This window comes from Varroa jacobsoni, unplaced genomic scaffold (assembly GCF_002532875.2).
Source record: "Varroa jacobsoni isolate VJ856 unplaced genomic scaffold, vjacob_1.0 scaffold_1352, whole genome shotgun sequence".
Classification (NCBI taxonomy): domain Eukaryota; kingdom Metazoa; phylum Arthropoda; class Arachnida; order Mesostigmata; family Varroidae; genus Varroa; species Varroa jacobsoni.
In genome coordinates, this window is record NW_019214254.1 from 90,191 (window position 1) to 213,230 (window position 123,040).

At 40.4% G+C, this 123,040-nt stretch overlaps 6 protein-coding genes, 3 long non-coding RNA genes and 3 other non-coding genes across 36 annotated transcripts in view; 4 read left to right on the forward strand and 8 right to left on the reverse strand.

Annotated features, from left to right (window-relative positions):
- LOC147752286 (uncharacterized) overlaps positions 1-4,409 on the reverse strand; it is a 15,676-nt gene extending 11,267 nt beyond the window's left edge. For both annotated transcript variants that reach the window (XR_015314466.1, XR_015314465.1), the window contains exon 1: positions 4,233-4,409. This is a non-coding gene — a long non-coding RNA (uncharacterized LOC147752286). The remainder of the gene's footprint in view (positions 1-4,232) is intronic.
- LOC111269084 (Na(+)/H(+) exchanger protein 2) overlaps positions 1-34,828 on the forward strand; it is an 87,039-nt gene extending 52,211 nt beyond the window's left edge. For 3 of the 9 annotated variants that reach the window (XM_086971958.1, XM_022848438.2, XM_022848440.2), the window contains 25 exons: positions 808-896; positions 5,079-5,199; positions 5,775-5,927; positions 7,234-7,345; positions 7,861-8,019; positions 8,650-8,777; positions 8,906-8,981; positions 10,315-10,370; positions 11,540-11,617; positions 12,125-12,247; positions 12,806-12,945; positions 13,415-13,493; positions 14,027-14,154; positions 14,417-14,525; positions 15,010-15,066; positions 21,455-21,558; positions 22,737-22,821; positions 25,023-25,349; positions 25,771-25,868; positions 26,945-27,077; positions 27,542-27,601; positions 31,953-32,113; positions 33,017-33,169; positions 33,899-33,952; positions 34,233-34,828. In XM_086971958.1, the coding sequence (XP_086828084.1) occupies positions 808-896; positions 5,079-5,199; positions 5,775-5,927; positions 7,234-7,345; positions 7,861-8,019; positions 8,650-8,777; positions 8,906-8,981; positions 10,315-10,370; positions 11,540-11,617; positions 12,125-12,247; positions 12,806-12,945; positions 13,415-13,493; positions 14,027-14,154; positions 14,417-14,525; positions 15,010-15,066; positions 21,455-21,558; positions 22,737-22,821; positions 25,023-25,349; positions 25,771-25,868; positions 26,945-27,077; positions 27,542-27,601; positions 31,953-32,113; positions 33,017-33,035 (2,595 nt within the window). In that variant the 3' untranslated portion in view covers positions 33,036-33,169; positions 33,899-33,952; positions 34,233-34,828. Of the gene's footprint in view, positions 1-807; positions 897-5,078; positions 5,200-5,774; positions 5,928-7,233; positions 7,346-7,860; positions 8,020-8,649; positions 8,778-8,905; positions 8,982-10,314; positions 10,371-11,539; positions 11,618-12,124; positions 12,248-12,805; positions 12,946-13,414; positions 13,494-14,026; positions 14,155-14,416; positions 14,526-15,009; positions 15,067-21,454; positions 21,559-22,736; positions 22,822-25,022; positions 25,350-25,770; positions 25,869-26,944; positions 27,078-27,541; positions 27,853-31,952 lie in introns of all 9 variants that reach the window. The other 6 variants (XM_086971960.1, XM_022848434.2, XM_086971961.1 and 3 more) reach the window with 6 other exon arrangements.
- A 1,554-nt stretch (positions 34,829-36,382) lies between these two features.
- LOC111269086 (uncharacterized) lies at positions 36,383-43,450 on the reverse strand. Of its 9 annotated transcripts, none has more exons than XM_022848446.2 (8): positions 43,150-43,450; positions 41,854-42,004; positions 41,055-41,197; positions 40,218-40,317; positions 39,524-39,673; positions 39,077-39,167; positions 38,340-38,508; positions 36,383-37,954 (listed from the first exon to the last, which is right to left on the reverse strand). In XM_022848446.2, exons 2-8 carry the CDS (start codon positions 41,942-41,944, stop codon positions 37,934-37,936), a joined length of 765 nt encoding a protein of 254 aa, XP_022704181.1. In that variant the 5' UTR covers positions 41,945-42,004; positions 43,150-43,450; the 3' UTR covers positions 36,383-37,933. The 9 variants fall into 9 exon arrangements, with proteins under 9 accessions (XP_022704181.1, XP_022704179.1, XP_022704187.1 ...); XM_022848444.2 differs by having other exon boundaries at positions 41,854-42,008; XM_022848452.2 differs by having other exon boundaries at positions 38,325-38,508; positions 41,854-42,008; positions 43,150-43,449.
- A 5,255-nt stretch (positions 43,451-48,705) lies between these two features.
- LOC111269077 (uncharacterized) lies at positions 48,706-50,503 on the reverse strand. The gene has a single exon (XM_022848426.2). The coding sequence runs from the start codon at positions 50,172-50,174 to the stop codon at positions 49,602-49,604; it is 573 nt and encodes a 190-aa protein (XP_022704161.1). The 5' UTR covers positions 50,175-50,503; the 3' UTR covers positions 48,706-49,601.
- A 6,068-nt stretch (positions 50,504-56,571) lies between these two features.
- LOC111269079 (uncharacterized) lies at positions 56,572-62,679 on the reverse strand. Its single transcript, XM_022848428.2, has 4 exons — positions 62,597-62,679; positions 59,051-59,098; positions 58,822-58,889; positions 56,572-57,623 (listed from the first exon to the last, which is right to left on the reverse strand). The coding sequence occupies exons 2-4, from the start codon at positions 59,088-59,090 to the stop codon at positions 57,411-57,413; spliced, it is 321 nt and encodes a 106-aa protein (XP_022704163.1). The 5' UTR covers positions 59,091-59,098; positions 62,597-62,679; the 3' UTR covers positions 56,572-57,410.
- Positions 62,680-62,929: 250 nt separating this feature from the next.
- LOC111269078 (ribitol-5-phosphate xylosyltransferase 1) lies at positions 62,930-74,715 on the forward strand. Of its 2 annotated transcripts, XM_086971964.1 has the most exons (10): positions 62,930-63,678; positions 64,862-65,824; positions 66,180-66,506; positions 66,664-66,809; positions 67,144-67,315; positions 67,418-67,495; positions 67,693-67,847; positions 68,195-68,395; positions 69,081-69,226; positions 72,769-74,715. In XM_086971964.1, coding segments are annotated over exons 2-10 (1,359 nt in total). In that variant the 5' UTR covers positions 62,930-63,678; positions 64,862-65,691; the 3' UTR covers positions 72,770-74,715. The 2 variants fall into 2 exon arrangements, with proteins under 2 accessions (XP_086828090.1, XP_022704162.1); XM_022848427.2 differs by having other exon boundaries at positions 69,081-74,715.
- On the reverse strand, positions 74,714-84,876 carry bc10 (BLCAP apoptosis inducing factor bc10). Of its 5 annotated transcripts, XM_086971969.1 has the most exons (4): positions 84,764-84,876; positions 83,089-83,846; positions 82,828-82,937; positions 74,714-78,898 (listed from the first exon to the last, which is right to left on the reverse strand). In XM_086971969.1, the coding sequence occupies exons 3-4, from the start codon at positions 82,900-82,902 to the stop codon at positions 78,698-78,700; spliced, it is 276 nt and encodes a 91-aa protein (XP_086828095.1). In that variant the 5' UTR covers positions 82,903-82,937; positions 83,089-83,846; positions 84,764-84,876; the 3' UTR covers positions 74,714-78,697. The 5 variants fall into 5 exon arrangements, with proteins under 5 accessions (XP_086828095.1, XP_086828091.1, XP_086828092.1 ...); XM_086971965.1 differs by having other exon boundaries at positions 82,828-83,846; positions 84,764-84,874; XM_086971966.1 differs by having other exon boundaries at positions 82,828-83,846; positions 84,686-84,779.
- Positions 84,877-85,947: 1,071 nt separating this feature from the next.
- On the forward strand, positions 85,948-86,021 carry TRNAT-AGU (transfer RNA threonine (anticodon AGU)). The gene has a single exon. It is a non-coding gene; the product is annotated as a tRNA-Thr (tRNA).
- Positions 86,022-87,078: 1,057 nt separating this feature from the next.
- Positions 87,079-87,150, reverse strand: TRNAH-GUG (transfer RNA histidin (anticodon GUG)). The gene has a single exon. It is a non-coding gene; the product is annotated as a tRNA-His (tRNA).
- Positions 87,151-87,834: 684 nt separating this feature from the next.
- Positions 87,835-87,907, reverse strand: TRNAA-AGC (transfer RNA alanine (anticodon AGC)). The gene has a single exon. It is a non-coding gene; the product is annotated as a tRNA-Ala (tRNA).
- Positions 87,908-90,431: 2,524 nt separating this feature from the next.
- LOC147752288 (uncharacterized) lies at positions 90,432-92,140 on the forward strand. Its single transcript, XR_015314470.1, has 3 exons — positions 90,432-90,500; positions 91,154-91,201; positions 91,601-92,140. It is a non-coding gene; the product is annotated as an uncharacterized LOC147752288 (long non-coding RNA).
- Positions 92,141-93,800: 1,660 nt separating this feature from the next.
- LOC111269088 (uncharacterized) lies at positions 93,801-118,848 on the reverse strand. Of its 3 annotated transcripts, none has more exons than XR_015314469.1 (3): positions 117,587-118,848; positions 95,831-96,171; positions 93,801-95,366 (listed from the first exon to the last, which is right to left on the reverse strand). It is a non-coding gene; the product is annotated as an uncharacterized LOC111269088 (long non-coding RNA). The 3 variants fall into 3 exon arrangements; XR_015314468.1 differs by lacking the exon at positions 117,587-118,848 and adding an exon at positions 109,984-111,197; XR_002685583.2 differs by lacking the exon at positions 117,587-118,848 and adding an exon at positions 96,300-100,617.
- Positions 118,849-123,040: the final 4,192 nt, after the last annotated feature.

Here is a 123,040-nt window from a genome sequence, read left to right on the forward strand (position 1 = left end):
TGAGCGTTTGTAACACATACGATTTGTAGTGCACGCGTATGCGCATTTAGATTGCTATCTACGAAGAACACCTCTGGGAAACGACTCGATTAAAGATGAAGCGTATGATATCAGTTGTTGTTCTACGGGTAACGATATCCCAGTAACTTCCAAAAAGAGGCAAGCCCTCTTTAGCAGAAAATATCGCTTACTATAAGTAAGCTGTGTCCGTTTTAGTGCAGTAGCAGTAGGCGGTTACCCGCAGACCCCAGGGGTAGAGCATTGATAAAGAGACTTGTCAACCATCCCCATGCTTTAATGGCTACAAAATAACAGGACTACCCCGTTTATAGGAAAATATGTACTAAATAAATATGCATTGAGTGTATTTGTAATGCATGATAATGGCAATGTTTGATAGATATAACGGCAACTGGCATACGTGGCGGTATATGAAGATATACATTATTATTGGAATTCCTAGCTAGTTCTTCAAAAATCTTCAACTATTATTATTATTATCATCTATTATTTTTAATATTTTACGATATAACAGTTGGAATTGGAGGGCTACGAAAAGATCCTGAGTACATTCTGCAGCTTATTAAATCGTTCTTCAGCATTAAGCTCAGCTTTTGTACACTTATGATGCTCATTCTGACGAATTTACTGCATCTTCATATACTTGCATATGGGCAACTAATGAACTAAGGGCTCGAATAATCTATGCAAATTCTACAAAAGAATGTAAATGCTAACAGTAATAATAAGTATCATTATAGTTCGTATGCTAAGTAACCTCTATAACCGATCTCTGATTTTGTATAGGAATTCAACAATCCGCTTACGCCAACCGTATTCTTCACCTACATGTTACCGCCTATCATTCTCGACGCAGGATACTTCATGCCTAATAGGTAGGCAAGTTTTTTCCTGGTTTAGCGTTTATTTACTAAGCATTCGACATTGCGCCAGGACACACAGTTCGTTTTGTACCGGAAAAAGCCACAATTTCAATCAATGTTTAATGGCGGTACGAGACGTAACGACCCGAAAGATTGATCGAGAAAACTGTAAAAACTAACCGAACGACTATGTATCCTCATCGAATCTTGACGGGCGCATTCTGTTTCATGCTTCATATATTCGTGATAATCGCAACTTAAATAGAGGTCTTCCAGCTAAGTTAGTATTAAGTGGACATGTGTGGGTAGAGGCAAAAGAAGGTGTGTACTACATGATTCGAGGAAAATCCTGTTGCAAAACACCTGAAAGCCGAATACACATGGATTCTACTTGTGTGAGATCTTTGGATCGATCAGTTCAAATGATAATTCATATAAATGTATGAGTTTTCGTGTGGTGCCCGCGGCCAAATCACAGGGGATGGGTAATAAGTTTGCTTTGTAAAGTGGGGCTTCGTTCGAGACAGGCCACAATGTTGTCGTATTCTTGTCGGAAGGCCTTCGAGCGATCGTTCATTGGGATTGCCTGAACCCGCAGGACAGAATTCTATGGAACTCGTACGTGTCGTAAAATAGCAGACACCATTTTAGCTGTTTGATTGCGTAACAGATAAACGAGCGATTAACCTTAGATGTAATGTTGTCGGTGTTTATATTGACATGGCGACCAGCAGTGAGCTCTTTAGTGAGAGGGGACGAACACTCAACATAGTTGTTAAACATAGCAGAAAGTTTACGTTCGAAACAAACCTTATTCAAGGCTTTGTATTGTTGTTGTTCTCATGCTTTAATATATTGTTTGTTTTTTAGCGTGTTGTTGGCATCATGAGTGCAAAGGCTAAAATTATACTTCAACTAAAAACTTACCAACGTAAGAAGAGCTAAAGCTTTGTCTATCACGAGCGTATAGTTACTGAGCCGAATCGGATTTTAGGTACGAATAGCCAGTTCAGATGTCAACTTTTAAAACGAATCACCTACTGCTTTATACAGACTAAGTTTTTTTTTACGAAGACCCGTTCTATATATACATATATATTATGTACATATAAAAGAGCTAAATTCTATATGCGTACTCCACGGAACGCCTGAACATCCATGTACTGTGCCCATCTAGCGACACGTGTCTGCCTCTACATGTAACTATAGCTAGTATTTCTAGCAGGTTGATAGGTTGAAGATAGACGCTTCCTAAATAGCCATTTGTTTACGTTCTATGCAAATTTCAAGCGGGCTTTGTTGAAGCTGTGAATGTCCTTATTTCCGCAGTAAATTCAACTAACTGTTACCTAACGTAGCGTCGGCTGTGGCCAGGCCGACCGGTCAAGGTATCGCATCGGTCCTGATGAGAACACGCACAGTTACTGCAGGCGTGAGCAACAAGGGTTGGTTAATAACTTTATAGCAACAAAAAATAGGACAGGACGGTAAGCTATTTTAGAGGACTGCGTATATTTATTTTATTATAAAAAGTAAAATCCTGAACATAGTGATTAGCTTACCTTTATAGCAGTTATACAGTGAAAAGGCTATATCACTGATGGCTAAATGGGATAAAATGTTTATTTAGTTGGAACAGAATGAACATCTCGAATTGCATACGGATTGCTTGTATTATACGTCCGTCACTCTGATAAACGTCCTTACACTCAAGCGGACACTCAAGGGCATGTCCTTCCTTTCTGGTCGAAGCAATTTGTCACATCGTTTGATTAGAGCTAGAGGCGGAGAACTATGAAAAATAAGTGATTGTATAGGGCATTTGCAAAACTAACTAAATTTCCTTGGGCAACTTTGTCTAAGTCTTCATCTTTTAAAATGCGTTGTAGTGCGGAGATGCCTGAAGCAATCGTATTTGAAGAGCCTCTAGTACCGTTGCCTTGTTGCTTCAACTTGAAATTCAATTTCATTCCATCCTATTTCATAAATAATATCACGGGACTATCGATAATAGTGTGTAATTAGTCCCAATCAAACGAAGTAGAGCCGCTCGTTCGAGGCCGCCTAGCGCGCATTTCTACCGTATGCCAATAAGGCAAGATCCTCAACATATCATACACTAAGGCAAAAAGTGAGGAAAAATTGTCATTTTGCAGTACTTAAGAAAGGCTACGCTATATCTATTGGGATTTTCCCAACTATTTGCTAAGTCTGAAATTTGAATTAGCGATGGCTGCATGTTGATGGCCCAGTAGCAACCCAGGCTACGCCGGAATGACGCTTTCCTCTATTTTTGTCTCGTTTTCTTACCGGTTTAAAATTATTTAAAAGAATTAACTATCTAGTCAAAAAGAAGTTCGTTTAAGGATAACAGGGTATAGAGAGACATATTTTGCCGGCACTGTATCTATTTGCTAAGTCATATCCGAGCACGCGTATAGTTCCTCGATTTGAAACATGCTCTATTTGTCCAAACCATTGCTTTGTCGTTTTTTTCCCAACATCGTAATGACAGCTACCGTCTTTATATAGAAATACCGAGATATTACTTTCATTGCTTCTTTGTATCTGTGTCTAATTTGTGCATAGCACTGTCTCAGCGGTAAATTCAACGAACCCTCTCGACTACGAGAACCGTACGCAAGACTAAGTTATATGACACGGAATGACTCTTATTCACCCCTGACGGCTTCGATGGGTAATTGCTGTCAGATCCTGTCTTTTAGGTTTGCTTGGCACCCTTGTGGCGACCGATTACCGCGACGAAATGTAGCCAGGTAGCGATTTCTACCAGTTCGTGTCCGATGCCACTGAGATCATATCGTAAAAGTTTTGCTTATCTGATAACTGGAAGTTAGGCAGAATTTTTCGCACATGTTGGGTTAACCTAGATCGTACCCAGCCAAAGTCTGATATCATTAGCCGACGGTATGGACAACAAGGATTGTCATCCTATTAGCACCGGGGCTAATGGGACGCATTAATCAACTAAACAGGCCACGAAAAAGGCTCGCCTTATTTGGGCCTGCAGCAGTGAAAGATTACAACATGGATAGGACCTCGAATGAAGTAGCGGAGAGCTTGCGCTGGACGACTATATGCTAGTAGCCGAAGTTAGACCGCAACTGCCATGATCCATTAGGCGATCTGACTCTGAACGGCTGCGCACGGCTCCACGATGTCCTATTTAGGTTATCGATTGAAGTAGCATCAATGGGATACGTACAGCTATTTGTTTATGGTCAACTTATATTGCATGCGAATATCAACATTTACGAGCTATTGGCAGAGACCCATTAGTTGGGATTTTAAAACAGAAAATATCCGTCAAGATTAATTACCACGTACCTGGGCAACTGCTCACGCCTCTGACTTGCCGTGTATTCATTGCAGGTCACAGAAATCCTGCTCATGTATATACGACCATGAAGTCTAGGTAATCACTTCGTTCTGTGTGAATTGGCCTACTGAAAAAGAAGAGAAATACCACACTTGGTTTGAGCGAATAGCCGACATTGCTTGGAACATTAGGTGTGTAGTAATATTAATAAGGCAGCTGAGATCGTAAAACAGAAAAAAATATATTTCCATATACTGCAACAAGCAGTGTACAGGCAGAACGGTAGCAGAATTCTCAATCTGATGAAGACGCTATTGTGGGTTACTTCGATGAGCGCAGTAATCCTAACATTTTGGGAGTGAAATACATTCGAGGTGTAGTAAATTTTGATTGCAGGTATATCGCGTTGTTTTTTTTTGTCTTTCAGTTTATTATTTAGCGGGATATCGATGAGCAGCCCTGGGAAGGGTCGTTTCCAGATGCGCTTCTATAGATAAAGTTCACTTAAACGGCCAATAGTCCTATATAGAAATCTGGGTTAACTCCGAATGATTTAGGTTTTACAAAACCTTAATAAATGCTACGATTCTATGATGACAGCACTGAATCAGCGGGGAAGTGTATACTGAGTGTCGCTAAGTGCTGTTGTGTATGACAGATGCAACGAGAAATTGAGGCACGCTGTGCCCCATAAAAGATAGTATTTCGTACAGGCAACAATCAAGTTATAGTTTAACTTTATCGATCAATCACTCAAATGAACTTGACCTAAGCTAGATCCGTCTGTTGGGGTTTATTGTCATGTTTGCCCCGAAGTGAATTATATAACGACTACGTTTGAACGATGATTTCAGGTCGTTTTTCGATAATCTTGGGACGATCTTAATGTACGCGGTCGTAGCCACTGTATGGAATGCCCTTACAGTTGGTTTATGTCATTGGGGTGTCGGGCTTACGGAATTTTACGGGCCAACGGTGAGACGTCATTTCCTTCACTACTATGAAAATAATCAATTTCAATTTTTCGAATGAAAAGTTTATTGATTCATATGTGTAATCCTATAAAATAGGGAAAAACCAATGTCTGCACAAATGAAGTTACTAAAGCAATAATACGCTTGCTTGTTAAAGGACTGGAAGTTAGAGAATCCTAGAATTAGAATTTTATCTATTAATGTCGAGTAGCCGAATGTCTCTTATAAAATGGATCGGGATTATTTCAACCACCACCAACTTGCGGCTTGGAACTTTTTGTGTCACATTTGACAAAATCTACTGTGATATTCGTCTGCCTCAATTGATAAACTGCAACGATTTGGGTTGTTTGAAATGAACTTTCCACAAAAAGTTGATATATGTATTACGGATACCAGCTTCTTAATTTCTAAGTACTTTCCATGGTGACTTTAGCCGGCCTTTGCAAACAAGCCTTTTAGATAGACTCGTTCTTCCGTCCTTGACCCCTTGCTGGCGCTTGTTTTGATACTGTATCTATTACTGGGAGGGCGTATCAGATTTAACAACATTTTACTGATTTCCCTTTGTTTTAGCCAATCGGGATACTCGAGTGTTTTCTATTTGCGTCAATCATCGCAGCGGTGGATCCCGTAGCCGTGCTTGCGGTGTTCGAAGAGATTCACGTCAACGACCTTCTCTATATCATCGTATTCGGGGAGAGTTTGCTTAATGATGCCGTAACTGTGGTGCGTGTAAGATACCGTGGGAACTTGGGCCCACAATTTCTTTGTAGAAAATATTTCTCTTGTCCGACCTTCAAGTTCTCGGAGTGACTCTCACAACTTATCTATTCTGGAGTCTCTTTTTGGGTACTTTTACTATAAAAGCCATAATATGCTCGCGCTTAGTCATTAATATCGCAGGTATCTTTATAGAAAACAGGCTCAACAAGTTATCGTAAAACTAATCTCACTCAGTGCGCGTCGGATGCGGTGTACGTCGATCACAAAGTTAGAACTTTCATTTACCTAACGTTTATACATCGTAAGCGTAACGCTTTCACTAATGCGTGACAAGTAATGTCTGAATGGTTACACTATACACCAACCATGCTTTACCTTGTGCGTAGGTCTATTATTCGAAAAGACTATTGAAGGGGGAAACTTCTGCTCAATCCGCTGTTCCAAGCCTGTAATACGGTACGGCGCCGAGAGCAAATATTTTTCAAAATAAGTTGAACTATAGATTTACGTAGGCTGTTGGCGAGCTCAGCCAGAATAGACACATGTTTAACCTTGGTAGGTAAAACAAAACGAACCTTTACAAGTAAAGAAATTCGGTAGAGAACATCGGCATAAAATTTAAATATCTAATCATGATAAACGTTGTCATATTTAATACTCGCTTTTACGAGTTTTCGGGAAATTCACAGCAATCTGGAAATAGCCACCTGCATTTTGCAGTTACTGTTTTAGCAAACGTACGTGCCAAGGCTTGGAAACGATGGATTGTGGCTTCTTTTCTTCATTTCTAGGTTAGGTCAGCTGATGGGTTTACCCGTGATATCTTAGCAAGACGTTGTGGTCTAGGTTCGAACCCAAGCTTGATGAAACAGATAGACTTCCCTTCGTGATGGCTGGAAGCGAGCCGTTTGTCTCAAGGAATGCCTAAAAACGATACCGGACGTAAAACTCGAAACGTAGAGGTTATCAGTTAGCCGCATAGCAGTTATAAGCACCCTAACATCTGCGTATGCCCTACTATGTTAAAGTTAGCATACCATTAAAATGCTAGTACATGCATAGTAGTGAGCAGGCACGCCTACATGAAGCACATATATCCTACTTGAGTCCAGTATCCCTTGTTGGGATGATTTTTTTTGTCTGTGTAGTAGAGGTCTTTTTAGCTTGAAGCAGATCACGCGCATTCGCTTAATAACGCCAGCGGTTACTGATAGGCCGGTCGTGTTGTGCCCCACAAATCTTCTATCATTCTAACGTTAATTTTAAAGGCGGATTATCACTTTCGAAGTGTTTGTTGCCCTACGTTTAGGTATTGTATCGCATGTTCGAAACGTACTCGATTCTGGGAATAGAAAATGTCACTGCGGTGGAAGCGATCAAGGGGATTATCAGCTTCTTCGTTGTCGCTCTTGGAGGAGTGGGTAAGTAGAAACGTATACTTTGTTGATATGTATACAAATAGCGTTTTGAGTACACAACTGGTCGTTCGTTGGCTGATTTTCCTGGAAGAATTAAGGAAAAATCATCGTTTTGGCCTCATATGAATGAGTTCTATTAAATTTATCTTCTATTTTAAAAACGGAAAACTTTACACGTAAGCTATCTTCAATAGCATCGATCCTACTCGCTCTTTTTGTACTTTTGTTCTCTTCCGTCATACGATGTGCAAAAGGATCAGCTTAACAGACAGCCTTCTACGGTCCCAGAAGACCCCATTAAAGGTCTATATATGTCATTCTATTTAAAACACACGAGAGCCTTACATTCACCTAAACATAACAAGGTAATAGTGAAACATACTGGAAACGTCATCATGGACCGATGGCAGTCGGGTAATCCTTTAAAGAATTTCTTTTCATCAGCTTTATAGTTAACGATAACAAAAATAGCAATAATAATGAACAACTGTTTGTATTTTGTAATGTTGAAAATCCAGGTGTCGGAATTTTGCTAGGACTGATTGCAGCGTTCACGTCCCGTTTTACTCATCATGTACGGCCAGTTGAGCCTCTCTTCATTTTTCTCTTTGGCTATTTAGCCTATTTGCTCGCGGAAATGTTTAAATTAAGCGGCATCTTATCTCTGACATGTTGTGGTAAGTTGACGAGCTGTCTTCCCATTATACGTCCCTAGTTAAACGGCGCAGTGATAAAACGTTTGTTCATCAAGACTTAAGGGCGTTAACGATGACGTTGGATCCAGGTTCGAAACCTGGCGTAGACAGGACCTTGACGAGTGTCGAAAGTCAAATACAAAACATATTACATAACAATAAGGGTCAAAGTACGCTGAATATATGCACAGTGTTTGGAAGTATTAAGTAAAATCGTGGTGTTGCTACTTGTTTTAAATATATTTGAATGTGCCCTAGAAAAAAACAAAAATGAATTGAAGAAAACGCTATCCTAAGCGGAGCTTTGTTCAACTTATCTAAAGAATCTCGCAAATCTTTGAAAACTCGGTTTCGTTCTAATTGAATGTTATAGAACTTTGCGAGCTTGCATGACATTTCGGAAAGCTTGAATTCGCATGACCTTTTAGACCCTTCAAAAATCTAGGCAGGAGTGCCGTATCCGCCTGCTAATTCTGTTATTAACCAGGAACAACTGTGCTATTCAGGGCAATACTCTCTTTTTGTAATTTGCGAGCAACGAGATCTAATCAATACGCTGTCGTTAACAGCAAGAACGTAAGTTCGACAACACTCAAATTGATTTTATCGCAGGCATGACGATGAAAAATTACGTGGAGGAAAATGTCTCGCAAAAGTCTCATACAACGATTAAATACGGAATGAAGATGATTGCAAACTGCTCGGAAACTATTATCTTTCTCTTCCTCGGAGTAACAACGGTAAGCGTTACGAAGTAGCCTGATTTACGTAGGGTCTTTTTAAACATGACCAGGAAAATTCATTCTAGCTTAACGATGTGCTGCTCCAGTTTTTACCAACTGTTATTAACTTAATTGTTTTACCGCAGGTCAACGACATGCACGAATGGAACACACAATTCATCTGCTTAACAATTCTGTTAATTTCTGTCTTCCGAACACTAGGTGGGTACTGGCGGCAAGGTCATGCTTAGAAATTCAAAGTAAATGAATTAGTATTCATAAATAAAGACAGAATACTTCAGAACTCTCTCAATTCGCCCGCTATAAGGAAATGTAACGAAGGCAACTTGCTCATAACTTCATGCTTATGATATCGCTGAGAAAAAGGCTTAAATGTTTTGCATTTATACGATGTTTATACTTTGTTTATGTTGAAGCAGTAACTGCCACATCTCGCGTAATCGATTTGGTACCTGCGGCTCTGGATAAATTTTGTGATTAGACTTAAGATTGGGTCTGCGTCGCCTTAAAGCGTCACCAGATTGCAATGGTCTGCCTGTGCATGCTGCTGTGTAAATCTGTGATCTGAGTAAATTAGTAATTGCATCAGTCTACAATGCTGTTTTAAGGCTGCCCTACGTGGGCATTTGCTGCTACGTTGCAGCTGTAGCCTTTCAAGATTGACACGCATCCGCCCACTCGTCAAGTGTTATAATTTACGGGTACAAGACTGAGCCAGTTTGCAGGTGCCTAACTAGATGAGAACTAGAGATTTTTTTGGTTCTAAGTTTTTCGCGGTTGTTAAGGCTTTTCCCAAAGGCTTTTAGCTGTTTTAGGAAGTGTTTCATGTCTTCGTCGCCCATTGCACGCATCCGTACATCTGGTTGTGAGTTATGCAATTAAGTTTGCGAAAGCTTGGAGTACGATATAATCATATTAGATAAAGAATAGATCGTTATTTAGATATATAGTATTTTATTTAGATAAAATCAAGTTTAGCGTTTAGCATGTCAGGAAGTTATTTCAATAAATGTATCATTCCTACATTGGGCTCATCACTCAGGCGTATATTGTTATAAGTATATTGCTCAGATAACTAAAGACCGATCTAGGCGACTATAAGGAATCACATACTATTGATATTTATAGCTGGCTCGTTCGTTTTGTGTGTTTGGGTGCCCTTCCTTAATTTTTACTACTCTTCTGTTTACATTCAACGTCATACAGCCTTGCCATTAAGCACTTTATAGCTTTAGCGCGTTATTGCTAATAGTATCGTACACGAACGCTTATGCATGCTAATGGGCGATGTTTTTACATAGGCGTGCTCGAGCGTAGCTCTAAGTATAACCCATATTTTTTAGGACTGTACATGCATTTGTCCCTGAAAATCTGCTAATACATATAATACTGCTTGAAGTAAAAAGGTTGAAACCCTTATAAACGTTGAATACGGGACCGTGGTATTTGATGTACAACAAGGTACCTTGCCAAAACTTTGGGTTAGTTTAGAGATTGGCCAAAAACTAACTATTTTCTCTTCTTCTTTTTTAAGGTGTCATAATCTGTACATGGCCATTGAACAGATACAGACTACATAAACTGAACAAGGTTAGCTGGGCTACGATTTTGCACCATTTTTAAAAACGTATCGTTGTTTTTCTAAAAATTTGGTTTGTATACCGACGGCTGGAAGAAATGGTAGTGAGTCAAAAGCATACTGTAGTTATGTTCCACGTACTCGTCCGTGCTTTTCAAATGATAGTTGTCAACAAACAGAGTATGCCAAATCTACTTAATCATTGTTTCCAACTATAGGTATAGCTTCTATCGGGTTCTACAATGAAATATACAAAGTTCATGATATGTAATCATCTTAGTTTTGTGGGGCATACCCATGTTACCTCAACTTTCGTGTACAGCTCTATGTAAGCACTGCCACGCTATACCAGTATGAAAAAACCTTTTTCAAATGACCTCGATAAACCGAAGAAAAAAGCCACAAATTATTGTTGCAATTTCGATATCAGGCTCAATGGCCATATGTTTGGCCAGTCAACATCGATAAGCGTAGGATTCAAACGTATAGTACCTATGTGAAGAAACGTACTGCTTCGAAAAGAGTTTTCCACCCGTCCAGATGTCTCGTTCGTTTGCTGTTACCACCTACTTGAACGTAGGAGTACTGTTCAAACTCTCAGGAGCTTTTTAGGTTTGTTTTGAATCTCATTTTCTGCAGGCCGCCTGACTGAAAACATTGACCCAGTTTAGTCCTTAAGTAAATAAACGTTTGACGTCCTATGCTGCTGTAATCTAGCTGCATCCGAAAACTTGTGGTCTTTGCTTCTAGCATGAAGTGAACCGTGTATGTATGCATATATGTCCAGGTTCGGTTTTGAAGGTTTATATTTGCTATAGTAACAGCAGTTTGTAGTAACGTACATGCCTACAAAACCTGGGAACACGCAAAATAGTCTAGGGTCGGAACAGAACATCGATGCGCCTTCCGGTTTGCTTCACGCTGTAAGGAGCCGCCACTTACCTGAAGCAATGTATAAGTAAGGCAGCAACAAATGACTTTTCGTCGCAGCAGCATATTCTTCCATTATCATTGTTTTTTTCATCCTATACATTCTGTGTAATAAAATTTGCTATCAGCGTGCCCCGTTTTCACTTCGTTTATGCGCATCAATTATCAGTTCTGGGTTGTTTAGAGGAGGTTAGCAGGAGCTGAACACAAAGGTCATAGTATAATGGTTGCTAACTATCTTTTTTAACAGGTTGATCAGTTTATTATGTCTTACGGAGGACTGAGAGGTGCTGTTGCTTTCGCTCTCGTCCTCGTCGTCGATGAGGAGGTAGGTATTCATTTTGTAGGTATTCTCTGTTTTTTGAATAGTTTTGTTACTTTCTGTCGGATCAATTTGCACGTTTCTGCAACGGGGGGCATCGGCGAAGACCGCATGAAGTGTAGTATATATTCAATAGCTTTTCGTTCACGTCAATCCCGGCCTTATCTCGCTGAGATTCGGTCAGCAAATTTGTTTCACATGTCTAAATCCTTACGCCAGTTCCGTTCCTGTTCCAAGTTCTAGATCTGTCAATAACAACTAGGCTCGAAACTTACTATTATATACATATCTATATATCGATGAATTCGAGTCACCAAATTAGCGTAATGTTATGGGAATGAGTATGGGAGCAAAACTTTGTCAATGATTACTAACCGAATAGATAGAATAGCACCCAAATTCAGCCATTATATCAAAGGCTTTACTTTGTCACACGCATTACGACATTTGTGTTCTTCATTGATTCGACGATCCGTGTGTCCGACACGTGGGACGCATGCACGATGTGTGTAGGTGGTTCCTCAGAAGCGGATGTTTGTAACGACTACGATTGCGGTCATCTACTTCACGGTATTCTGCCAGGGAATGACCATCGGCCCGCTAGTCCGCTTGCTCAATGTACCCACAAAAGACTCTGTAAGCTATGATTTCGATCCACTCGTGAAGTTTCGAAATATTGAACTTCATTTAATCGTGTTATCATTTTCACCTACACTTACTTAAGAGGACGCTTATTTCACCATATGAAGGATCTTTTTATGCTTTTAACTTCAATTCAAAGTTATATATATACACTTTGAATTTATATGTATATATATATATATATATATATATATATATGTATATATATATATATATATATATGTACTAAAACGACTCTGAGGATTCGAAAAATTCTGCATCGGGACAGCATCTGTTCGATGAGATATCGTTGTATTGTGTACAAGATATGTGTGTGGCCTTTGATATCAAAAGAATATTTTTCTTCACGAAAAGCATTCGGTTTTAACTAATAGTTTAGTTTTTTATAGGCCAAATAGGCTCGCCTCAGCTCACTCACCAAATACGGCTTGTTTAGGGCAGCTCGTCTGCAACGCTATTTGTAAAATATCAGTCGTTTGTGATATATAGCAACGTGCTTTATTTTTAATTGAGTCGATAACAACTGGTGTTTTCTCTTTTTGTGTTTCACAGACTCGTATTTCAATGAACGAGCGTCTGCACACGCGGCTGTTTGACCATCTAATGGCTGGAATCGAAGATATCACTGGCATGTTTATGGGCAACTACAAACTGCGAGACAAGTTCAAGCACTTCAATAATCGATGGATCAGGTAAACGGAACATAACAGTGACGCGACCCTCAACTGTTCCGTAGTATTCAAAGAGAGTCTCAGGCACAAACATCATTCGAAACTAAGTTCAAAGTACACATAAAAACGGAATAAAAATCTTTCTCGATGAGCAGCAACTTTGAAGTGGCATTACTTACTCAGCAGACATATTATTTGTCTATTGAAGAAAACCGAAACGGCCCTGAACCTGCATCAGGTTTCGAACGTAATTATGAACAGATCGATTCGATTTATTAGAGTCGCAATCCATACTTACTGCTCGCTTGAGGGGTTGGATGACGTTACGAGCGGGGGCTCGCTGTGCAGGGAGAAGAATTCTCGAATAGAATATTGCATAGAAGTCTTTTACGTTTAGCCCACCACGGCGCGCTTATTGTTTAGAAGAATAGGCGACGATTAAGGGCGAGTGCTATCGAACAGATATAACAGATGCTATTGCTTATCGTAGACCTATCCTGCTAAATGACGATCGTGTACGGGAACCTAAGATCCTCGAGACCTGCTCAAAACTCACCATGGCAGACGCGGTTAGTACATATGCTTACCCTCTTTCGCTCTATGTATATATTTGTGTGTAAAATTCTAGGTTACTCCCTCTTCTACTTAATCTTACCTAATGAGATCTCTAGTAACTGACAGCTTCAATAGTAGTGAGCCTCCGCTTGTTTGCGACGCGTCACTTGAATTGCTGAGCGGTAATAGAGGAAAGGTCCACACGGTAAAACCGTTGATGTCTAAACCTGTGATATGTTGATGCTGTACGCCTAATATTTGATACGTTATTTCTTGCCATTGAATTTAGCGCTACTCTCATGTAGTGTACTGGCACCATTAGGTGCGGTAATTGTGATAAGAAAAATCTAAACAACGGCGAAGCACCAAACGAATTCGGTTAGAGACAGCAGACCTTCAGTTAGAGCTAGCCATCAGGGCAAGGACATGCCTTCGCCAAGCTCCATGTTAAATATATATGGCTGTATACGTTTATTTTACACACGATTAGTATGAGGTTTTGCATCCTGGATGGTACACGTTCAACATTTGACGATGTCTATTACAGGTGAACATTGTCAAAAAAAACAATTCGATGCTCAACACTTTAGCGATGTCGAAGGAAAATGGTATGTCTTTATCAAGTATCGTCCGTACCTATACACAGAGCAATCTAAATGCCTCAGGATCCTTCGGGTGAGTCATTCTCTGAGCGAAATACCGATAGTGATTTGAATGGTCAGTGGCACTATTTCTTAACATTTATACATTGTTACTGTGCTACAATATGAACATATCATACTATAGTGGTACAACTTTCCAAGTTGGCACTCGCTGCTCAATAGGCTAATCGAAGCTTTAAACAGACCTAAAGGGGTAGACCAAAAGTTTGAAGAATTCGCGTATAGTATACAAAACTAATATTATGGCAATGGTCTGTGTCTTTGGTGGCGTACAGCGGTCCGGGTCTACCTCGGAACGATTCTTTCGGAGGAATTCCTGTAGGAGACCGAGCTACTGATCTGAATTATGATATGAACGAATTGCATTGGTCGCCCAGCGGGAAGGTACGGCTGGTGAAAAGGCTCGTTTAAACTTCACTCTGATAAATATATATATATTTGAAAGTTGAAAGTTCGCAATATATTGACGTTTAAGGACTCGAAATAAACGAAATATAGCGCTAATTAGGCAAGTAAATAAATAATTAAAATTCAGCAACAATACATGTGTTGAATTACATTGCAAATTCATATAAAAAAGCACGACTGAAGGTAGTGGTTGCATGGTTACCTCGACTTAATGAAAGCAACTTTTTACAATAATTACAGTTGTTGTAGTGAGGGCTAGCTATAGCATTGAGGTAAGTGTACGAGCTGGAGGAACACGCATGAGGCCTGCGTGGATCTACGAGGTCGAATTCGGTCACCAGAGTGTTTCCGCCATAGTGTCCAAAAAGTTCTAGAGCCATCGAAAGCTGTAAAAAATGCTATTGTAAAAAATATTTTTTAACTAAATACGCTTTTCACGTCTCGGGTTCTTGATTTACAGGATATTCAGGAAGCAGAACTTCATCATGTTTTGAAGGATGCGCTTGCCAAGCCTAAGGTGAGTTTTTATCCCGTGTTTATCCAGTCTGTATAATTGTATTAATATAAATGGAACAAACTATTTTGATTAAATCTTCTAGTGGAAGCAAGCTTTTGATGCTATACCGAGGATGAAACTCCGAAGATTAGTTCACAAAGTAGTAATAGCCAAAAACGTAAAAAAAGAAATAAAGAATTTTAGGGCATGATATTAGCACATATGGGCAGTAGGTCATCTAGCTTTGGGGCTTTCAAGTCCTATAGACAGGCTCGCTTGTATATTAACGAATTGTTATCAACAACAACTAGAAAAACGAACTTACAGTACATCAGCAACTGACAAGCTGCATGATTGCAAGCATTGCCATAGAAGGCCTGTTGATGGTACCTACCGATATGAAACCCACATTTATCGTTCGTGGCCAATATCGATTTACACACACCACCGATTGCATCTCTATTCTACGGCTAAGGCCTCGCTAGCGTACCCTTGAAATGGACTTCGCGAAAGTCAGAACCAATGCGAGCCCGTTGAAATGCCACATGGTTAGTTTTACCATTGAATATTAAGTTCAATTTAATTACTTTGGACCTGGAACTCTATGGAAAAACATCCGAATGTGGACTGCGTTTTCAGCGCAGGATACGTCAGTAAGCCACCAGCGCTAAGGATGTCTGTCCTAGAAATTAGTAGGCACAAATTAACTGCGTGGCTGAAACGCACAATGAATTGCTCTGAATATAGCAAACAAATATGTACGGACTTGAATACCTGTAGTGGTAATTAAATGCCATTTTTCAATAAAAACGACAACAAATCAACGTTAGTAATTACATTAATAAATAATAAACAAAAGTAAGGAAAAGCTAATTTACCTACTATTTGGGCAACGGACCTATATAGATTAGTTTAAGTTAATTAAGCGTTACTGCAACATGTCAAAACTAGGAAAAACATGTGTTATTTCTTTCGATAATTGGAAAACACAGCCAATTCGGGAGAATAGCTGTAGGTTTTTCAATGCGTCAAACAACTGAATGCATCGAAAATTTGCTAAATGTTAATCCTCGTCGAAGATGCTACGTAAGGCTGCAAAGGTCTTATTTTGCACCTAGCGACTGAGCCGGTAAAAAACATGTATATATGGAAATGAGTGGCTGTATGATTCAGCCACATTACCTGTATGGTAAGGTGCGTGCTCTTTAAACCATTGTCCATAAGCTACCTATGGCATCACTGCAGTGACAATTTACACTGTGAAAGGATTGTTTACATATTTAGTACCATCAAATTATTTACAAGCATATATTATGCAAGCATAGGCGCAGCCACCACTTGTCAGCGGTCTGCTGGTTCTCATGGCCAACGTCGGACAAAAACGGGTCTTGCTGGATAATCACAGCTTAAAAGTATCCAATTCAAGCCCGCATAATTTAGCAGAGTATCTAAATCGAATGGTAAAAGACATGGCACGAAAACTAACGAACGTTCTTCTACTACCGTGATATCTAGCGTGACATTCTGCAGTCTTTCCTTTCAACAGACTACCTAAAGTTATTTAAACTTATGTTGCTCATATATGTCGTCTTCCTGATTCTAGTCAGCCAGGTTCGCCTAACAGCATGCTGGTCGCCTAGTAAAACTGTTAAAGACCTTCAACAACGTAACATGCTGTCTTAACTACTGCAACTATAAATCTCCGTATTAGATAATTATATTTGACGGAGGGACGTGTGAGATGGGCATCCGACAAGATACAGGATGACTGTACTGCAGTTTGAGTTAATTTATTTAGGCTGAGCGACCACGTTTGTGACTGGCGATGTAGATATCCCAATAAACGCCGACCGGCTTCATGCGAAGCACTGTTGCAAATAAGGAGGAACGTACAATGTGATACTGATGTACACTGGGGAGGTTTCATCGGGGGGAAATGTACTATTCAATGGGAACTAAGCCTTTATGCGGTCCATAGAACTTCGCCCTCAGATGACAGCTGATTATACCGTGGTTAGGCATGCTTGTATTAGTTAATGGTAAACGTTTGTCCCTGGGGAGTTCAATAGGCTTCATCATCTCAATTGCCACATTGTCTGCGAGAGAATAGCAAAACTCGTAATCAGAGCCCCCCCACCCACAATAACAGATAAAGACTGCGCGATGGAAACTGCTTCATCTGCTAAGCGGACACACGTATCTGTCGAACAAAGGATGGGTATTGGTGTCTGCCTTCGCCCAACAGGGGTGGTACGTAAACGGTTATTGATTGCTTTGAACACGACATGTTAACAGACATCGTTAACAGACCTGTTTATCATCTTCTAATTCGATCAAGCTTCACTTCGAAAGAGACGGTAGCTCCAAAAGCAGACCTTACCTGCGTGTCGCTTAGGTATTTAATAAAAATATTCCTGCGGAGACGTTGTATAAATAAAAAAAATCTCAATTTTTAGTAACACCATATGCAAGTTTGGTGACTTTCGCATTTGTAAACCTTGCTTGAGTAGTCGTTCCGGTACGATACACGGACCAGGCACATATGTGCTTCCAGCGTCCTAAAAAGCTTACCGCAGCAGTTACAGCCGTTACTTTTGCTATAGCGGACGTCGCCTCTCGGATTGAAACCGATGCCTAAGCGTTATTGATATTTACCATGTATCATCATTACGACTATCGAGAAAAACGCGAGCCAACGTTCGGCGACAGACAACAGACGAGAGGGAGGAAGGGAAGCAAATTTCGTTCGATAGATCTTTAGCCCCACTTTAGACTTAACTTTTTGAAGGTTACCAGAAGATCTAACTGGCGGCGATTCAACTGTCTACGAACTGGTACTCTTCGACTTCTGGAAAGGGTTGATCGGTCATATCTTTCCATATCTATGCTCCGTGTATGCGGCTTCGTGTATATCTGGAGCATTGGCAATTCAATCGCAGAACGGTCGTATAGTTATGCTTATCCGAAACGTAACTTAGTTCTCGAACGTATTTTGAGTAGTATGAAAGACAGGCCCTGGCCTGCTTGTAATGAAGTGCTAGCAGCATGAGATGAAGAACATTACTACCAAGAAGTACTAGAAGACAATAGTTGTTGCTGTTATTATTATTTTTTTAATGCTTGTTCTGCATCACCAACGTTCTATTAGGATACAGCGCGTGACCTATATAACCTTACTGTACCTGATCTGTCTCTGTAAGCACACGTCTTTCCCGCATATCGAAGCCTTAGATTTTCACGTTCAGCTTTTCGAAGACGAACCGGTGTCTACCGATTATTAACGAAAATTTGTTTAAACTGCCCACATTCATATGTGCATGATAGATTAACAATTATCAATTTAAGATACAAACAACGTTCACAAACGTGTCAAGTTGGCGGGCGCACTCTGTTTATTGAGTCGTCGCCTCACGATCCTACCGAAAGAAAGAAAGGAAAAAAACAACAGTTCCTTTATTAGAGTGTTGTTGCATATTTGGACTACGAAAAAACCAAACCTCTAACATATCAGTGTGAGATGTTTTCTATAGTGGCAAGGACGCGGCAATAGTTTCGACAGTTAAGGTGCATGTTCCTTTTTTAAACTAATTTATAATATACTATTTAATAAAGCATTGGGTTAGAGATCTATAGATGTCCTTGCATACCTATAATTACATATCGGTAATAGTTTTCGTTGTAAACTCTGTGTGCATATTAAGTGGCATACTATTTTGATGAATTTACAAATGTTCAAAGGCAAATAACTTCGAGTATCCTGTAGGCGTTTTCTGGTTCCAGGACAATGCTGCAGCTCCTTTTGATAGTTAGTCGTTTATCGTTTCCGAGTGATGCTAAAATATGTAGTTTCGTTTGTGATGAATGGAACATTTAATGGCAGACGTATCTTATTAACGTTTCCTATCCTCCAACATTTGTACTGACCGTTCATCGCTAAACGCAACGTTGAATTCATCAATGCCATATATGCCGATTCATAATCCCATCAATAAGTGTTAATAGGGTTTGTAGGATTTATAAACTGGCTGCTATTCTAAGCTCACACATAGACACAAAGAGTAACCGCCCGTCACACCTTGGTTTGCGCGTAAAGAACGTAAACTCCAACGGCCTTCTTTAATATGCTCCCCGTAAGACAGTCCCATTATAAGGTAGCATCCTTTCGTCGCCTATTAATTGACTTTAACAAGATATTAAAGTCAACTTGTTATTCAATCAGAAGTTACAATTAGGTATTCAAGCGCACGTTCGACCTTTAGCTAATTGTCCTTAATTGAGGCCTTTTCTATAGAGCTGAGCCTCTAAAACTAACCTAAAACTCATGCATAGCTCTTATTCGCACAAGAACTATGGGGGAATAAAGAGTTTCGTAAACACAGAGTGCTTTTTCTGCGCGAACACTTTTTTCGGTAACTCAGTGAAGCTATTTATAAAAGGCGGATGGTCGAAAGGCCGCATCGATTATACACACCGAACGAAATAAACAAGTACCCGCGCACAAAGGACACCGTAGAGACACCGGGGGGTGGAAAGATATATTTTTTTTACACTGGAAACACACGCTATAAAGCAATCAATCTATTATTCTACCTCCGATTGTCTATTGGTATCGATTTCGGTTGTTTCAAGTAAGTGAGGACACCGTGCCAATAGGACTAATGTAACAAATATGTGAATAAAGTCAAAGATAAGTCAAATATATTGAATTTCTGTTGACCGCGGATTTATGTGAGCATTCTATCAGGCAAGTACTGCTAATCAGGCTAGATCATCGAATTTGCACAGTTAGCTCAATCAGCGAGCACTGTTGGGCAAGCATTTCATTTCGTCGCTTCCCGCCGCCTAATCCTGCTTCGAGATTGTCTTGAATTCCTGATTCACGCGAATAATTCCAACTATTCCATTGGTCAAATCTGGACATGAGCCTAGTGGCTTTCGTTAAGGTCATTTACCGAAGGGAGCCTTTCACTGCCCCATCGAGGTTGGGGCCTGTGAAACGCCCATGGCTGTGTAGCCTTGCCGTTTGTAATGTAGGGCACTAATATTTTTTGCTTTCTCGATATATCGACGCATCCACTCATTAGAACTATGCTACGTAGGGATGCAATGGAACGCCTCCTATTCTATGTTGCTCCGACAGCAGCTGCAGGGGCGGTTCATTATGTTTCTCTTCTGACCAAGGTGGCGATCTACGTAAGGTGCTTAACGTGACCTTTTCACATATGAACACATCGAGTGCGGACACACTCTATGAGCAGCAGGAACCTGTGCGGCTGGCGACAAGAGTAGCTTCTGTCAGTCAAACGGATGTATTTTTTGTACGCCCCACTGAGAAATAACGTTTGCGGTAGGTCTAACCTACGGTCTTGGTACTGACCTGAGGCCTCGCTCCTAGTTTTCTTTACCCTTTTTTTTGGTTCGGACCGAGGCAAGCATTAGGAAAAAGGGCTCACGGGGTGAGAGTTTGCTCAAGTGGCCTTGGCATGACATCGGTTGGCCTTAATCAGTTACGCGCAGAATTCGTTGTTCGACCATTGGCGTGTTTTGCAGTGTGATACGAACGTGCAATAGTCAGGTAGGCCACCTGGCGACATTTATGAGTTAGAGGAAAAGCAGGCCAGCGTGTGTCCAGAGACGAAGAGAGCAAAAGAGCGTTGCAGGTGCCCAGTTGCTCAAGACGAACGTAGTGTTTCATGTACAAGTTTTCTTTATGAGACAGCTTAGCCAGGTGGTTAGTTATTCTTTGCCAGTAATACTCTTTGTTTATATAGCGGATGTCAAGAAAATTTACAATGGTTTGTATTGTGGCTACAGGCAGCGATACTGGTGTTGGCAGTACCATCTTAAAATGCCACTGACAAAATGGCAGCTGCTTTCAACTTACAATTATAGAGATTTTGCCATAGTTATTACCGGATTATGTATAGGCGACGCTCCCTTTTTGACACCCTGCATGTTCTAGTGTAGGCTAGCATATATATAATTGTAGGCTTAAGAATCATAGATTAAAAAAAAGGGGGCGCGACATCTCTCGAGTAGTGTGTTTCCATACATGGGGCCGAACGAAGTGTGGACTATGCATCTGAAATTGGCTGCGCTCTTGGGGTAGATTAACCTCTGTTAAAACCTGTGATTAACTGAATATCGTCTGTCTTTTTTTTACTAAGTTTTAAGATAAGTTCCAGTGCGAACTTAGCTCATATGGTGTGCGAAATGCTGCATGCTTGAGACGAAAAAAAGTGATGCGAAAAAAAGTCATACCAAACAATCATAGGTAGAACCGATTATTTCTTACTTGTTTGCGTTGTCTACCGCGCCCTGACTTCGTAGACCCGATAGTGACAGGCCAAGCCTCTGCGTTCATTACCGATAATTAAAAGCCGTCGGTTTATGTTCTATTTTCATTCAGTCGCGGTATATCCGCTGGCGGGACGAGCAGCGATCCCCGAGCGACAGAGGCCACTCGGTATCAGGTGCTAATCCTCTACATCACGAAATCAGGTTGCATGCAAGGTAAGTGTCATAAAGACATTACGGTATGTACTTGTGTTTTTTTTTTGTTGGCGTCCATAAGATCAGCCGGGAGCTGGGCATAAGTGCGTTCAGAATGGAAGCATGTGCTGGAAAAAGCTAGACTTTGCCTCGCTCTTAACAGTCAACAGTGTCCCCCCTCCCTCCCCCCCCTCTCTCTCTCTCTCTTCAGATTTGGTATTGTTACAAGTGCTATCGCCTCATATTCCGACGGGATGACACCCTCAGCCGTTTTCGAATTGAACCAGAACACTTTCATTTTAGTGGTAAACCATTGGCAACCCAGTGCTAGTGCATTAACCTATACTTAAGTCCTTTGGATGGCTTCACCTCTATTTTTGTAACAAGTTCGACCCTTTTATAACGACGGTACTTTATAAATATATGTAGCAATCTGGCATCTAGATCTAGTTGGAAATAAGCGGTCGGAATACTCGGAGTTCAGATTTTTTTTAAACTGTATGCCTGATGAAGTGACCGTAACAGGTAGACTGGCAAAACAAACAATCAGCAATTTTGCCTGTTTGCAAAGGATAATAAATTAGCTAGTAAACTACTGAAAAGAAAGATAATTTATTTTTAATTAAATCGATTTCAACATGTAGTAGAATTAATCATAATAGACATTTTTAAACTGATTACGGTTAATAAGTGTACGGAATGCATTCAAGTTATTGGCTCGCAAGAACCATCTTTGTGGACCCCTTTAGTACTACCTCTTAGACCACCTTTAGCGCTTACGACATCATACTATTTAGCTTTACAATTTGGAAGCCTATGATCTTTGTACGTTTGCTGCCACCTTGGCTTGGATATTTGGATTTGTCAGTTGAGTGGATCACAGATGAGTGCAGTTTCGTGTTAGAACTCGGTAGTTCATAGTGGCAACTTTTCACTTGTTATTGAAACCATGGATAGTAAAGTCACTCTTGAAGAACTATGGAAGTCTGTGAAATTTTACGTCCGGCACTGCGACATTAGACACTGCTTCAAGAGGCTGGCTCCTGCCTGACGACCTGTACGTCTACGCCCGGATTCGAATTTTCATCACCACAAGTCCTTAATAATTATTGAGCAAACATGTTAGCTATAACATAGACTTCTACTAATGATGCTTTTATCTGTACCTGTTTATTTCATCAAATCCCTTCAACGAGTAGAAGGGTAATGAGCGAAGAGGCCCGCAAACGCAATTTACGCCGTCAACAACAGCGTCAACAACAGCTGACCAAACACTCACACAGGGTAATTAAGCGCGTGATTAAATATTCAATGTATTTGATGACCTAATATCTAGAAATTGAGGCTTAATTGCCACAGCTCAAAGGTAGGATATTTGATGGATAGCGATATTTAGTGGATTTATAATCTAAGTAATCTTATTATTATTATAAGTGTGAAGTGCTTGTGGTTCGCCTAAAGTTTCTATAGTAGAGCTAGTGATCGCAGCGGGGTTGAAAATGTTCTTTGCTGGACTCATCTTCAACGCAACACTGTGAGCATCCCTAGACGTCATTGAATTTCTATTTGTACTAGCCACCTCGATTGTAATTCCTCGTCGAATGACTGTGGGAATAAATGACTAGCAGCAGTCGAGACAGCTGAAAATAGTCTAATGGCTAAGCATTGTTCACGATTCCTATCGTAAAGGGCGCCCCATGCGTCTGGCCCCTGGATAATGGCGCCACGTATACGACACATCATAGGCGTCTGCTAATGCAGAATTCATATGCTCCATCGATAGGAGAGAGTATGGCGAGAAATTTAAGTTGGGCGAGGGTGCATAGAGTACCAGTAGTTGTGATCCTTATTGATCAAATTAGCTCAATAATAATTATTCGTCTGCATGGTAATTAACAAAACTAGTAATAATGTCGTCTTGCCGTTCTATCGAATCTTTTACCTTTTCACCCCTACTGTATAGTTGACGCTATGCGGTGACCAATCTAGAAGTCAGATGAAATTATCCCGCAGCTCATCGTTCGACTCTTATTGCGGGAACGCTGTGGAATTGCTTTCAAAGTCGATAGGTACCATTGATGACACGTTCTCAAAACGCTCACTGCCGGAAGGTCTCAGCAGTGCCGCTGGGGAGGTGACGCTTTGCTGTTGCATTGACGTCGAAATGGTGGACTTCGTCCTTAAAGACCAAGACAGCAGTGTCTCCAGCGACGAGGTATTTACTCCCTGACATAGTTGAGGCTTTGTCGCGCGCACAACCTGACGTTAAAACGCTCGACCAGTGTGCACCCACGTCAAAATGACGTTAGAGCGAGCGACTACATAAACAGGATGGAAACTTCGGCACTTCTTGCAGCACCGATATCAGCTTGTATGCGCGTGTATTGATGATGAGTGCACAGTACATTTCACGTTTCACCGGCGTCCTGTTTTGGCACGCAAAACGAAATTAAATAACACCAAAGAATAGCAGTGAATGTACGTACAAATAAAGTGTATTGCATTGCCTTTGGGTTTAAGCTTTGAGAGAGTGCGGCAAAGCCGTTGAACTGGTCCGTTCAAAGGTCTGTAAACTGTATCCACGTTAACAGTTCGAGACAACACGCGTACTGCGGCGGCTCGATTCAAAAGTACACTGCTATCATTTAGAAGTTTGCCAGAGTAACATGGAATAAATCGAACGTGTTAAACGTGCTTCAATTAACTTGAATATATGCACCAGGAAGTTTGCAGTTTCTACTTCGGACATGCATTTTTGAGCCCATGACAATTGCGACCACCTATTGACACCATATTAGAAACATTTAAATAGGAATATACATTAGCATTAATGCTCCTAAATCTATGGCACGTACGAACAGATATATACCATATAACCTTTTCTTGGTTTCCATTGGATACTTAAGAATCTCGGTACGGCATCCGGCTTAAAACAAATACATTAGATTTCCCAAACTATGTATTTGCCACATATTTGGATTTATTCTGCACTTGCCGCTGAATTAGCTAGCATTGGACGTTATATACTGACGTTTGACGGCGTAATTTCGAAAGTACGGTAAAATATCTTTAGTCATGAATTGTATGGTGTGAAATCAATTACTTCATTTCCTGATTACGCAATGTTCAGTTTCGCTTTACAGTTATCGTCGTACAGTTTCAGGCACACGCACACACTCTGCATTCAAATCACACTTATTTTTCCCTCAAGAGATTGTCTTCTTAATAATTCTATAGATTTAATCAAAGTTGCTAAAGAGATACTGCACACGTGATTCATCGCATATCTATTCGGACCGTTACAGACGTTTTCCACTGACATCCTATTGGTTATTCTCTACTTTGATTTTAAGTCGGAAGTCCAAATTGTTAGCTTTAGCTTTTCAACTCAGTATTCAACATATCATCCACCTTTACATCACGGGAAAACTCTTAACCCTATATCTAATTATTCAATCGTGATATGACCGGTCCTTATTCAATAGACGCAAATGTCTGGGGGCTACCGACGTGGAGGAGTTCGTGCCGGCTATGGCGGCGGCGGAGGAGGCGGCGGCCTCGGCCAAAGAACGAAGAGCCACTCGCACTTCAACCAACCGGAAACGATTGAAGAGGGCCCACATCAGCAACTTGGAAGATATAACAAGGACTTTAATTCAAACCTCGAGGACGAGGAGGGCATCACTTTCGTCGCCAGAACAGCGTCTCAACGAGACCCTCAAAAAGATCGCAAAGTTCTAACCGAGGCTGAAGCTGTTTTGCCCTGGAAAAGAGGCGACGAAAATCTGGCAGAAGACGGAAGTGTTGGTCAGGTGGGGTCATCAATGTGATCTAGCGAGATACCAAACGATAATAGTAAACCGCAAATGGAGCTTTTAATAACAATTGGGACCTGTTATTCGAATGGACTAGTGTTAGCTCGTTACAGATTGCTATCCATCCATTAGTTTTACGCCATGCCAAATGTGTTCGATCACGTATGAACGTACACACGTGCAATGCACCTGCTGAATGCTTGGTTTAACGGCAACTAGCTGAAATATCGGAGTAAACAAATGTATAATTGTAATAATATTGACTGTATACGAAGTGTACAGCAAAAGTGGCCTGTCGCAGTATACTACACCTACGAGTGCTTCACTGCCTTGGAAGCATTGCATTTAAATATAATAGATATTTATTTGAGTTCTCCTAATCGTTGCGTCATTCCGTCGCGTTGCATGGATCGCTCAGGGGTCATCTGCGAGCCGTCCAATGCACGAAGTGCCTTCGTGGTTTGAGAACAAGGAGTACACCCGATATCGATCACCTACTGCAACGCTCATCAACAGGTAATGCACATTTCTGCTACACTTATTGCACTTGGAAATATAATAATGGGCTATAACAAAAAAGCTTTAACTGTACAGCGATGCAAAGGCCTTAGCCAAATGAACGCCGGCCAACTTTAGGAAACTACACTTAATCCAGAAAGCGAAATTTTGCAAAAATATGAAATCGAAAATTGTGCAAAGAAGAACGATAGCGTGTCTGTTGTGCTAATAGGTGATCTAGCTGAATCGCTCCGTGGTTCCATCACTTACTGATCGTAATAAATATTTCAACTTGTTTGATCAGTCCATCCAGATAGGATATTTGCATTTATCTATTATTTGTTAAACCGTTCTCCTGAACAGATAAAAGTGTTTGCTCAAGAGAAGGCTCCTCAGCTAGCGCTACTGTCCGTTCAACGCTGGAAACATATTCATCTCACCAAATTTTACAAAATATTAAAAAAAGCACATTTTTCTGCACCTGGCTTATCTCAATAGTTATGTCTGATGAATTACCGATTTCCTTTCATGTATTTTAAATGCTATATACGTTTTGACCGTTAGTGAGCCCATACAGAATGCTTCGTTCACTGATCCACACGCCTTTAGCACAATAAAAATCATTTTTGGTCCTAAAGCTCTAGCTCTCCATATCTCTGATTCATTGTTGTGTAATTTGCATACAGAGATTCCCTATGCATTGTCGAAAAAATACTTGATGTTTATTAGTATTTAGACGATTCATAACCAAAATGCTTGGACTCCTTGTACGTTAAGTGTACCCAAGGAGTATAAGCTAAGCCAATCGCCATCTTCGTTTGAATAGCTGCGAACGTTAAAGAGAAATATAATAGCATTATCCTTCCCGGCCGAATTAGAAGTTCTTCAGCATTTTTCGTTCGCCTTCATTCTTGTGAAGTTTTCGCGCCAATTTTTAACAGCCTCTTCTATATCTATTGATGAGCTATTATCTAGGCTAGCATTAGCTTGACTATCACAGTCATATAGTTGATCTTCTGTGACCATCCTGTTGATGCTTACGGTGAGAACGGTATCCTTTATCGAGGTGTTTTTTCCTTTATCCTACGCCATAGACTCGACATGAGTCGTTCAGCCAGCGAGAGTAGCAGCAGCAAGAAACCGGCTGTTTTCGATATTTTCGTGAAATTCGACCAAACCGGACCGTCCAATCGGCATAGCAACGATGCTGATACAACGATTATTCAGGTTGGTCACTTCGTGCATGCACTACGAGATTTTCAATCGATCTGTGCTTGAAATTGTATCCAAAAAAGCTGTAAATACAAGGGAGCGCGTACTTACGCACAGCCCAGCATGTACAGCATTTCCTGGTTACAGTGATAGCAATTGCACCAAATCCAGTTGGGCTGACTTCCAAAAGGAGCTGTTTTTTACGCTTGTCTTCATCATATGACCAATGGGTACTTCGACAAGGCAATGCTTACTTTTTGTATTTTGAAGCACGCACAGAATAGAAGTCACGTATAGACTGTGGCAATTGCTATGAGTAACGCATTATAGGCTGAGTCGCGCCTGTATTTTTATTTTCAGTGGTCGACTTTCGACTCCCGGCGAGTACTTTAGGTGATAGAATAACAGCAGGCACACCTAACGCCAAAACGACGCATACTTTGTTTTACATTCGTTTCTTATCCAATTTTTCCGATTAGGTGGAACCAGCAAATCGGCAAGAGGCTCACCCCAGGCACAACAAGGAGCCGGAAGATAATGTTCGTCTCTAAGAAGCTCTTGTTTAAGATTACGGACTACCGCTATTATTATTTTATCATTATCCGTATTATTGTCACTGTCAAGAAACAGCAAGTTCCAAAAATGACAACTTGTTTGATTGAAAGGGAATAGAAGCGTACAAAACTAAAATAACCCTGGTCTACCAGGTCGTTCCAAGGGACTTTCTAAAAACAGGCGGTGCTGTGATTGCTGGATCACCTCATGGATAGCCTTTTAGACCATTCCATAGGTGAGAAGGCTTAAGCCACGCTTTAATTTAAAGATGAGCTAATAACAAATGTCACTTACGAATAAAACGACGAAAAATTAGGCGAAAGTTAAGTACAATACCGGGTCAGTACCGATGTGCGCATCGGATATCTATAGGAAAATTGTAGTAACGAGGTCGATCATACGCAACCGGATGTCCAATGCAATTGAAAGGACGTCCAATACTTCTAGAAATGCCCGCATCCTACATTTTGGGTTGATACTTTTCAGCCAATTTCGAGTGACCTACGTTTCAACTATTACATCCGGTATTACCGTTATGCATTCCATCAGACGCTTCTAATACGAAACAAATTGTGTCTATACTCGGATTCGATGTGTCCTTAAGATTAGGAAGTAGATACGTTACACACTACGCTGCCACGAGGACGGGAATTTCGAGTAACATATAATTGCCGAAACGCGACAGGACATGTAAATATTGAGGAAAACGATAAAACGGACCAGTGCCACACAGCCTAGAAATCGCTAACAAAAGGAGGTTTTACTATTGGCAGTGTACAAAAAGGCCGATTGTACGCAAAAGTTCGAATTTTCCCTGTCCAAGAATATATATTCCGGTATGGCATCCTCCCGCTAAGTGAGACGGTATTTGATTGACGTAGTAGAGTATTATTGTCAGTAGGCGCGCGCCAACGCGCTATAGTACAGTTTCAATGACGGAACAGTATGTTCTGGTCAAACTGTATGTCCTGCCCCGATATAGATAAACAGACGAAGTGGTCAAGAGAGACCGAAGGTCTGAAGAAAAGCAACGACGAAACCAGTCAAGCTAAATATTAAAAGATATCTCTCTAAACACACTATTAAGAGCGAAACAAAGTTGGGTTTGTGTTCATTCCAAGGAGATAAAAACATTTTTCGAAAAAAAAACTCCAGAAAAATATGGATGGAAAATGCACTACAACAAGGAGAAAATAATTAACCTTACTGCATGTCGTTTGCCATTAGTACAAGGAAACAATGACGGAACCAATGGCGGATTGTTTACATACACTACCGTAGATCAAACAAGAGACACATGCACAAAGCCAGCCACAAAAGGTGACTAACTGATGTATGCCAACAAGTTGGCTGTATGAAACATTTTCGCTTTGTCCGCATATTGTTACATTGGGACCATCTTATCGAAACGCTTTAGTCCTCAGAGAACCCGTCAATCCACCGACGCTTCTCTAAAAAGGTCGAAAAACATGTATTAGTATAATACGCTATTACTGAACTTTGTTCCAAAAAGTAACTACGACAAACAGGTACCTAAGGATATCCCTACACATAATCACGTTTTAGTTTATAAGAAGCTCTTCACGTTTTGCAGGCAACATTGATTCTTATAAGCTTTGCCAATAAAAGGTAAATTGACCGTTGCTATTCGAACCGAACCTATTTGGGGTAGCGTAAACTTTTAATATATATGAGACCTGCGTGACCTCGTCATCCTCTGCTTTTGGGGAAGCTAGATATCGGCATTGGGATGGTGTCATAAACAGAATGGTAATTGTAGCCACTTGCGCAACACAAACAGGAGTTTACGTATATATTCCTACTTTATCCATGCATGTTGGTCGTAGATTCACCTTCGCGTCATGGATAGAAAAGTCGTTATAATAGCATTTGCGCCTTAGTTCCACTGGCTTTCCTCCATCGTGGTCCTATTTAGCGCCCGTGATAATAATAGTTGTGGCCATAATGGTCGGAGGACCATGGCTGGTTCAGTGGGTGCTGACGATTTTACTTTAAACATATTCTGCCTGTTAACGAGATAACTAAGTGTAGGCGAAGGGGGGCTAACGTCTTACGGAACAAAGGATTTGCAGCCTTTATAGGACTGTATAACGAAGCAAACTACGTATCTGGCAAATCTCAAACGACATAGAAATATGGTTCACAAGAATTGATCCAAAGCTGTGACAAAACACGTCGCTGAAGTTGTGCCAAACACCCACTTTATTTTTATTATTATTTGCTCTTAAATAAAGAGTAGAAAAAATTATATGTCACCTCACAACAGTTATGTCCTCGCTCTACTGAAAATGAGCAGGGTAGTGACCCAACTAGACAAAAGCAGTATTAGGGTCAACGTTCTACCGTTCCGCTGTTGAGATGCGTGAAGACGTACTTCAATCCAATGTTTTCCATCCTAGTACTTTGAATGTTAACAGTTAGTTCTGTCAGCTGATATTTTAACGGACGCTATTTTCTTTATTATTATTACTACGGAGGAGGATAGAATTTTTATTATGATAATTATGACACATAATTAATAAATTTTATATTAATTTGAACAGAAATTCACTTGATTACAGAATTCAGCTACGAGGCCTCGACTAATGATTAATATTATTACTCTAACTGTTATCGTTAGTATTATAATTGACTTATCAATTGGACTATTTATTCACTGCGAATTATTGGTGAAAAATTTAACGGGAAATATTTTTGAGCCTGTTTATTTCGTTTTCTTTCAAGATGTTTGCCATGAGTGCCTTGTCATATTTGTTATTTATTTCGATGATGCATTTATCACATTCATGAAATCCTATCCTCGTACATGACATCACCAATATTTCATTATTCCATGCCAGTACGCGTACGAATGTGCAAATTTTTTGACGGTGACCACGAAACAGCGGAAGACAATATAAAAACACCGACGTGCGCCCTATAACCAATAAATCAGTATCTGCACGACATACTTCTCAGGCTTAGAAAAGTTGCTGAAGCAAGCCAATTTTAATCTGGAAGAGTTGACAAGCGTTATTAACTCTGTTATGCTGAGTTCTGACGGCTTTTATTAGCTATAGACCTAAATAGGTCATAGATCTTCGTCGCACATATACATGCAGCTAGAGTCACACGCAGTAACAATTTTTTGTTACCGCTAATTTTTCAGAACACTTATTATTAACTTGCTTATTAGCTTAATTGAAGTAAACATATAGCCGATAAAAATATAGTAGTTATGTGAACTAATTAAACTATTTAACTTAACGAATAGTCGTTATTACAGTAATAGTTAAAATAAATTTAGACATACGTACGCTATAGTAATCTAAAAAAATGTTATGGAAAAACAATTAAAACATGTTGGTGCAAGCGGCGATAGCAAGCAAACCACAAACACCATATACAGATATATACATTACTATATACATATATATAAAGGCTGCGGTATTTACGTACTAATGCTGCGTTGTCAAGTTATACAGAAATGGAGTAGGAAAGAGTGAGAGAAAAAGAAACCGGAGTCGATAATGATATTCAGAAAAAGTGGGTTGATTCGACAGATTGACTGATTTTGAGTGGACATGTTGAAACGAGTTGGAAAATAAAGTAAAAATTGTTGGTTTGTATATGTTTTGTTGATGTTTGGGTGGGGTAAATTTTTTTATCGTTAATATGCAGTTGAAGGGGTCAAGCAAAATGAGGGACTGTTATATCATAGAAGATAAGGTAATGACTATGGTGCGGGTAGGCCGTTTATATGTTGTAAATTGGCAGCGCCCCCAATTTCTAACGTCACGTGGAGTATTAGAATGTTTAGTTGAGATTCTACCTACTCTCATGATGACTTTAGCTAATAATCTAGATCACATGCCATTTATGATATTGATTAATGAAGACCATTCGAAATAATGACGATAAAAAATACTGTTATTATGGATATTTTTCGGCTTATAACTGACCAAAACGATGACTCTGAGCCAAATTTCTCCCATTTCAAGGACTGTCGTGTTTTTAATAGAGTCAAACGGTGAATATCCTAAAATGTATCTTAAGGATTCTTAAAATGTATCTTAGCACTCTTGGACAAAGGATTGGTGAAAGGTCTCGTCATCTATACCTATGTCCTAAAACTTGGTGTTTATCCAAAAGTCTCTGCTTATCTATTTATCTAAAACGTCAGTCGTTTGTACATTCGCTATTTAGATACTGTGAAGCTAAGCGGCATTTCGAACAAACTATTCCACATTTAATGAACTTAACATACACTATGAGTATTTTTGACACACGTTAAAATTTCATTTTGCTAACTATTAAGGTTGATATCAATTACAGTTTGGAAGGCGACTTCATCAAGACGGGCGGTTCAATCGGAATAGACTACAGATGAAGCCGCGAGACAGCGAAATACACGCCTTTCAGTTATATTTAAAAATGGTGATATTATTGAGAAAACGAGGTGGAAAGCTTTACGATGGAATAAAGAGCCGAAATATGTAAGGTTTTGGTTTTTACCCACCGTTATTTATTTCGTTAAGTGTTAACACGGCAGCGTTCATTAAAAGGTAATAACAACGTTTTGAGTTAATCTAACTAAAGTCACAATTACCTTTCGTAAAATAGAGCGCTAGCAATCGTTCCACCAGTCGGTTACTGTACAACGATAGATTGACCGTGTTCAGTTTTCCTTTGAATTTATTCTTCTTCTTTAAATTTATTTCGATGAACCTTTCACACTCTTCAAGCTAAACAGTTGAATTTGACACACGTTGCATAAGAATAAATCTGAAAGCCAACTGTGTGAATTGAATATACGGTAAGATAGGAAATAGAGCACAAACTATCGTAGCATAGTTTGAAATTACAGGAGTCCATTTAGCATAAAGCTGTTGTTTAACACAAACGTAAGATCCACGTGCTGCATATCGAAATATATGGTACTAGTTAATATATGTCAGTCCTCTTTTCGGTCTGTTGAGGCCAATTTCGAATTGTTCAGTAGGCGCTGGCGACTACAGCTTGTTACTTTCGAGTTCTAAATGATCAGCTAAAAGAACTGTACTAGCAGCATATCTTTCGTGGCTTCTTCCAAGTCCTCTTTGCAAGGTCCACAGTCTGAGTTGAGCCAGCTCATTTGAGTCATCGACATATATTTTCATAAGCATATACTTTTGTTATTATTATTGTTTATATTTTTATAACATGAAGTAATACATAAATGGCTATTTCTATCGCAGGTCTTAAGAAGAATAGATCTCTAATAATGTTATGTATGCTATTATACACGATGTCCGTTATACTATCGCTTTATATATGCCTATATTATTTTACTGAATAAACAGCGTCGATAAAAGCTATCATTGCACTACAAGTGTTCTAATAAATTTTTTCAATTTCAGGAGTCAACATCCAAAATAATGATAGGCGGGCTGATGATGATAACCTTACTTTTTTCCAAAAGCGTTGTGTCTTTTGATGCCTTTCTCAACAGTCTTGATCCCTGGAATCTAGAAATAGTTTGCGATTATCCGAATGGTGAATTTTATTCATATGTACGTTACTCGGAAAGTATTACAAATACTTAGTTCATTAGATAGCGTATGACGCTACCTCTCAGGTTGCGACGTATCCAACGGGGTACGCGTTACTTAGTTTTGCGCATTACGCCGTTAATTATAGTCAGTAGGCAGTAACTGGTTTCAACCTAGTTAGTGGACTCGTGTTGATAATATTATTGCGAGTTATCAACTAATCTTTATTTTTTATTCATCAATTAAATGTAAACAAAAAATTACTAATAAGCTGTAATGTTGACAGATCTTACGAGGTTAATTACGCTTCATACAGTAAAAACATGTGTGTTTCTCAATGCGGACATATCTTCTTACTTGCCCGGATTTATTTTTCGTGAAGCAGTGTATAGAACGCCCACATAATTACTGTAACAATAACGCGCAGTTTTTCGATTTTCAACTGTAGCAATATTCGAGTAAACATTGCATTTTCTATTAAAGAATAATACATTTGATTTTATCAGTTCGTATATTTCTGGTGATGCTTGTTCTGCTAAAGCTTTACATATCAAAAAGTGTAAAATAAAAAAAAAATCAGTTAATGAAGAAAATTTAAATTGAGTCAATTCCAATAGGGGTTTAGCATTATTGAACATTTTTCAACATCTTCAGGGTCGAATCTTGAAAATGTTTAAACATACGAATATTTATTCAAACTTTCAAAAATATATTTCCTCAAATTCTACTCTTGTACATTTCTACTTTCAGCAAGATGAATGCACGGTGGTATGCCGAATGTGGATCGATGAAATCACTGACTGGGTTTGTTAATTTGCTTTAATATAATTTTTTCTTGGTAAATATTTTTAGGCTGTTAAAGGTTCAGCAAACCTCAAGCACCCTATCGATGTTATTAAAAAACTACTGAAAAATCGTTCACACTGCTTTCACTACAACTACCGTTGTCAGCGTTGTCAGTGGCCTCTTTTTACTTTGATCCCACCTATATTGTTATGATTGTACAATTCAATATTGGAAAATATCTAAATGATGATAATAGTTTATTATTACAATGATAATATTTTCACAATTATTTGTTCAGGGTTTCAAGCGGTTTGTCCTATACCACAAAATGTGTGGTCCTTTAAAGCAGGGTAGATGCCATAAAGCGACAAAAGTTCCGAAAGATGATCTCAGCTTCCTAGGAGAAACGGGATTTTGCCATCCGCTTTGCCCAAAAAAAGTCGAGGGTGACGACCTTCATATGAAAACAAGACACTGTTCACGATATGTAGAAATGTCTCCTAAACAAAACCCTCAAAGGGAAAACCTTACACTTTGGGGTACTCAGAGGAAGCATAGACAAAGTTATAAATGGGATTTTAAACAAGACAATTTGAGAAGCTCAAGATGGGCCTCAAAACGAGCCTCCACACGACACCGTGTTAAAATGCCTAGAAGCGTCCGGCAACGGGAGCCGCAACAAAATTACTTCCTACAAAGAAGCCAAAACTTAACACACAATAACATTCAACAACCAGCTTTTACGTGCAGCAGCAGCAACATAACTACCACACTCAAATAAGTTAAGCATGCATATTTTTTATAGGTAGACCGCTATTAAAAGCGATCTCAAATAGCGCTATTAATAATACAGAATAAAAAACATCGTTTTGTTAAAATTCGTAGTATAACATTTATGATGATGTTTCATTCGTCTCATTATTTTGTTCTCCAAATTGTAGGTTATTCATACACAACTAACAGGTATCTACAAAGGGACATTTGAACTTTCATTCAAATCGGTGGCTTTGCTTCTCATTGAGCGTAACGTAAAGAAGACTGTACTTCTGCCAGTATAAGCCAGAGTTAGATTACAGTCCTACGTAAAATGTAACTGAAGCTGGTAGCTTTCGCCGGAATATTGAAATGGTAGTAAGCTTTCTACCGAATGCTATCAAGAATGAAGTGCTGTTACAAAAATTACGCGGAAGTGAAATGATAAAGAACACATATAACAAGTGTTAATAGTATGCTATAGCGCTTCCAACTATAATATATATATAATATATATATCTAACATACCACTTGACACTTAGCCATATTGAGTGAAGGTGCAATCGGAAATGTCAGTGATTTAGAAGAACAGACGCGTTCTACTGGAGAAAATTTTCGGAGGCAATTTCAACTTCGTCAGATCGTATTTGCTGAAAAAATGCAAAAAGGAAACGAGTTTTTAAGTATTTTGCTTGGAATGACGTCGTATTAAAAAATAGGTCTTCACATATTAATTGTACAGAAGCCGTTCAACGCAGACACAATCTCGTATAGAATAGTAGTACAAAAGGATCTATGACAAATCGTCATAGAACAAAATACAGACAAAGGTACTACACAAGTTTATACAGCTGTACAGTATGACAACAACATCTACTTGAGAACAGAGCTCAATAAAACGCCAAAATGAACAACGGTTAGTTATAAATTCATTTTCAATAAGCCGCCAAATGGTTTTTAAAGATGAAAGGTGATAATTTTCTGACATCGAAATTGTGTTTGGCGTGTGATTAAGCGTTCTTAGTTTTATATAAATAATCAGTTTATTAAAGCCTCGGGAATGACGGCGCCGGATGTGATGGTGGCGTACTGCGCGTACTTCGTCACCACATACCTGTTAGGGCAGTTCAATCTCTTCTCATGAGTAGTCCTATATCGCTTCGGTATTGACAAGCTTTACGACGATTTTCAATAACGCAGATCGCGCGCATTAGTTCGTGGAACGGATACGTGGAACGTCTTCAGTTCATCAGTAAACAAGAGTATGTTAGCAAATGTAATAGAGACAGTCTGTTTTCTGAAAACCGGTCGAACTCCAATATACGTTTCAAAAAGACACTTGGAGATTCCGTTTGGATATTTTCGCACACGGGAAACAGTTAACCCATTCATTTGTCACTTCTGAGTCAGCTACGTCGCTTGTTTGATTCTTAAAACTTTTTTCGGAGACGCAATCTAATCTGTGAGGAAATGTACCTATTTTTACGTCCTCTTCCCGTGTACTATGTGCACTGAACATCCTGCGTATATGGACCAAATAAGCTATAGTAGTTCTTTTAGCGAAGGAATATACCGTGCAAAGCTGACGTACAATCTACTCATTAAACCTAGTACCGTTTATTCCATAACAGACAGACATACACACCTTTACTTTATTTGAATTGACTTTTTAAGCCTGAAAAAATATACACCAAATTTTATTAAAAAAAAAAAGCAATTTATTTCCTGGTCTATGCGTGTTTTAATAACTGATATAATTTAACTACCTGAGATTCGTTGTGAGATTCGGTTTGATAAGGGCGTTTTCAAAAACTTATTATTTTCGAAGAAAATAACCTTTTTGTGCTTTTATTGACTTCTCTTATATAATATTTCAACGTACGGCCGCTACAATGCTATGTATGTTTTAGCGGTCATATGCGTGCGTATATGCGATTACATATGATCATATATGATTACTCTTACATATATACACACACATCTAAATAAACGAACATATTCGCACATAGCAACCCATAATAGGCAAATGCACCAGGAGGCCCTCTGTCATCCCTCAGAACCAGGAACTTCTTGACTAGGTGTTGCCTGCAAGAGTTACAACCCACCAGCGCCTTCAAATGTAACACTGCTCAACCTTATTTCGCATCCCCGGCGCTGTTAAACATATATCGTTTATCTAAAATAACCCTAATCGTTAATGAATCATATCACACGCCAATTTCAAGCAAGTGCTACTTAGTCTCGCTTTTCACATTTCTTGAAAAACATAATGTACACATAACGTTTTAAGTAAATGATGAGAGTGTGTTCTATAGGAGAGGCCATTCATAGTAAGATACACAATTGGCGCAATAATTGTATTACAGACGACAAACACTCGTATCCATGGTGAATATGATTTGGTTATGATGTAAAATATCTTCAGCGGGCTCCGTTTACAATTGAAGGTTCCATTTTATACTGTGACGCCGGACGTAAAGCATTACCTCGCTGCATCATCCCCTGGCCAGCGATTTTTGTCTTAGAGAGTACGGCAAGACAAACTAGTAAGTCTCATGTCAAGAGTTTCTTCAAAATGCCTTGGTCGTAGAACTGTGGCCTCTAAGCGTCAACACGTGCGTGGTATAAAGATTGCTGATTGAATAACCGTACGATATAAATCATAACTAAATCCACAAGTTTAATATCCACTCCAGATTTAGGCTGTTGTATTCTTACACACCTTGCTCAAACTATCAACTTTCTTTCCAATTTTCTCTCAAAATGAAACAAATCAGTATGTATGCCTATGAGTTCGAATGTTTTTGGAATCGTACATGAATTTACAAACAGAGCAATGCACTATGCGGTTCAGATAAGCGGTGCAAAATAATACGGTGCTTTTACCTTCCCATACCCTAAACGCACCGTATTATACACGAAATGCACTAGCTTTTCATCGTAGATTATTCATCCAGTAGATTTGCATCAACGAAGGTGAATACAACAGCTTTCGTGCTGTGATCCTACCATAAATGCACTATAGAAGTCTCTTGGTGGCGTTTCGTAGCATTCAACAGCTAGTTTTTGCTTTGCTCTAATCAAACTGCAGCGTTAGTCTCTTAAAATATGGGAGCTGCTCTCTCTTTGTCGGAAGCTTATTTGCGCCAAAAATCGCTTTTGATCTTCGCTCTTCACACACTCATGACCTGATGGCCTGACGCCTACGGACTGCTCGTCGTTCATGGTATTTGCGAGCGTCCGATATCACCCGTACTTGTTAGCGTACTGTAATCACATGCATAGATAACGACAAGAAAGTAAGAAAATATAACTGTTATTTTTTATACCACTGATTCCTGCTTTGTTCTTGATACAATAAATAAAAGGCAAAGAAAAAATAAGTAAATAATGTATAAGGCATAGAAAATTGCATTCGAATCCTGCAATAGGACATCAATCCCGATATAATCAAGTCCTCTCATAGTTTACATAATTGGCATGAAAATCAACAAACAGTTACTATTCAGCAGCTATGTCTAATTCTGTCCTACAGCTACTGATAAGTTTTCCCTCGTATACTCATTTATTTAAAAGGCTGACTGCAGAAGCTATTGGCTCATGCTGCTTACGTCGGAAATGAAATTTAAAAAACAACTTATGAGCCATCCACATTGTCTTTTGTGCGCTCCTTCGCTTCCAACCCATCATCGTCGGCGCCACAGCTAAACTCGTTGAAATACTTTTCTAAAACGGTAGGATCCACCGACGCCTCTAGCTCGTCGGCCGTCATGCACACTTCCGCTGGCTCCAATTCCGGATCGGAATACACATCAACATAGCTGCACAAGCATGAAAAACGTACTGTTAGCTATAAATGTTTCAAAATTTACGTCCGATGCTATTTCCTACAAATTACTCTTGATGGTTGGCTCCCATTATTAATAGTGCGTGTTCAGGCGATTTTGAATCTATAGCACCTCTAAGTGTCTCGAAGTTAAAAAGATAAACACATTACGACTACCCGCCAGCTTCTCCAATTTGAAATAAAACTGTACTCTGACAGATAAAACGTTCCTAACTCTTGTTCGGTAGCAACAGACGCAAAAAATGCTTACGGACTGGCCATCGAAATTATATACTTCGAGAAATTATATAATAAAGATTGTAATAAGACCTATTCGGTCACTGGACAGATTTTTTTTCAAAACGATTTTTTAATATGGTTATCCGCTAGGGCTTTGTTTTAATTCCGTAAAAGTATGCGTGTACATATTTATGGTGATTACAGTCATGATTGGGTTTTCTAATTACAACGTGAAAGGCTAAACTGCCTAAAGTGTCAAGCAAATAAGTTGAGAAACAATCGCGTCTGTTCGAGATAATCTTAGAGGTACTCAGTCGTCTTACCTGAAGGGTCCGACAATGGCGTAATCTGAAAGACGGTTTGTTCTCTGTGTTTCTGCAATGGCCCGCGCAATCCCGTTCAACTTTTCAAGGCCTGCACAGTAATTACAAACCAAATAAGGTGAAGGACTTTAACCGGTGATGCTATCCAAGCTATTCGTTACACATGTTTAATTTCTAACCGGAATCGCTACAAAATGGTTGTAGTAAACTTCGCTGTATTTTAACAATTTAATTGGGAACCGTAATGCAATATTATGCATTACATTCGTATTAACGTATTAACCAACATAATAATCTCAACAATCTTTATAAAACTGGGTCAGTCGCACACTACTGGCATACAGTGCTTAAAGTGTCTCAGACAGTGACGGTAACATCATCTACATTTCTTTCAACTCTGAGATTTCACTCTTCTCTCACATGCGCAAGCTACGCGACTGTGCTTACCTCGAAAGCAAATGACATCAGGGCCTCTCTCCTCAGGCTGACTATTTCTGCTCCAGTAATCGGAATTGGTATTGAGCTGATCGCTGGTTTTTGATGGCGTTAACCGTGGGCTTTCAAAAAAAGGTGCACTAGGCTCCTCTGTATCACTCACTAAGTCAGCACAAAAATAAGAACCATAAAATGCTTGCTAATAAATGTTATATTAGGCACTACTGAATACCATTTAGCACACATAATTATTATGACCAATTATACAACTTTCAAAAATAAAATTACAATAGTGCTCTTGCTACGGATAAGTTCCATTTAAATTTGAGTAACTGCTAACATACAAACGAGAACTGAAACAAAGTCAACTAAAGCATGACAGAATCGCAAAAGTTCGATAGCGAATCATTATAGCAATGTCGCGAACTCTTTACTGAAGTCATTTTACTTAGAAGCATGGTAACCAATATTAGATTTAACATATTATTGTTATGATTCTTACCTTCCACTGCAGCTTAAGCACATTCATGCCCACAAATGCAGCGTACCCAGCTTGCAGGTTATATACCCTATTTCTCTTTGACAACTATTTCTTCCAGCATCTTATTTTTTTAATAACTTGCTAGCTAAAGGACACTATTTTTCAATATTAAGCTGCATTAGAGTGCATTTGACCTAACAACACTGGACATCTCACAACACCTACCAGAGTGACAGCTGCACTCGTCACAACTATCGCTGTCTAAGCTGTCATCCAATGAATCGATATCATCATCTGCTGAATCCTCAGGATTGTCGCAAGGTATCTAAAAAAAATTTAAAAAAAAAACAAGAAAAAAATTAGAAATATTGTTTTCTGTTCGTTAATAGCAAGGTATTAATAACAAATAAATACTGATCAATGATCCTTCACAAAGGACGAAACGAAACAGGCAAGATCACAAATTACCTGACCTCATATACCTGTGATCACATACTAAGAGTAGTAAGTACGAGGCTCACGTTCTGTTAAAATGAAGAAAAAACATAAAAAGTATACCACGCCTCTCTTTCTCAACATGTTACCTGATCTATATACACTTGCTTTGGCAACTCTAAACTTCCACATAAATTTCGATTGTGATCGGTTTTTTTCACATTTTGTATTTGCTGTTTTCCATAACAAAATATAATATTTGCAGTCGCGTATTCCGCTCGCACTAACGCTGGAACTTGAAGGCGTAAAGGAACTGGGGTAACGTCGAGCACAGCAACCGCACCTTATGTTTTCTAGATCAGACCCAGCTCAAACCACAGACGAAAAGAGTAAATGATCTCATATTCCAGCTAAATAACGCTAGAAAACACTGGCGGCACTAGTAGAACTGACGATTGACTTTGCCCCTTAATTTAAAAATATGTTTTTACATAAATGCCATAACCGGGTCAAACTGCGATGCGCAGAGGCGCCCCTCTGCGTAAATAAAGCTGGCTTTTAATTCAGCTTAACATGCAGCACAACAATTACTGCCGAATGTTATCCGCAAAGAGGATCTATACACACCCGAACAAACTGGACATTCCTCAGGTTCACGCTAAGATCGGCTACCTCTTCTAATACAGTTACGCCCCATGCAGCGTCAAAACCGGCATTACTTTCCTTCTGGTCAACGATTTGTTTTGTCGGAGTTGACGGTATCTCATGATCTGGAATAAAACCGAGGCAGAACTCAGATTATTGCTGGGCTTATAAAGCCTCATAGGGCCACTCTACAAACTTAAAGACCGCCACATATAGATGAACCAGAAACGGCTTAAGCCGGCTGCATTTAAAATCGTCATTGCAAGGAAGAGACGTGGCTTGAACGCGATTCGTCAACACTTCAATGGATCAAACTTAAATGAAAAAAATAAAAGTATTTCAAACGAATGGTTTACACCACAGTAAACGTATGATAGGCACCAAAGCTGAAAATTTTTCGTCGAATAATCTGCTAGTTCGGAACAGAAGGCTTTCTGTTTCTTCCTTAGGCCGACCTGTTGTAATAGGTTATTACAGGAATAAATACATTTGGATTGAATTGGCAATAATTTAAATAAGCATGTTATATGTACAGAAATGTAACAGCATTACATACAACTATATCAATTATGGCCACTGGTATCAGGTAAAAACGAAAGCTTCGGTCAACCCGTTTTAGGAACAGATGGCAAGTCCTTTTGCGGGACCTAAATCTAATATGGTACTGTGCCAAAAGAAATATCAGAGTGTACAATAACAGACAGCACCCAACACCGGCTACATTGTAAGATACTCATGCATGTTCTTAAGTTAACACAGCTAAACAAAGGCGGCTTCTAACCTTGCGAGTCCTGTGAGGAACTCGATGATTCTTGACAATCCTTCAAATCGCTTTTTGGTCTCTTCTCTGCCTGCTTAATGTGTTCCGCCATCCTTTATTGGGCCTTGCTGGCCAATCCTCGCCTCAACAATTGATTCAGAAATACGGAATTCTATCTGAAACAAAAACGAATAAAATGCTAAACGCTATTTGTAAATTATAGCTCAAAAGCCTCCTTAGCTTCAAGGTTCTATAGCTTTAAAGTTTTCACGCTAAGTAATATAGGATTATACATACTGGACTTCCTCAGAGAAAATCCTAAAAGTAAGCACCGAGTACCACTGTCAAGTTCGATGTCTAGATACTCTTTTTGCAGGACCACAACTGTTTTGAACTGTTACGTATATGCACTGCTAAAATCAACTATCGAATAAAAAAAGTTCATTTTAGAGTGTAAGACACTTCATCACTGATCAATAAGCAGTGCTGCATAAACGGTTTGGCGGTCAGGGTGCGCAAATGAGGATTCGTGTTAATCGTAAAACATCTCATCAAGTGCATGTGGCACATCACTTTACCAAGAACTGTGTGTTTAACATCGCGCGCGCGCGCGCGACACGCGCTGTCTCCTACACCGATCTGTCCTAGCACTGCCTATATAAAGATTTCATTTCGACCATAAATAGACCAGCGGAATTTTAATGCACACATACATTCGTATTCGCCAGGTAGCTCTATCTATAGCTATCAAGGTAAATAAAGGTTGTATGTAAGGTAAATAAACATAATATCACACGCAAGAGCAATTTCTCAGACGGTATTAATCTAAACGTGAAATCTGGACGAGTGAGTAACCCCATCTATAAAAAACGTGGCACCCGACAATTTCAAATAATAATAACAAGTGCTATATCCACGCATAACAACCAAATACCCTTATTTTGAAGGATCATATTCAACGGTTTCACGTATAAATAACATAACACCATAACGATTCTGAGATCAAGCAAATCAGCTACTGGAGTTTCGCCGTAAATTCATATCAACCAATAGGTAGTGCTGCAATCGCTGCCATACGAAGCGCTGATGACGGTTGTTTTTCGTAAATTGTTGATTATTAATCATATTGTTACAGACGAATTCCTAAGTAACCGCTCTTAACCTTGGCAGCATTCCAGCTTATTTACGCCACCGTTTCATGTGGCAAGAACCACTTTTTCGAAATATGTAACTTAACACTGATCTTTCATCTTTCTCAATTGTATTGTTTTGTTTGTAAATGCATATGCGCATGGTCATCAAATGACACCAACTCACTCAGGTCAATATCCGACGCTATCCTCAAGGATAACTGACTGAAGAACATCTGAGTTAGAGGCTGGTTTACACTCTAGCCGTTTGTGTTGTTCCGTATAATATTCGAGAAATGATTACAGCATTGTTTCAGCACTCACAGAACCTCTTACTGTCTTGAGGGCCATTTAATCAATCTACAGCTGCGTGTCATTCAGTTGATTCACGGCATACAATAACAGTGTCTTTATCGAAACATTAAGCATCACATTAATCACAACAAGAACGAGACGACTTGACAGTAGCAGACGATGCCGTCATCAACGTCGTAGTTTGTATACAACACACTTAGTTGGCGGAATTCAATTCTCGGAACGCTGAGACGGTTAAGGATTGGAAAGCCATATAGCGTTTCAAAAGGCACCTTGCGCTGTATCATAAAATCGCGCGAAAACATCTTTCTGAATTATTTGATGAACAGTTAACTACGACTTGATTGGTCGTCTTGGCGTCAACCCCACATGTTGCTAAGAGGCGCAATCAGATAACTTCAGACCAAAAAAATATGGCTCAATCGTAAAATCATAAAATCCATAAGTAGAATGTAGGAACTGTGAAGCCCGGACTAAAGCACCCGCAAGCTATACTTGTAGTGCATAGCTATATTATCCGCTAAACGGAAGAGACACCGCTTCACTTACGTTTTATGTTCTGAGCTATTTGAAGCATCATTGACAGAGTTCTCCCACAATCACTTCTTCTCGAATTTTCAGATCACGTACATCGCATTATTACAACTGTATTATTGCTGGGGAGCTAACAGTGATTAAGTTGTTGCTAAATAAAGCCTTGAATGATATTAACTCTTCAAAATAGAAAATTAACAGCAATATATATGTATATATATATATTAAATAGTGGAATATGTAGTGTTCATCGGTAACTCTCAAGAGAAATAAAAAAAATCCTCGTTTTTTGTTACTTGTTATTGTTGTTGCTTGCCGTTGAAGACGAAGCAGTGAAAACACGTACATCATAATAAATACATAACGTTTCAATATATAAACGGCTAAAAACATCGCAAGCGGTCATACTAGCATTAATCGGTTTGGAACCTAGACCAGTTCATGAAGTGTCTCCTACGTTTAGTAGGCAAACACGTTATTATTGCACTATCTGTAACTCTAAACACTAATTTGCGCCAAAAGAGCCGCGCATACTTTCACAGATAACAGCTAGCCGCTATTGCCGCAGTACAGCTGCTGACTGGATGGCTGCTAAAATCTTGCGGCACAGGCTACGGGATCAAAAAAAGTTTTCGATCATTTTAAAAAAACAGTCACTTGATAGCTGGACAAAGTATGATTGAAGCAACCTTCTCCAGACTGTCCAAAGACTTTTGTCTTATTCCGTATAGGATAACCGTTCGCCATCGCGGGCGCTTCCGTATTTTCCCAAATAACGCTCCAACATCCACAAAAACGACATGGAAAGAACAAGACGGAGTGGCTACGCGCTGTGTCGCGGTGCCGGGCGTCGACTCAGAACCACCAAGTTTACGCGACTCATTAAGGTCGATAATTTCGCCGTCGATGCTAAATATGGATACACACAGCTCTAGTAGTGGCCTTTGGGTTTGACACTCGATGAACAGGCTTGAAGATTGCGTAACCACGTCCGTGGGTTCGAAGCTGTGACCTCTAGAACCTAACTAATGGTAACGTGGTCGAAGAAGGAGGCGGGCTATGAACTCTCCTATCTACGGCTATTACCATACCTATAGAAACGGAAAAATCTATAAACGTGTACTGTGACTGTTCCAACAAAGTTGTTCATCTGTAGTATATCTAGTTAATGAACAGATGTAGATGTGAACTTGAAGACCGTAACATCCCCGCCCATTCAATGACAGAGTGAAAACTTTGTTGAAATGGCCGACTAGTTGAATCTTCCTCTATCCATAGACAGTGGTCGTTAATGGGTTGAATAGGAGCACATGCTTTTATTATAGTTAGTGCAACGAAACGTCACCAAATTGATCGTTATTCTAAGAAAACGAAATAAAATGTCTACAAAGTGAAACGTTTTTACGATTTACAATTGCGGTGCATAAACGTCGCTTTTAAACAGTAAAAGTTGCACTATCTTTGGTACTCATATGCGCTATAAAATGATAATAGTATTTTTTTTTTTTTCACTTGCCTATATGTATAGTTTTTATATAAAAATAGATCTAAACCATACGAAGAAATGGGATTGATCATCGTCGTTGGATTAAGGTACCTCGAGTGATATATGGTATATGTTAGTTTATTTAATTGTCTTTGGAATAAAATGAACCAGTAATCAATTTTTTAATAGGAACGAAATACGGAACGCGGATTCTGGTATGAAGCACGCTGTGCCGAACGCTTTATTTTGATGACTTCTCGTGGCCAGCTTGTGATTGTTTTGTTATACGATTCGTCTTAACGCCATTAGGCCGCATTGCCACATCCATTTCTTTTGCATTCTAGGCCTACCCAAAAATGCACGCAGAAGAATCTTCCATTAAATCCGAGTAATCCGTTTGATTTCTTTGCCTATACGACTGTCGACGAGATTACCCATGATAGTTTAAACGCGTTCATAACTTACGATTAAGGTTCGGCTACGAGGCGGAAAGAAGATGATGAAGATTCTCAGCCATACGTTACAGTGAATATGTTGAAAAAACGGGACAGTAGATCGCTAAAGCATCGATTCGATATGTCTACGAGTCTTTTTTTTTGCGGACCATGCGGACCTGATGCAGTACGATACGTGCTTTAAAGTTATGCGGTCCATCAATATCGTCCTAAAAAATTACCCTATAGATACAGGCGATTAGGGCATTGACTTTTTAATTAAAATTAATTACTGCTTAACTAACATATATTCATTAGGTTTAATATGTTTTAATCCCATGATCCACTTACGTTCTTTAGATCCAAGGTTCTATAGTCTTTCATTATGTCGTCTTCGGCATATCGGTTCACGTGAGTCTTTATTTCTCCTCGTTGTTGGCCTTCATCGTTAGGGCAATGTCGGTCTTTGCTGACGTCTACAAGCGCAAAAATAAAGTAGATCCTAGTGGAATCATTTTGAAGAACATTTTCATCTCGCATCACCTCGCTTACTGTATTACTAATCTGGTCATCGTTTTTAAGGATCTGGTACGTCTGAGATCAGAAGAAATTGCCTTTTCCATACAGCGTTCCGATTTGTATGAGGCTCTTTGTAGGTGGGCTTCATACAAAGTTTGAAAAATGAACAATATCTTAAATAAGAAAAATGTGTTTTATCGCCCGTTACAAAGCAAATGAGGTAGACTAACAGTTCGTATAATGTTTTGACAGATTCCGGTCTGCGAAGCCGAGTGAATATATATTTTAGACTCTGACACCTCGGATACCCAAAAGGTTTATAGAATGACAACCAGTTGTTGCGTAGCCAACAAAAGATTCCTTACTCCACTGTGCACATTGTGTTACTAGCGAATATCCGATTAATATTATTATATTAAGTTCTAAAATTATGCTTGCGAAAATTTTCCTAGTTTATCTTTTACAAAACACTCACAATCTCACTCAGAGTAAATACAAAAGCTTTAAAACCTAAGTGAGTGGTTTATTTCGGGAGCTAGGATTCAATATTTAGACGAGACTCTAGTTTTTCCTTTTTAAACTTTCTTATAACAACATAATGCATTTTGACTTGACTGGGAAATAACCGAGCTTCCCAAGCGCACTAGTCTATTTTTGCATTGTTAATAGAGATATATCTATTCTGGTTTCACCACCTGAGCTATTCCTTATCTGGATTTGTATTAAAACTAATTGTTGTTTATGATAAAAGGCTATATGCTGCTGGCGAATCTAATTTGGAATCGTTCTGCTGACGCAATGTGCTAAGAACGGATCCAAGTAAGCCAGACAAAACTCCATGTTGAATAATTCGTGAATCGTGGAACCCTGTAGTGGTTCGTAGACAAGGTAAAAATACTGCAGCTGTAGGCTATGTCTGTTCAAAACACTAATATTTCACATTATGTGCCATTTTACAAAGCTCATAGTTTACCCCGTTACCTCTAAATAATTTTATTAGGGTACATATTAGAGCTAGTTAACAGTATTGGGACAAAATGTGTTGGAATAGAATATTAAAACGTCACCTAAAGCGTGGACCTTGGCCACGTAGACCGATGCCTTACTTCTAGGTTCACTAGGGCTGGGTGTGACCTAGAATGGCTTGAGCAGAATATTTTTTGCTAAGAATAAAAGTAAGCGCGGAAAGGCTTAGAAGGTAGTTCATCGGCTGATCTTTCGCACTAATAATTGTTGTGAACCTAATCATAGCTGAATGCAAGTAACGACGGTACACAAGACCAAATGCTTCTATATATAATATATAAAAATATATATAAAATTCTAATATATATAAAATTACGGTGCGGAACTAGTGCAAGTTAATAAACGTTTTATTGCAATACTAACCTGGTTACGGACTTATAATCCTCGAAATAATTTCGTTACACTGGTAAACTCCTTGACATTATTCTAGTGCTATTACTCTATTATGATAACTTCAGATTACTTTCTAACGAGGTCATTTATTATCGACATCAGAGAGGATCTGCATATGTACAATGTTTTCAGAAAAAAAAACTGTGTTACAGTCAGAGCAGACGGTAACTAACTACTTATGCAGTGTGTTACATTATGTTATGTGTTATAATAAGCGCCAAACAAGGAATTGCCTTAATACACGCCGATAGGATCAGATGTCTAAACAATTTACAGCAGTGAAGGCTGATGGAAGTGATTGCAAGTCGAGTACCGTACGTAAACACTGTGTAAGATATAAAAAGTTTTCTTACAATAAAAATTAGGTTTTTGAGTGATTGTCCTACAACGAGCTATCTATGATCTGAGGAACAGATACATTTTCTGCTGTTTTCGGACCAATCGATACGCTGTTATTATATCGACTTTTAACGACTACCTAGAATATTGTATCGATCACTAGCTAAATATTTTGACTACAATAAGCCAATCAATCAAAGTATGTACACATCTATTAATTGAATCCTACGGTAACTGGGGAATTGACATTAATTTTGGTTAAAACAACATCGCGCTAACGAATTGCGTAGAATAAAAATAAAAAAAAAAAAAGATGTACATATCTTATATCCAATTAAAACCAATGCTTCATTTTATTACAGGTAAAAAGAAAAAGTATGAAGACGCTATGGGCAGCGCGCAAACAGTAAAAAATTATATTTTCTGTCGTTTTCGAAATCGTAGTTAACATTCGTTTAAGTCAGTGAAAGCGCTCCATATAAGTAACTTATCTTAATAAGTTATCTTGACAAAATGATATCACTGAGACAATGCGTCGAATATTCCAGAATGGCGCGCGTATATTTGAGTGTTGAATGTAATCATCAAGTGTAATTCGAATACTAGTTTACTTTGTGAACAATGTTTACAGCAGAGACAGAATATTAAAAGGCGATGTTTAGCTTCTCCGGTCCTTACCATTATACCGCATTTTAACCACGTATGTACAATAATGGCGGAATCCTAGGTTTTTTCCAGTGCTTCGTTTCACCACTGCCATTGATCAGCTGTTTCTTTCTTCTTTGTAACTTGGAGCCCCTGAGATTCGCGCACTGTCATTGGACTTTGCTAGCTGCATGCATTTTAAATCGCTTACTTTTTGTGGGTATGGCAATATTTTTTAATAATATTAGTACGCCTAAGATACAGTCTAAGGAAAATTTACCTATGTATGTACTTCAATGCAATTGGATAAAAAGTGCCTAAAAATGTATACACTTGTATATCACACAACCAAATCTGTCTTCTCTTTTTTCTCATAAAAATCATTGCATTATAGCCAGGAATAGAAAAAAGAGCGTCGAAGTATGAGGCACGTTGCTGGAAATCTCTCTAGTTTAAATTTTATAAATTCGTCAGCCTTTTTCGATACAGCGATTTCATAACGAGATATTGGAACCTTTTAAATAAGCTTTTTCTCCAAGCAAAAAAATGTTCCCAGTAGCGTCGGAGGAAAAGAGTCTATTTTTAAATTTCTTCTAATATATAGATACTTCTCCATCAACTAATTTCCACCACTGTACAAGGGCTAGCTTTTCAGAGGAAACGTTAAGAGTAACGTCTTTTTAGTTATCGCATCATTACGCACGCACTTAGATACTGATCAATACCAACGGCAATAATAACGGTGCTCTCTGCTATACACGATATCTATAGACAATCCTGCGTCCTCATTATCGACTTCACGGATGCGGACAAGTAGACAAAGGCTTGCTCAGTCTGCCATTGTTTTGTTGCCTCCCGGACACATACTCCAGCCATTCATTAACAAAAATCATTTCTAGCCGAAGTCATGTCCCTATCGCGTTTAGCTCCCCTATACGACTGCACTACCTAAACAGTCCGTTGTATCGTAAACGGTAGCCCGAAGTCTTCAAGCGAGGTATCCAGCACGCGATGATTTTCGATGCTCTCGTCTGCTTCGTGGTCGCTGTTGCCTGCCGAAGCCCACGGCACGATTCGTCCACCTAATTCGCTCTCAATACTATTATGGTTACCATGGCTATCCTGAGCGAAGGAAAAGATATCTGATGACGCTTTTTGGTCAAATGAATCATCCAGGTCCTGTCGGGGCTGACATTGTACCTCGATTAGGTCATCGTTGAGGTTTAATTGGCACCTTTGCTGGCGCTGCTGGTGTAATCTTCCTTCAGCACAATGCGACTTTTGCGGTCGACAGTAATTTTGCCTCTGGATAACGAGGACCTTCTGTAGCTGGACGATGTAGTCGATCGCCGAACGCAGTGTTTCTACCTTGGACATTTTGCGATTAGCCACCGCATCCGGGAGACGCTCGCGAAGCGAGGCAAAACCTTGGTTCACCTGATGAACTCGCTTGCGTTCGCGCTCATTACGACGCTGCACTGAGCTAACAAAGGGGGAGTCGAGTCTCTTGGATTTTACCATGGCCTTTGTGACTTATTATCAGCACCTTTCTTTATAAAGGAAAGGATGGATAACGCCGAGCAGTTTTTTCTCTCACACACAGGTCCGCAGACAAACAGATGTGTCTTTTTGGGTCCGGCACCGCCGCTGATAAAGGCGTGTGCAATGGGAACAAATCGCACTATATCGATTAATCAGACGGCCACTGGCGAGCACGGTTCAAACAGCGTTTGATCTTAAGTCCTAGTTGAGGTCGTTATTAGGTTGCGCGCGGTGTCAATGTAACCAAAATCGATTTGAAAGTACTGCCTAGCAGTCGACTCTCTTAAGTTCACGCAGTGCAATGTCATTCCTTAGTTGCGTTTACGCACGCACTCTGCCATATACCACCTAGATAGTTTTAAGTACAGTATTAACTGGACACTTTGTGCAGCGTCGTTGAACGCTTCACATAGGAGACTATTCCTACGCAGTCGAGGATACGAATATCCTCCTTTACACTGTTACTATAATCTGTTGTTGCTACCTTTTTCACCGTTTTCTGGAGCTCTACTCAACCTCTTGTGAAAGTGTCCATAAGGCAGGGATGCTTTTATCAGCGTACTTCACTTTGTCCGTCTTTCTCTCTACCTTCCCTCATGGTACCGTATCATCAAAGCGCCATTCGAGGCGTTCACCGCGCACTGTCCTATGGGAAAGGGCACCGCCGTAGTAGTCTCAAGCCGTAGGAAGCAGTGCGTCGTCGTCATCGTGCCATTTGCTCCCACGGTGACAAACCGAAGACCGGACGTCGAAATTCGTCTTCATGCGACGGCCAACAGCACGAACGGCCGAGAAAAAGGGGGAAAAAGATGGAAGACCTTCACCGTGGGCTGAGTGTAGGACGAGCCTTACTCGTGAATGTATTAAGTGAACCGAATAAACGTAAAGTATTAACGATCGGTTATTTTCAGCGGCTGCTGTAGTTGTAGTATTCGTAGTAACATCTTCGTGCAGGATGTACGTTCCGATCCCTGTCTGGGAGCGAGGGCTTGTTTCGCTATTGTTTGGCTTTTTGGGGCGCAGCAAAACCATCCAGGACCACAGACTCAGCAACAAGGGCCTATGAGAGTTGGCCTGCGCGTACAAAGGCAGAGAGGAAAGACGTTTGCTATTTTGTCTATTGGTCGATGCCCAATGAACAAGCTCTTATAATCGGAAAACACTGTTGGTGGATATCGATTAAGAAATGGGACTGTAATATGGAACATAATGGGATTTTCGATATTTTAAGGCGATTATCTATTGACCTGCGTGCAATACGGCCGCCAGTAATAGACTCAGATACGATATCGCGCAGGTGCAGGTTTTTATTCTTAAAATTTGCTACTACGTTTAAAGCATACTAATCAAATAGCGAAAAAAACGACATTAAAGACGAAGGAAGTAGCTGGACAACGTTTGTCTCGCACTATAGCTGCAGTTTTTCATTTTTCACCTTCCATATACGCTGCTATGATGTTAACAAACATTTGTTATTTGTGGTCCCTCTATCGCATAAACAAAATTATACACACAGGCCAAAATTTCCCTTTGCCAGCACCAAGCTGTAAGTAACGACGCACTCTGTCCAAACACTGCTTTCATTTACATAATACCTACTATATGTGGGTCAATTACACAGTTTGCCTGTTTAGACGCTGCTGCCTCGACCACTCGAAATCAACATCGGAACTTTGATGAAACGTCCTGGACGAGAAGGCAGCGGTAATTCTACCAATGAAAGTTTATACGGGGTGAGGGAACAGTGGACTTGCAGCGCAGAAAGACCTCAAGAAAAATCGCCAAGAACAAAAACAGATACCTGAGACAATTAGGAAAAATTGAAGTTTCCGCTTCGGCAAAAACTTATGGTTGAACCGGCATGCGTTTCAACTGGGAACTCACTTCTGCCCATTTGAAAGGTTATCTTTTTTTATTTCTAGACCTGCGTTATTCCCATTGTCGGTCTACTTTTGTCCCACTGTGTGTGTAATATATAACTACCTCGATTCATTCGTTACCAACGCTCACGACGACATCAATCGTTCAGATAATTATAAATAAACATTACTTTTACTTGCTTTTGATTAGCCCTGACCGATCAATCCCGATACGATTAAGTGTTCGACCATTCATTTAAATGTAATTTATTGCAAAATAGCTACAAGCACGTTCAGTAAATTTGTCCATTGGTATATAGGCACTGCTGCTGCCCGTGCTACTGTCTCCGGAAAGTCTACCGCAGTAACCGAGTCTGCAGTTGGGCTGCTTCGAGGGAAAGATCGGGACGGCAACCTATTTTCTGGGGCTTATTGCCGATAGACCGAAGTCGCTTGCTGCGGATAGCAATGGTACAGTACGGCAACGAGGGAGCAGGCGAATACGAAAATACTGCACATCTCTCAGACCAGGCCAAGGCTCAGCGCCTAGAATACGAAGAGGCGTATCTGCGACGACAGTCTGCGTTCTGCAATCAGTTGTACCTAGGACGATATCTGCTTTTACTACAGTAAGCAGCTTTTTCCGCAGTTTTTAATAGTCTCTTTGTGTTTTGTTGTATTATACGTTTATCGCAGATCATAGATCATCCGTCCAGCACGATACCATGCATACATAGAGTGTGTTGCAGATAATGGTGGCACAGCGGGCATTCTGGCAAGTAGATGTTCGACTGACCTGTCTCTGATAGTGATTTGGGCCGTGGGAAAATTTTGCAAAATGAACGAAACGTGGTGGTTAATCTGGAAAATTTTAAATGGAGAAGGTGGTTGCTGCAATACGGCGTGTCGTGCTTAGATCGATACTTAGTTCGTGTTACTTATGTGAAGGAAACATGGGCTGTAAATAAGAGATAGAGAACCATTTTTGAAAATGGATTATGACCAATAGACAATGATTGTTTATTTTTCTTTCAATCTGAACGTCTGATGAAAACTGGAGAAAGGGTAAATAGCTCATTGTTTTCGATAAACTGTTAGCGTTCATTTAAGGTAACGGGGGATGGTAATTTTTATATAAATAAGACTCTTTTCTTAAACAATGTAGTGAAATAAGATAATTTCGTTAACCTATATTGAAGCTACTCAGATTGGAAAGTTAGCTTAACGTTTATACTATTTAGCATACCAAAAAAACAAACGTTATTCTGCCGTAATTGTGCCTTAGTAATATTGTGTAGTGAGTTTTGATAGGAACAAGAGCTGTGATTGTATGTAAATGGTAAATTGGAAAGTATGTATACACATATTAAACTTATAGATTATTATTATATAGATAGAACGTTTCTCACAGTTATCGAAGTGTACGATACAGATTCATTAACGTAGGAATTATCGATCTACCTTATTGATGCCGTTCATGAAGTGTCTTGCGTTTTAATCACGTGGACGGTAAATAAAGCACAAATGCTAATCTGATTTACCTCTGATATGTTTGTAATACGATAAGAGTTGTTAGGTAAGAAACAACAAATAATATTCTAGTTCGTTGAAGAAAATCCACTTAGAATAGATCTAGTACGCGGCGACTTCGTCGGGTCGAATTTTAAGTTGAAGGGCGACAAGTTAAGAACACAAACTATTACAGATGTGTAAGATTTGTGCACGCTTTCAGTGCGCCGCTGGTGTAGTGGTATCATGCGCGATTCCCATTTTTGTGACGCAAAGGTGATCTCCGGACGGCACCGTCAATTTTATCGATATTTCGACAAATCTCTAGCTCTCAAACTTTCACGATGGAAAAACATAATCAGATTGTAACAGATTGAAACATAAAATAACCAGATGAGTAGTCGGGATTAACAAGAGTTAGTCAGCTAATAGATGTTCGAAACGCTAATTATTAAAATGGGTGGCCAGAATCCTCCCCTTATTTCGACGTCAACCCACAATCGTGAAGCAGTTGTGAGTTCTTCAAATTGTTAATAGTTACTGCTAATATATTGGAAAATACTTCATAGAAGTACCAGGTACTTTTTTTAAATTGGGTATTATAATATAATAATGACTGCTTTTTCCGCTTTGTTGACTTGTAAACAAGATAAAGCCAACGCTGTACGTACGCCAAAAGACTCTACTGATATCTAGCAGTAATCCATTCTCCACTCACAAACTGTAGTTAAAGCACAAACCGACCTATATAGTGATAAACTTGAATAGACTGGCTAAAAATGAACTACTACAAATAGTAGGACAGTTATCTCTAGAAGATCGAAACATGCGAATACTTCTATCTGTAATGATAACCAGGCACGATGTCATATCATTCGGTAAACCAAACGAACTTCCTCTCGGAATCGATAAGAATGAGATATTTCATCTAATAGCAAATGATCCTATCAGATTGTGAACTCTTTGAACAGACTGTGAAACTGTTATACCACTATTCTTTATAGCTATTTATCATTCTATTGTCGATAATAAAGTAATAAATACATATGTACATAACATAAATAACAAACATATATTCAAAAAAACTATCATGCTCAAAGAGGTTGTATGTATGCAAGGTTTACCGCATCATCCGTAACATTTACTGTAGTCCATTGGTTCTTTACGTTGTTCGGTGTTTTTGAATTCCTTATTACCTTTAAAAAAAAATCACTATTTGGGGTCTTTTCCAAGCGAGACATAAGTCAACGCTCTCGAAGTTATTGCTAATGAGCTACTTTTTCTAACAGAGAAGATTCTCAAGTGAATTTAGTCCTACTATTATCTACTCAATACATATAAATTTCAATTGCATCAAACTGTCTATACTATTGATTAATGGTATCGATTAATAGGTTTCTTTCAATGAACTATTTGGTCACTTCACTATTAGGAGAAATGGGTCGCTGCTTCTTCGACCGTTTCGGGACTGTTAGCACTTATTTTTTTGGGCCTGGATTTTGATAAAACGTAGCTCTAGCCGAACAATCAGTGTGACTTACTCGAAGTCCGTTGAAAACACTAATGATTTTCAGCGTTTTAAGGCTAATCTGCTTCATGGTTGCTTACTCTTACTCGTATCCAGCAAGGACGACCAAGCACGTTCCCCCCAAAGCGCAATTTACGACAAATAGATTTCGCCTGTTTACGTGCCTGCACAGATAAAGCTGCGTACGTAAATTAGAGTACATAGCAGACAAAAACATGCGTATTTTGCCTGCGCAATAAATTTATATTCATGCATAAATAACGACTTTGTGTAATGCTGCCGACACAGCAGTACACTTAGGGTCATTTTGTTCTTCAGAGGAAACCCTGATATGAAATGGTTCATGATAAGGACGAAACATTTTATGTACAGAGTCTTCACTCGTCCTACTGAGCCGTCAACGATGGAATGTCTGACAAATGAAGTGTTAAGTCATGTGTTTTTCTATAGGCAAATGTGTCTTAAATTTAATTTAAATTTCCACTCACAGTGCTAACCAACTCCTGTTATTTCGGTGGTAATCTATTTATCCCGCTATTCAAAAACCCTAAGGCATGCAACATGATAAAGTGAGTTTTTTTCTTTTTCAGCCTTTTGATGGCTAAGATATTTTCTAAAAATTCTACGTAAAAGCCAACAAGTGAACGAACGACGTAGGCAAAGCGCAATTAATTTCATAGTAAGTCAGCGCATAGACTTACTATTTTTTTGCTTACTAACTTAGCCTATATTTTGCTTACCTGGTTATTGCCATCATTCAATTTTCGATAAAAACAAGAGGAAGATTACTCAAAAAACTATACCGATTCCCAAGGCATCAGGCGCCGTCTTTATTCGCCTGTGAATGAGACATCGATGATTGCTATAGTAACGTGCGTACGTTCATTGAGAACGGTCCGGGTGACTCGCCAATTTGGTATAAACGGCCGTTGAGACAGCGTGCTCAGAAGATAAGCCACTGACCTGCCCCTCAGCTCTGTCCCTCTCTTTTGAAATACTGTGCTAAGGAGTAAAAACGTCGTTCTTTTACAAGTGAAGCAAAATCATAAAAAAAAAGTTAAGTTTTCGAGCTACATGTGCTTGTCAAATAGCCGTCTGGATGTTTATAATTTTTCGAATAAGTGTCTGAAATACAAACTAGACTTGTCGATATGAAAGACAGTGTTAGTGCTCAAATAGAAAGTGTCTTATTTAAATAAATATTATATATCAAAATATTAAATCTATCGTATAGTGAGGCATCTCCGCAGTTAGCGTTTCAAAAGACAAACAATAATGAGGAGTTTTATAATATCATTATATTTGTTTTGCGTCATGTGCAGACAAACTGAGACTCTTTAATTTCTCATAATAACAGAAGTCCCTCAAACACCGTTTCCGTGCTGCATACCAACCTCGTATAATAAGTAGCTATTCCAGTTGTACCTAAACTCTACCTCGATGTTATAACAATATGATAATTATATTGAAAAACACTCTGTGCAGTATAACACTTCATTTATTATCAGCTCGGCGAGAACTTGAGTTTATCAAAACTGCAGTTCCATAAGTAAACCACAATTTTTATTGACTTATGTTACTGTTTTCTACCTCATTTGTGTATGATAGCCGCAGCAGACCCAGATAAATCAATTGAACTTCTATTTATCCCTATAAGTGTTTACAACACTATGTGTTATCTACGGCTGTCTATCGCCGCCTCTGCCTCTCCGTGATAGCGCAATGTCAGCGTGGTTACGTATTAAACTAAGGCCCATTAAGGGCGATTATCTAGGCTCAAAGTCGGGTTTAGACACGCTGCATTTCGCATTGGGTGAAGCCGGTTGTCTATAATAATGCTGAATTAAAGTATACAACCTAAAGCTCGAAACATTTATTTTTAATTTTTGTCTTGTAATTTCTAATGGATTGCGTTTTACCTTTCAGGTTAGATGGCCTGACTAGATTTAGCATTGTGAGCTAACTTCGTTCTTCTTTGCTTCTCCGTTTGCGTAGGTTTTTTGTTTAAGACGTGCTCTTGTCATCGATTCTGCTCGACAGTCAATGGTCACCGGGCAATGACAGCTAAAAGCCAAGACCTCTTCCTAACGCGGTTGTTCGCTAGTTTGATAAAACAGCAGCACTGACGAAAGCAACAACTGGGGTCGAATCGCGCATTCGTTCGCTGCCTGTTTCACTTCGGCAGTTACTTCAGGTGGCTGCCGCGGATCCTCCATTACCTGCAGTAGTCATCCGTTGTTTGTGTGTTTGGCTGACTAAATCTTTTGCCCGGGTAACCGTGGGAACCAAGAAAGTCTCGTCGTCAAAGGCGCCGGAGGGTCAGCGCCATATAAGGCGAATTGGGCCTGAATTACGTTTTGAGCGATGAGATAGCGCCACTGTGACTGGTTTCTCTGCGCGCTTACTATGAAGATCTTTTGCAGCTGAAGGACTGAGGGACGTGCTGGAGGTAGTCGGTAGGTTGGGTCGAACGAAATGCCTTTGCCGATGGACGATTTGGAACGCTGTCTTCACAAACGGTGAAGTAAGTACCTATTAGAAGAGAACATAGAGAAAAAAAACGAGCAGTGACAATTAATTGATGCGTACACAAGATGAAAAGGTGATATCTTTGCAGTCCTGTACGATAAGATATGACAAATCTCATCTCGTGTAGCTAGTGCTATTTCTGTTAAATATTAGCATCGTTCTAAGGGAAGCCCATTAGGAGTGCACGAATCGTTTCCGCTGCGCACTTGAAGAAACTAAGGACGGATAAGGGGGTTTGCTCTCCGCGATCCTGTGCGAATCGAAAGAATCGCGACTGGATTCGGTCTTCGTACCAAAGCCATCCGATATCCTAGTGTAACATTAGCGTGAGTTCTGCCCATATACGCGTATCTGGAGATTGGTTTATCCTTAATGACACTTCTATGCATGTATGTACTTTACGTGCGCGTGGACTAGGGGCTAGACTCTATCGTTGTGTAGAAAGAAGCCTAGCGTTGACGTTTCTCGCTAAATGAGGGCTAGCACACCATCGTAAGGACGCTGTTACTTTTGACATCAGTCACGTTAGAGATTCGATTTTGCTTCTACGAATTCGACTTGACAAAGAATGCGAGTTAGGACGAACAGTTGAATGATCTATGTATAAATTATTCACACAAATCCAATGGAGTACCTTGCTAGTCATATGCTGTATTAACTCAGTCAATCACCTTTGTCGTTAACGTAAGATAGATGTAATGCGTTCATAAATTATAGTGAGATAATTGCAGTAAAATAATAGATGAATTATGGATCTTGTCTAGCAATCCAACAGTCCTCGAAAGAGCGTAACTATTCTTCCAGCGATACATTGGTTTCCAATTTATCTCCTCTTTATTTAAACTAGGTATAACTATGTACATAAAGCCGTTATATATATATGTGTGTATAGATAATAATTTATATATATATATATATATATATATATAAAGCCGTAAACAGGTGGCTAATCATACTTTATTCGCTGTTAAATATTATATCTCCTTCTACAGTAAGTACATGTTTGTGTTAAGGTAAAGCACAGAAAAACAATCCATATCATCTGTGCTACTAATGTACAATGCGTATATACACACACACATACATTGTACTGTATATGTATTGTGTGTATATCTGTCTGTGTATATTATAGCTATCAGGTACATGAAAATGAGCGGGTACTTCGCCAAGCACCTGACGCGCCGCTTTGATTCTCTCTTACCTTACTGGCATGTACACTAGTAGAATACATTCTTAGTAGCACCATAACACTACACCGTGGGAAATCACCTAAAAGTACGTAAGCGCCGTACGCCATTAATGAATATCGAGATGCGAGGGGTTCGTCAAATTCGGGTCCGTGGCATTAGAAGTAATAGTGAAGAAATACTGAGCCATGTTAATGCGTACTGCCCCATGCTTTCGGATATGACTGTTCCTGAAGGACGTACCGCAAGTGAAAATTGTCGTGTCCGATGCGAGGATAGGCATGTTTGTCGCTATGGGAAAGAATCATACAAAATAAATAAAAATTTAGGATTTTATATGCCATAATAAGGCGTAAATAAATTGGGTTTTTTGCAACAGCACTTTGTGAGCTCTTGTTCTCTAAAAGTTGAAAAATTTCCTTATTGAGTAAAACTCCCTAGCGTGTACTTACCGGATTTATTGCTCGGATTATTACGGATTACAATTAGGACACATTTAAAGGGATCTTGTGTCGATTAGAGTAGCATAATGATATCATTATTGAGTCCAGCTCTTTTCCAATTTTCATAACCAGAAGATTTCCAGAAAATAACATTTAGTAACCAGTTTCTAGATGTTGTCTTCTGCAAGAACTTCAAGCATCTTTTTTTATGATTCCGTCAATGAAATGTTAAAAAACCTCTAAAAAATTGCTCACTTACTCGTTTACCAACACGGGCTACTTACTTCTTTCGCTGCGCTTTTAAACGAGAGCTGAGCCACAAAAAGAAAACCACGAATATCATAAAAATACTGTTTCGAACTAATAAGCTTTGGTTTTATGAGTCATTCTACTCTAATTTTACTTTCCTTATTTACGGCAACGACGCAGTAGCAGCCATTAGGATGACAACATCGGGGACTTCAGGCATACACTATACACGTGAAGTTCATCGCCGGGCCTTCACCGCCAAATGAAGCTTAACGCACAGGTGGCTTCCTCCAAACACCAGATACTTGGTAGCGCTCGTTTGCCAGGCACGAAATAGCATGACTAAATCTGGTTTGAACGGATACGACAAAGTTACGGGATTGAGTAGTGGTCACGGAAGCCTCCCGAAAGCGGCCATAGCTGTAACAGAGCACAGCGCATGCTAACAACGCCAATAACCCCAACAACAACGAGAACACAACTACGGTGCCACCGACAGAACGCTTTACCGCTGACGAACAAAAGCGACGAGGGTCGCTGCTGGTCCTAGTAAAGGGCAAGTCCTACATGCTCAAAATGAGTCAACAGTGGAATAAACGCCATGGTATGCTACTGGTACGGATGATGGGTAGCGTCAGAATCCTCATTTTGGCAACTGTGACGACGGCCGCTACGATATTAGGCTACTAGTCCGTACCAGAGGGCAGAATCGGGGTAATAGTCCTAAGAACAGTAACAAACTAAGGAGCAGGCCTAAAAACGAAAGTACGGCTATCGCCATTCTTGGCCGAAATTAGACTGTCATTTGCAATCCGCTATCACCTTTTGGTGTGACAGTCTCCTTCCGTTCGACCCGATGGCTGTCTGGGTCTATTCAGTTGCTATTGTGACACCATCTCAGCAGTGACTTCGCGAATCTTGATCCTCTGAATGCACGATGTAGTTGTTGATGCGTGCTTGACTACTAAGTGGCTCAGTACAATCAAACGCACCTCGATACTGCCGATGTTGTGTAAGACTGCTGTTGACAAAGGTGTCTACAGCCATTCAGCCTTCAATTCACCCTTCAATTACTTGCGTTTCCTTGGTCGCTTGGTCTGCTGACGCAGCCCGTCATCAGCACGGACTGACAACAAGAACGATGGCGGCAGCGACGACAACAATACCAGCCTCTGACTGGCCAATAATGAGCATTGAGATCGTCAGGATCCGAATGTCCCTGAACCAATTTTCGAACAAGTGATTCTCCTTCGTTGGTCTCTTTATACAGCCGAAATACGTTCGAATTTCATTCGTATTGGAGCTACGCTTCGCGGTCATATAGTCTAATCCCATACTTGCTTATTTTATTTTATTCCGCCAGCGTTTTTCATTCCCAATTCAGCAGCCGACCTTTACGAGGCACCGCAGTTGCGTAGCATCGCATCTACTGCTTCCCTCAAGTTACAGCATGTCTGCATCTAGCAGTTCGACGGATCAGTGTAAACCATTGCTAGTCTATGATAGTACGCACGTCGGCCCCTCGAATGGCGTCAAACCAAAGAAACGTTACTGGCACAGCTGACAAGACGATGGGGCACGAAAGAAAGACTCTCTGTGGCACATTCTTCGTACAGCATCTCCATCAAAGCAGGAAACAGGTGCAGTACGACATCGCCGTCTTGCACCATGATTCGAACACGGGTGCGCGTCGACCACAAGCAATGCCAAGCAAAGGAAACACGGCCTGATGTTCAGACCTTTCTGATCAAAGCTGATCGCCTGTTTTGAATGAAAGGAAAGTCCGGTGTCGATCCGGCAGATCCGACCTATCTCCTGAGGGCGAACGTGCGCATATAGCAGATGAATGGCGACATAGCGATGCTGGTCTTAGCGATGCGGAGCCAAGATGTGTGTTCACTGCTTCCCGTTCCCAAAAGATGAGATTGGAGAAAATAAAAGGCTTGATATGAATAATATTGAGAAAACGCTATTAAGAGGCAGATTTAGTTCAGGCAAATGACAGGCTGAGCCGAAGATCCTCCGAGAGATCAATTTCTCACTACGGTGACCAATGCAATAAGAGCACCTAGCGGCTGAACACCGTTGAGAAGATGACGTTCCGTTTGTGCGACGGCGATTCTAGCGATGATAGTATTTAACATGAATAGGACTAGATAGACTAGGACGAACCGTGTCGTCGAAAATCCTTCCATTGCATCGACTACTTGGCTGTACATAGCAGACTGAATTCGAAAAAGGAAATTGCTACATTTCAGTTACTCTTCCCGTGTTGGATACGTGAAATAGTTTGAACGTATGGCGCGTAGCGAATAAATTGCACCTGAACGCCTCAACAACAATAAACAAACAATACTATTTAAAATCGACATTGGCTTTAATAGCTCTATTCTATTAATTTTAGATTGTTTTGATTTGCTTCTCGCCTGGTGCATAAGTACCGATTAAGTTAAACAATACGAAATCTGATTCACCTTTGATCAACTATTCTGCCACTGCAGCTCTCCCCCCGGTCTCATAAATTGTATGAGTCTAATCTTACTATTTGTTCAGAATTTATTTACATCATTTATTTATTTGTTACGTCACATAATTTACTTTCGGGTCCTGCATCAGATTAACCAGTACATTAGAACATACTTATTAAATCTAAAAATATATTTATCCATTTAAAGTATGTAAAGCAGACGGTGCTTATTTATTTCAGTATATAAAAACGTGCGATGTACGACAATTATCCTCCACCTATTCCAAGTACAAATAAAATACTCACATCACTATAAGGGAGAAACCCTATAATGGGAATGGTACTTAAATGCACTACGTATAAACAGGGAAACATTGCTTCTTGTTTTACCAATGAATGACTGAGAAAGTAATCCGAATATATGGACCTATTTTACGTACGTATGCTCTAGACACGACGCAATAGTCGCATAGTGGATTCCAAGATTTACCCCCTGAAAAAGGCAAGTCTTATTTACCTTTCGAGGCTTCTGGGGTTACTAATAATTTTCTATCGCTTCTTATGCGGCCTGTTTTTCTTTGACTCAGTCTGGATTGAAGAAACTATTATGATACTCAATAGTTTACAAACCGTATTTTGAGTTCGACCTCGTCACTCTGCAATTTTTCTCTCGTCTCCTCCAACCGAAATTCGGTTCTGACCTACACTTTATTTTTTACGGCGGTCCGAAAGGGAAGTCTACGAAACCATTTAGTCGCCTGCTCAAGTTGATGTTCAAATATTCCCTTCTAAAAATAACCAAGTTCCTTTTTCTTAGCGAACGCTCGCTCTTTGCTCATTGTACCACTGCTCCTGTCGTTGGAGCAGTCCAACTTACCGTATTATTAGTTCCGTCAAGTTAGGACCGCGGGGTGAGTACTACCGTTGCTTTAACCGAGAGAGGGACGGAGTCCCGCGTACGATCCTGTAGCTGCGGATGGACTTACATTGCAAGCCCATTATTCAGTTTTCTCTATCTGTGTTGTCTGTCGAATAGCGGAGTTCTAGTAGGTAGAGCAGCATCGCTGCGAGACCCACGCAGGTTGGTCTCTGGTCTTAAGCGGTTGCTTAGCCAATAGCTACCCATATCCAGCCGATGGTCTAGTTCTGCATTTTTAGCTGCCCATGCGCATTTCAACAATGTAGGAGCAAATCCTATAATGAATAGAATCAAATAATCCATCAGCCGACCGGGCACTTTCTAATAACTTCCATATTGATAGAAAGGTCTCGGATATTGGGTAGAGAGCTTAAGTTTCATCGGCATTTGATCGACAAAGCGCAGGTCACACGAAACGTTCCAAGCAGGGAGCCGTGTTTGTTACACAGGCGGTTAATATTCAGTACTACGAGGGAGCTCCGTGTTCGAGGAAAGTTCATCATGCTATTGTGACCAACGTGTTATTGTGAATCACAGCCAAAGAACAACGTTTTACAGAGGAAAGCATCTGTTAGCTCAGGTTGTGTGTTTTCAACACTGTATGCGTGAAGAAATCAAGCTTTGTTTGGTAGGGCCTTCTCTCACTTTTTGAAGGGCTGAGCCTCTAAAAAGTGGCCAGTCTCTGTCAGTGCTGCTACGAGAAAATTGTAGTTGAACCAAACAATTCAATGGATGAGTTCATCAGGCACACTAGCTAATGAATTGGTTACTCTTGGTAAAATTCTAGCGTTCGGTAAGTTGCTTTCAATGTAAAGAAAGTATGTATGTATGTATCCCAAAATGCATGTATAAACGTTACTTCAAACTTTTAACGTTGACTCTAATTAGACCAACTAAATCGTTCAAAAATCGCTTGACATGCTGGTTTTACATATTGCAATAATCTCATGAGTTTCAATTTTACCAAAAGGATAGATATTTACAATGGTAAAAATGCACTGCGTAATCCACAATGTTTCATCTACGCAAGTTTTCGGTTGTTATGTACCATCGGCGCTACAACGTCGGCCACGGAATGAAGCTGATGCACTTCTTGTCAAGGACTCAGTCAGTTGCAATAAAAATAATGATCATTCGAATCAGAACCTATCGCTCCTAATGGTTCGACAATGGCTCAAACAGCGAGGCAAAATCTTCTAAGCGACGCCAAGTCTTGGAAATCGCTAATTCTGCTCTGCCAGCGTTTACCTATATACACTCGATGTTTGTCATTAAAACAAGATTTTAACATAATTCGATTAGTTTTCACCCGATCTTCGCAAATAATAAATTCGAAGTTTTAATTAATCGGTGAATTGGCTTTACTTGTGAAGGTTCTACATTAAAGAACTGTATTTCCAGCCCGGTTATTAGCATTTTCGTCACAAATCTAAACCTTAACAAAGCTAGTTGTCCGATCAAATACTACCCATGCATAGTGTGTTTATTGCTTTGGTTCAATGATAGTTAATTAATTTAGCTAATTAATGAGAAAAACTCGCATTTTCTAATCTCCGATATTAGTGCAACAAATTACACAAACTCTCAGTATTTGCTTCCTAACTAAGTTTGTTAAATAAGGCAAATGAAACAGGACCTGGCCTACTGCAATTATTTCGACTTACAATGACTAATATTGGGGTGGTTAAACAAATCTTCAGTCCGTCAGGAACTCTTGACGTAATCTACAGATTTAGTTGGACTTTCAGTTTTACATAGAATTGCATAATTCTCAAATAGTTTCGTAAATCTATATTTTTTATAATTTTTTCCCCCATATTTATTTTACAGTACGAAGATGATAGACCGCGCGACGAGTGACAAACGGAAATGTGTAAACAATATGTGAGCTTAACGCTTGTCCGTACAATACACTCAGCTAGTTCAGCTAATTCAAAAGTAACGGTCTATGTTCTCTTCTCTTGTTTGATTTTCAGAGATGTAATTATGTAATTGACCAAACCGTCCATTGCCCCGCGCCCATTCCCGGCATCGGGGGCAATTTGGACATCATACATACCGTCGTATCACGTTCACAAAGCTAAGTCGATGACGACCCAGCACTTGAAAAGTCCAACGGCCAATGTGTTTCGAGTGGCAGATAGTCTACAGCGTTGTTGCTAAAGTAGACCTACGTCAACCCGTGACAAGAAGTACACTAGTGACCTGTACAGGGTCCACGTGCATCTGTTGCTTTTTTAGTCAAGTTTCTTAGTCACCTTCGTGCTAATTAATCCATTGTTCAACGGATCGAATTGAAAAAGAGGACAAAGCCCTATTTAATGTAACAGTCGTCACCTAACCGTCGAGTGTTTCGTCATTTAAGGACGCAAAAATGTCCGAATAATATTTTACTATATACTTCCTTTGAAGAGTTGCCGCAGACAAACTTTATGATTTTCCTATTACCCAAATTAGTTGCGCGCCAGTGACGAGGATCCGGAGCGGTGCAGGCTGCTACACGGATGTGCACCCTAGAGCCACGTATGTGGACAGCTATAGAAGAAGAAAGATGTTTAAACAACCCTTTCTGTCTTTCCAAAACAACTGTACAATGTCCGCCCATGTTCAGCAACTGCCTATAAGTAAAAGTCAGGCAGGTAACCTATCGAAGACTTGAGTCAAAAAGATGAGCAAGTATCATCCAGAGTTGAATCGTTTCCGTACCGTCGATCAGTCATCGAGTGCTTCGAAGTCAGGTACCTTGTATCTGTTCGGTTGGATAGTTCACTAGCGGCCTACTTTGGACTCTGAGCAGTCAATCACTATGGCTGTCCTCTTCTTTCGTCGTATATCGTTGCTACTGTTAGGTACATATATATGTTTCACATGTTACTCCGGATATCTGTTACTGACGCGTGAGGATCGAACCAATGCTGGAAACAAAAATCCATCTAATGGTAAGAATAATTTGTTTACTGTTCTGTATATATAAATGTAGATCGTGTTAGTTGGTGATTGTCGCACAGGGACACATGAAGTGGTCTAGATTCGAAATCGGGAAATACTTAAAAACAGTATTAGACTCGAAACATTAATTTAGTTAGTAATTAATGTTTGTGCTTTACTTTTTTTTCAATAGAAACATTTTTAGTACGGCTAAATTCTAGTGCCAAATAATAAGAAATACGATACCAGCCAGGTCTTTTCTACAAGTAACATATTGTCGCGATAATTTTCTAAACATTTTTCTGTTTTAATATTGCAAATTATCTGTAATCTCTCCTCGTTCCGCTTTCCTAACAATCACCTCAGGAGCTGTGTCCCTGAACGGCGGGAGTTTCATGGCAGCATCATATGCTAACGGCAAAGAAACCCCCAGTAACCAGGCCGCGCTTCAGGATTTATCGAAGGTTGGAGTTGCAGTCCCTCAACGTGCCGATGCAACAGCTAACGATGAGGAATGGAATCCGTGGGGTGAAGACTTCGAACCCGAACGTAGCGAAACAGCGGGTGAAGCCCAATCAGGGAATGTGGCTCGACGAAAAACTGACGGTGCCGTAATGGCCGCTAGTGGTGATTTGGCGCCCGACAGCCGTCCGGCAAAATACATTGTTGAAGTCTGGGGAAAAGCCGCAATCGGTAGGACGAAAGTATAACACAGTGAGAAGCGATGCCTTTTTTGATGGCCTTTCTCCATTCTATAATACTTGCAAGTCATATATTAGCCTGGTCATTGCTAGCATGTGTTGAACGTCAATAACGAGCTATTTTCATCCGAAATTCGTCGTCATAACAGGTAATTACTTATGGGAACACATCTTCGCCGCTCGTCTCGAATCGCGACAGGAGGGCGCGTGGCATTTTGGCACTAAAAAAATTAGCAACATCCGTTTCAAATATCGGACAGGCCCGGGAATAGCACCGCAGACGGCTCCCAGTGATGTGCGTTCAATATAAAATACAATGTTGTTATAGTGGTAATAAAAATATTAATTCATACTTCAATCAATTATTAAACACAATCGTTTTTTTTTTCTTTATTTAAAGAAAATACCATTGGTGTGGCTGAAGCTATCAACGCCTGACTTAATCAGCTTAAGATTCATCTTTCCAAACTCCCGTATCGGCATTACAATTCGACAACAGACAATCCAGCCATTGATCAGGATACAGCTATCTTGAGGCATGTACGAAATGCACCATTTCCACGCCACTCTTATGTTGTCGTCTAACTATGCCTGTTGTTGCCATGATACTTGCCAACTTTACCTTTCAGGTCGAGTATTTGATTCTGGTATTAAACGGTCGGAGTAAAGATAAAATCTCATTCGCTCGTCTTTGGCTCGACTATCTAGATAATTATCCGCGGTTGCAGCACTGCATCGTAATTCTTCTAGGCGACGAACAGTGTCGAAATGAATGGATAACTCGTTACATGCGCTCCAGAGGTAAACTTGAGAAGTTTCTTTCAAAAATTTCACTATCTAACCTTCTGTTTTTGTATTTTTTTTTTCGTATAACAGCCACTAATTTATGTATCAATTTCGCAGGGGGTAAGGTGGATGCAGCTTTTATAGTCTACGATAGCGGATTGGTTGATGACCATGAATTCTTCCAGTGGCCATTAGGTAGGTTAAAACCAGTAGTCGATATCTTTATAAGCAACAGTTAAAAATTGAAATGCATACACACAACGTGTTACAGTACGTTATATTTTATCAATTTCTTCTGTACTCTGCTAACCATACCACCTGTAACCTTACCACACTGTCGCGCGTGATACAGTAGAGAAAGTTTTGTGTTAACCCTACGTTTTTTTTTATAGGCGTAGCAACTTATCGAGGCTTCAATCCGGTGGATTCACATAAACTCGACATTGAAAGTGCTCGTCCGTTTAAATGCAATTTCCTCGGAACGGTATATCCGAAATCGTCGAGGAAATCTTTAGTGGAGCTGATTCGAGTTGAAGGGCTTGAAAAGGTCATCATTATGCGTTAAACACACGCCCTGATTATTTAACACCTCAACTCGTAATTAGACACACATATGCCGTTAACGTTTACGAATATTCAAGCTATAACCAGTAAATAACGCAAAGATTTGTATAAAGTGTGAAACTTAGTATATTCAATTCTGAAATCCATTTAGCTCTTTTAAAGGTTACTTTGAGGACAACATCTAGCTAACGACAACTAGCCAGTAACAGTTATGCATATGTTAATTGATGTGAGGCTATTTGTTCCGTGTATTATGACGTCTTTTCAAAGAACTAAGTAGACATCTTACGCTAATACGCATGCGTCTATTTTCGCTATTGACATATATAGGTCTGCTTTACGAAAGGCCGAAAAGAGTGGTTATCCGGAGAAACCCAGGAAAGTTTGCAGATGTATCAATACGCCCTGTCGCTCTCGGACCTTACCCTGAACCCAGTCGGATTCAACGCGGAGTGCTATCGCATCTACGAAGCACTTGCTCTTGGATCCGTCCCTGTTATCGAAGACAAAACTACGCCGGGGCTTTGTCAGGTATCGAACAGAGTAATTTGCACTCGGATTGCTGATGACAACTTCCTCGTTGACGAACATTAATAAAAGCATGTCTAACTCTAGACATTATTAAAAGGCGGGTTTATAAATGCTCCGTTTTTGACTGGTACTTCGAGTTATTATGAAGTATTTGGTCCGCGCTGAGCTTTGTCGTTTATACCTGATCCGTGCCATCAGCAATTTAAATACCCACCTTTGCATGATGCTCTAAGGTGTCACATTGAAAATCCACTCTTCAGTACGAGTAAATACGTATTCCTCAGTTCAGTTTGTTGTAGTGCTTCATCTATTGTAATTGTCCGTATACGACCTCAGTATTTCTGGAAAACATATATCTATACCATGTTATTTACAAAAATCATGCGATTCTCCAAACGTGTGTTTGCCAAAAACGACCATGTACTATTGTTAATTACTATTTCATTTTTTCGGTTATACGTGTCATATAGTACAGATCAACAGAGAAGGCAAGTGCTTCTTATCAGCATGTGAAATCTACGACAAATCTGGATAAGAAATTAATTCGAATAATATTAAAATTGTGTCGTATTTAAAATTACCCATGGTGCCATCTTTTTTTTTTTGAAAGTTTCCAGCGTTTAAAAAATATGTGTACTATTTGCATTTGACCGCGCGTATTTGTTGATTCGTGTCGTCTTTGCAGAGTCCTCCATTACGATTACTAAAAAAGTACCGTGCACCAGTGATTTATGTGAAAGACTGGGCGACCGATCTTCCTCGAATTCTTGGCCAGGAGGCCGCCCTAAGCCTTAAGGAGAAGATTGAACGACGAGTTGCCCTTGTCGAATGGTATGAAGGCTTTAAGCTGACAATGCGAAGACAGCTTACGCAGGTCGTCAGAAGCAAGTTTGGCTTCACCGACAACAATAACTAGCATACGATAGAAAAACAAATAAGGATCAACTGTAGCAAGCAAAGTCAAGCAAGTTAAACATAGGGAGAAAACTTGTCCGTTGAGAAGATAGCTAGATTTTTCTATCAAAGCATCGTAAACCGGCTCGAACGAAAGCTCCCCAAATGTGCAAATAATTTGCTGTGTAGCGTGCAATGCTGAAGAGACAAGACATTTAATTTTGGAAATATTTTTCATTCCAAGGAGATGCTTTTGGATTACGTAGGAAAAGCAGGCTTTAAATAGTAAGCGCTCTATGTAAATAGAAATAAAAAGTAAGAACTAGTAAGGAAGGAAAGTGATATTAAAACGAAGACTAAACCCTTTGCCCTGAATGAGATTGCATATCTCGGTCAGGGCAACGACTTCAGTTCGAATACTAGCGCAAAGCCAACAAATATAAAAGCCTAGATTTTAGAAGACTCCCACATTAATCATTTGCGATTTCTAGCCAACTTGCAACGTGCGCTCTATTGATTGGGTTCACATTTCTTTAGACGTATGGTGCCCGTCTACGCGAGAGCGCATTGGGTAACAAGTTTGCCTACTGATATTTGCGGCACGTGATGTAGATTCGAATCTAAGCGTGAACACACTCTGTTTCGCGCTGGGAGCAGCGCGCCGCGTGTTAACAGCTAAACTATCAGCCATAAAACACGAAAAACATCTATATGACGTCTGTATAATTTGCTTAGAGGTTCGCTAGGAATAACTGTTGAAAAATGAGACAATGTTTTCGCTTATCGTTCGCGTGTGCACTCCTCCTATTAGAGCAAGTCGAATTTCCTAGAATTGTTTTGGGTTTCAATTTGCTGTTACACTACGAGGTGACGTGGTACTGTCTCTGAAAAACACGGAGTCTAATGGTGTTCATAATATAAATATTTTTTGATTGGCGTTCTAAAGTCACTTCTGTTTTTTCTTATCAAAAGACAATTTCGAACAAGTTAATTCCGATTATAGGAACTAACCATTTTCGCTCATACTATTTCGTAGTAAATGCGAGAGCGTGCGTACACCATACTACTAGGTTATAGATTTTCATGTGAACATCACCGTGGATGACTGCGTACAACGCTTAAAGCACCTACAATACTAATGGTAGTATTTAAACATACAAAGTTGGAAAATTATTTTCCAATTAGAATTTATTTTTCTATTGATTGACTGCGACTGTCTTTACCAGCGCATCACAAGATGTGCCTGTACAAATGTAATTGTCAACTTTCAAATTCATTCTTAGAAATCAAATCAATATCCTAGGTAAAATTATCCTAATCATTAGTGTACACCTGATTTTCGTTAGCCGTACACATCAGTTCGTACAACCGTTTCGAAGCAATACGCAGATCGTTTAAAGCACATTCTTGCCTTAGGCCACTGTTAACCATATTTGATCGGTGCCAGAATATCATTGCACTCTTGCAGAATGGGTCCATAAATCGGGTTCATCGAGACACTTTTACCTGCATAGTGGTAGCATGGGTTGTGTAAATCCGATATCTCATTTGTTATATAGAAAAGAAGCCTGTATGCCTTTGTTGTGCGTTCTCCATATTAATATTTTCCATTGTTTTTCGATCCGTACCAGACAAGTGCCGACAGACGGGCTCATAGCGCTGACTCCAGTCGACTGAAAGTTAGTGGCACGCACAGACATCTTTATTTACGGAAATATCCATTTGCTTAAGCTAAATTCGATACGTGCTACATACATGCCAGTATGAAAATGTGTATTTACTTCAAGGCTGGTCCCGACAAACGAGGCGTGATCAGGCTGTCGGTGTACTTAGGTCACGAAGTACAGATCCATCAGTTTCATTGTACAGATAGGTTACACATACGAGATAGCAGCGTATATATACGTGGACACCTGTCAAGCGCTATGGGTTTAGAATGGTAGACTGCTTCCCAATGTGACCCTTTAGCGAATGGAGAAACATTTCCTGGTTATGACGATTTTCGAAAGTACACTTTCACATGATATGTCAATGAATGCTGGTGTATCATGTACTTCTACATTGTCTGGGCGACATAAAACGTAACAGGCGTCTTTAATTTCTCATAGTGATCGTCAAAGTCTGTTAAAGAGTAAAGGCTAATCATTTGATATTTGAAATGCGTGAAGCTATATATCATTGAAAATCGAGGAGTAAAGCGAGATGTATGGGAAATGCTTCAAAGTATTGGATGTATTATGTTAAAATCTAATGTACACAACAGCTAATGAACAGCCACGCATCGAGTGAATGGAAAATCGTTATCGTTATGCTGACATAAACTTTAAATATGTCAAGTAATTCTTTATAACTGTTATTTTTGTTGTTCTTCTTGACAAATTTAATTCTGAAAATATTACAACAGACTTTGATTTGACTTCCATTTTATCATATTCGTCTACTTATAGAAGCACAATCGCTTATAAAACTATTTCGGCCCTCATATATATGAAATAAACTTTGTTTTTTGGTTAGTTTTAACGGGATTCACGCATTCACGGAACCAGGTTATACCATTGTGCCATACGTCATCCCTTTGACATAAAAAATGGCGATGTTTTGTCGCTATTTTGATGCGCGCACATGTGTCACACAAAATTAAAGCGGGTAGTTAGTTAAACAATTTCAAATCAAACTGTTAACACGGTTCGAGCATTGTTAACGGGTTATTGTTGATATTTACAACGTATGAAGTACATCGAAAATTCAGAAACCAATCGTAGTTGAGCATCGTATTATGCGTCGGCTTGCAACAAAAATACCGAAAGCTTACTACAAGCCGTCTTAGTAGATATAATATGGATACATAGGTAAACTTCAGAACGTACATTAAATAGCGACGAAAGATTATCAGTCAAGCGTATTTAAAAGTAACGCGTACATATATGGTCACGGTAGCATGAATTCATCAAATCTTAAAGTTCGTCATCATATGAAAGGACACAAGCAAAAGTAGCTGTCGGCGTCACCACATAATATTGGGGTACCGTAAATTACATGAAAAATCTTTGGATGACCTGATCTTCAGTATGCATGAAAATTATAGTGGTTGTGAAAGCTGCTGCCAATGTTTAATTATGGTTTGCACACATTGGGCGTTGCTAGGGTACCAATCGCATACGTTACGGGTAAACTCGTAAAGAGAAATTATGTGAAGAACTCTATGTTATATAAGGTATAGAAGTTTCAATTTCAAGGTTATATAAGTTTCGTTATGTCCACCTAATTCAGATGGCTGTCCCTATAGGCGTGCTAAAAGGTGTTCTTACAAAAACTACTTGTTGCAATGCCGTAAAGCAGATATACTTTTACTAAGACGCTAAGTTCATCGCAAAAAAAACAGGAGTCTCTAAAAAGCCAAATTTATTATAATTTTCTTTTATAGAGAAAAGAGTACGATAGGAATACGAACAGCCTTCTAAACTGATTTCAATTTTCAGATGATTCATACCACTTCTTCAGTTGACCTCTTTCACCTGGACTTGATGAGTGGCATTTTTTTAGCCATCTTGAAAATCTCGGCGTAACTCTAATCTCTTCGATAATGCACACAAAGTTCACCTGTGTGCTTATCATTAATCTACATTCCAGAAACAAAGATATACCCAGTCGGCACAGACGGGCATTTCCTTCGGGGTTAAATTAATTTCTGTACATATACTTATTGCTTTACGTCTGTATAGCGAAAAAGAGTATTCTTTTACGCAGGAACAGAGAAGTAGGATCCTCTGTTTCAATATGATATATGTAATATATCATATGAAACAGTATGGGCTTGAATCGCGCCAGCGACATTAACTGCCTCCGCTGGCATATAATCTCTCGGCAGCATCGAACTCTAACAACTATCATTCTACCGTAGCTGTAGGTTTGAGGTAATTTTAGTGTATTGCAACGATTAGTTGGGCGCTCTTACATTTTTTACATGACTGAATTATAAATACTAGCACATGTAAGTGGGACAGTTGTAGCTCGTTTATTTGTAACACTCTTACGTTACAGTAAAGCAGTATGTTATTGTTGTTCGGATCGCCATCAAGCTACTATGAAATAACCGAATGAAGAATTGATGTGAAACAGGACTCGTAACGTCTCTCTCTATTAGACGGCAGTTACAAATAAATCTGTTTAGCCACGTGCATACAACTTGTGTGAAAACATATCAGTACTTTTGTTCAATATAGCCTCACTTTAGACAAAATATACATCATAGACAATCAAGCGCGTTTACTAAAGTCATATTCATTAATACGTAAAACAGTTATCACCATTTAGATAGCAGCCATTCATTTGATAAATGAATGCATAAAAACGCGTCAGTAGAAACCAGGAGGGAACACAATACCTAAGAAATTAGGAAAATGTTTCCTTGTTTGGCGAGCAATGGCAATGTCGCATACAGAATCTCCTTTTAACGATGAATCGAGCCTACTTGTCCTATATATATTAATATGTGCAGGTAGATATGACCAATTATATAGTTCGAGTGATTCAGCTTGGACATCGAGTTATTGTGTAGTTATAACCTAAACTGTAGCATTCCCTCAGAAAGAAAATATCTGTGTTGAATAGCAAAATATTGAAGATTTTTGCAAATTTTCTTTTCTGCACTTCTAGAATTATAAAGCAAGCTATTAATTGTTTAAGGCCAGCATGTTGTCCCAGTGCAATTTCGGATGGAGAGGCCATCCATTCGAAAATAGGATCACCCTGTGAAAAAAATATGCAAAGAGCAGAATAGTACGTTCTCAAAATCAGATAGCTTGCTCGGATGTGTTCGTCAGTATATGTCGTAATGAAATGCAGAACAGTAACAGTATTCAGAATTCCGACAGACAACATGCTTATATTGGTTAAAAAGGGGTGTATAAGTGCGACATCCGCAACAAAAACAAAAGCATGGTGCCACAATGTCTTTCAGCTAATGTTGCCTCTTTGCAGAATAATGTACTACCGAAATTTATGTGTAAATATATATTTAAGATTTATTTAAGGTCCTCAATATATGACAAAAAGGCCAATAGTCTGCGAACTGTCGAATGAAAAAGGTGTTGTGGAAACACGAGTTCATTAGCTTTCAAATTAGTTATCGCAAAAATATGGATTTTATTCAATCGGGAAAAAAAGTGCAACAATAATGAAAATTAATACATTAGTTATTATTAATTCACTCCATTCATACATTAGTTATTTCTACAAAATTGATACATTAATACAAAATTAATACATACGAGTGGCATGTTAAAAAATTATATTATTATAACTATATGATGAAATAAGGAATCTGCCAGACTAAATAAGAATGAAGTCCTATATTCTGATACAGGTACAGCATAGGATAATAAAACAATTGTCAATCTCAGACATGAAAGAAAATGCAAGAAGTACTCTCGACGACTTGTTATCATTTTTCATTGATGACATATTTCAATAGTTACATTTATTTAATGTTTTACATTTCTTTACATGATCTTCTTCTATTATTACACCTCGATTAGTTAATGAAATTAGTATTCTTTGTATCGTAGTTGTAATGTATAGTACGTTTCATAAATGTTTGACATTTTTACATAGAAGCATCCTCCAACTTTTGCTTGTCCATGTACCATCTTTATACGGTCTTATCCTTGACACTTTTGTTCTTCAGTTTCTTCTTCGTATTTCACATCTGCTCATATAATTTTATGATCTTCCACTATCTACATGTGGTGAAGCATAACTTTTAGCATCAAATAAATAATAGAGAAGTCCCTAACATGCTTGATCGTCCCTTTGAGTAATTGGCATTGTTGTTTTGATTCAACTTTACCCCTGTCCAACTCAACTTCAGCCTGTGCCGATTTCAAATTATCTGTAGGCGCCATGTTCCTATTAATAATATTGCGTAGAAAAGCTGCTGCTTATCCATGGTGCCCATGATGGATCTTCCATACAAGTTATATAAGGTATAGAAAATTGCACATGACATTTCTTTATTAAATGTGCCTAATGTCCACTGCGCTTTTTTGCACGTTATATACAAGTTACCCTGAAATTCCATTGTCAAAATCGTTAAGGGGCATATTTGGATAATGGCGCCAGGTTTCGTTCGGGGAGGTCCGCCTCTGCTAAGAAAGGCATAGTCAAAAACGACCGAGAATAGCAGGGCACTATTTCTGCGGAAGAAAAGTAAATGAGAAGATTGCTAAATTTATATTACCATTTGCATTCACGAGTAGGACGTACGTATAACATTTCGCGCTTCTATTAAAATCAGAATTGCATCAGGTCAATAATCGTAATTTGTGTACACTTATGAGAAGCAAGTAACGTTTTTCGAAGGGCAGGTTCTGTTCATCAGTTCAAATATTAAAATATAAAGAGTGGCAAATGTCGGTGCATGCTCTTCAATCTATGCATCACGTGACAAACATTTGGCCAACAATTATGTTAGCAAGCTAGACGATTTAGCTAGCAGATCACTTTCTTCTCCTAAAACAAAAATTGCACAAATTCCTCGGGGTTCGATCTGGGTAACACAAAGCTTCTGTACCCCTAAGTAGCACTGAACGTCGTCATGTGGTGTGTTTCTGTTCTTAATTGGCACATTTGGGTCGCTACTCCATTGATCGTACATTCAATTTTTTTACGTTTCGCGACTGGATTTTTTAAACTTCCGAACTCCTGCAAAAAAACCTGCAAAAATTGACTTAGCATTAATTCTGCCCATTCTTTTGCAGACTCCTCTGTTTCAGTGTGCCCGATGTATATGCATCCTTCAGTACTGTATCCCTTCCATCATGTTTCAATCCACCTAACATAGTGCCCTGAACAAAATATCTATAAGCTAACACGGCTATCGTCGTATGTATATTTGTACATCCTATATACACAAAGAGTGACTCGCGTTCATCTATATGATACTGCGGTTCGTTTACGGAAGCTGTAAAGGCAAACCTTGAAGCATGTTAAGCTGGCTAATCGACGCTATAGTGGAAGTACCACCCCTGCGTTGATTTTAGGCAGTATAACCAATTCGTATGTATTCGTACCAGCATGTTCGTCTCAATAACACGTCGTTTCAAAGGAAAATGTTCAAGTTTGTAAGCTAGAAATCAAGTTTGTGACTATTAGCGTAACGTTATTTCTAAGAGGGCGCCAACTAAAAGACACTGAATTGGCTACGGCAACAGTAAAACGTAAGCTGCCATGTTGGCCATTTTCGAAAAATTTGAGGTCCATCAAATCAAAATGTTTATGAGTGTTAGCTTATCTGCTGTGCATGTGTGCGTATTAAGTAAATATAATCGACTTGAAATAAGTAAAGATTTGCGTTTGTGCGATCTAATCTGTTTGTGGTCGACTCTGACCTATAGGTTGCTAAAAAAAATTGAACCCTTCTTGTAGATGACTCCAAGAAGTTTGGTGTCCTCGTCGTACAAATACCGACTCAGTACCTTAAAGATTTTGAAATTCTAATCTTTTATCACATAGATCTTAGTTCACTGGGACGACAAATAGCGTATTTCTCTAAGACTTTTCCTGAATATTAGGTTCAAGTGAATGCTTTTGAAATAGCTAAAGTAGGTAGTAATTGATACCGGACTGATTTTCATCGATTTCAAATATGTTTTTTATTCTGACTTTATCATTACGACCTTTTCAGCTTTACTTATTAATAGCTAGCTTATGGCCATTCTTGGTCGTATTACCCACCGTCTCCGGGTCGTTTAATCCAAACATCGTTCAAATAATCTATTGTTATTGAAGTAGATCCTGTAAAATGCCACTTTCTCCATAAAATTCCTAGGAAAATGGTACAACTTCTTCGTACTCAAGCGCATAGCTAAAAGGATAGATCAACATCAAACCTGATTGGGCCTTCTAAAAGAATATCACTTGTACCAAAAAACCTAAAGTATTTCGACAGCTGTCCTCGCAAAAAATTTTTTCTGCAACAACAGTAAATTGTCTTCGCGTCAGTATCGAGACCTTACAAACAACTGCGCAGTCACCTACTATACTTGTTAAACACAAGGACGAGGTGTATATATAGCCTAAACTATAGATCATAATATTAGTCTGCAGTTTGTTAATTCCAAGTGAAAGCTCCATTCGGTTTGTTAACCTTGCCTATTTATATATGTGTGGTAACCTGCTCTTCTTTTCTTTTATGTTACCTTAACTGAGAGCGACCTTGCGTGCACAAAATGTTTTACTCGCCTCACTTCCACGGAACAGAAACACAAGACGTCCGTATCGAGCGCGACTGCAGGCGGCCAGGCTAAACCCGTAACGATCAAGAATATACATACTAAACAATTAAATATGCCAATGACAATTAGTGAATGGTTACAATGGTTACAAAGAAAAAAAACTAGGGGAGCAATCAAAGTTTCGGTGGCTTTTGATCAATATAGTCAGCTCGGTCAACACTGCCGGCTATGGAGCCAACAAGTGAAAATTAATAGCGATTTTGTTGTCTAAATCTCTATTTGATAAAAGGGACTCTGGACGACCCTCCTTTTGGAAGAAAATGTCCTTGTAGCTGCTCTAGCTACATAAAGCGTATTCGTATTTCAACATCTTATTTTGACCTTTCCTTTTCACGGAAGAAGTTAGGAGAATTAACATGACTATTGATGAGTCATCATGCAATTACTGTCCTTTAGATTTGTTTGCTTGCTTGCTTGCTTAAATGCATGTGTGCATACAAATATTCGCACGAATATGATACTTAGATTTTCTTAGCGCCCGATTCATCCCATGTCTCCATTACTCATTCTGTGCAACTGGTTGATGAAACCCTCAGCTTCGGGTATCTGGGTAGCAGCTGACTCTTAATGCTTTTAACAAAACGTTTGTTATTATCGCTAATAAAAGAATGCAATCTTTTCGCTATTCACATTCTATTGATCTACTTAGTTTCTATCTAGAATAACTAATTGTTCTGCATATCTCTGCCTACGACTATAACAAAGGCATATCGTGTACTATTCTCCACACCCATATAACCCCACCGCTCTTCTACACTGAACTAAAAATGTACTGATTACTTCCCATTCTACCTAATACCCCCATTCGAGTGCTAAGGTGTTGTTGGGGGTTCCTCTGATGCGTTTCTTGAACGAGGGCTGACTTAAAGACGTTTTGGAGCTTCAAGATACGCTGCCTCCGAGCATCCCACAAATCTTGCAAATTGGATTAGTGAGTTACAGCAACCGCTCGTCCTTCCCAGATGATTATCACCTTTAACGTTGGCCAGACGAACCTTTCTTAATGCACGTGTATACTGACATAGTAAATGTGAAATATTCGCCATATCTGCAGTGTCCACAGGCTCGTTGGACGGCATCCAGGGCGAGGAACCTTCCGAATACTTTCTACGCCCTACGTTGCCCCCACGTGGCCAGGCGGCGACGTGCATTCACACGCTACCGAATTACAGTTCAGGGATCCAAAGAAGAGGCAATTGCCCAGCGTTCCCGAATAGCAAATGGCGAGAATAGCCGCGACAAAAATGAACGAACAGATGATGCATGGCTTCCGGTCGAGAAACAGTCCCGCTAAGTAGAAAACGAGGAGCATTACCTGCAATGTGTGGATTTGCCACCGCAATAAACGAAGAACAGAGCAAGATATTTGATTAGCTGTAATGGGAGAGTAGAGAAAGGGTCAAAGGAAGTAAAAACGCAGAAAAATTCGAACACACAACGGCAGACACTGAACTCAAACATAAGATGCCCAATGGTTTTGGACGGAAAATTCATTACATTGTGAACGCAAGGATCTTTTTGAAAAATTACTTGTAACACTAGATTCATTAATGACTGTTGCAACCTAACTAGATTACCATTTAGCCCTGAAATAAGCTACAATTCAAATTAGAACTTAAAAACAATGCTTGTGAATATAATTTTAAAACTCAAGATAATCTCGCTATATCAATGACTAAATTCAAACTGAATCTATAAAAAGTGCATTAATAGTTAAACAACCTTTATTTCCTATCTGTTCAAATTGCAGAAGACACGCAAATTGCTGCGGTGGTGAGAGAATTCAACTATACCCTTCATTTATTTCTATATATCTACATTACTGAGACACACGAATACTAGATGGTACTCTGACATGACTCCGACTTGTATTTTGCCACTCTGAAAAATGCAAAATGAAGATTCTTTTTATCATAAAGAGACTTTCTTCAAACTAACGGTTTTTAGGTCTTCGTGCATAAGCGCGGGTAGGATACTGGTCCAAGTGACTTGCGATGTGGAGCATAAACTGTATGGTCAGCATGCTGATTCGTTCCAAAAACTATGGTTATATCAAAGAGAAATCTTCATGCGAAATGCTAAATTAAGTTAAAATACCCTAATTTTAACAAATTCGATTTATTTCCTCGAAAAAGTTACAGAACCAGTTGTGTTCTTTATAGATAGACGTAAATATGATAAAAGGATTTTAAAAGGGCTAGAAACTTCCATACATCCAACTCAAGGCACGTAAAAACAAAAAAGAACAGCTTAGAATATTTCACGCGCAGCGTCCAACTTTGGCAATAGTATTGGCTTCAAAAAGACAACTTCTGTGAGTTCGACGATGAAATGTATGGAGAACAGTAGCCATTTCTTGCACAAAGGTCGCGTTACGAAGTGGCGTTGTAAAAAAGACGCTCATTTTATGCTTGAGAAACAAAAAGAATAGAAAATATATGTCAGCGATCGAGTATAATTTAAAAACAATAGAGAAACATTTCATATGTAAGTGTTATATACGATTTCCACAAACAACTATCCGCCTGGTATTGAAAACATACACCTTTTCTGTTCTAACTCTTTTGCACTGACTCTATTTCAGTTGTAAACACTGTTTAAAACACAAAAGAGCAATCTACCTAATACTTGAATAGTTGACATTCAAACAACCGGTGCTGCCAAATATCGCGCTAAGTACAATTAAAATTACAAACATACTTTTACTAAAAATATTTGAATTTAGATCATTTATTTTAATTCAACATTTTCGAATATTCCTAACGCCATCTTCATGACTATCAGAACCAGGCTACATCAACAATTTTTTAGATACCCTAAACGCTAAGGCTAGGGTCTCGTAAGGTCGAGGTGGTCCTTTCAAAATTTCTACTGGCCAATAAAGTAATATCAACGCAACAATAAAATTCAACCAATTTATCATTAGTCATTTTATCTATTATATTTATCACTATTAGTCATTTTATATGATGACCTTTTTGGGGTTGCCTTCAAGAGAAGTCAGCGTGAAATAATAGGTTATCGAAATACTGTTGACCGCTTTCAAACCAAGATCAACATAACTTTTCTTATATTTTAAAATTGCCTTACTAGACCAAATATGCCCCACTTCAACGAACTTCTGCTCTTTCTAATGTAATAGCATAATTCAATCATTGGATAACTGTGGTTTCTGGGCGGAATATTTTGAGTGATTTTTGTTTCCTTCCACTAAAACTAAATTAATACCATTAAGGCAGTTCTGAGGATATCGAACTTCACGTGCGTGAAGATTCACGTGCTTCTGCATTATCTGGATCGAAAACGACGCTTTTATATTTTACTTGTTCCAGTTGATTTTTTTCAATGACTTGTTGTAATCACATTCGTTGTTGACAGTAGAGGGTTGAATGAATTGTTGTGCGGCGGCTAAAACTCTTAATGCACGATTCCTTTCTCATCTTACCAGACATATGGGACCACCCTCTCTGGCATCAGTCTGGGCCTTGCCACAGAATGTGCAGGATACTTCTCTATTCCTTTTATTTTCTAATTATGGTTATACGTGGTTCCTTTTTTATCACTTGCGGTCAAACGCGTTAGAAATGGCTCGGTTCCATGTTGCAATCGGAAATACGGTCGATCACCATTTTGCATCAATCCGTATGGTACTCAAACATCGAAATTTTATAGCCAGTTTTCTTTAAATGGCTTAAAACTATTTGATGATGGATTTTTAGCTCCTTGTCGATGTTACGGTTATGTCTATGTTATAACTCTCATTTTTGTGATAATTCCGTAAACTTTTTTCATGTGTGGTTTAACTAAATGAGGAACGTTTTTCGTATAGTAACTTTCAAAACGAACGCGATGGAACCATCTTGGGACCGCTTTTTTCGATGACGTATCCCGGTCACAAACATGTATATATAAAAATAATATAAAAACATTAGCCTAAACAGCATTTGTACCTTTATCGTAATGGAATGAAAAAAAGGCCATTTTTTTTTGCAAACATTTCATTTGTCCTCCAAACGCCCTATCTCAGGTTTGATTAAAGGCATTTCACAATGTTTGCACATTTACTACTGTCAACCCACAACTTTCAAATGACATTAGTCCTGACCCGACGCGACCACTACTGCCAACTATAAAGTTCAAAGTCATCTAAGTAAAAAACGGTTAACCGAATATATGGCCCAGTACAAGTTTGTTATCGTCTTGGTGCTCGCTCAAACTAACAAAGCTTGAAACCCTAAAGTACGTCAAGTTTCTAAAACGAAATCAAATAGGGACTTAGCTTAGTTTTCCAAGTGAAGCAGCTCAGAGCGCTATAGACTGTTTAAAACGATAATATACTCGACTGAGCTCACCTTTCGAAACAACTATAGCCACTTCTTAAAAGGAAACCGCTTTATCCTAATTAAAACAAAAACACACAGCGACTAATTTTTTTACATTTACTGTCAGCGCATCGCCTATCGTCTTTGTTCATTTAAGCCATTTCTAATATTTTGCTTACGTCCAACGGAAGCTAATGAAGTTTCTTATTATAGGTAATTTACTGCGAATTCAATTGAAAACATATTCAGCCTCCTATAGCAAACATGCAGTCAAAATCTAACAAATTTCACTTTTTTGTGCTGATTCAAACTTGTGACGAGAAATTCTCTACTAGCGCGTGCAAGTGTTTTTTGGTTTGCGATAGAACGCTTAACCATATTGCAAGATTGGATCTCCGTTCATTCTCGATCAGTGGACCTGAAAGCTAATTGCTTTTGCTGTTCATGGGGCGACGCTTCATACCACGTTATACTACCTTGCGGTACATAAAAGATAGTGGAAGAATCGAAGCTAGCGGTTTTGTTTTACTATTCGATGTCTAACAAAATCTGGTGTAGGAAGTTCTTTTTCCAGAACTGTAGTTCAAGAATTGTGGAAAAATAAAAGGCGTAAGCCACACAGGTTAAAATTAACTAAGTGGCCCTAGACAGCCCCAGATAGTGGGAAAAACGTTATTGATAACACAATCTCATAAATGCGTATCTAAATATTCTGGTAAAGTGATCTACTAGCAGTTGTAGCAATAAAGACTCAAGTTTATATTTTTGATGAGATAGAACTTATATGACTTGGTAACGATATTGCTTACTGACAAGTGCCAACGACAAACAATAGTGAATCTTATTTCAAGTTCCTTTCATTCACAAATCGACCGTAATGACCTTGAACGCAAACACAAACTTTAGACACGCATATAATTACCTGATTCTGCAGTAGGACAATATTTGTCGGTTTCGGTATGAACAGGACAGGTATAAGCCATTGTAAGCAATACATGTTTGCCGGCTCGACGCGACCTCGTCGAGCAGTGCCTAGAACGACACCACAGCCAACTACACTCACTGATAATGTCCTTTTTTTCACAAGCTTGCCTTGTCTTATTGTTGGTTCTACGTCGCGTTTCTATTTCCGTAGTTGCTGCTGGTATTTCTTTTATCGAGAAATCGAAAAACAAGGCCTTACCAAACGTTGAATCAGTGTTCTCGTCGTAACCTAGGCACGGGGGAACTCTGCTTCATCCAACACTATAACGAATTGGCGTCAGTTGGTAGAAGGGTTAATTACTTTTTACGTTTTTTTTTGTCAACAATTAGTCTGTAGATAAATTTTTACCACAAACCACTGCTCACTTCCACTATTCAGTGACATATGCCGGGTAACGTAACAACACGTTGATTCTAAAAGGAAGACGATACGCGGCACGATCCTGTTTCTACAATGGATTGGTCGCACGACCAGTTGTCGGTAGGTACCACTAAACCGCTTTCAATATCGATACCTTTGATCGAAATCAGTAGCGCATGTTTTCGGTAGCTCTTTTAAAGCGTCAACTTTACACACTCAAGGAAGTAGACATCGCCACCACGTTCTCGCTCCCGTTGCAGGACGTCTAAGTCATCGAATGCTTGCCTGCGGGTGCCGAGAGCTACAGAGGCCAGCAAGCTCAATCTAATCATTCGAATTAATCGAAGGCAGCTGACTCACTGTCCACAAGCGGCCTGCCGCTGGCTTGGTTCAGCTACCAAACAGCAGTTAGATACAATCAGCTGACGCCTGGCGAGAGTGGCAGCTAAATGGGTAGTCGTGCATCCAGTCGCTTAGTGGGCGTACGAAAAATCTAGTAGCATTTGTTGTAATTGTTGATGTCGCTGTCGTCGTTGGCTTAGCGTGGGTTGATCGATCACGTTGCTAAAACTGCCATGGCCAGCCGACGGTATACGCTGAAGAAACAAGAACATACAACTGTAGATCGAAAGTTAATAAATCAACAGATCAACACCTAACAACATAATCTCGGTCTCCCAACAAAATGTGACTGCTTACAAATCACTTAAGAACCTCATCGCTTTACTCTACTTTTCTCAACCCCATTTAAAACCACAAGTAACTGCTACAAGCATGACAACTGGGTAGAATCTCCAACTTCCTTTGCTAGAATGTTCGTACTCCCATATAGTGAAATTGACTGCGAAAACTGTACTTCACATTTATATAGATAAGTATGTATGTGATAAGTTTCGATACAAATTGACAGAGAGCTCTAAAAGCTCTATTCAATCTTCCTCGAGACGATTTTCCCTCGTTTGATTGTCAACGTTGGAGAGATTCTTTCAGCTCTTTGCACTCGGCTCTAATGTCAAAGGGCTAATCAGACAACCTACAGAAACAGTTAGCCACCTGCTAGTTGTTAGGGTCTTACGAAGACCAATTACAGTAGAAATAGAGGTTTGGTCGAGCCAACTTTCACGCCAAGAACCTGGCCTTTTGGGTTTGTCTGGTTTGGACTTCTAGGGGTTTAGTCCCGCTGACGAAGCTCTGTGTTGGCTGATTGTCATCGAAACGATTACTCCCTAAGGCGGTCGACCAAAATTTTCCAGCTGTGCTATTTTCTCACTGGTTTCTTTTAATCGACAGATATAATATAGCTTGGCAAAAAGGTTCCACTTCAAACGGATTTGTAACTGTAACCCATTAAAGAGATCAGGTGGGTCAGGTTTCGACGGGCTTGGGTACGTCCTTGGGCTTAACAATTAGGTACTAGCCACGTCCACGTACATACGCCGCAAATATAGACTGTCGCACTAGTGAATCACGATTACAGCATCTCGTAGAATCATCAAAGCATAATGAACTTTACCCCAGCAATGGTAGACACAGGTTAGCTGCGATGTTATTGGTGGTATTGATACGATTGCAAGGAAGGGTCTGCGTCGTCTGCTATGAGCGCAGTACTGCCTGCTGTCACTTTTTTTTCATTTTGAAAAACCAGCGCCCAAAAACAGAATACGCAGTAGGTATGAGCTCCTGTGGCCTTATGCTGGGAACAGGTTAAAAGCTGAAACATGTTTGAATTAGTGGTAAATGGGTGGGGAGGTGTTTTATTAAGCGCGTTCAACGCGCATATTTTTAATACACGCTCTACACGACCTAATATTCACGAGAATTGATTAGTTGTGGTAAAATTAGAAATATTTTTAATACATTCAGTCAATCGAACGCCGTCAATCGATTAACAGTATATTATGAATGAAATGCGATAACGAAAAACTTACATGCATTCCTAGAATATGTCTCCATTGACTTTTGCTAGCTTTTTCCACAAGTGATAATAAAAATGAAAATGTTTCAACTGAAATTAGAAGACCCCTTATTTCAGATTAAATAGACTATTTGTCTATTTTCTTTGCAGTATCGAATGCCGTCATACACATTTTAACTACTTTTACAACGAACTAGCACTGATAAGGCTGTTTATTCGGCCATTTTGAATTCTGCACGCGCTTTTGATAGACTATATATAAATACCTCCCCCGCGTACTTCCAATACAAGGTTTCACGTGGGCTTCTATTTATCGTTAACGGGGATAGAGATCATGCGTTAATGCGGCTAGGTTCAGGAGGAAAAAATAAACCGGCTTAGGGGCAATATTATCGCGTATTGTCAACGTAACCGGAGATTTTGTATTGGAAGTGCCTTCTGACTTTAACCAGTCCGGTACGCAGCATCAGATTAAAGCGATCAACTGTGGTTTGTCAAGAATGGCAGTGGAAATATCACTCACATGGAGAAAGTATATTATCGCGTAATTACTTGCCCAATATTTCACTAGTCGTATACTAATATTGCCGACATATGCTGTCATCAAAGAACACAAAAAACATTCCTCTTTTCTTTCTAATTTCACTTAGCGTTATTGCTTGCTCAAATAAATAGTAGATAGGGTGATACGTTTATGCGATCGTGATGTAATATTTTTCAGGGCATTTGTTCTGAAAAATCCGACGTGATACAAAATGATGGATCCCAGCAGGGTGTCGCGTGGCGCCGTGGCTTAGTTGGTTAAAGCGCCTGTCTAGTAAACAGGAGATCGTGAGTTCGAATCTCACCGGAGCCTGAGTACACATAATTTTGGCAAGTTATTGTTAGTGCTATGGTAGTAAAAAGAAGAAAGAAGAACAGTGAACTGTTTCCTGTAAACGTATTTCTATTTTCTGCTTCCAAAAACGTTTTAACTGAACACGAAATATATTTTTACAAAAGAAAAAAACAAACCATATGCTAAAAAAAATTGACGGTTTTCTATGTTGCCCGTCTCGATCTGTTATTGATGAACCACAAACTAGATATTTGTAACGTATAAGGAAATGAATATAGATATATCAATGCTCGTTTCATAAATATAACAAAACTAAAGTTTAATGATGAATAATTCCTTATTTTTGACATAATACATATGTATATAATATATATATATATATATAATAATAATAACATATAGATATGTGCGTATTCCTCGATACCACATAATAGATCAGACCACTTTGCGAATTCAATCCCCCTATAATGCAAAAGTTTTACTCAAACGCGTAGTTTCTGAATTCTACAATTTTTTTTCGAAATAAGCGAAATTGATACATACGTAAGTTCCAATGCAAAATCCAATCCTGAAAAAATGAGAATTATTACGCTATACATATGTGCAGTTTCCTACGCAACATACGTTTTTAAACTGATCTAAGTTAAAACACAATTTTAGATCTAGTTAGCAAGGTCGACTTATTTGAAAACGAAAGTTGCCTTATTGCAGGAGACGTTACTACGGATCTGGCGTTTTAGTTTTTTAAACGGCATTATCGTGTCTGAGCGGCGCGTGCCATCGCGAGACTTGTCATTACGCATCTGGATCAGTTTGCGCGGCAGCTGTGATTACCCAGCTGATCAACCTGACACCCGATAATATCCAACAGACTTGGTTGGGCTGGTATCCGTAAGCCAGTTCTTTCAAAACCAGCTTAAGGCATCGGTCCTGGTTCAGTAGGCTATGATTAAATTATTCTTCTCATGAAGATTGTCCTCATAATATTAGCGGAAACTAGTTGGTGTCGAGGTCAAAATGTCGTAGAAATATCTAAAAAACGGTAAGCTAAGTTTATAAGTTAATAGAAAAACATTGCCGTGACCAGGATTCGAACCTGGGTTATTGCGGCCACAACGCAAGGTACTAACCACTATACGATCACGGCCGTCTCCGGAGACGTGGGGCATCGGCCGTTAGCAAAAGTTAGCAAAAGCTTCCTAAGTAAGAAATTGGTAAATTTAATTTATATACTCACATAGAAAACTTCTAATACTAACTAAAGAAAAACATGCGAGACAAATAACGATATATCGAAATTATATGTCCGTCAGTTCCTTCTACAGCATTGTTAGTATATACTAATTGGCAAATTAACTACAAAAACAGAAAAGCCATAGAATACGTTTTCTTGGAAATCGTACCTGCATAGTTGTTCCTTGGCAATTAATATATTTTTGGCGTCAACGACATACAGTAGTCCAACACAAAAGCTTTCATCATAATCGTAATCTGAATGTAGACTGGACCACTGGTGTGAATAAATAAAAGATAAATATAATATCGTTTTGTCAAGAAGTAATTGATATTTGTGAATTCAACATAAGGTAGCATACAAAGCTTAATAGGCCGAGTTGTCATAAATGCATGTATTTCAAGTGCTTGAAGCACGGCTTGATCTGGAAATACCCAGCAATTGGTTATATAGCCTATGGTCGTTTTTTCATATAGCGATGTGGTCAATGTTTCATTCCAATTGAAGATAATTGCAAGCGTGGTTTAGATTCGACCTCTATGATGTGTGCTTTATAACTTCAAATTTAAAAAAAAAAAAAAAAAGAAAATGTTGACATGGAGGTGCGGGGTATCGATCCCCGTACCTCTCGCATGCTAAGCGAGCGCTCTACCATCTGAGCTACACCCCCGTACATCTCAATGTACATTCAGTACGCGTTATGTATTGTTGTTTGCCTATATCAGATAATACAATTAAAGTACAATTGATATCGGTGCAAAATGTTATTACAGATGGTTACATGATTAAGCTGCCTTTATTAGAAATCATTAAATGATCTCAAAAGCAATATTTCTACTTAAATTAAATAAAAAATGCAATACGTTATTACCCAAGTATTTCAAGAGTTAGGTTTATTACTGTCATTAAGAATTTATATAAATTAATTTTTATTAATTTTACTGTCATAATTCAGGTAAAATAAATAATTCATTATGAAAGTAAACGAAAAGTAAATATTTCTCATAACAAAATACGCTAAAGACATGTAACGACAATCTGAAGGTTTACTTGTTATGTTACAAAAATCTTTAAACTGCATTAAAGAACTTGTTTGTTTTTTATTAAAAAAGCGCACGTTCGAGATTACTATTTCGAGATTAGGTGCTTTCGGCGCAGTCGGCAATGAAAGTATGGCGATCAATTACCAGGTTGTAAAATAAAATGTAAATCTATAAGAGATTCTAAGCCAAAATAAGTCATTTTATAAGATATTATTATATATTGATCTGTGTTTTCTATTTTTCATTAACGCTATCTGATTAAGCAGTGATACCAATAGAAGATATGAGCTTAATTTTACCATAGTTAATTTTATAGCCTCTTGAAATGATTCGGCGTAGGATCATTGTAAATACTTTTGTGAAAGGGTTATCAAGACTTCTTAGATATACATTTTCGGTTTGGCACACACCGTTATTAACGGATGAAAGCTAACAAATTACGTTTTACATACATCAATCACTATATATTATAAAATCGCCTTACCAGGAGATTCAGTTTCAAACGTACTTATCGATTCGCTTTGGAGTTACGCCTTTTTGCAATGAACGTTTTCTAAAGAATCGGAAAATCGTGGTTACTGGTTTACCGTGTGGTGTTAAAGTTATAATGTCGTTGGCAAGCTTTTATATTACAATATTATACAGTTTCTGTCTACAAGCAAAGTTGACTACTTTACAAAGAAATTTAATATATACATGCCTGCTTGCACATAGTGTTCATTTCTAAGTTCCCGCTCACATGGTGCTAGAGATTCTACCAATTTACTAAGAATAATACTGGTTTAGGCCAGGGAACTACACAGAGCTTGATTAAGGTCGTATAGGGTACTTTTGCAAGTCTGCGTTTGGTAAAATAAACATTTTGAGTTTTACGTCCGGTACTTTTTTTTTTGGAGTTTAAGGGCAAATGCATTATGCAGACCGGACATCACTGAATTGTGTTTTGTCCCGTACCGTGGGACTCTCACCCACTAAACCCTGGACCCCTTTATCAGCTTGGGCCATGGTTCAGGATATGTTTGATATTGCTTCGAAACCATGACTTGCAGGAACGGTTATTTCATCATCCTTCCCTTTGAGCCGTTCCAGTCCATCTTCCATTCAGGCTTTCCTCTAGACCAGAAACTCTAGATCTCGAGGGGAATCATACTCCCTGTACTTCTGTTAATTCTAGGTGTTGTGCGGGCCCATTATTGTTTCGGGTCTGCCCTTCAACTATTCTCTTACGCCTCATCCTTTCTAGTTTTTCTTTTCTTTTCATAATATCGTCAAAGAAAGCCGTAACTTTGGCCCAGTTCGTCCTGTCCTTTGTCATCATATCCACCATCTCCTTACTACTGCCCTTTGTTGTTACTTCTCTGTGTACCTGTTTATCTTTGACCGCTTTAAGTGCCTGGCAGTGAAGAAGAGTATGTTCTACTCTGTCCTTCATGCCCGACATGCAGAGCACACAGATGTCCGGTACTGCCTTAGTACTGCACTGCCTTAAATGGCTGGTCTCTTCTAATGCAAAACGAAGTGTACCTCCAACATGTTTTGATTGCGTTTACTTCCGATGTTCCTAAGTACAGTGCAAAATACTTTTACGGAACCACAGAATTAAGTTCGTTCGACTTTATAAGAGCAGTCACTCGTTACATCATGGGTATGTGGAGTAAGCTCGCACAAAATGCCGCGGGAACCTTGGGGGCTATGTGAAGGGTTGCCAGCTTTCGTGTATCTAGTCGGAAAGTCAGCCCTTATTGTGCTTCTTACAGTCAACGGCGAAAGCTGACGATTTCGTGTTTAGTCCCGCCAAACTGTTTATATTCAGTACTCACTTTGAAAGACAGTGCCTACGAAAACCGAACTGGAACATTTGTAAGGTCTCATAGTCTCCACGTACAGTGCGAACTTGCAAACAGTTAAACCAGACTTCATATTTGGATATTCAATAGATAGATGGTTCATATTACTTAGTGACTAACAATTTTTAGTTTATCGGCTTAAACAGCCGTGGCTGGTATATTTAATAATATTTTGAATTTCCATTTTACTATAGATATATGTATATCGTTATGACAGTGACTACAAGGAGCGGCGCAGTCTGGGTATGATACCTAGTACAGGTGGTACTATACCTTTACAGGTTTACTGGGGAACTGTACATAGGTCCAGCAATACCAACTTCGATCCCATTAATCGAACCAGACCCCCTGTTTCTATATTCAAGAGCTGATGGTGAGAATTTTTTTCATATAGTAAAAAACATGTGTAGTGGCTGGAAGGGCTAGACTTTAGACTGAAAAAAAACCTCCTAGAAACCCTTGCGGTCAACAACTAGCCAGCGACACAGAGTACACGAAAAGTGTGATTGAATAATGTACTCAAGTTCCAATAAATATTCCAAATAATAAGCATTACTAAAAATTAATCTGTCAGCTTAAAAAATATATGTAAAAAGATGGTTAGACATTTGGAGGTGTGATGTATTTGATGCGAAACTTATTTAGTACCGCTAGTTCACTTCAGGTTCCCTGGGATGTCAGATACGCAAGCTTATTCTTTCTGCTCAGTGTAATGTAAAGTCAACTTAAGTGCAAGTCATCAAAGGAAATAAGTTTCAACTTTTTTTTTTTTTGTACCTCTTTATACCCTCATTATTTTAAAAAAAAATGTATAACTTTGTGCTTGATTTTTTGCACCTTACGATATTTTTAACTGATGGAGACATAAGTGAGGTGAGATGCTTGCGAAAAGACTTCTCACATGCTTTCCTACAGGTCTTTTTTTTCGCATGCTAATACGTCTCAGCAGCGGTATATATTACAGCAAAACATGTTGCGTGTTTAATATAGTAAATCATTGTCTTTTCTTGTTCTACTGTACTCAAGGATTCGTCAAGCTTCACGTTCTCCAAGCGCAGCTTTACACTCGAACAGGTAAGCACCCCTCTACACTAAAAGAGTTGTTTGAATACGTCACATTCAGCTACGACTTCTCTTTTAATATCAAGAAGTCCATAAAATATTTGCCGGTCCCTCTTTTATTGCGGGTGTAACCGCAACCCCACTTTGATACACATCGAAGAGGGGTTCAGTGTATGCCTTTCTATATAGGTATGAATATGTAGAGATGGCTACCATTTGCATAAGGAATACCTATGTAGGTGTACCACCTAATAAAAACGATTTGAAGTAATACCAAGGCAGAGAGAGAAAATGGCTTTTCTAATAAATAATGGCTATAAAGGTATGAAATGTATCTATATATTTAAAAGTCTGTTTGATATCAAGTGGAATCTGACATAAATATACGACAAGCATTAACTCTGTTTGCAGAGTGGATTAACGCTTTGACCGGCGCGCAGCAGGCGTCAGGGCGCAGCCACATTGAATGCGATTGAAGCAGGGATCACCGAACTCCAAGCTCTAATAGCCCGTTAAAGACATCATTCGTAACTATTTCGGCTACATGGGAATAACTCAGGACCAAACCATTCAAGAAATTTTAACGGAGAGCGATATCATGCCCGTACTGTGGTTACACAAGACAGACAAAAAGGCCTCTATACATTCGTCTAAAGAAATATGCTACGTTTGCAACCACTTCATTTCGGGCGCCTCCGCCTGTACTGGGACTTCGAGATACCGGATGAGAGTGGAACGAACGAAAGTGAATTAGTGATGGAGACAAACCTGTTGAAACGAGACTGACGTGCCGAGGTAACATCAGACTTGGCAAAGGAGCTTTATTAGCGTGCTATAACGAGGCCACTGACGCCTCCATACCTATACGACGGCTAGCACACCCAGATATCTAGTTTAGGCACCATCAGCAATATGGTTAACAACGTTTTAACGAAATTTTCTTAACAACAAGCTCGTGAAGGAGTTCTTTGTGGATGCTCTAATTTATACTAATATATCACTCCAGGCAGTTGTGTGTGTGTCTAAATGGCACATTCATGGACTGTTTTATTCAAAGCTGTTCGTTAGAGGGCACCTATGTATCCTGGCATAGCGAAGTACGCACGAATGTCGGTGCTTGTGACAAGTGGTACTCACAGACTCGGGCAATTGCCCTGTCAAAGCAATCGACTATATATGAAGTTTACCGAGGTAATACCGGCTTTGAGAGGGAAAGTTTTTTCTCCTGGCTTCAACTTACTCATGTGAGGGGTGTCTCATGGTCGCCTCGTGCTTCCTCTGACGGCCAGTGTAGCCAACCTCTTGGCCAACCTGACAGACATACCTACCGATTAATGACGAGACTCAAGCCACACTGCACAAGGGTACCATCGAACCACCATGTAGTCACTAGTACTGCTTTCAAATTCTCCTAAAGAAATAGAATGGAAAATGCTTTTCTGCGGTGATTACTGCAACCTGAATGCTACTACTATGAAGCGGGATATGTATTTGCTGCGGTCTACTTCAGGGCACTGATTTTGATTGATGGAATTAGCAAACTACCATGTATTTCGACGACGAAAAGAAAACGGCGTGTTGCGCCTTGAGAGGATCTGAGTAAACTGGCTAGCCGCCGTCGTCTACTGCAATGGCCATGTAGCTGAAAAATTCCCGGTTTCGCCTACGTTTACAGGCGCTTCAGGTAGGTTTCTCGAACTGCCAACTCGTTTTATGCTTCTGTTAACACTTGACAAACCGGATTAGGCAGCGCTGTCTCAGGTGAAAAAAACTAATTAAGAATGATAGTGTGCTCCATTGAGAATTTTGCACATATTTAGATGTGTGTCACTTCAATACAGCGAGCAAGAGGATTATATCGAAAGATGTGAAGAAGTTGACTTACAGAGCCTTGACCTTCCAGAAGAATACTTTCACTATCTAGGATGTAAAAATCCTGTGCACGGACGGAACATCTATGTAGAACGACATCATTAAAGGAGACTGTTTATAAAAATGAGTAAACCTGTTGGAACAGAAGGAAATCACGTCGCCTTGGAGCATATGTATATCTACTATCTGGGGGACGACTAGCTATCGCTAGCGACTGTAATGTCTTTGGCGTTTTTTTTAGACGTTTTTTTATATGTTTTAGTTTGTTCAGTCGCTTTTTATGGCGCAGAATTGGTGTGATATTTTAGCTTAAATTATAAGAGTAGCTGAAATTTCCTATTCGAGTTCGTAGTCAAAAATCGCTATGTTCAAAATGGTTCATTTTTTTTTAAGAATCACTCGCCCCCTGCATCGACGATATGCGTTTGTTGTTTAAGCGTAACATGCTGCTAATTGTCTGATGGACATATTTACAAATTATGAACACCGCGTTCGGTTAGCATGCAGGTATTATTACTTGTTTTCTATTCTTCCATGGAATTTTGTGACTGTACAAAAATTATGTTGTGAGAAACGATTTGGTATTTGTATCGTTGTACATGAACATCATATACGGGACTATAATAATAATATTACATTACTTTAGAAAAACAAGGACATTTCGCGCCTTCCTTGTATTGTATTCGCTTTTTTTTAGCGTTCAGTTTAAGTTTTTCTGCTCAAGTGATTACAAGCTACCTCAAAAGCCACACTCATTTATTTTCGCTTATTTGTAAGTTTCTATCTCTTCGAATTTTATTATGTCGACACTGTAGATTAATTAGAATGGGCACCTTGGCATCGTCCTGTGGTTCCAATACTGCTTTGTTCAATTCAAGTTATGACATTATACCAATAGATTTACATACATATTTAGTTGATAGTTTTCGAACTAGAAAAGCGTAAACAACTTGTAGCTGCACCACTAGTTGCAGCATTCTAATTATTGGCATTAAAATGTTTGCCTCTTTGTACCATAGATGGCGCCACCGGTCACAAGTGGAATCTGGTTGTGTGATCATATCTTACTATAGGAATTAGGTCTTCAAAATTAAGTACAGCTGATTATCGTAATTAATCGTTAAACCTGCAAACGTGCACATAATAAACCACACTGTTGAGCTCTATCTACAGTTTAAATTTGGTCATTACTGTACTCGACTTTTCTCAAACAAAAATTGCAACGACAGCTTGCACATAATTATAAAGCAATAATAAAAGCAATGAAAGGACATATAAGACTCATTTGAAAAATGCATAATTATTAATAAAGCATAATAATTAATAAAGCACTGGCTTACATAGCGCACTAACATCCAAGACATTAGAGTGGCCCGTCTTCCGCATGACTATACAACATACCTTTATCGAAAGCTTAGTTAGGGGTCGCTTTTAGCCTCCGAATGACATATAGAAAAACTCTTATCGAATGTGTTTGTGAACGGTTCGTCTGAACAACTCTTGAACAAGGGAAGAGTAATTAAGTTGTAGATTCGGATTTACCTTTTATGCCTATTGTCTTCAGATTTTTTAAGTCTTAACTCACAACACTGGGTAAAACGCAGAATCATACACGCTTAAAGGTACGCATATGCTAACAGAATTGTATCAACAAAAGATTGCACCAAATATAAACAACGAAGGTTTGCCAAACTTGTCTTAACCCCCCAAAAAACAATCTTATTGGACCATTATATTTTGTGACTACTTAGATTGAAAAAACAATAGGCGGCTTCTGTAATAATTAACAAGTAAGCGCGCAATGTTTGCCCAGCATCATCAAAGCAATCAATTTTATGATGATGATTATGACGGCTTGAATAACTAAGTGTAACTACAGGCTACTAAGTTTAGAAAGGAACCTTGCCCGAAAAGCTTGCGTCGGCATCTCACCTTAAAAACTGCGATGCTGGTTTAGTCCTCACACTTGCAATGTTACACATAAGCGAGGACGGAATGATTTTCTTAAGAGAAATATTAGAATTGTATATATATATATATAAGTGAAATTTAAGTGCGGAACAACAGCTTGTCCAATGACACTTCGTCACAAAGAACTTTTCATGGCTGGATGCGCAGACTGTAAATAATTTGGAGCTATCATGTTTAAGATCTTCAGTTCTTTCCAGTATAGGACCCGTTGTTCCGTCAAAGACTTGTCCTTGAGAAGCGTCTATCACCGGTCCAGGAAGTTATTCGTAGGCGCAAATATCGGATAATGTGGACCGCTTACCTAACCATGTTTGATCCTTCTTTTTAATCATCCCTATGAAAACATATACCGAATTTATACAGGTAAACACCAACTGCAATATAATAATCAGGTGTATACTAAAGGAAATAAACTGATTTATTTCGGTATTAACTAACAATTTAGCGGTGCACAGATAGATTATGGTCATACAAACGAACAAATCTTCTACCCACAAGTAATTCTATATGTTTTACTATAATATTGCAATTGAAATAAAAGGTAGAGCGGGCAGATCTGTTGTTCCTCAAGGATTCTCACTTTTCATCCTTAGACAACCTCGACCTATTTACCCATAGGCGTGCATGAATTTCCTATAGGAATCCCAAAACCACACTTTTTCCGACCACTTTTTATGTGAATTACACGACCTAAGAATTAAATGACTACTGAGCTGAGATTAAGTTCTTCTAAAAGTCAAGGCTACTCAATTGGCAATTCAACTATCTTCAATCGGAAACCGGCATTTTTAAGTTTACCGTAGCATTCAATCCTAGTAGCTGAGCATCAACGTCGCCGTTTCGTTGCTTCCGCACTTTGCCTTTGATGGTTGTGCATGAGCAGATGACCTTGGTTAATGCATTTGGGTCTCTTGTTGGCTTTCAAATCGTCGTGTCGCAGAAAACCCGCCTTACAATCAACCATTTCAACAGCTCGATGACTGTTCTACCTCACTGAGGAAGGTGGGTCAGTGGTTTCGCTTTTGTTGGAACGCGGAAGAAAATGCCGCTGGCTTTGCCGGAAGTGCTCCGTTCTGCACCCAAACAGGCGATTGATCGACACTTTCGGGCCTCATCCTGCCTCGAAGGAACTTCGACCTCTGAAAACCGATGTAATTTCAATTAGCTGAGTGGGTGACCCAAATTTTCTTTCAAACATTGTGTGGGATAATGTACCGATGCAAACATCAGCTCAATGAAGGTCTTTCTTTAGCATAACCGTACATACTATTTAATATTGACCGTCATCTCAAGCTGCAGTGGCTCTTGCTGCAAAAACCCTCCATATGTAGGAAACGGTGCGTGCAACAATGGAAAAACCAAGGGGTAGACGGAGTGAGTTTCTGGTGTCTTCAATAGAAGTCCTTTCCACAAGAAGCGGTTTTCTTTTCTACTGGGTAGTCGATGATCAAGCACATATGTATATAGCTCAATCGGCTATAATCTAAAAAAAAAACTTAGAAAGCAGTCTCGACCTTTGGCAGGTCAGATTACATAGCTCTCTTTCGCTCGCAGGTCAAGTACATGTTCTTATTATTTTAGTATTGGGCACCATCTAATAGTAAATGATAATATTCACAAACTGTCATGCAAAAACGTTTGATATATATACGGATTCTAGCTTTTCTGATTTTGCTTCTATTGTTCTGCTATGTCTGCACCAGACTTGTCTTTGTAGCTTCAGTACAATAACGCTGTAACATTTAGTTAACTCTTTGCAGTGAATTTCATCGAAATTATTAAAATAAGTAAGGGCGTACGTCGGTATTTGACGTTATTATGACATCGGTCTAAATAAGGTATATACCTGGTTGTCTGACCGGTGACGTTTGGCGTTGATGTATGTATAATGTTGTTTCCTTGTATTCGATTTCCTTGTACCTGACACTCAGTCCACCAGATTTATCTATATATATGCACAGATATCGGCATACATTAAGCGAATGGACGCGCCGCCACTCGTTCCACATTGGACACCTTCATGAGTGTATAGGTCAGTGGCCATTATGTACTTGTTTTTGTTGCCAAATGAAAACCATCACCTCTATTTGATTCTTCTTCACTTTTATCTTTTTCGACATTTTCAGTTTCATTAAAAAAATCACCAACACTTCAACCTTAAAGAAAAATTCTTGTTTTTATACTTCCCTTCTGAGTCACCTCTACCGAGCATATACCGATCGATCTGTCTGCCTATCAGATATACACGTCCCACAAGAGTCTACGTTCGCGACAAAGAACGTTTCGCTCCGATTGAATCCGACTCTGATCGATCCATACCGTTAGCCGCCAAGCGGTACTGATCTGCGCCGAAGTACGCCACCTCATCCATCGGCACCGAGCACCAATTCGCTCACTGTGCGTTCACGAAGCGGTTGCTCATATCGAGCGGAATACATAGCGTGCGGAATTAGGTCACTGAGTCAGCCGAACGAAACCAGCTAAACAAGACAGCATGAGCTACAACAACAGCGGCGGTAGCGGCCGCTGCGGCTTAAATAGAGGCATCAACAATGCGCTTTGAGGGGCACCCCTACGAGCGAAGATAGGCTTTTCCTAGTATCGAATTGAGCAATCCATTCATTCAGCGAAACAAGGCACATATTCAGGGGTTCAAGATTGTGTCCATTTGAGTGAACGAATTACAGTGAAGGCTTGATCTGAGGCAACAAGACTTTACCATATTCACAGAAGCTGTCATGGATTTGAAATAAAATTATTCTATGTTGTTCTTATAGGATTATGTGGCGTACCGGGGGCTTTTTATATATGACGTTGAGAGCAATTTATAAGTAGATATTTTTTTAAGGGTTTCATAGTTGCTATTGGCCATCCATAACATAATTCGCGCATGAATATATGCGCAAACTTTGCTCTCACTACCTCTATGTAGACAACGTACAGCTGATGAAATGATGCAAATCGAATCGGATTTCGTGCATATTTCTCACAGGATTGTATTCATGTTAGTGGTACCGCTAATACTGTTCCTTCGATCCCCTGAACAATAGTGAAGTCCTACAGAAGAACAAAGGCGCGGTATAAAGACACCGTTGAGCTCTACTCAAGATTTCGCCTTGCTCGTCTTATATATAGATGAAGCAGCAATTTTTAGTCCGCAGTGGGGTCCAGTGTTGCGTAGCTGAGACCTTTAACTCGACTAGCCCGGCAGGAGACATGTTCGATGGCCTATCACCGGCTACTCGTATGGGTCTAACTGTCTGCGTCATTGATGGAGTCTGGATCTGGACTGTATGTAGATATACCGTAACTGGTCATTTTGGCCGAGTTGGCCAGGCTTGCTATGTCGGATTCGTTGACCCGGTGGTGACGTCACATCGAAGTATTCGTCGCAACTGAGCACCACAATAATGGCGCTGAACCCGCAGCACGACTATCGACTCATTCTTCTTGCCTCGAGATCTCCGATCTCTCTCGTCTTGTCCTTGTCTACTTCATCCCCTACTGATGCACGATCTTTCTAAGTTGGCCGATTCTCTCTGGATCTTCGTTTCTTATTTCGTTCTAACATAAGACGAGTAGGCCGCGTCAAGAGAAAAAAAACGCTGACCTGACTCCCGACGAGAATAAGAAGCGAAGCAGAAGGATAGGTGATCCTACATCGCTTGCTCCGATATAACGGCAGTGACCGTATCGTGATCGCGCCTCAGCTGCGGACCACCAGCCCGTTGCCGAATAAGCAGCTTGCTAGTGAAGTTCAAGTTTGCACATTTTTTTTTTCTGATTTATTTTTTCCCTTTTTTGTCTTTTCCTTCTTCTTTTCCTCGAGTTAGGCCTGAATAGATTGCACTCGATCGTCGTCAATGATCGAACTAGTTGGTGGCCATTTTGTCGGTGTGGTCTTATCGTCGCAAGACGTTTAGGCCTGATAAGTTTCATAGAGGAAGTATGAGGGATAGAGGCAATTGATGACCCTGTATGTTTGATAGAGAGCTTTGCACCGTTTTAGTTCATGATCCTGATCCGCTGGTCTTCGTCGTCTGGGGCTGTCTCGAGTCTTTTAAGGGAGTAGGTAAAGGAACGGACGCCTTTTGGGGTTCACCCCTTCACCTAATCTTCCCCTATGGTAAAAGGATGGATGCAGATGATCAATAGTCAAGATTATTTCGGCGATCTGCTAAAGATCTGTTCTGCCAATCGCAAAAAGACTCGTAGGTTAGGTTGTATAGCATGACAATATATGTAATGTTGTTTTTTCAGAAGTTACAGTTTACGCGCTAAAAACTGACCGTGAAGTGGTGACCAGGAAGCGATTGGAAAGCATGCTTGAAGCAGATTTGTTGAGAGCGGATTTTTTAGAAGTTGGCAAGAAAAAGAAGATGCCATGACTGTATAGGTGTTTGTGTTGATAAAGACATCGGATTGTCCCCATAAAATGTTACGATTATCGTGCGTTTCAAAGCATTCAAGCTACAGAACGTCCCTGCAAGGTCGAGTGTATTGCGTACTATACCACGGAAATTCGCGTTCAGTCAGATCAGTTTTTGTACTTCATCCTCGAGTCATTTCCTACACGTTCTTCATGTCCTTCATACCAACTTTTTGGACAACACTCCATACTTACTATTCAGCTACCTGCATTTCGACGAATACCCGCATATGAACATACCGAGGTCACAACTAGTCCTATTCCTATATACTCATACTCAATCAAGCTTGCGTGGGGTCAACACTTCACTTAGGCGGCACACAGTGCCCCCGTGATGGTGCAGTGGTAACGTGTTTACTTCCCATTAAATTCAATAATATTTGATAATGAGGTGGGGTTCAGAATCAGCACTGAACTGCTGCACACACAATCAACCTTCTAATGCTGGAGAAACCGCCACCCGTCTGAAGCAGCAATGATTAACTAGTTCAAGTTGATACTAGACCTAAAACCCGAAACATTCATAGGCAATGCAAATGATGCGTCGCACATGCGTCACCCTCTTCGAAGCCGCGCTTATCGCCTCCCCCTCACAATTGCCTTTGCTCAAGAATAGAGAAATGACCGTCTATCGCTGTTCAGCAACATCAGTGACAGCAACATTGTCTCGTCTCTGGCCTTTTTCAACTCCGGCTAGCTTAGTTATTTTGTTCGTTGTTGTCCGGCGCCTGGCGAATTGGCTGGCGCCTCGCGTCAGTGTGCTGCCAGGCTGCACGCTTATCGCCCACCGTTCAACATCGTTACTTCAACGGCCAACGAAAACAACGAATCACCAGTAGCGATTGTCGCATGGCTAGTTGCCGCAGTAACAACACGATCAGCAACAGCAACACGTACTGTTGAAGCGTTCGGGTGTTCTGTGCTCGGACTACAACCTCCACCCCCTCTGTCCTTTACGACACTCGTAACTCGTGCATGTTTAGTCCTCGGCTCCTGATTTGGACTGCGTTGATTGGCGCAGCCTGGGAGCCACGCTCTGAATGCGCCGGCAAGCCCACTAGCACCGGCAGCAGCCGTCGCCGTCATATTATAGTAACAGTAGTAGTAGTCATTTTGCTCGTGGAGTAACTCGTCGGTCACAGTGGCACCGACAGCAACAACAGACGCCGCCGCGGCTTTCACAGCAGCCGCTATCAGCCGCCGTTGCGGTACCACTAACCGCGGCGCGGTTCGGCGTTCTCCTATCTACTACTGGTGCCTGTTCGGCCTGCGTTTGCTGGTTCTCGTTGGGTCGGGTTGGGTCGACCCATCCCGTCCGGTCTTGACTTTCCCTCGCCATTTTCTCCGCTGGAGCCAGACGCCTCCCCGCCACTGACTAGTCCAGGCGCACACTCCGTGCAGCCTGTGGTGACGGTTCTTGTCGTCGTGCTGCCTCTCCTGATACTGGTTGTTAGTTAGAGGCGATTGCCAGGCTGCAGCGGCTCATATAAGTCTATTAGAAGTATAAAGTAATAAGTACCAATGCTAATGTCCATAACGCATCGTGTGAAACGACGTGCTTTCGTGCGTGCTACTTCTGTGTTTTTTTCGTCATTTCGTCTGCTACCGGTGATGAGCAAAATAAGGCCACGGATTGCGCCTTTTATTAATGTTACAGGCGGGTTTGTGGTTAATTAGAAGAAAAGGGTAATTTGGAAGTGGAGTAGTTCAAGTAGCACTGGCAAGCTTATTGCCCTGATATCTTTAGCGAAGGAGTAGGCTAGGAGTAGATTTACGCTGTCGTGTGTAACAAGCTAGGCAAGGTTGCGGTTCTCATCTCGTTGTATAAATTTGAAAGAAAGAAACGGAAGAAGGAAGAAGACGAAAACAAAAAGCAAAGCTTTCGAGGGGTGGTTTTGCCATCCGGAGGATGATCCGCAATGATGTCAAAGCTGGAAGAAGGTGTCAGAAATCATGTCCATGAATACACAAAGCCCTCCTGCCTAACGTCGAGACGGAAAAGAAGCAAAATAAGGTCGTGACGAAGGACGTGCCGATCAAAGTCAAGGATTCCGTGAAGATTTTTACCTGCTACCTCCCTTCAAGCCTTTCGATATCCCGTGCAACTTGCCTATGTCGAATGCGGTTCAGACGCGCACGTCGCGAAGTATATTAAGGCACGGAACCGCGCGTATAGGCCTTTTGGAAGAGAAAATCAATGTGACGCGATTAAGCCGACCGTGTGAGAAGCGTCGCGTTGCGTCGATCGTGTAAAATGTCGCGTGTCTGTAAAAGTGCGAATGCGCTAAATGGATGTTTGAAGTTGTACGTCCCATACTGTCGTTCGGCATTGTTTTAGCCGGCAGCTGGAGAATGCGTTGTATTGGTTGAACTTAGCTAGTGTGAATTGACAAGACTGATTGTCTGTGTGTGTCTGTTCATGTGTATGTGAATATTTTATTTGCGCTATGCAAACGTGTAGCAGTAATTTCTAGTTCAGAGACTGGAGCTGACAGCAGAAATCAAACCTATAGGATATCAAACGAGTACGCTAATCAACTGTGTCTTCATCTTCAAGAAATTCTCCAGAAACGGTTGCAGCAGACAGGCATCAAGAAGCGCAGTTCGTTTTGGGTCGAAGGTCACAAATACTAACGAAAAGGTAAGAGAAATAACAAATCATATATTAGTATTGAGCAAGCCAACTAGATCATGATAACTGCGCTACGATGGCGGAGCACGCCGTCATCGGGAGTGCGCGAATATTGATTCTATTTACCCGCAGACAGAGAAGATGTTGTCATAGCGACAATACGTCTGCGTCGCAACGCTAATGCAAACATCAAGTTTGAAGCTAAACATATTAGGTATATAAGCTGCAAGAGCTGCCGTACAAAAGCTGAAGTAGAACAGGACATACCTGAGGGTTCTTGTGGGCAGAAAAGATAGGATGTGCTGAGAATTCTGGCATCGTTTATATTTTGACAGATACTTACCTGCATAATTGAATTTTGACGCTGTTCGCGCATGACGACTACGGCTTTAAAATCAGGTTTTCTGCTGACACAGTAGATCCCATGGTGGTACAAGAACCTGTTTCCACTAAAAGATCTAGTCGGGATGAATCTTGCTAGACTAATCTAGGGTTTCTCCAACGTATCTATAAAACGGCATAGTTGCCGAGACAATTCCTAAAACCTGTTCATGAAAAAAAAAACGCTAAAAATATAAAAAATAAATAAATTATGGCTCAAATGCTTGTGAGGAGGCTTCAGCCGCAGAATGATCGTAATTAGAAAGGCGAAATGCATCAGATATTGGCCTACACGATCTCGTTACATAGTCTGCTCCCTTTTCGCGCTCTCTTAACAAAGATGATTTTCACAACGTTCCTTGTCATTTGCAGAAGTGGGGCTGTTGGAAGTATTAACAGTAGACACTTTGATAATTGCGTACTTCGTATTGTTTACGAAGTTGCCCAACTATCGTCTGTACCCCGGTGTACTACGACCGCGCTATCTATCAAAAACATTCTGACATTCAAAACCATGACGACTGTGATTGCTACAAATTTCCCTTTAGCGCATGCAATTTACGCAAGTATTTATTTACTGTATTTACGAAGTATTTACTGAAATCTAGAAAGTTTTTTTTAGGTAAATATATGAATTGAATACAAGAAACTTGCTCTTAAAGATTTCTTCCCAACAATGGACAGTATAAAACCCGATTCACTAAAACAGTAAGTGATCATCCGGAACACATAAAATGTAATTTTCGGATCACCAATTAATATTTACAAGCTATTCCTTCCTAGGTCACAAGAAAACGAGGCCTGAAAAATTTATTCCGGGCTACTAAACTTGTAGTAGACATTTGTTGAATCTACCAAAAAAAATACCCGGAATATGTTAGGCGACGAAAAACCACTTCTGCAATTATAGCTCTTTGTGGTGACTGCTTTTTTCCTCGTTGACGACAACAGCGCTCAGAGCTTTTGCTGTATTGCTATTACTGCAGCATAGTAATAACCGAAGAAATCAAGATAATGAAGAACATGAAAGGGGAATCGACGGAGCCTAGACCTGATCGTGTACTCGCAAATGCTCCGTGGTGGTCAAAGTTCTTAGTTTTACTGTCCCTTTTTTCTCTGCCTGTCTCGAATGTAGCGATCACAAGTACATCGCATTACCATATAGTAGCAATCAAGCACGAAGAAGATCTTCTTTCCCGCCTCAATCTTTGTTTAGGGCGGTCAATCCTGGACCCTTCGAATGACAACAACTGATCTATTCGTAGTCGTTCTTACGCCGATCGTATGAGCCCAATGATTTACGTTAACGCTAACGAAGCTAAGCTAGCTTAGATATTACGTGAATGTCAGTATTGAACTGGCTTTTCCTATAGGCGGAAGAGCTAATTTTTGTGCGATAGCCACTTTGGCAGTGGAGAAAAGACTACTAAAGGAGGACCAACTTAAGTCTAGTGCAGGCAAGCCAAGCAATATAACGGAGATCTCAAAAGAAACTGCGTTTTGCCATTGCCGCGGCAAGTAATAAATTGATATATTTCTGCTTATAGGTCGAAAAATTTGCCACACACTATTATTATTGGCTATTTCGAAGAAGATGATCGCCAAGGAGAAAAGTGCTCGCGTAAAAGCCATACGGCAGCAATGGCAACGAGGAATTTTATTCCTGATCCAACTTATCGTAAAGGAGCTGTTCTTCGGTCACGTTGCACAGCAGATCAGGTTTGTTTGAAATCCCTTTTTTTTTCGAATTCTTAAATTAATTTTTCATCGCCTTGAATATGCCCCTATTCTCCCAAACATCATATAGAGTGCAAGTAAAAAATACCAGAAAAACAACAATAGCATAGTTTCAATGTCAATCCATGATGGGTACCGCTCTTGACGCATGCCCCTGCGAAGGTTGCTCTTCATTGCGATTGTCGCCCTTGAACATGAACTACAAGACGGCAAGCTTACGACGCCTTGACTTATAAACGCTCGTGTGCCACCAACAATCAACAGCGGTATGAGTATCATGCCACGGATGCGTCATGACAGCGTCAGCCACTTTTGCTTTTTTCCGCTTCTCTGGCGTCGCGCTGCTCTCGCCCGAGCTCATCTCTTGTCATGAAACAACTCAACCAACAGCGAGAGGCTTTTGATGATCCGCTAAAACTACGCCGCGAGATAGCGCCGACGGCTAAACCGTCAGCGACAAGGTCAACGTAACCTTGAACTTGTTGCTAGGCGTTGCGCCACCGTTGGGTTTCGTCCTACTGGTACAGACACGGTAGGTATACGAAAGTGGGCGATGTCTGTTGCTGCTATTTGTCATTGCCGGTGCAACGTCAACCGCTCTACAGGTTAGAAATAGCAGCGACGATGAGAATGATCGTCACCGACGCAACGCCAACAGGACCGCATCCGTGGCCATGGCCGCAATAAAAGTGGCAAACCCAGCAAGAACAACGGTGCACGACAACAATGAAGCAACAACAGCAGAGCACAACAACAGTGATAGCAAAATCAATGGCAGAAACCCTCAGCGCCTGATTTCGTAGCATTGTTGTTATTAAATGTTAATATTATCTTCAGCTCAGCAGCTTTTATTGGAGTGTTAGCGCCGCCAGCATCGCCACTATGATGAGGCAGAGGCGGTAGAGTCTTGGACATCGTTGATATTTTTAGCCACCGTTGTTGCTGCTATGGTAAGCAGCACCGCAGTATGAGCAAAAATAATAACAATGACACCCAGAAAAAAGTGGGTGGTAACGCCGAGATGAGCAGCATACTGCGGCAATGCAACGGCGATAGTAGCGATTTGTTCTATCTATAACTATCATAAAACATTACTAGTATTACTAGAGCAGCATCATACCACGATAGAAGAGCTTGATTGGGGGCTGCAATGGACGCCATCAGCAACAGTGGCCACAACAAACTGATCGAAACTAGCCGTCTGTGATGAAGAAGGAAAAAATAAAGAGAAAAAAAAAACTTTGTTCCTTAATTGTGAAGGCGCTGGCCGTGATGACGGCGCTTCTTGCTCCACCGTTGATGAATGTTTCGAGTTCTATATACGGTACATGGGCCGTTAAACATTGCTTCAGACTGCGCGCCCTTCCCACCGCAACATGTAGCGTGTCTACGCTCGGACTTGAACCTGGACCCTCACGCACCCTTTAGTACCCGTTACCACCACACAAACACATGTCGCCGCCATAACTGTCTCGGCCGTGATGTTCATTCGCTGATACGGTCTAACCGTGTTATTAACACTGTCATATCGTACGCAAAAGTAGATGCCTTTTCTGGTTCCTAGTCAGCACACAACAACGACGACTACTGACTCAGTGAGTGACGGACATGGCTTACTGAAAAGCTGCGTTATTGTAGACCGTCCCTCAAATTTCCTTTTTCGAACCACCGTGCTGAATGAGCGTTATAAGCGTCAATAATGAATTACTTACAATTAGTTTTTTCTTCTTTCGTTTGCGTTCCGATTCTCTACAGTTATTGTTGCTTCTGCCGCTGCCTAAGCAGTTCTGCCTGCCTAACCCCGATTTTCTCCTCATATATTTATTTCATTCAGCTTTTTACTTTGTTACCCCTTATTGTTCTCTGTTCGCAACTGCTTATTTCAGCAGTGTCGATAGTGAATTTAGGTTGCCCCGCTTCGATCGTTCAACCTCGTTGATGCTCTTTGTAGGGTTATTATCGGCGAGTCCAGAACGTGTCTGACTTTTCTCGAACGACGAATGCGCTGCGATTAGATAGCTAGCAACTAGTATAAGCGATTTTTGGCTCTTGGCGTCGCCATCACCCCGACCCTAGTAAACGTCGCTATAGCGGTACCTGTAACAGAAGCAATGGCGGTGCCAACGCCGCTATTTTTTTCCATCACAGATTATATGCTGTTGGTCACCGGCAGAAAGCGAAAGGCACACCAAGACAAGCACCGCCAAGTAAAGCGACGACATCCACAATTGTCTACAACTATCTAGAGGCATCGATGGACGTGCATAGGATTGCCAGCAACGCAGAAAACAACAATAGGAAGCTGTGATCTCACTACAGTCACTGAGGTTGTTACTGCACTAGTGATAGATAGTACTTAGCAAAGCGGGATGCACTGGCAATACGCGGTGATGATGCCGGACGCGGCTCACTGAGAGCGGAGCGACCAGACTGGCAGACATAGAACAGAGGAAAACTTATTAGGTAGAAAGGAAGATCTGGGAGGGAGTAAACGGATCAAACCAAACAGATATTAAAAGGGCGGTGTCGTCGGAGCGTCGTCGCCAAATGATGGCGATTGCAGACTAAACAATGTGAGCTCCGAAGCTCCTTTAATTGTCTGCTTACATTTCTTCTTCCTTGGGTAGGCTATGCACAGGGTGGTGAATCGACACAGCCAGGCGGAAAACCGAAACAACTGAGGGGATAACGGACGTATATATGTACGGTAACGAACTAATAAAATGAAACAAAATTGATACTATAAACGGTAGGCAATAATCTGGCATAGATCCACAGGTTTGATTTCCGGTCGATTCCAGAGTTTCTGATTTCTCGGAGATATTTACGCTACAGTATCAGTAAACATAATACATCGATTCGAAAGAAAAAGCAATGCACGACCTCCTTGTCGTATTCGTACATATGATTCGTAGTTGTTATTATTGTTAGCCTATTGGTGTTATTGCTCATGCTGCCTAATCGATTACGTTGTATCGCCTCCATGTTACATGATGGTAGCATGCAACATCAACCGCCTCCTTTTATGTTCATGTTTGTTGCCGTCGATGATCGAACATGTTTTGTTCCATTGCTCCTGCCCCTTTCTTGCCTCTTTTCGTTCACCCCTGCTAGTTGCTTGTTGCATTGAGCTACCATGTGGCCACACGAAAGTTCACTCACGTGCACGTGCATAACAGTTGTTTAGCTACCTCAAGCCAGCGGTGTTCCTGCTGACACGGTTCTCTGTCTCTGCTATAACTGCTACTAATACCATTACGTCATAGTGAAGTAGTCCGCCCTTCATAGACGCCGTAGAGCGTCTCATTTCTGTATAAACATAGTTACTACGTAAAGCCATGCTTGCCAACATCCGCGTGACAAAGATGCGCGAACATGATGCGGGGCGCTTCGGTGCGTCAGTCTGACAACCGAAGGTTGATACGCACGCGCTGTTTGTTGCAGCAGCACAGCACCAACTTTTCACCGAGTCCTCATCGTCGTTGCTTTTTTCTCATAGCTTTTTTCTTGGCTTTTGTCTCTGTTTGCTCAGTCGATCCTACTACTCTAGGCGTTGGCTCCTGGCGGCCGCAGGACAAGTGTTACTGCCACTGTCCCCTCATCGTGCGGTCCCGCATCCATCTAATAGTCGGGCAAACCCGCGCAAGCCAGGAGGAGGATACCAGCGGCAAAACGTTTGATGCGGACGGAGAAGCCGAGATAGCCAGTAACCACTAAAAGCGAAAGGCCGAAGAAGCGCGATTGCTACAGAAGCATGCGACAAAGACTACGAAGTTACAGGTGGCAATGCCAACGGGAAAGAAGAACGACCATTACCGAAAGAGGGCAAATGAAAGTTTTGCGGTAGTTGCTCCACTTAGATCAACTTCGACCTAATGCTGCAGAGATTTTATTCTGTTACCGGGGGCTTTCGAGCAGTAAGAAGTAGGCAGGCGCCGTTGGCGTCAGGCGTGTCGCAGTACTGACCCAGTGCGAGAAAAGCATATGAAAAAAGCACGCATGGTCGAGAAAATCAACACTAGAGCAGCATTGATAGAAACTTAGTGAAGATGCTATCAACGATTATTAGGAAACAGTTAGCGAAAGAAGATAGAACATTTGTAAAATGGACGATGCATGGGTAGACCAAGTTAATGCAATAGTAGAAGAAACAAATGTTATTTTTGCTACGATCCTTACTTGCTATGATTCAAGAGCAAGAATTACAAATTGCAAGCGTGCGTCACGATAACACTAGATATATGAGTTTAGATCTGCTAGCAGCCTTAACATACGCATTTTACTATCTTTCATCTACTCGTTAACAAATGCAGAAAACTTGTTGAAAAATGCAGAAAGCGTAATGTAGACCTTAACTGATCGTTTTTTGCTTCATTCTAGAGAAAGCATTCAAGTGGTTTCAACAGAAACTCAGCTGACCTGTTCTAACCGGAGCTGGGAAGTTTCGACATAGTTGATTATCAAAACATCGAATGAACACTTGTCGGTCACTATTATCTTAGTCGCCGCTAGGACAAGGCCCGAGCGTTCGACTCACAGTCCCGCTGAATAATGGTCCTCAATATCGATATTTTGTTATTTCACTGCGTTGTCTCTCGAAGCACAGTCGGTCTTAGTATCGGCCAGACGTAACAATTCGCAATACATGGTGTAATACGTAAGTTTTGTTTTGTTGTCAGAGCCGGTACATCTAACACCGCCGCCTATCATTATATACCGACACGATGAATACTGCGCCTTTTAGGATCATACGGGAACCTCTGGCGCTAAACAATCCAGGTAACGCGAGCCAAGCACTGAACCCCTAAGAAAAATGCACACAAAACATTGCTACGAAATCAACTAATGACAGCGGCGCCGCACGACCCCTCTAAGTGGTTATGCCGAACTGTCCAAAATCCATGTTGGACAGACCCCCATAAAAAAGGCCTGATACGATTCCGAACGATCGAACAGCCCAAGCTAAGTGAAAACTGTTGTTATTTTTATAAAAATGTAGCATCAAATCTTAACCCAGCTTTCTCTCTGTCGTTTCGATGTTCTCTATATAGTTATAGGATAACGATTACTCTATGTGCACTGCAATGTACTATCCAAGAAGAGATTAAATAGCAAAGAACTCGCACCGTTTTCAAGAGAGTAAATTCCGCGGCGAAAATGGAATAGTCAAAGAAACGCTATGGTATTACGGGGAAGATTTGCCCGCACATAAATTTCCAAGCGTAGCAACGTTTGATACTCGAGAGTGTGCTTTGGACAATATAAAAATTCGAGCTATAATATATCCAGTATCAAACCCTGCCGTGATGTGTTGAAGAGTCCGTTTAAACATTTCGATCATATGGTTCTAAGACCGCGGCTGTCACTTATTGAAAACTCACAAGAGTTATACAATAAACAATTAAGTAAACAAAAACAATCGTGTAACAGATATGCTTTACTTTAATAAGTCTTTAAGAACCGATTTGTTCTCACGTTCACATGCGCGTCGAAAAGTGTGGAGCTTGATTTGAACGGGAATAACCATTCGTACTACTTGTATGTTCTGCGCAAACAGCCCTTGTAGATGAATTCCTATTCGGGTCATTGCCATTCCGTAGTCTTAAATGGCTCTGAATAATATAGAATTGTTTTTTTTTTTCTTTTATAATATAGATGCTTCATAATAGCTCCGAATAAATCAACTCGAATCTTGTTTCTATTTCGTGCACTGTTCGAGACCATCGACTGTGCGCTGTCTTGATGATTCTTGCGTTAAAGTCTGCTACTTACACCAAGTTCGATCTTCACTGTCAGCGCTAAATCGTCCCGCCGATCGAATACGTGTTAGATACCTCAATCATTCACAGTGTCTTCAAGCATAGAGCGCATAAATGATTCATCACTAACCACCAGTCAAAGCAACGGCAATCAGTACTTCGCTACTTTTCGCCTATATGCTTAGACTGGCTTCCCGGTCGAACTCGACAGTTTGCTCGCCGGGCAACCAGCACGGATGTCTGTCTAGACGAACCCAGACATTTGCATTTCTCCACCTTATTGTTTATAATCATAGTTCTACCTATATATCCAATGTAAGAACGTCATCAATGCACGCCAAAAGCGAATCCTATTTCTGCTTCAGCAGACGACGCGCACGGTAGCCCTGTCGTCTGCATTTGTTGCTGTCGTTGTCACGGTAGCTTAGTTCTGTTTTTCCCATAGTCGTTCGCTTTACCCGTGAATTCTCGGGTACGAGCTACGGTGGGGTAATGGCAGCCACCGGAATGATGGTGGTAGCCACGGACATGGCGACAACGTAGCGGTAGTAGTTCGATTAAGAACGCGCCTCTTCCACGAAATGAAAAAACGCCAACAAATAAAGAATGAAGAAATCTAGCGATGTCTAAAAGCTAAGCCTAACTAGCGAATTAAGTAACATAGCAAGTCAGCGAACAACATGCGATGAACGAATTACGAAACAAATACCGGGAAAGTGTTAACGGTCACCACAGGAGGATACGATCGTTGCAGAAATAGCACCAATGGCATCATCATTAGCCGCATTAGCAGATTAAACTAGCATCATCGTCAGGAAGGCCCCGTGGCAAATGTTTCCTGCGGATTAGTACTTCTGTGGACGTCTTCCGACACTGTTGCAGGGACATCACCTTCAGCTGCGTAGAATGGATTATAGGGGCATCGCGTTAGCCGACTGGAATCTGCGGGAGCCTCTGATGTCTTTGGCAATTAAAAACTGTAGGTCGTAAGCGGTCGAAAAACGCTTGACGGTATATTGTCAGATTGGTTGATATTACGGTAATGTCAGTCATAATGTAATGTGGGAAACTACGCTGGTATCGTCCCTCAAAGAAGCACAACTTATTTGTGAAATTTAAATCAAACACGTCGTAACTTACATGCAAGAGGGACGATACCTGTTAGTCTGCTGATTCTGCTGATTGGTTCTATGGCGTTCTATATATTACCATGAGCCATGGTTACCGAGGCTCTAGGTTAGACCAGATATCTCTGTTCTAGCTGCTAAGCTAATCCTCATACCATTATAGCTCTACTTGGTTATTGCGCTATTAGGTGCCACTAACTATACCGTAAAATTGCAAATTGCTTCTGAATTTTGTATGTATCATAGTCATCCTTTCACAGAACTTAAGGAGTCCAGTAAGTTGCAAAGTGCGTTAGCTACCTTACTTTGCCCGTGGTCTTCGTATCTTCCAGCCGACATCAGGCAGCAAGTGATGTCAGTCGAATGAGAATATTTTTAAGCTTTACAGATACAACTTCACCTCCCGCTACGTCCACGTCATATAGACTCGGGCGCCCTTTTGTTTTGTATTAGCTTAGATATCCGTTGCGAACACAATAGCAGGAGTAAGTCCAGCCACAATAACACTGTCCAACTTCAGTGATTTTGTTTTTATTTTTGCCACTCAGTCAAATCTACGCTTTGATTGCTCTACGAATACTTCGTTTTTAACAGATAAACATCAAGTGTCCGATACGGCTAACAAAACAGGATACATTTTAATCTACTACGGTGTTCCCAGTTAAACTCAATGTGAAAAGCATACACATGCTGTGCCTATCAGTTGTATCGATAGCAACGGGGTAATATTTGTACATGTTATCAATGTTCGGTCCAACCATTCGATTCGATAGGCTGCTGTCAAGTCCGATAGCGTCCTCTCACGTCGATGAATCAGTGTCAATCGTGCGTTCGCTACGCCACCACCCGAGCCCCTGCCCTGACATCGGGGTGATGCACGCTGTGCCCTGTAGCGTGCAAAATGAAATCTGCACCGTCCAAACGTCTCTTTTTCTTTGATCAAACACTAATCCCTTTTTTTCTAGGTTTGATTGTATCGATCGGTTTCTGAATTTCGCTTTATTCCGTCTCCTCCATAGCGACTCGCTGTAGCACGCAAAGCTGCGCACTCGGCACGATAGCTCCTGACCATGTGAAATGCAAGCACGAAAAGACCTTAAAAACCACCAGTTTTTATGAAGTCGGTAGCGTTAACACCTTACTAGTATATTAATCTTCTATCCCATTCATATAGTACTTCATCCATTGATCACCAAGGAACCAACTCCGCCTCCGGGCGCGGTGTGATTGCCTTTCGAATAGAAAGGTTCTGTTATCACTGTTGTCTTGTTCCCGACGCAGTAACGTCGTCCGGAGACGTTTGCCTGTCGAGTGGCTGTATGGGGCACACAACAGCGACAGTGCCGGAAGGTTAGCCAAGCGAAGTTCCCTTCGACCAATGCAGGGGCATTCAGCAGCCCAGCGACAACGTCATGGCCACGATCAAGTGCGCGTTGGCGAGAAAAGGTGAACTGTGGCAGGCTCAAAGCTCTGGACAATGCAGCCTATCATGATCGGCTATCGAGAGAACGGTTGAGCGCCAAGATGAAAGATCAAGCTGCATCGTTGGTGGTTTTCGTAGAGAGGCTTGACTCGACCGCTTAGCCACAGGTAATAAAGTATCCCGAATAAATTAGACTAGCCGTTTCTACTGAATCTTTATCGAGGCTGTGGGGTGCTAATAGTTGTGGGTTGGTTGGGCGGGTTGATGGCAATAGTGTGTGTATGCCTGTGTCGACAGGGTAGAACAATTGAAATTGATAACGAAGCCATGCGGATGGAGGAAGTTGCGGAAACAAGCAGTACCCATTGCATTGAAGTAAGACGAGTGTTAAATCTTTCATTTAGTCGCCCACATTCTTTGGCAGATTTAAGCAAATATAGAGTTTAGTAAGATACCATGATGCGCTCGATAGGGTAAATAAACTGGATAAAATTTTTGACCTTGAACTTCGTTCCATCATACTCGACTATACAATCAACTGACTGGCATCCAACGAAGACAAAACATGTCTTTTCAATCAGTTATCTTGTGTCAGTTCGAATGCCGACATTGTGATCATGATAACAAATCGATAGGCAACGTTTGAAGTTGCTTTTGCCCCTATAATGGATGTTAAATTATGCTCGAATAGAAAAACAGGCGAAACGAAACTCCTTCTTTTTTTTTACAGAATTCAAATTATTGCTACTACTACTACTACTTATATTTGTATAAGGTCAACTTATCTAATCTCAGTTATTGCCGAGGCCGCGACAGCTGCTACCTCAACCGTTAGGCGACCTTTATGATCAAACAATGTTACGCAACAGTGCAGAATACGAAAAGAGAATTCATCGTTGACAGGTCGCTTTATGCCATTTGCCAAGCTCGGATCAACTCGATCGCGCCCGTAAATCGTAAACGTAGTTTGCAATACGAGGCGGCGGGCGGTCGTCTTCATGAGGGCATCCTTTATTCACGCTGTTCGAAGAAGTCGGTACCGAATTAACAAAATGGTGAATATAATTCAATTTAGTAGGTTCGAATTGTGTTCGTCGGCTGACGAATTTGACTTTTGTCGTGTTGCCACGACCATATGTTTACGTCAATACGTATCAACTGATGTGGCTACATTAGTTTAACCCTAATACATATCAGTGCTATCTGAAGAATCCCTAGTTAACAGGAAGAATATTGTGACGTCAATGCGTCCCCTCCTCTTCTCGAGTTAGATGTAACTCAAACCTCATTCGAAGCAAATAGCTACACGCAAAACATTCCCCAGCAGCTTGTCTGTTTGCAAACTTGAGTTCGCTTTTTTATTTATTTGTACTTTATCTGAATGGTCGCGTGGTTTGAAAGTCGATGTCCCAAATTGCTGAGTTTGTAGGCTACTCGCGATTGGTGCGACTGTTTGTGGCTGTCCGCCAGCGATCGCTGGTTGGCAGCTGGCAATCGTTGTAACTAGCATAAAGCAAGAAAGGTTATATTTTTATCGCATACAGTTATATTTTTTCCACCGCCCTTGAATTCGCTGCTGTAAAGAGCTTGCCAGCCTCCACCTTTAACTTTTTTCTGCGTCTTTTCCGTATCGGCCATCAACGAGATCAGGATAGCAGACGATGCAGGTGATGCCAATAATGATGCTGATTATGATCATTGTCGCGGCCGAGCCAAAGGACGAATTTGTCCAAATACTGAGCACGGAGCTTCGCTGCAAATATCAGCAGAACAGTCTAAGGAGAATCCGTATGTCCGGATTCGATTCGACCTGCATCGACCAGAGGAAAAAGGCTGATGATCTTGAGAAAGCCCAACGTCGTATGTCTATGTCGGACTGATGATCCCGTTTGCGCGTCGCGAAAGGTTAAGGAATGGGCATTACGATCGGACTTACGCAGGGTGAAACGTAGATGCTCAGGCGACTTGTCGAACATGATCAATCGACAACTTGAGCAACGGTAATGTCGTAGGTGGCGGGTTGGACTTGGCACGCTGAAATCCTTTGCACGTTAGGTTTGCTGGCGGAGTTAGCTGTGTTGTTATGGCTCCACATGGCTGCTCGTATTAACGGCGACTTGACATGCTTGCTATCTAGAGCCTCAGAGATATTTCACTGCGGGTTATGCTCTCGGTGACGCTGGTGCTGCAGCTACAGAGATAGGGTAAATCGGAGGAAAATGTAGACCGCTGTCTTTGACCAACCGAATCTGACGATGGTTCACGCCTGCATTCCTGTATAACGCTGTCCGGTCCCATAGACATTCGACATGCGAAGTACTTTCGATCATTGTAATGGTTACGATCTGCTACTTCTAACTATAGTCACGGCTCGACGCTCAATCGTTGACTGGCGACGGCAGAACAGTTTAACATTCACTACCTCAAACTATTACACTCCTTCTTTCAGAGTCTTTGGCTTAACGTCAGACACCTCCTTAGTAAAGAAGCCTCTTCTACCTCTAGTTTTTTTCGAGGATTACTAATCGTAATGCGATGCGGCAAGGTCCAATCGCCACTAGCAATCGGCTGCTATGGGAGGACCGATCGCAGTTAACTGAGCTCTGCCAGGCGCGGTACCTTCCATAGGCGCCGCGAAGATGGTCAACTCAAGCGACTGGCGAAGAAAATCTAATTGAAGGGATGATCAACACGTTCGATTTTGTCTGAACAGCTCGGTCCGTTGTTAATCCCAAAGTGACGCTCCGCTGGTCTCACCTTCCCTCATGCTGTCTCCTGTGTTTCGTGTTCTCTGTTTTACTGGCGAAGGCGCATTAAGAAAGACCCACACGTCACTTAAGCTCTATCGCTATCAGGAGTGCTGGCGCTAGCTTTTGTCGTAACGCCGAACTTCTGCTGGCTACCTGAAGAGCAGATAGATCAGACTCGAGTAAAGAGTCACGTTAGTTCGCGATAACCGGCTGTTCAGAAGATGATACGTGAAATGATTACTATAAAAATGAGACTGAGCGCCGTTTCTATTATGTTTAACAGCGGCGTACGGCAATATTGACTGATGTTGTCTTGCGAAACCGTTAGCATAGTTTCTATCCAGACCTGCACTTCTCTTCTTGTTACTTCAGGCTGAAGCGTCAGTGAACCTTTCGTGGGATACCTGATCAGATCTAGAAAAAGGACACAGATCTCACATAGATGCATGTGTGCCCCAAAGAAACCGTGCGGGTAGAAATTCTTTCTCTGTTAGTTCGACGTCCATAGGAACGAAGGAAAGTACGAAAAGTGGTTTTTGTCATTTAGGTACGTCTGCAAAACTAACGAGACACATGCTGTAAGTGAACAAAATAGGAGTTTCTATATAATATCTCCATCATAATGCAGTGGTTTAAGGGCATTTAAAGCTGCCCTGTTGGATCATTACTATGAGACGACGCACCTATGAAAGTATCAATATATGTATATAAAGACAATAATTCTGTTTATAAAACAAGAATACTGAGTTTTGATGTTACACGCTTGATCTTATTGTATCTAACATATATACGCTCATGAATAGCGCTAAAAACGTTGTCTTTTGCTTACACCTCAATCTTTCGAATTTTAACGTTCGGTACGGCCGTTAGGCGTTCCATCAAATAACTGGCTCCTAGCACGAACCGCAACGTATTCACGCTGGAATTCAACAACGTGCCCCTCAAGTTCTGCGGGCAAACACATCAGTCATCCCCGGAACTTGTTTTCACAGCAGAACAGACAAGAGTGTTCCTCTAGCAGTACGGGGTTATGATATAGGATGGATAGCCACATTACGACTTATGAGGCCTATCTGAAAGACGTTTAGCGCATATACCGTCTATTATATCGAAATATGCATACCGCCGTTTTTCATTCTTGTGACAAATCCATAACGTGGTCATCAAGCCATGCTCACGTTTCAAACAGCGTTTCACCTAATATCTAAATAGCGTATTTGTTGCGCCTGGTCTGTATTCCCTACATACTGTCCTGTACGGGCCGGAGGTTCCTCCTGGAAGGAGCGTCTCGCCAGACAATCACAGTTCACCGACGATCCGTACCCGAAAATTTGGCGCGGCGATCGCTCTAGACCCGACCCAGACGCCGATCCGGATCGGGTTACAAACACACATTGCTCAGCTATTCCCGGCGTATGCTTCAGGGACCGGCGGAGATGTTACGCGCAACGTGGTTTGGGTTAGTGCGTCAGCAGCGGCTATCGCTGCTGTTCTGGTTGTTTTTAGTACTGGCTCTACTCTCACTAAAGTAGTCTGGTGATGAGATGTTTGGGGTCACTCCGTCCTTCTCCCCGCCGTCCCGAGTCCTTTCTGTCTCTTTTGTTCTTGATCTAAGCCTGAGTTCGAAGCAGCGAGACGTATTATGTTTATCAGAGCCCTGGCGGAGCAGCCGGCGACTTCTGCACTCGATTTGGCTGTTGCAGACGATGAAACGACCGCATTACGATTGGCGCGTCTGGATTTTTTCGCATTTGTTTGGCTGAACGAATACATGAATCTATAAACAGGCAACCATTAATGTAAAGAATGGCCTGTGAGAAATAAAAGCTGATAGGAAAATAGAGAGGGAAGAAAACGGTACTATAATATCAGTGAGAATTACACTTTGTGTGCGTACACGAACAGGCCATGAAGGATGATTGAACGGGACAATGACACGTCATGCTGCGACTGGAACTTGAGACGACTGTTTTGTCTTTTCGCACCATTCTAAGTCGCCCGTCTCTTACTCACGACCGGTAGAAGTGTGATTACATAGCCACTCGCAGTCTACATACCATATACTTGCAAGCATTGAAATATAGACGATTACGTATTTTTCCGCTATCTAAGTTTCCACTGGCCTTGTAATAATAACTAGCCTTCTGCGGATGCTTGTACTCCGACCTTGGTTCTACCATAAGAACGACTGTCGGAATTACGGGAATACCCGTTAAGATCGGGATCCACTCGACAGAAGGAAATCGTACGCGAATGCTGTCACATTCGACTCTTTGTCTATGTATAGTGTTCACAGCGGGAGCTCGTTCTAGTTACCTTGAATGTTGGCAGACTCAGAGAAGCGATCTACTTAAGATGAGACACAATTGTCGATGGTGCTAAGATATAACGGCTAGTCTGCGCTCAATTCGGGTCAAGCATCGGAACGCGCACTCTTCGCATAAACCAGTCGCAATAAATCGCATTCGAAGACTCCGACATTTGCTATAGAATACGACACCATCTGCGCGAGTTGATGCATAATACAACTGAAACGAAATCGTCTGCTTTTTTGTTTATAACAGCCGACGACTGCCGGCAGTGCCATTGGAGACAACGTGTGCTGATAGTCGCTGATTATAGTTTCAATAGTTATATGTGTCCTAGACTTATCTATGTAATAGAAAAAGAGTTTACATGTAGAAGATGATGGCGATTGTAATAGTTGCTTGAGCGGGGTGACAGAACGCCGTATCGAACTTTACTCGCGGAGCGCCATGGGACGACACTGCAATAGAGAAAAAGTCACGCGTTAGCTGTTTGTCAAGCTCTTTTAAGGTGTACGATGCGTGCTTGCAAACAGGTGATCGCAATAATGTAGACGAGCTTTCCACATAACGTACACATGTATCTACCAAGGGAAAGTCGGAAACCGAAACGCCTTCTGTCTTCGGAAGACAACGTAACTAACTCAGCCTCTTTGCAACATACACACACAAATGAAACAAACAAAACTCAAGCGTCCGTATGCAGAGCCGGGATCGTCTGACACGGCTCTTTTAGCAATAAACCTAAGAGTCCACCTAAAGGTTAACCAAAGCGGGGACTAAGATGAACTACGATGGTGAGGGCAAAAAAAATGGCACATGACATGGGTGTAGGCCTTATGCAATTATATCATTTCCACGCTAAGTAAATTAGTTTGTGCAGGTCGAGCACACTAATAATTTCGCAGTTGTTTTACGCTGGTAAAAATATCAAAAGCTGGTCTAGAAGAAAAGTAATTAGGCAAATGTCAGCTCGAGTTAGGACAAGCATATCAAGTATCAAGGTAAAAATGAGCTATCGATACATTAAAGCACCAGATCTTCATTTCTATGATCGACAATAGCGCTGATCCTTTTGGATCGCCTCTTAATGCCCCATATCTATTAAATAGCAATTAAACTAATTATAAGGTCCAGTTGTTTCATTCGTTTTTAGGTTCCTATTTCTAATCATATCAATGCACTGTTGGGCCTTGCGCTTCACATTAGGGAAATCACGCTACGCAACTTGCGTTGTCATACTACAATGTCAGGGCAATACTACAACAAACAAATAAAACTGATACTTTGTTTTCTTCTTATGGCAACTTTATGTTACTTTCTATAGACGTAAATTTTATAGGTTCCAGTTAGACAATTATTGATATTTTCTAATGAGCATAAATGGATCGCTCTATAGTTGCTAAGCTATCTATCAAGTCTTTGCCTGTGGCAGATCCTTCCACTGTTCCCCTTTATAGAACTCGATACATGTTTGCCGGTTAAACTTGAGGGGTACCTAAAATAATCTAGATTCGGTTCCACACGTATACATACAGTCCGTTTTGTGCTGGTAGAAGTTACCAGTCTGATAGAGTGCTTAGCGGCATAAGCACCGGCCGTAGGATTCGAAACATTTAGATCTCAGATTTAGCTGAATGTCGCAGGTCCTAGGAGTCTTTAGCGATTTATCAAATCTGCAGTTTGTTTCGCAGTCCACAACCAAAATCAGATAGCCGTCCACTACCCGAACTATTCGTTCTATTGTATTGTACACAAATAGCCATTAAATTATAACTTTTTTTTTGACCGTAAGACTAAACAATCTGACTTTTCGGCAGTGCATATCCTGCTAAATATTAACGTCGAACAATCATAAAAATTCAGTTGATCGTTAAGCTTTTCCCCGGCCTTCGACAAGTCTCCTACCTAATAGATTTCTATACAGAAAGCCAAAATGTCTTCCATTAAAACGCATCCAATAAAGTCGTGTGCACATATGCACACATATAAACCAATAAGTCTGTATTCGATGCGGCGAAATACTGCTACAGATCCATTGTTTACGCCCAGTCAATATCTGGCGTGACATCACCGCTATCGATCTTCGATCGTGTGTGTACGCATGAGGCCTTACTTTCTACCTTTTACATTTTTTTGCCTTATTCTTTACGAAAATCTAGATCCTAGATTCAGCATGCACATATCTAGGAACATAATCTTCTTGGTCGAAGTCTTAGTTCGCCTGCATACATTTAAGCCTTTGCCGTTCGTAAATGCGTAAGTCTGTACACTGATTATAAGTGAGTTTGCGTTTAGGCTACCTGTTGCATCTTGTCGATTCTTCTGATCGATCTACTCGCTCGTTGCTTGTCTCATCCATACCGGTCCATCTGTTGGCCTGCGCCAGTGTATAGGAACGCTGTATTTTTGATGGTACTACGATGCCGAGGTAGTTATCGCTGTGCCTATGGCATGCTTTGCGCTGTAAAGTTCGTTATGATCATCACGACCGACCATGAAATGGCAGGATCTCTTAGATCCCCGTGATCCGATCTGACGGTGCCTGGCTGGCTCCAACCGGCCAGAAAACCTTTTTTCGAATAAAGTAATCGCTGGGGGGTTCGCTGTCGGAATACCAGCAGCACTGTGCGACTAAACCCGATAGTGGCAGCATCGGCGATCTGCTCGACTCTGGCTGGTCCTTGTCGGTTCTAGTCGGTCCTGTCGAATGATCACCTTCTATCAACTTGGAACATGCCAGGCCACGATCTGTTCGTCAACCGCTAGTTGAATCTATTCGCGTTGCCGCTACTGCTGCTGTCGTGGACTTTCGGTCGGCCGGTGGGTCCGTCGATGAAATAGATCGTCCGAACATCAAGCTTAGACCCACCCACTGGCCAACTAGACAAGTCTACGTTCCCAAGTCCCGGTCGACCCAGACAGTGGCTAACACAACAAATGGCGGCATATGCCGCTGTCTACGACCCGTCTAGCCAGCGGCAGAAAATCTCTCAAGCCGAGTTTAGTCGAACCAAATCGATGCTATCCCCCCAGAATCATCGTAGAACCACTGTGTTCCTCCTATAACTAACATAAAGGGCTTTTGCTCCACCAGCGCGCCACCCAACTGCTATTCGAAGCTCACTGTTGTCGCCGCTGCATGCATCCGAGAAGTACGTGTAGTGTCTTCTATCTGTCTCCGTTGGTTTGTGGCTCGTTCAGTGACCAAGAGTCTAACTGCATCATTTCAAGAGCCTGCCGGCCTGACTTCCTGAAAGGACAGAAAAGGCAACCTTATTGCCTAAGGAGCGACTGTCTGCTGATAATAACGTATGGACTCAAAGTAGAGACATAGAACTTACTGACTATCAGTTACTAGCCCAGCACGTTCGTCCGAGCTGGAGATCCTTGGTGGTGCTGATTTTGACAATGGGTTTTCATGGAAGACATTCGTATCTTGGCTGCGTCTTTGATCAATGCATTTAGAGGAGATTACGCGCACTTGAGACAAAGCCCCGCGAGACAACGTTCGATGATTGCGGCATGGCGTTTTTGTGATATTTCTCTAGCCGAACACGCGTATCTGCATAATGAAGACAAGTTTACAGAACGCCTTATATAAGTGAAAATCAAAGATATAGATATCCCCATAAAGCTACTGCGTCTATAACTGAAAAAGACAGATCATTCGGTATTATCTAGGGTAAACTAGAACTGATGGTTCCTTAGCTTGTTGCGCTGACGTTGGTTGAGCGGCGTACGTATATGGATAATAGATCTAAGCCAGATATGACACAAGACAACATCTGTAGACTGACGCCTGGATAGACAACTAAATAAAGTTTGAAATAGCTATTTTACCTAATACATTGGCTTTTGTCAGGGGTACTTAACAATATCACCAAGTAGCAGTTCCGTACTACGGGTTGAAAGAGGTCTTTCGAATATTCGGTAACGGTGCTGTCTGCATTGCCGTAATGCTAAACAAATTTCATGTTGGCAGAAATTAAGACTCCAACCAAAACCCATAGTATAATTATAAGTAAGGCATCTTTAGGTGGCGCATATAGCTTCATGGCAGTAGCTGCCGACGCATCGCTTTATAACAGTTGATAATGTCAGGGATGATTCTAAAGATAATTATTTCAAAATAAGAAGACGAAAAAAAAAACACTAGCGACAGAATATTGCAGGGTGACAGAAAAATTGGTACTGAAGCTCGTGAGGATGCTTTATCTTCCTGAGTATTACAGCGCTCCCTCCATCATTTGTTATGCATCAGACCTTCAACTCTTTAGAACAAGTAATTTTTCGATAGACGTCAGCACGTCGATGTATTGTTAACGGGTTGTTACCTTTGGGGGGTTTCCTACGACATCATCCTCTGTCGAATCGTCGTCTATACCACCAACGGCAAATCTTAAAAGGCCGGCCCGCAGGCTGCTTCTACTTTCAGTGCTTGTTGAAGTTGATCCGTAGGCAGCCAGGCTAAGGCGCAAAAGTGCACCTGAGCGCACCTGATCACCGGTAGTGGCAGCGATGGTGTAGAAATTAGAGGAGACCGATGGACTCCTAGGAAAACCACAGCCGGCTTCAGACTTTGGTGCCTGCTGTAGCGGCTTTTTACCCGTGCAGTCTTTGGTGTTATAAAAACACTTCGAGCGCAACCTTTTTTTTGTTGGTGCAGGTCGCAGGTTTCGAAATCGAACGCCGGCAACCTGGTAGCCGTTGGTCGTGTACCGGTTAGAGAAAATTCTTTATGTCGATAAAGCTCGGATGACGACTCGGCTCTCTGCTGAAATAGAATCAAGAGCTGTGTAAGGATAGAAGAGCGTGAAGGAGAGCCGACGCTAAGGAAATATAGGAGCTACAAAGAGACTTTGCCTTGCGGCAAGTAGACCTTCAGAAGAAAAATGGGGGCCCCTTATGAAGTAGTCTAACTCGTCCAAGGCCGTTCTCACGACCTTGCAACAGGCTTCTACGTCTCCTTCGATGAGCTTCTTGCGAAAAGTGATGACTTGCTTTTCAATGGATCTACACAACATTTTAGATTGTCTTGGGCTCTGTTCAGTGATAGAATGGGTTCATCCCGGTCGTGTGTGAGTTTCGCACTCTAGCCAAAAACAAGTATACTTGTCTGTATGCATGTGCGTCGGTTTTTCTGTTTTTTGGTGTCCTTCTTATCGCAGTTTATCCTTCGTCGACGCTGTTGGTTGATTTGCGCTTAAGATGGGGCGTTATCGCGGAGTTACCGCTAGATCTAGACTTCGAAAATGTGTGGTGGGTCAGTGCACACATGCTTGCTGGGTAGCCCACTTTTAGGGTAGGGTTTTCAGAATGCTACTCAGTCCTATAAAAGATTATCGACAAACGTAACATGCCATGCGACTGGTTGTCGCTGGTTGCTCTTCAGACTTTTGTTTTGGTAGCAAGGTTTATTTAAAAAACGAAAAGAAAAAAAGAACTCAGAGAGAGAAAAAAA

What these genes read in the sequence shown, in the direction of transcription:
- LOC111269086 (XM_022848446.2), bottom strand. Translation starts at nt 41,944, where the DNA reads ATGGCGGAACACATTAAGCAGGCAGAGAAGAGACCAAAAAGCGATTTG. An exon ending in TTCCTCACAGGACTCGCAAG is followed by an intron (nt 41,198 to 41,853) that starts GTTAGAAGCCGC and finishes GTTTTATTCCAG; the next exon opens with ATCATGAGATACCGTCAACT. An exon ending in GCCATTGTCGGACCCTTCAG is followed by an intron (nt 38,509 to 39,076) that starts GTAAGACGACTG and finishes ATGCTTGTGCAG; the next exon opens with CTATGTTGATGTGTATTCCG.
- LOC111269077 (XM_022848426.2), bottom strand. Translation starts at nt 50,174, where the DNA reads ATGGTAAAATCCAAGAGACTCGACTCCCCCTTTGTTAGCTCAGTGCAG.
- LOC111269079 (XM_022848428.2), bottom strand. Translation starts at nt 59,090, where the DNA reads ATGCCTATCCTCGCATCGGACACGACAATTTTCACTTGCG. An exon ending in CACGACAATTTTCACTTGCG is followed by an intron (nt 58,890 to 59,050) that starts GTACGTCCTTCA and finishes ACGTACTTTTAG; the next exon opens with GTGATTTCCCACGGTGTAGT. An exon ending in CTAGTGTACATGCCAGTAAG is followed by an intron (nt 57,624 to 58,821) that starts GTAAGAGAGAAT and finishes CTCTTCTAATAG; the next exon opens with GTACTTACTTCACCGTTTGT.
- LOC111269078 (XM_022848427.2), top strand. Translation starts at nt 65,692, where the DNA reads ATGGCTGTCCTCTTCTTTCGTCGTATATCGTTGCTACTGTTAGGTACA. An exon ending in CGCAGACGGCTCCCAGTGAT is followed by an intron (nt 66,810 to 67,143) that starts GTGCGTTCAATA and finishes TTTACCTTTCAG; the next exon opens with GTCGAGTATTTGATTCTGGT. An exon ending in CTACGCCGGGGCTTTGTCAG is followed by an intron (nt 68,396 to 69,080) that starts GTATCGAACAGA and finishes TCGTCTTTGCAG; the next exon opens with AGTCCTCCATTACGATTACT.
- bc10 (XM_086971969.1), bottom strand. Translation starts at nt 82,902, where the DNA reads ATGTATTGCTTACAATGGCTTATACCTGTCCTGTTCATACCGAAACCG. An exon ending in TTGTCCTACTGCAGAATCAG is followed by an intron (nt 78,899 to 82,827) that starts GTAATTATATGC and finishes CACACATTGCAG; the next exon opens with GTAATGCTCCTCGTTTTCTA.